The sequence below is a fragment of the Parus major genome, chromosome 4 (genome assembly GCF_001522545.3).
Source record: "Parus major isolate Abel chromosome 4, Parus_major1.1, whole genome shotgun sequence".
Taxonomy (NCBI): Eukaryota; Metazoa; Chordata; class Aves; order Passeriformes; family Paridae; genus Parus; species Parus major.
In genome coordinates this window covers 26,280,298-26,424,476 of record NC_031771.1, presented here as the reverse complement: position 1 = coordinate 26,424,476, position 144,179 = coordinate 26,280,298, and the positions used below count along the sequence as shown (strand labels likewise).

Sequence of the window (144,179 nt, the reverse complement as noted above, 5' to 3'; positions counted from 1 at the left end):
TTAGCTTTAAAGCTATCCCAGCCAGCATTCGACATCTCTCATGGGCTGACACAGACTGTCACAGCCTTTGTGACAGATTAGCCCCATTCTGTGTGGTCAGGGTGGCACAGACTGCTCTGAGCAGCCAGGATGGCTGTGAGAACAGGGCAGGTGACACTGCAGAGCTGCCCCTTCCTCTGCCACAGAGCACATGCCTGCTGGTACCTCACAGAGGGCTCCTTTCACCTTCAGTAACTCTGCCCCTGCCAAAAATTGGGTGGAGGGAGCCTAACCCCACACAGCTGCAAGGCAGTTACAATGGGAATGCAAATTAAAGCCACCCATTTATGTAAACTACCTCAAAGTACTGAATACAAAAGCAGATGCATAGAAACAGAATTGCAATACCAGTTTCAAGCAGGATCCACTGGAGCACAAGATGAATTATATACATATAGGATTTCAAAGGAGATCATTAGGACAGACTGAGTTCTGCCCACGTCTTAATGACCTGAATAGATCAGCCTCTCCCTCCCCAGTACCTTGTGCTATCTGGCTGAGGATTGACACTGCAGAGATTTTCACATTTACTTCAGGCCTTAAAGCAGAGCTTCAGCCTTGGGGAGAGGGCAGAGGGCAATGGTGTCTTGCTGCATCCCAAGGAGCTCCCATCACCCTGATGGGTGTGGCTTGTTTGTAGGGAAACCCTGGGGCCAGTCTCAAAGTAGGAAACAGGCAAAGAGAAAGGAGAGAGAGGCTAGCTGAATGCACTTGGGGTGGGCAAGCAAGAAAAAGGGGCAGTAGTGTATAAAATTAACTTTTCTCTGGTGTTTCTCAGGCATCAGTAGAGGGAAGTGAGAGAAAAGAGAATAAACAAAGGAAAGAAACAATGAAGGAAGAAGTATGATGTTAACTGGAGAGTTTAAACCGAAAAGAAAAAAACCAAAACATCCGAAGGATGCCTGGAGGGCATAGAAGATGCCCCTGCACCTTGCAGGTCCTTCCTTGCAACAGCTTCTCCCAGTTCTGTGAAAGAAGTGCCTGCTGTCCAGTGGGGGGAAAGTCTGAACACAGCTCCTCACAGCCTGTGCAGGGTTTCCCTGCAGGGCACACTGCCCATCCCTGTGCCGAGCAGCTCTGCCCTTCCGGAGCGCAGGTAAATAATCCCACGCGCGCACGCCTTGGGGCGAGTACATTTTTCCTGGGTGAATACAGTTTTTCCAAGTGATTAAGATAGGATAACCAGGAGTAAGAGCTCCCAAATTTCCATGGAAGGCCAGGAATGCCGTGCCACAGGTAAGTACTGCTGTCATCTCTGTTGTTTTTCAAGACCAGTTTCCAAAGGTAATTTTTGGTTTGTGATAAACAGATTTGGAGTCACTCCAGATTTATTCTCTGTAGATCACATCCACTGACTGACCCCTTGTTGGGGTGGTTGGTGTCCTTATTCACCCCAAGCCTGTAGCCCCTGAGGGAGCCCTCCTGCAACTACAGCAAACACCCCATAAGGCTTCCTATGTCCTGTATGCAGTACAGAAGGTCTGGATGGCTGCATACAAGAGCCCAGCCCAAAACTATGCCTCCTTACAAAGCAGCAGAGACCTTTGGTTAGGGAAGACCTAGGGCCAGTGTTAGCATCACTTAACCTAAGCAGGCAGGATCAGATGAGGCAACCTGACACAATCTGTATTTTACCTCTCTCTATGCCAAAAAAAAAGTGCAGCTGTTTGGGTTCCCATGGCATTTATTTTATACCCTTTTATCCTGAGCTCCGTGTTCTTTCATGTAATAAACAAATCACAAGTCTTGTTTTACATATCTTCGCACATTAAATCTCCTTCCAATTCTTCTTATGTTTGTCTGAAAAGTGCCTAGCAAACTGCTGCATTAAACAAAAATTAATTCAAGGTTGGGGCTCCTGTACCCAGAGCCCTGAGGTTTTATAGAGCTCTCTTTGTGAAGCTTCTATTTCTGTCTGATTAAGCCATCTAATTCTCAGAGGTTAGGCTATCTAAAGTGACTGGGTACTGAAGCATTTAAAATGTAAATGCACTGAGCTTTCTCAGTCTGCAGACTACTCCTCTCCCTCTGTCTGTATATATGTTGGAGCTGTTTCCTTGCAATTTCTTGATGTTACACCTGCATCTAGCAGCGTCTCATGTGCCACAATTAACCAGAGTGTGCTGGAGTGAAGGACAAGGTGTCCAGGTGTATGGAAATGAAGCTAAACGTGGAGCTACAGTAGCTAAATTGATCCTGTTTCCTCTCTGTGTCCTGCTACCCTCACAGCATCTTCTGTGTCGGTACCCACACTGCTGGCTTGTCCTCCGTCAAGAAACGCTGCTGCCAGCTTGAAAGTCAGGGAGGAGGACAAAGGCAAAGACACAGCTCCCACAGTAATGCACTTCAGACAAGTGAAAGCTGCCAAGTTCCACCCCCCTTCCTCCCAGTACCTCACTGTGATATTCAGAAGTCCTTTGATTTTTACATTTGAGAAAAATCCTTACAGAGGGAGTATTTCCAGTTTGGCGTGGTGTGCCCTGGGAAAAGAAGACACACTAGAGCTGTTCTGCAGCTCTGGCCCATAAGGGTTATCAGGGAAGAGTGCAGTGAGCCTGATGCAACCTTGCAAATCCCAGCACTAGGCAGCCCAGGGACTTCCCAGGCCACAGGCAGCATCTGCAGCAGCAGCTCTAACAGGCCTCCATAGCCTGCTTTCCCATTAATTTGCCTAATTGCTTTTTGAACCAATGTATAGTTTCAGCACCTGAAGCATCCTATGGCAATGAGTTCCGCCAATTAATTATGGTTGGGTGAAAAAAAGACTTCCTTCTCTATGCCTAAAAAAAATATCTGCCTGATGATTTCATTTAACATCCTTTGGCTCTTGCGTTACAAGCAACTCCAGCCATTCCTCCTGCTGTTTGTCACGTTGCAGACCTGTTGCAGCCCTGAGTCCTCCTTTTTTTAGGCTAAATCTGACTGATTTGGTCTATTTTCATACAGATAGCATTGTGCATTTCTGATCATTCCTGTCATACGTCTCTCTGCCTTTTCCCATTCAAGTACAGCCTGATTTTCAAGAGTGCCACACACCCACAATCCCAAGGTTGCTCAGTAGGAGCTGAAGGCATTGTGCCCTGCATCCTTTAAAAAATCCTATTTGCTGCTGTGAGTTGTGCTCCAAAACTGATTGAAGCCCTCTCAGCAGATGTCCTGGAGGCATTCAGCACTAACCCTGTGTTCTGTAGAGGGGTGGTAGCGCCATGTCTGCCTCCCTGGGCTTCTGCAGATCAGCTCCAAAGTGCCAGCCAGGCCAGCTCTGTCATTTGCTTCTTGGTGCCTCTGTCACTAAGCCCACAAACAGGAGGTGACTGCCACAACATTTGTATTTGAGATCACAGGGACAATGGAGGTAATATGTTCATTGAGCAATTGTGTTACCTCAATGAAACATTTATAGGTGCTTGCAATAGAAATATTGCAGATAGGATGAAGAAATGACCTCAAACAGGATCAAATATGCAAAGCTAACTGTAGCTGTGGACTTCTCCCACAAGATAAACAAGTGGCTAAGGCCTCGAGGCAGATAGCAGGAAGGGGAATCCCTGCATGCTGTTCTTGTGCCAGGTATTTTTTTGCAGGGTTTTAGTAGGAACTATGTCTGGGAGTCCCAGGATGGCCTCGCCCCTGCCTGCGGACAATGCTGCTGGACCCCCACTTCCCCAGAGCCCTTCACCCCAAGCCCTGCACATCACGGGTGGAGCAGGCTTGTGCCTACCTTGTGTCAGCAGTTCTTTGGAAGCTGGACAGGACACAAATATAGGCACAGGTTTTGAAAGGAGAAGGGGAATGTTTACAATGTCACTTGAGATGACTTCCTCTTGCTCCTGAAATGCAGAGGTGATTCCAGTGTTCCATCCCATTCAAGACAACCACAGGGGAGAAAGACAATGTGGAGCAGAGAAAAAGCTACGATTCAAAGCAGTATGCACACTTCTCTGCATCCCTTGGGGAAACAACCTACCAACCACTTGTGCAGGCACTACAACTCCCAGGGGGCTGCAGTGGGCCAGCTCAGAGATTATCTTTGCCATCTCTTGGCATTTTACTAGCTCAGTGTACAATCCAATTTTTTTTTAAGTACTCTGTTTTCCTTAAACAGTGTTGCTATTCCCTTCAAAACATAAGTCTGTTTATCCAAAACAAGCAAGGGCAGGTATCACACCCTGCCAAATGGCAACCGTGTTGCTGCTGGGTGGCGCTTGACAGCACTGAGCTACAGGTGACAACTCCTTTTTCCACTCAGTGAAACAGGCAAGGATATGCCCGTAACAAACCACCACTTATCTGTTGAGGCAGAGATTTTTTTTCCTCCGGTTGCCATCATGGATTGCAGTCTGAATCTTCCTTTTCTTTATCAAAAAGCATTCACAGACATTTCCACCATTCCTTCTCTAAAGCTATTCTGCAAAAGATGAGTGAAACAATTAAATTGTTGGCTTAGCAGGAGTGAGACAGCTCTACTTTTAAACAGGGAATTTTGATTGCTCCCTGTTACTTCATCTCTTTAGAATATTCACTAGACAAAGTAATTTTCCTGTCTCTGAACAATACTAAGCTGTCAGACTCCTTTTATCTGAGCAAAAGGTAGTGCAGCATCTTCTCCCCACACGAGTGCTTTTTTGGAGAATAATAAAGAAAAAAAAAAAGGAAAAAGAAGAACACCCCCACTTCTCCAGTGGTCACTTTGAGGCAAGAAAAAAACTCTGTCTGATCATGTAAAGCCCCTGCACCCAGGAATCCCTCCTAGCAGGATCGCCACCCCAGGAAAGCCAGCCCCACCTGCGAGCATAATATCAGGAGGCTCATTTAGCAGCTAAAATAACCCACCCTGCAAACATTCTTCCATTTAGTGTTAAACAGCAGTGGGGCTGAAATTCAGCCTCAAGCAGGATAGGGGGATGTGGAGGGTGAGGGATTGGGGCAGGGCAAAAAGAGATTGCCCAAACCCCTCCCTTGCAACCAGCACAGACACTGCCCATGTTGTTTAGTTAATTGGGGAAACAATGTCCTCTTTCAGGGGCTGCAGGTGGCTTGGGGCATTGCAGAAAAGGGACATTATGGCTTTCTGTGATAGTGTGGTTGAAAGGTTTGGAGCCTATGTACAAAAAAGCCTTTGCTAAGGGTATTGCTGCTGCATCAAGTATCAATGAAAGCTGCATCTCTGCTGTTATGAATCCAATCACCACAGCAAATGAATAGGAAGCATTAAGAGTAGCAAAATAGTATTTCAAGCTGCAATGAACAGCACTCAATTCATCAGTGAATAGCAGGCTTGGGTCAGTGAAAGAATAGCTCTGATTGAAAGAAATATGGAAGAGCTTTGAGCAGTCTGCAGGAACAGATATGTGAAAGAAGTAACCAAAACTACAGGCACGTCTGAGGTCTTGTGTGCAGCCAGCTCCGAGCCAGGCAGTCGGGCTGGGCGTAGGGTCTGCAGCTCCCCATGTGAACCAGTTTACAGGGCCTTTAACATCACCACTCCCTTGTCTTTGGAAATAAGCTTGTCTAAAGAAGAAAAACAACTTGTATGTGCAACAGCAATTTAGCAATTTAGTTTGCCTCCGAATGTCATGGTCAATCTTTCAGAAGCCAAACTGGCATGAAAAACATGAAAGCATTATCATCATTTTTACAGTTAGGCAAAGTAAGGACATGTAGTAAATCCAGAAGCAGAACTTGGATATCCCAGTTTCCCATCCCTAATCCTGACTGGATTGCTCCACCAGCCTGTGCTCATTTCTAGGATGCTGCAGTGATGAGGGCTGCAAAACCCAAAAGCAAGCCCTGCTTTTTCTCCACCACCGCAGCAGGACAGCCCAGCCTCAGGCTGGTATCAGTGGGTGCCAGGGACCCCTTGTAGGACTGGACACCTGCTTGCCAGGAGCCTCAGCCCAACTAGCCCCCTTGCCAGAGCTCAGCAGGGCCCGCACAGTATTTTCCTAGGTGACTGGGATGCACCTGATGCTGGTGAGACCCTGCTAATGACACCCTGCCCCACACCTACTGCAAACTAAAGGGAGACCATGTAGTCGGCAGGGTTAATAGGGATTTGGGCTCTTGGTCCAATAGCTGCTGGACTGTGAACTGCTGGGATGCCATGGGGCTGAACTAATGCCAGGACATGTCCCTCCAGTTTTGCACTGCTTTGGTGTGCACACCAGACTTTTACCCAGAAAATGCTCTGGCTGACCTCTCTGTGGCAGATGCTGTCTTCAAAGAGTGGTGACACAGGCAGGGCAAGACAGCTGATAAGGTTTGATGGCTCTTTATTTAGGGGAAATCCTCCTAGTGATTGCCCAGGGCAAATAAGACTCAGAGGCTTGAATTCCCAGAGGAGGCATTGATGCACCAGATCAAAGCCTGCTCTCCAGCTGTCACCACAGAGGCATCACCTCCAGCCATAACATGAGGTTATAAAAACAAGGTCTCTCCCTGACACATCCCAGACTGCTCAAAGAAACCGACTCCAAAGAGAGGAAGGTGAGAGAGCAAGTGCACTGTGGACTTCGGGTGCAGGGGCAGGCTTCCAGACTCTCTGTGAGGTGGGGGTTCCAGCCCCAGGGATGCACCAGAGCCTCGTGGGAGCTGGGGCAAGGCAGCGCATGTTGCTCAGTTCTGCCTATTTCTTGCCTTAACTGCTGTAAGCAGGGATGGATCTCTTTGCTTTCATTGGTACACTCTCACACAAGGGAACTTAAATCCAGAGCACTGTGAGACTCGAGTTCTCAGAAGTTCCCAGAGATAATTTTGAAACCCATGGGGGCATGGGGTCTTGCTGCTGGCAGGATGATTTCTCTCAGGCAGAGGCTTTCCAAAAGTGTTGCCACTGTTGACACCTCATGAGGAGCCTGACTGCAAGTGGGCACAGGCTACATCAGCCCACTTGTTGTAACAGACACAGGATTGTCTTGCAGGGCACTGTGTGTTCTCATGACGGTGGCTGCCTCTTGGGGATGGGCTGCCAGCACAGATCATGCCAAGCCACTGTCAGGAACAGCTGGCAGCCCTTTGGAAAACTTGCCTAGTGCAGAAAAGGCCAAAGAGTTGTGTTAGTTGACATTGCTTTAATAATTTATATCCCATTTTATAGCTGTTGAAGTTGCAACTCCTTCAAGGTACTTCAACATGAAAGACAGCAAGGTCCCTGCCTCGGAGACCTTACAGTCTAGTACAGACAGGTAGACACAACAAGTAGAAACATTAAACTTTAGGTAGGGAGTGGGGACAGGTTGAGGGAGTATGTACAGAAATTATCTTTGGCACATCAAAGAGCTGGAAGAAGTCCATCAGAGGAACCTTTAGGCTATTTATGTATTTCAGGTAGCAAGATAAAATCATGAATAATTAGTTCCTGCAACATCTTTGCAGAACCAGGACTGAAGCAAGGCTCACAGAGACACTTCCCTGCAAATGTATAGCCTTTGGAAGGGGGACACTGAATCCTCCCCAGATTTATTTTACATTGCTGTTTTTAAACAGTAACAAGAAAAGAACAGGCAGCAAAAGCACACCAGCATCCTTCCAGGTGTTGGTCCCTATCTGTGCCTATCTGATAATGTTGTTTATTAGCCCAGCAATAGCTTTCTTTTTTCCTTTCTTTTCACCACAAACTGCATTTTCTGAACTTCCAAGCTACCTACCTCCCCCAAACACCCTATCTTGAAGCCAAAGTTCCCACTCTTTAATCCTGCCCTCCCTCACCATACCCAACCCATGCAATCTTCACTGAATCATTGCTGAAAGTAGGAAGTTACACATCAAAGACTGGAACAGCTAAACCCACCTTCAACAGAGCTCGCTTTCACCTCAGCTCCTGCAGCTGGACAGTCAACACGGGGGGCATCTCACCAGTGCCTGCCTGCACATCTTCTTTGGACAGGGCAAAGGACTCAGACCCTTCCCTTACAGGCTATAAAAATTCCAAAATATTGCAGAAACCAGGTTTTCTTGGCTGGAACACAAAGGCAGAGAACCTACCCATACTACACTGTCAGGCAGTGGGAGACTTGGGCGTCCAAGCACCAGAGACAGCTCGGGCACAGACCAGGAGGTGTTTCTAGATTTATTCTAATTCCTATGGGCTCCCTCGAGCAGACACTGGACATGAGCTCCTTCCATTTTGATGCAAAAATGTATCACCCAGAAACCTACAAACATATGTAGCAGCACTGTAGCTGTTCCACTGCCAAATAGATCTAGCCAAGACATTTGATCAAATCAGAGAGGAAACCTGTGGGTCCAGAGCTGGAGACCCTTTTTACCAGGCTGATGCAGGTCTGCCAGCCAAAGCCCCATAGGCATGGTGTGGAGTGCAGGAACAAAATAAAAAACCAGCTCCTGCCTACCCAGCAGCTCCCAATTCCTGTGCTGCCTCCCTCTCCCCGCCAGCCCCAACACCTATGCAAAGAGCCAAGTGATAAAAAAGTGTTAACTTTTATTTTTCAGAAGTTTTAAAAATAAAAGTGTTTTTAAAAAGTGTTAACCAACTGAAAAATGACCTGGTGAAAAGCATTATTTCTCAGACAGATAAATCCAGTTCGTCCCATAACAGCTCCTGTAAGCGACTTGTCAGGTTCCATTCTTAATCAGCCCCTGGGCAATTGAGTTAGGTCTCCTACTTACAAGAAATTGCCACTGTTTGGGGTTTTTGTCTCCTGCTGTTTGTTTTCTCTTTCCCACTTTATTGGTCACCATCTCAGTTGTGGTTGCCATGAATCTAGGAGCTAGGTGGTATTATGGTATTTTTGGCTGGAGAAGGCTCTTCCCAGACAACTCTGCTTCCTCACAACCTGATCTCAAGGTGTACAGAGATGTAGACAGAGCCATGCAACCCACAGGATCTAGCCACAACAAGGCTGGGGTGGTGAAGGGGCAGACAGGGTATTTGCCTTTGCATGGCTGGGGGCACACAGAGCTACTGAGAGGCTGCTTCTGCTGTAGCTGCCCGATAAACTCTGAGATAACTGTCAAATTTCTTTTCCCCTCCTTTTTCCACTGGTGCTCCCTTCAGTCAGGACTGCTAGAGACCTGCTCTCCTGAATCAGCTGGATGGGACCTCCATGTCCTTGCAGCTGTCCTGACACTGTGGTACCACCCACCAGTTACACAAGCTGGGATACCCTTCCCTCACCTACAGGAAACACCCTCTTGTTTCCCTTCTGTTTTGACGACTTATGGAACTACTGTGGCAAAGCAGAGGCAGCAACACTTCCTCCTCAGGCATATGGATAACAGAGACAGCAGCAGGGAGAAGGCACAGCCTCCTCAGTCCCTGGGAGCAGCTGCTGCTATCTACAGAGGGGATCCAGATTACCAGACACAAAGTACTCCCCAGTATATCTCACAAGGAGTTACAAAAGGCTTTTAAGTTACCAAATGTTCTCTCTCCCACTTATTTGGCAGTGGACACTATAAATCCATGGTACACTGTAGACTGCTGCTCTCTGAGGATGGGGTCATCTGCTTGCCCTGCTGGGCACTGAGCCCAGTGCTTTACGCACAGGCTGCCCCATCCCTTCCAGGCTCCTCTGCTAATTATAAAAAGAATTTAAAACCACCATATAAGTGAGAGGAATCACCAGTCTCTTAAAGGCAAAGTAAACAATCAGAGAGTGAAAAAAGTTTGTAAGTGGGTTGGTCGAGAGAAAAGGATGTTTATTGCACAAATAAAGTAAGTGGGAGCAAGACTTTCCAGCCTGACTGGTGAAGAGATCTGTAAATCAAGACTGGAGCTCCTAGCCACGTATATGAATCAATTAAAGCATTCAATGAATCATTTATTTTCAACATAGGCAATCAGAAACAATGGTTTGATGTTCAATTGATTTCTCATTTGTCTTGCTCCCCTGAGTAATGATGAACAACTCACTACTTACATGGTGCATGCCTCAACCCGACTGCTCCTGGAGAAGCTTCTTCTTCAAGGAATCACACTGGGCACCTGCTTCTACCTGCTGACATTTCGTACCTCTTGGTCACTACCTGCTGATACCTTTGGCTCCACTTGTCTCACTCATCTCATGTTCTTCCCACCATGTTCCTCCTTTCTCTCTTAAAAAAAAATTAAATAGCAAAGCTTTGTTTCCAACATGCAACAGCAGAGCCAGATTCTTCACTAGGAAGCATCAGGATTCTACTTCTCAAAAGCTCAGAATACCAAAAACTGACAGAAAAGCAGCACAGGTCTGTGATGTAAAACAGTCTGAAGAAAGGAGGAAGTCTTGAGTGTATTTTCTATTAGATACCATATCCACACACATTTCCTTCATCCAAAGTGCTTTTAGATAAAGTAGTTTGTGTAGACCTCTGCCTTGTATTTTGATGCCTCATGGCACATTTGACCAGTTAGGCCCAGACGCATCCCAAAAGGAAACCCTCGGTTCACACGCTGGGCTATGCTGCATCATCCAGCAGTGAGGAGTCCTGCAGTCACACAGTTCACTTTAGGGTGTGCCAGTCACACGGCCCCAGATGACCATCCTGAAACAAGACATCTTGGCTGCAGCTGTTGACTATTCCTAGTGGATACAAGGCACCTCTGGGACTGGGCCAAAAGGAACACAAACATAATCCTATTATGACAAATAAACTGATAAAAGACAGGGGAGAAAAAAAATACTGAGGCACACCGAGTTTTCTCACCCGTGAAAACAAGGTGCCCGCATCCAGCTTGCAGAGCTGAGCATGAGCACTGATTTGGGGGCACTGGGAATAAGTTTCCTGGAGGCCCAAGGCCCCCACCATGCTCACCCACGTGCTCTTTTGTGGGGAGGCTGGAAGGCAGGGGTGGGAACTACACTGTCTTCTGCGCTGGCAGGACTGTGGCCTCAGCTTGGTCACTGCTGAATATCAGGGGTATACAAAGTGTGCTTCACCTCTGTCTGCCTACAGTCACCCTGGAGCATCACAAAGGATCTTCTCCGTGGCATGAGGCTCTGGGGCTCCTTTTCTCCCCAGAAAGCCAGGCAACTGACCAAGAGATCTTGCTTCTTTGTCTTTCCCCAGCCCTGTGTAGCTCTTCAAAAATAATTTTTTGCCATATTTGTGCATAGAGCAGGCCTGAGAGAGCTGCAGGATCATAAACAACTTGTTTCCTCTGCTAAGAAGATTTCCAAACACTTTGGCTTTTCAGCCACTTCAGTGAAGAACATCTCAACTCCCCTCTTCCATTTATAGCCACAAAGAAAAGATTTTGGTTCCTTTGCCCACCTTCCCATCGCTAAAGCTTTCAGAGAGCAGGAACCACCTTGGGGAACCAGCTGCCAGTGTCACGCTTCCAGCCCACATAGGAGTGAGATGTGGAAAGCAGCGACCACCTCGCACCTCTTCTCCTGCACACACACTGTGACTTTTTAAAAAAAAATATCAGCATTTTCAAGATTACCCAACATGCTTGCAGGGAAAGCTGTTGAGACACCTCTCCCAAAGTGTGAGCCTTGTGTCATTTGCTGCACTTGGGCAGCACCACGTACACTGTGGTTATGACTCAAAAGAGCGAGCATAGCAGCTAAGGAAAGTCCTTTAAAAAGGCTCCAGATTCGCCTCCATGGAGAGGGCATGTTCAGAGTTCACCAAGCCTGAATTTGATGTTAGCTGCCTGATGTCATCACAATTGCAGCTCACTTCCTTAAAACGCTGCAAGCCAGAACAGAGCTGGTATTCACAGAGGCCGTGCAAATTGTGACCTTGGTGCTCCGGCTCTGGCTTGAGCCATGCTCAGATGCACCCTTCCCCTACAAAGTATCTCTCCTGGGAAAGGTAAAGAGCCTTTTACTTGATAACTGAAGGGGAAAACATAGCAGGCCAATTTTTACAAGTATTTCAGCTGTGGTGCTTGATACCATTGGACCAACCTGCTGCTGAGAACCACCACATTGATCCTCAGTTGAGATCTTCACAAGGCTTTTCTATGACACATGAGAACATCAGGCCTGGGGAAGGGAAAACTAATGGATGTGAGCTGGGTAGTGCTGTCTGATGGTCAACAGTGAGGGAGTCCCTTCTGGGATCATTTTCTTCAGTCCTCTCAGTGCTTACCCCAATGATTTCATTATCTAACCCATGCCATTGCATGTGGTTAGCCAGCAACACACACCTAACAGAGTCAAGGAATGGAAAGCAGCTGCCAAAATATTACTTTGGGGATTGTCAGCACTACCCAATTAGCACCAACATGTGGGGATGCCTTGCCCAGGAAGAGGGATGATGACCAACACTCACAGTTCAAGGAGTGAATATGTGCAGGAGGTTCAGCCCTGCTGACTGCTCCTTGCTGCAGCCCACTGGCTTCCCACGCATGTTTTGGAGCCAGCAGCTGTGGCACCTTATAACCCCAGGGATCTCTGGGAATAAATTTCCTCCACTTTCTCCTGAGATCTGAACTCCAGATGACAGCAATAGAGGCAAGAAGAAGCTTTGAGCTGCCTCATTGTCATAGATGCAAATTCCAACTTCATCAAATCCACCCCGCCAACCTTTCTTAACCAAAAAAAAAGAGTTGATTTTAAGTTTTTGTGAAATTATCAGCCATTTACAATTTCAAGATGATTTTAAAAAACTTATCAATTTTCTGCATTGGTTTTGATTTTAGAAGTCCATGCATTTTAAATAATGAGCACTTTTCATAGCATTTAAAGATTTGTCTTACAAGAAGGAGCAAAGGGTTATTATTTTTTATATTTGAAATCAGAAAAGACCACTTGATGCCTGCTCAGAAATTGGTAATTTCTTAGAAATAACTACAAATCCAATTGAAATGGAAAACTGCTACAAATTAATTTTTTAGAATAGGTAAAAGCACTTTATTTCAGCTAGAGAAAAACTCGAGTAAACCCCTCAGCTGAGTCTGGCAAGTGGTTTTGAACCAGTATGGCAGTAACTCAGCTCCATGGGCTGGACACAGCGTGCAAAGATTACATCATCAGACTTCATGTTGTGATCACTCAGAATAGGCAATACCACTTGGAGAACCAAAAAAGGAGACAAAAACAGTCAATGCAAAGAGAGTCGCTTTAAGCTAAGTCCTTTGTAGACCCTGTGCCATCATTCCTTCTTGCCTTACAAGTCTTGTTATGAAAGTCATTTCGAATTAATTCTTTGTATATTGCAGTACCTTCCTTCCTTCCTTCCCTGAGAGAAGGATCTTTGCCCTGTTTGGTCCTGTAACGCTGAATCACATGCCCGATTAGGTCACCTGAAAGCTTTTTGCTGGGATGCCATGTTCCTGGCTCCAGGAGCAGAGTTCCACGTGACTTTTACCTTATTCCACTCAGCAGGCAATGAGATCATCCTTCTGGTGGCCCAGGAATTGTTGCAAGTCCTCTCAGGCTGCAGTGATTCACGGGGAGGCTGCTGGAGGTGGCTTTGGTGGAGCATGGCACCCGTGACTCACCGCAGTGCTGGATAAACACCAGCACTGGCAGAGCGCCGGCTGCAGCAGGGCTGGTCCCCAACAGCAGTTGCAGAGTCCTTCATCCCTCCGCCCTGCTCCAGCGGGTGCAACTCCTTTGGTTGCCATAGCACGGGACTCTGCAATAACATCAATAAAGGAGAACGACCTGAGATGAGGCCACCTGTTTTATAGTCACCTTGAGGCACTGCAGCAAACGTGTTGTGCTCAACTGAGAGATGTTTCACTTCCATGGCACAGGTTACAGGAGTGATCAGGGAGCAGCACAGCTCAGGCCTGCTCAAAAAAAAAAAAAAAGTGAAGAGATTGTGGGGGAAAAAGGAAAAGAAAAGGAAAGAAGAGTCCTCTCTTCTTAAATGCACCCTTAAAATAGAGAAAATTGTCAATGGTCAAAAAATGGTGAATTGAGAAGCAAGTGGCATAGCTGCCAGATAATCTGTAGGATAGTTCAAGGTTTCTCATCAGCTGTAGTGGAAGGAGGGAAGGAAACCCAGGAGAAGAGGGGACAGAGTCAGAGCTCCCTTTTTAAAGGATGTCAGTAAATGAGTCATTAGATGTTATCACTGTCTTCTTTATTATGGAATGCTCAACACAGTCCCAAGGGGAAGGGTGAGAGATTTACTGAAAAATACATATTCCTTGCTTAGGGACAGAAGGATCAGACCAAAGAGCTGCAGGCCAGCGGCAGAAGACAACAGAGGGGAAAGTCAGAGGGTTTATCAGCATCCACACAGCCCCATCAGGGAGAAAGGAACAGCAAGTACAACAGGTCTGGCCAAAGACAGCCCTGGTGATTTCCAAAAGCATGAGGAATCTAATTGGCAGATAGTGGATGCCTTAAATAACCCTTTAAACACAACTATCATGTATTTCTGAAACAAGTCCCTTTTGTTAGACATGTTTTTAATGTAACAGAGACTGAACTTGGGTTACCTAGAGTGGTTTTGGGAAACCACTGCAGGAAACACAGATCCAACCTCCTAGAGCTTCCACTTAATTTTGCTGTCAAACTTTGCTGAACAGGTTTCTAAATTCCTCCTGTGGGTCTTCCTGAGGCCAGCAGGCAGGCAGCATCCTGCCAGCCAGAGCTGCTATCCCATGGCAGCCTCTGACAGCATGGAGCTCAGGGAGGAGCAGCCTGAGGCCAAGAGCCAGTGCCTTTGAGCAGCAACAATGTCCCCAATTCCAAAAGCCACCACAGCCTGCTGGGAACAAGGTTCCCCCATCCCAGCTTGGCAGCAGGAGCACATTGGGATTCCATCCCCCAAGTGTTTCCACACCCTGTACTGTCCATGGAGCATTGGCTGGCCCCAGGTCTGCTGTGGACCCTCAGTGGGGGAAATCACAACTCCTTTCCTGCAAAGGCTTAATCAAGCAGAAATGTGATAATAAGAGCTCGCCAGTTTGGCACAAAACATTGTAACAGATCCAGTTACCAGCAATTAGACACTCCACCCCGATTAATTTGTGCTAGAAATTCTATGACAGTTTTAAACAGAGAGCGTGATTCAAACTATATGTTCAAACTATTTACCAAAGGTTGGGGTGATTTCTCTGTCATTTAAAATGTTGTATATTAAGCCTGGACATTTTATTCAGAGATATTTGCTGTACTTTAAATGAGACTTATTCAGAGAAGTACTTTCATTAAACAAGAGTTTAAACTCGATCATACAATGGACCTCTGTGATTAGTCATGGACCCCACTGCCAACTCATGCTAAATTTTCAAGCTACACATTCTTGCAAATCTGTGCTTTATGGCCTTTTTAAATATTTAATATGGTTGCTTCTACAATTACAAAATATCTCCTGCTGTATTTCCATATGCCCTTCTCCCATGGCTTGCTTATGCCACATTTCACATTATTTCAGATACAGCCGTTGTGCAGGGCTGGGGACACAACCTCTATGCCCTCACAGCCACAGGGCTGTGCCTAGTGACCTTGCTCCTCTGCTTGTTGCACAGATGAGAAACAGACCAAGATTTCGGGGATATTCCTCACAATTGTTCAAAGAGCTTTCTTTTCTAACACCACACCCACAGCCGCTGTGCCATATCTTCAGTTGGCAGTTCATCTGTAAATTGTCTTGCAGGGTCTGATTTGGTGGTTGTATTGTTTAGTAGGTCCAAGTAGTCAGTGAAAATTGGCTACATTCCTAGTGCAAGGTACACAGAGAGAGAGCAGGGGTTAAGATTTGGCTTGTGCAATTCATATTCTCTGTACTGCCATCTCCTTTGCTGCCTTACTCAATATGGCATTCTTCAGAGCATAAATTCTGATATGGGACCATCTCCACTGGAGTATGAACCAGTCTCATATTTTGCAGAGGCCACTAAAATCACCATCAGGAGCTGCTAGATGATCCAGCCCATGCTCCATCCAGTTGAGTTTCGAGTCTGGCAACAGATTGCATCAAATACCTCACGGTAACTCAGGCAGTACTTTGCAGCAATGAAAAAATATTTCCTAGATTTCTAGTCTTCCTGGTTAGCTGCTGTTTTGCACACTCCATAAGAGTATTTGTACTACTTGGGATGACCACAGCAACTCTACTGTAAGTGTAAGGGTGCTGGTTTCATTCATAAAGCTGCACTGTAAGAAAGAACAAGCATCAGAAGTACCATGTTTGTCAGGAGACTTGCTGCTTAACAGTGTACACATAAAGAGGCATCCCATCCTGCAGGACACAAGTTAGTCATTGGGAACACTAACTTACTATTCTATTTGGTCCTTAATTCCTTTAAGAAGAGGGTAAGCAAACCTATGCTAGGAAAGGTTGAGCTGTTGAGCTCACAAGGATTGTTCCTCAGTTTCCCACAGACTGATTTTGGCACTGCACATCTGTCCACATTCGTTTGTGCTCAGGTTAACAGTGCTGGACTAATCCTCAGCCTGGCTAGTGATCATCTCTCACCACCCCTCTTTCTTCATCCAAACCACAAGTGCCCACTGTTCCTACAAGCCTTTGCAGTTTTCAGTGTCCCTTTTTTACCTCTGGTGTCCCTCAAGCCACAAACTTCTTTGTTTCTTGCATTCAGTTGGCTGCCTGCTGCTTGTGAATTTTGTCTCACATTTCTTGCCAAGATCCTGTCTTTACTTGCTTTACTGACTTCACATCACCATCAGCCACCTCAGACAGGCTAGCATTAAAAATTGCAATATATTCCCAGCTTTCAAGCCACAGCCTAGAGAAGACCAGCATTTTCCTTAGGGTTTTCCCATCTTCAGAATCATTCAGTAGTGAAATCATACTCCTCCCTCTTATAACTACTTTGTGCTAAGAACAACACCCTATGGCCCTCAGCAAAGCGACTTATGTGTGAAGTTAGCTCTTCTTGGAGCAGGAGCTGGGCTGAGTGACCTCTACAGATGCCTTCTCAGCTCAATTATTCAATTGCTTAGGCTATAACCTCCTGGGAGGAAAGACTGTCTTAAACAGGATTCTGTTCTTTTTGGAAAGAACACACGTGAGCACCAAGTACTCGCAGCAATAAGTAGTGCTTATGGTATGAATATACTATTGTGTTCCAAGTGCTCTCCCTTTCACATAGTGATTAGTTACTTTCAGCAGAAGGAAAATTGAGCATATGTTCTTCAAGAGCTATCTTTGGGCTTTCATGTGCTCCTATAAAAAGGTTGTTGTCCTTACCCTATCAGAGAAACACAAAATATCCTGGAGCTTTACCATGAAAAGCTACGTGCAAATTTAAGAAACAGTAATACAATTATTTTGCTCTGATGCACAGGGAAGCAGCACCAAACTGACAGCACAAAAGTATTTGCTTTTGGTACCAAAACTATGGGTGGGGTTAGAAATCACTTCACCAAATGGCTTTTGAAGCTGTCGTCGACAGTCTTTCATTAGGGCTTTTTAGACACCGCAAAGCTAAATTAGTCACACCTTTATTTGAACAGGCTTTCCTCACCCACCTCTGCAAAATCACCCCATGTGCTCAGATTCTCAGCTCCCTCATAAGCTGCTCGGCCTAGGGGGTGAGCGACATTCCCATAGAAAAGACGCAAAGATGCACTTCTCAGTAACAGCCTCCCCCAGCGACTCCCTTGCAGTAACAAGGCAAAGCTGCAAAATACAGACATGCAAGCCTTAAAAGCCTGAGTTCATTTGGTTCCTCTATTCCTACACCTAACTGGAAGCTGGCAGCAAAAAGTCTCAGTTTGCAGATTTTGCAGACAGACGTTTGGGAAGGACTCACATTGGCAGAAAGAAGAAAGCGATGGAGCAAAACAGCCACTGGAATCAAGAAACAGACAGAAAGCAGGATGAAGCAAATGGAAGAGTACAGAAAGCCTGCCACGTGAAAATAAGATTAAGAGAGAGATGAATTATTAATGGATGATGGACAACTTTAGAGGAAAATGGAAGATTATATGGAGGAAACAGGAGTGGGAGGAAGCAGTCATGGGATGTATAGGGGCAAATACAGCTGTAAAAGGGTGGGGAAAAATCAAAACCACATTTACACCCATTTTTCTTCCTAACAGCAGGGATTAAAGATTTGCATAGGGAATACATCTGAATCAGTTTAAAATGCTGCGTGAGAAACACCAGAAACTAAAACATGAAGTTAGCAACGTGTCCTATTTTCAGCCCCAGAACTCAAGCGAATCCAGCATTTCTCAGGCAATTGCTTTCTGCAGTGATTCAGTGGGATCAGGCACAGGGGAGTTCTGGTTTCTCCTGCAGACTGTGGTTTAAACCTAGAGTTGCTAGAAACAGCAGACAGAAAGGGACCTGTACGGGTTTTGAACTCGTCTCCACTTGTGCCCATTTGTTGTTGTCACTTTCTTCCTTATGCACTTTTCCCTACGAAGCACACCAGTTACTGGGCTTCAGTAATTCCTAGCACCAATTGAGCACATATCCACCTTACATATATATTTAGTTTCTTCCCACAACTTGTGTTAACCCACCTGAAAGATGGAAAATCGGACTCTTTTGAGGAAACTATCGAAAGTGCACATAGAGGGTCAATTAATGTTTCCCCAAACCTACAGAAAAGGACCATGAGGAGCAAGCACCAGGGAAGTGAAGGTGATAGTAGCTTTGTATCCCTCAGCCCTGCTTTACTGCTCTCTCTTGAAGGTCACCTTTTTACTTCTAATGAAAAAGAAATGGATGAATAAAGGGAAATAAAATGAATTGCAAACAATTATTTGTAAGCAGAATTAAATATTCTCTAGCCAACTCCTCTTGGGTGCCCAAATGAACACTGTCTGGGTTCAGTTGCTAGGATTTGTTTCCAGAGAGGAGGAAACAATCACTGGGATGTAGTCTAGAGCTAAAAAGAGCTCTTGCTTTTATCGTTATTTTGCTGCTGGATCACTGCAGCCACTGAAAGTATCTGCTGGCCCAGTGCACACAGAGTTATCTGAAGCTAACTGCTCTATCTATGAGTCAAAGTCCTATTGTTTAAAAAAGACAGAAACCAAAGTAGGTAGAGTTTATATCTTTGCTCCACTTGACCCACGAGGAAGCATCAAAGTTTCTTGCTTTTTTCCTCCTCCTCTTCCCAACAAGTAAGGATAGAACAGGACAAACAAGGAGCTATTGTTCAGACCTGATCAAAAGCAGAAGAGGCACATCTCTGTTCAAAGGGAGTCTGTCTGCTTCAGATGGTGTGAACGGTCTCAGAAACTCATGTAACTCTCTCCCCTTCATACACACAAGGCCACCCTTGCTGAGCCTTTGCTCAGCCACTGCCAACCTCACCCTATAAACACCACCACTACAACCTGCTCATATTTCATTGTGCTTCAATGCTGAAAGTAAGGACATCAGCAGCTACAGATGGAAAAGTTTTGTTTTCTTTTTTTTAAAGCAGAGCAAGCTGCCTATCCTGCAACCTCAGCCTTCAGGCTGAAAAGACATGGAAACCAATTATATGGAAAGGAACAACCACTGGCTTGAAACAATTTTCTCTGAGTGGAAGTATTTGATGCTGGTGGTGCCAATCACACACCTTGCAGCAAGTACCTTCACGTGTCCTTCACCTCAGTGCCACTTTCTTTCAGACTTGCACAGGTAAGTGCAAGTTAGTCAGCTGCCAGTTTTAACAGCATACGAGATTTCCAGAATGCATCTTTCAACCAGGAGAACACGACAGAGCTTTTAACATCAGCTTACAAGTAATAAAAAAGTAACGTATTTTTGGCTATTTAGATAGTGACGTGGCTAAAACAAACTCCCTTGTTTCTAGCAGCTGTTAACAATACCTGTAGGGAGCTGTTCCCAAGGCAGTTATCTCTGGCACTGGCAGCAGGAGGATGTAAACAGCATGTATCAAGTTAATGGAAAACACTGTGCAGCCAAATCTGAAAGGAGCAGTGTTCAGCTGGGCCTCTCTCACAGGGAGTGCGCTCTCCCACGCAGCAGCAGACAAGCCTTGCCAGGGATGGGCAGCCGGGGCTCTGGGCAGCGCTGGCAGAGCAGCACAGCCGAGCCAGAGGCAGCAAGCCCAGGAGGATGTGCAGTGCCAGCCCTGGGCTGGGGGCTCGGGGTCAATGCCCAGGGAACACCTCCAGCACGGAGCCGGCTCAGGAGGGGTTAGGCAGGAGCCAGCGGGTGGCTGTCTGCATCCGTCCACACAGACGGACCCTAAGATTAGAAAGATTCTGACAGGTTATTTTGAATGACATAGTCCAGGCTTGTACACTGTGGGAGGTGTGATGGGAACTCTACATGTCTTTCTTGATAATTTAATGAGCTGTTGTAATGAGGGATCCACTGAGCCCCTCATTTGTATGCAGTTCCCACATGAGATGTGAATATTAAATTCCTCCAAGTATGAATCAGCACCTCTAACTCCCACAGCTCTATCTATCAATCTTCACCAGCTCCACAGCTCCAGATTCCCCTCACAGTCGGTCCCCTGGGGTCCCCCATTTCACTGCCACCTCAGCAGTGACCAGGAGATTGATGCATCCTGGTCACAGTCAGAAGCCACTCAGTAGAACAAAGCAGGAGACAAGGACTCAGGATCCTTTCTTGAAAGCCAGCTGCAACCAGGTGAGTGCCATGCCCTGCTAGCCTTCGGGAAAATTGTATGACATGGGAAATTTAACCTACAGGGCATCGCTGTCTCTGACACCTGGTAGTTTAAATAATGAATTGGTAATTATAAACCCTTTTGACATAAAAATGGAGTTTAAAAAACCAAACTTTTGAGACACACCTTTTGATGGTGAAGGGGTTTCCCACGTAGATTCCACCAGCAGCTGTCACTCAGCAGTGGCAGACAGCAGGTGCTTGCCACTCCAAACAGGGAGAGACACTCACCAAACTAGAAAAGTCAGGGGCTAAACAAGTTTGCAAAAAGCAGCAATTCCAGTCCAGAAATCATTTCCATAGCAGAGAAGGAAGTGTCCCCTGAGGACAAGGAGGCTGCCTGGATTTTGCTTTTTTCCTGCTGAATAGATGTTCTTTTGTATGCAATAAAGAAGGAAAAATAATGGGAGAATGGGACAAAACTGAAAAATTCACAATTGCAGTGCAAAAGTCACCACCTGCTCCTGCAAAACACTGTTCTGTATTTCCACAGTCCTGGGAGCTGTAGACCAGAATTTCTCAATAAAGTGTGCTAAGCTCAAAGGCATGAAGATAGCGACAGATCCAGACTTGCCAGTGCCATGAACATTTGTCTTGGCCACAACATACAGTGTGTACACAAAGTGCTGCATCTACCATCTAATGCCTTCCATTTATACCCAATCCAGTGCAGAAAGTCCCAACCCTGAAATGTTCAGAAACTGAAGTTCAACATCACGTCTCAATGTAAGAATAAAGCCAGGATTTCAAACACCATGATTTCTGCTGCAGAGTCCTTCCCACAGTCACCCACCCAGGCTCAGTTGCTTGAGATCTCCAGGACCAAAGCCAAGAGTGCAGCAGGAAGGAGAAAGTACAAACCTCACACCCAGGAAACGGGAACTTTATTAAACTACCAAGTTACTCCGAAATGTATAAATGTTCCATTAAATACAGTCAGTTTTCTTTTACATGGATTTATAGAAATTTATTTACATGTTCCAAACACATTTAAATTATTTTTCAAGCTTGCTACCAATAAAATTTGTTGGTTTCTTAAAAAAAAACAGGAAAAAAGTCAATCATCTGCTCTTGCAGATGCGCATACGTCCACACAGATACAAATAAGAAGGGAGATGCTTTTGTATCTAACCCACAATGGAGGCAGTATCCAAAAAGCTTATCCAAAAAGCAAAGTATTTGCCCTTGCATAAAAGCGGGCTCTATAAATTCTCCCTGTGGGACAGACTCAAACAAGAGGCCCTGTGCAATACTTCATGGTGTTTGGGTACGATGTCTGCATCAAGATTGGCTGGTATGTGGGAGGAGCTAAAGGCCCCTTGCCAGATTGAAACCTCAAAGTTAGCTGTCCCTGATAGCAGCCCGTGAGAAGCATGTGAGCTCATTCTCACTGAATTACGCTCTCCCAGCACGGAGGGATGCAGACAAACAGAGAGCAGACAAACAGATCTAGCACTAGTATGTCACTGTCACTTGTCCAAGGAGATTTCCCTTTTGGTTTTTATTTCACTCTTAAATGAGGCTTCATTCATAAGTGAATAAAAGGCAATTCTTTAAATAAAATGCTTAGGAGAACAGCACTTTCCCCACCTAAATACATTTCTTTTGGGAAGATGCACAACATGCTGAATGAATTTTCTCTCATTCTCTTTATCTTAGTCTGACAGAAGTTAAAATTTGTATCTGCGGGAGAAAAGGGGTGTTTTTACTTTGCAAAAAGCTTATCAAATGCTAGGTTGAATTCCTTTAGAGTCTTTAAACATTAAAAACCACATTTGAAGCAACCAAAGAACTCTACAAAAACATTGTCATGCGTAAGCTCTGTGTTTCATGCTAAATATTCTTGTTGACAAGGAGGAGGAGTGGAGGAGGAGGAGGAGGCAGGGAAACTAATGGCTCAATCAGAGCCATTGCAACATTCAAGTAGTTTGGTAGTATACAAACCAGTGGAAACATGGAATGGTACGAAAGTGCTCGGCACTACATTGCAGCCTTCAAGAGCTGAACTGCAAACATCCTGATACGTATCATAAATATATGGCACTTCTGTATGACCAAAAGCTGGCAGGTTTGCTTGTGATCAAAACAAGTCAGGAGTAGTTGTCATGCCAATGGTCCTTCCAACAGGCACAGCCTCCAGCTGTGCTATCCAATGCAGCACCAGCCATATCCACTTGTGCATGCAAGACAATGCTGCCACATTCTTGGAGAACGAGCCTCCTGCCCAGCAGAAAGCCTTCCTCAGACACACATACACATTCATAAAACATGCTATAAATTCTTCAGGGAGGTTAAAGACAGCCACAAACAGCAAACGTCTTGTTTTACAATTTTTTGGTCAGCAGTTCCCAGTCTGTCCAATTGCCAGCAATGGACTTTGCAACAGGCAAGAAGAGCTCCCTAATCCAAGGAATTGAAAACAATGGAAAGCACAATCACCTAAGTTCATTTCAGTACTGTTCCACAGGATTCATTTTGACATCAAATAAGAAACCAACAAGCACAAAGGCTTGAGTCCTAGGAAGAATCTTATGTACACAAAGAAACTGGCCTTAATCCATGTTTTCTGTCACAAAATGTTTCATCTCGTAGTTAAAACTTCTTAAAACTTTTTGGCGTTTAGTAACATTTTGTTATCACAAATGTGAAGATTTGCTGTTCTGCTCCCATTCCATCACAGTAGCTTTAAATACATTCAAATTCATAAAAAAAAGGATTTAGACCAGAATACAGCTACTTGCCCTTTTCCAACAGTGTGCTGTACTTCAATAAGCACATGATGCCATGTATTGGTAAGGTTACTGTTTTAAGGAATTTCACTACACAGATATCCAGTGCTTGGACAAGTGTTCACATTCCAAGGTTAAAAAAAACCCTCTCCCTTATTTCAACAATGGCTTCAGTATTTTACCAATTGTGGTTCGGTTTGCATCCTTCAGTTTAAGAGATGCCTTTTCCACTGTTCCCTGTTCCTTTGGTGCAGGCTCTGCTTTCGTGCTGACAGCTTCTCCCTGCAGGATGCTTCTCCCAACCACTCTGGCACTACTTGCTCTCTTTAAGGTACTCACGCTGTTCTCCTTTGGATTTGGATCATCAGAGGTTGCTGCTGGCTTCACTTTAGGCAGCCTCTGGGACACAGACCTTGTGATGGGTGGAGGTCTGGATGAGCTGGATAGATCCACTTTTGCACGCTTTGAAGAAGAGGCCACTGTATTCCTCGCAAAGTTTGGGACAGCAGGTGGTGCTTTAGGAGTACTGATTGTGGCAACCTTGGTTTCATCTGAGGGGGTCTGGGGTTTTACAGTGGAGCGACACATCTTTGTTTCATCTGTCTTTGATTTGACATTACTCCTAATGGGTTTAGAGCTTGGCTTCTTGAGAGCGACTCTGTCCCTCTCAAAATGAGCACTGCTTGAAGTGACAGTGCCCCTTCGTAACTTTGGCTCTTCCACTGACATGCTGTGCCTGTAGGGACTCCTTGGCAGCGTGTCTGTTGTGCCTCGGACAGAGCTGCGATGCGACGGCCGACTTTCCACCGTGCTGCTCTCACGAAGGGCTGGCTTGGCTTCTGGCTTTTTCATGGTGCTGGGTGCCCTGTTTGACCGAGAAATAGGCACCACTTTCCTCATACTTTCATTCTCAGAGGCATTCAATGTTCTGACAGGTCTGGAAGGAGCCGTGTGGCTAGGGCGAGTGCCACTGGATTTTGCGGAACTTGGAGATCGATCTTTTAGAGAGTTTGTCTTTGGTCCTACTAGATCTTTATTTTTTATGGGTTTTTCTTTAGGAAGGGTGTGCTTATTATCGGCTTCATCCTTATCATTGGGAGAAGTGTGAAGAGACATGTCCTTCTCAGAGGTGGAATTCAGGTTTGAGAAGAAAGATCTAGCCTTGTGTTGAGCTTCACTGCCAGAAGAGCATGCTTTGCCAGCCTCACTTCCTATTTCGTTGCCTGCTGATTTAAAATCATTTCCCTCTTCAGAGTCCAATGTCAAAGAACAATCAGTGGTGGTATCTGACATGTAGTACACTGGCCCATCTTCCCTACTTCCTGAAACACTTGTATCCATAGACATAGGGCTGCTGCTGCTGGGCTCTAAAGCTTCATTCTTGCAACCCACCACCTTGGCCTGATGGTCGTGGGCCTCTCTGGAACTTCTGCAAGCTGGAGGCAGCTCATCATCGGCAGTGCTCAGGGAATGAAAACTTAGATCATCTAGAGTCTCCAGGTCTGTCCCACCAGCATCTTCTAAATATATTAAAGGTGCATCTTCTGCAGGCTTTGCTCCTTGGATATCAAACTTACGTAACCCTTTAACAAGTTCACGCTCCTCAATTGCAAGGGCCAGAGCATTTATATCTGTGGACTCCTCGCAGGACACGTTGGAATTGTGCAAGTTGTATTCGGTGTTCCTCTGTGAGTAATGGGCACCAGGACCGGCTGAGCCGCTGAGGCGACTGGGCTGAGCTGGAGGCACCTGCACGGGGCCACCACTTTTCACTTCCATTTCAGACTGCTGCTGCAAGTGCAAGGTATTTAAGTTGAGATCTCTTGTTTCTTTGGATTCCGTCCAGGCTACGTTTGGTCTTGCTTGTCGGGTGTTTGCACGGGGAAGACTGTTAAACTTGTTTGGATCCTCGTCTTTTGAGATTTCCAGGAAACTCTGCAACTCCCTGTCCGCAGTCACCCCCAAAGAAAGTCGAGAGCGTCTGGAATTTGTGTTTCTGTACAAAGGGCTTTGAGGCCTCTGCTGCAAGAAGGGAAGAAATTCTCCAAGTCCGTTTTTAGCCAACATCTCTACATCATTTTCACTGCTGCTCCGCCCAAAGCTCCCAAGCTCTCCAGCTGCCCAGGATCGACGCTTCTCCTCCAGCTCCTTTCGCCTCTGCAGACTATGAAGTTCCTGGATCTCTCGTTCCCTGTTCTCCTGAAGGAGGAAAATAACAAATACATGTCTCAGAGGACAGTGTCCTATGCGTTACAACAAGCCACACTCCTTTCTCCCTTTATTTCTTCCCATAAAAAATAGCTCCTACTGCTGTCACCCTCTCCCAGCCTCCAATACATACACATACATGGAATCACCGTGGCAGCCACAGCCTGCAACCATTAACCCTACGGAGAGCAGCTCCCTGCGTAACTAATGGCATGACACATCCATCCGGTCAACATATTCAAAAAAAATGCACCAGACCTTGCAAAGACCAACAAATTGACCCATCAAACCCAAGCAGATGTCACATCTTAGAACCACAGAACATGCTGAGTTGGAAGGGACCCACAGGGATCACTGAATTCAACCCCTGACCCTGCACGGAACCATCCCCAAGAGTCACACCATGTGCCTGACAGCACTGTCCAAATGATTCTTGAGCTCTGGCAGGCTTGGTGCCTCTTTCCTGGGGAGCCTTTCCAGTGCCCAAGAGTTCCAGATGTAAGATGGAGAGCATCAAGTCCTCACTAAGTTTAAAGGTGGCAGACTTATCAGGTGTCTAAAAGATCACACTCATATTTTAAGACAAACTTGTCTGACCAGTACAAAGCCAATGTGTTTTTTCCTACCTTACTACAAGTGCAATTGCTCCTCAGCAAGTCCAATTTCTATACAGTGATACCTTCCTCTAACATTACAGACTGAAAACTTTGCAAAAAGGCATTGCTTAATTGCACATGAAAGCAAATACAAAAGCTAACACAATGCCTCACAACACTTAGACATCAACTGACACCACTCAAGCACCATCAATCAATGTCTTACTCCAAGTTTGGATCTCATAATCACTGTTGGTTTCAAAAACTGGCAACTGTAGTACTGAGATTGCCCAGGGTAGGATGGAGATTTTGGCAGCTAAGCTGAGGGATTTTTGTTCAGGAAGCCATAGAAGAGGTAGATTGAATTTGAAAGACAACACAGTAAACACCTTTTTACTAAAATAATTAGCAGTGATTTACTGTGAATATCAGCATTTTAGCTGTTACCTCTAGGCTTCAGATTTAATCTAACTACACCTTTGGTTGAACTTTCTGGGTTCCTTTCTGAAACGAAGAACTTGGCTTGCTGCAGACAGTACAGCTGTAGCAAAAGAAGGAAGAGGCTAGTCTTAACTGAGGATTTCAAAAATGACATTATTTTCCAGCATGCTGCTAAATCTGGTCTAATCAATGACACACTGTTTAAAAAAACCACCTTTATTTGTCTAAAGCTCTGTGTAGTTTAATCTTCCTGTTGTTGTGACAACAGAAGAGCTGCACCACTAGAAAAAGTCACCTGAAAGCTTTCAGTAAACAAAAGCCTAATGCTTTGTGATTAATGGATTAATCTACACCTCTTAAAGCAGATTTGAGACTACACTGGGCTCTGAAAGACAGGATGCATTAGAGACCTAAGATACCTGAACATCTAAGAAAGGAAAAAGAAAAAACGTGCATTTCAGTAAATGTTTGGCAGGAAGCTTTCTTTCAAAGGTATGGAATTACAGAATGAATTCTTGCCAAATGCTAAAGCTGAACTTTAAATATACCATTGTGAAGAGAAATGGTTAAAAATAGCTGCAGGTATTAATACCATATTCCATATTAGAAAAAGAGTATTTAAACCTCGCACAGAATGTGTTTTAAAAGATTTTACTCAGATGAAAAATCTATTTCAAGCATATAGTTAGACATGTCAAAAAACTGCAAAAAGTGTTGAAGTATTTGAAATATGTGTAACATGGCCATTGTGGTACACGCCATCTTCTTTGACTGTTGGATGTGCTGTCTACACATCACATTCTTTTGTCAGAACTGCCATTTTTATTCTAAATTGTTCTGCTAATTTTGTAGGAACAACAGTCAATCCACAGTTAACAAGCAAATCTTCTCAAAATTTGCAAGCAAGAGTCCAATTTGTCATTTTTTAGACATTTGGCATTCTTTTTAGCTGCTTACTACAGAGGACCCCAAAAGTCATAGCTATCCAACAAGCACTTGTAATATGTGACTATGAATGAAATCCTCAATCCCCAATATTTGAACATATATGAATGAAGTCACCTCTTGCTAAACAGCTGACTGCAACAGCTATCACCACTTGGTTCTACACATTTGTGCAGTCTTCACCCTCATGTCACCATGTGTTGTCCTGGGTGGTAAATGTTAGGTAAACTAATGGTACAACAGGCACATTAGCTGAATATCCTGTCAGCTCACTCCAAATTGAGACTGTTCTTTCTGAACAAAAGCTTTTATCCAAAGAGCTGACAAGTGAAGATTGCAAAAGGGCACTGATCCAACTAATTCATGCTCTTTATAAAGACCTAAGAAATAACTGTAACAATAGACAGACTTTGCTGAACCAAAACTGTAACCAACTCCAATAGTGTTCCTCCATCTTATCACATTTCCTGAATTATACAGGACAAATTCAGGGTACTTGGTGAATGAATGTTCACACTGGGGATAAGGTATCTTGCTGCCATAGGCCTGTTTCACTTCTTAAGTTCTCACCCACAAAAATCCTTTGAAAGGACAAAGTAGAATACATAGCCCTTACTTTACTTGCTAAAGCGCCTCTAGCCATGTAAAGGAGGGCAGTGGAGAGCCCGAGCTAGTGCGGATTCAGGCAGGTACATCCAAGGAATGGCGTGCCACACCTCAAGGCCTTTCCAACAATCCAACAGTACCAGGCCAAAACCTGAACAGCAAGCCATAGTCAGGAAGTCTGTGCAATCTGTCTCACAGCTCAGCTTAGCAGTCACCAGCCTGCTCACCGGAAGAAAAGGGAGGTGCCCACTTGCCAATGAACAATTGGCCTGCGGGCCAATGAACAACCCTGATGTATCATCCCACCTGAAACAGAAGATGCAGAGCAGCAGGGCTGCTCACAATGGCCATTTCCCACCTGGCTTCTGGCAAGGAATGCTTACAGGAGCAGTTTTCTGCAGCCATTTGAGCAAACAGATCAAATACTACAAGGTACAAAATGCTCCTTCCCTTAAGTAGAAAAACCGACTTCATTCACGTGAGCCAATATCCACTTCAAAAGTGTGAGAACCTCTTTAAGTGCTCTTACCTTAACAGCCGTGTTGAATCTTATGCAGAAGTCCCTAAATATCTGGAAACATTCATCCAACTTCATAGTTTCTTTATCTTCACAGAAAAAGTCAATGAGAGCATTTCCCTCCTTTTGCAATTCTCGTTTCTGGTGTTCAAGCTCCTTTAGATGCCTTACAGCAAACTGTAGCAAAAACCATACACACATGAACCAGACAGAAATTAAAGTCACAATAGGTCATGTATATATTAGGAACTTATGAAATTCATGTTCCAACCTATAAGTTCTTACAGAGCCCAGGAAATTAACATTTTGAAGGAGAACTCATACTAACAAAAGGAAACATACCATTTTAGCAAACTGAGTAAAGAAGGTCAGGAAAAATGGATCAGTCAAAATGTACATTCTAGCAACTAGCATGGAAACCAGGAAAAAGCTCAAAAGCCCTTGAACAAACTTACAGCTTTAATTTTTAGATGAGTAAAATCAAAGACCACTAGAACACTGACAGACCTCTTGGGAGCTCCTTAAAAGCTCCTCATTCCTTGTTTTCCCATTTCCCCTTCAACCTTCAACAAGCATAAAGGATTAATTCCTTCTCCCCACTTTTCCAAAAGCACACGTGAACTGAGTCAAGGATATACATCACAAAATCAATTCCTTCCAAAGGTGACCCTAGACCACAATAAAAAACATTTTCATGCTTGAAAGATAAGGAACCACTGAATATAAATATATTTTAAGACATCCAGAAAATATTCCCATAAAGCAGCACTTTGAATCATAAGTGTAGGGCAATACAGACAGGATGGGAGTAGTTTAGTGGAAAAAGATTCAGGAGGAAGAGGATAAGGCTGTGATTAAATGTTGAGCAGCAGAACTGCTTAAAACACTTTGATCAGGCGCCCTGTCTCCTCTATTTGCATCACCAGCTATCCACTTCTATTCTTGCACAATCCCACATCTGACACCACCTGTAGCTCAAAGTAACCTGAGAAGTTAATTTTTCAGACAAATCTCTAACTTGTAGTCACCTAAATATTTTTCATAATGTAGCATTGGGGTGGTAAAATGCAGCTGGAGGCACTGGTGACCACTTAATCCAAACCTGCTTTCAGGAATTACATGGAAATTATACCATTAGGATAGGAACAAATATGACTTGCTAGTCTTAAGAAAAAAAAACAGAGGGGGAAAAAAAAAAGCCCCCAATAAAACCTGGACTGAAGATAAACTGGACAACTGATAAAAGCATACATCAAAATAGTTCCTCCCACATATTTCAGGAATTTATTCACAAGGGTGAAATAATCAAAGCTGACTTTAAGATCAACTTGGTTATCACCTGTAATTTAGAAACAAAATCCGGAAGTGTTTATGTAAGGTATGCATTTGTAAAATTATTTTTTCCCTAACATTTCTTTTGGAATGTGGCCTAAACAAGGTTGTAGAGTTACATAAAACCACCTACTAAATTTTTAAAAATCCCAAACATGTTAAAACATAACATTAAAGAGTCTGGGTGCAATGGATAAAAGCCAACAATTCAGAATGAATGAGGACAGGCATTTCTATCTTAACCTGCCCCTTTCTTCATCAGCTTTTCATCTCCTGAAAAACTACAGGGACTATTAACTACATTTGCAAGTTGAAGATCAGGGCAGGTTAAGTTCCAGATCAACACCTGCCTTCTTACTTGTAATAATTACCTTTAGTGTGAAACAGAAAAAAATAATTTAATTGAAGTATGTGTTTCTTGAGGTATCATCACATACTCAGAAAATACCAAGAACTCTGCTTCCAGTGTAAGTGCTATATACATCCAGGCCTGTGAAGTCACTGCAGTACTTAATAAAATTTAAAAAAAAAGTGAACCCACACAGATAAAATGGTATGGCTCTGAATAAAATACTGTGTTAGGGGTAAATTAGTAGAGGAAAGAGTCCCTTAACCTTCCACCTTCTAACAATCAGTCACCCAGCAATCAAGATTCATATGCACAGCACACCCTCAGCTAAAACTGACTTGCTCCAGAATAACATAACATGCAGACATTATATTTTGGGCAGCTGCAAAGTCCAAAACCAGAGACCACTCTAAATTGTCTTATATTTTAACTACTGATCTTCATCAGCAACTTTGCACGCACTAAACATGCTTGCCTAACAAGCCTTGGGCAATGTACACTCAACTCCCTCCCTGTAAAAACACAGCCCTTCCAACACTCTTACTTGACAAACAGCATGAGGCTGGAACACCTTTGTACCACTGACAGGCAGGGCGTATTGAAACAGTGCTTCTGTTTATTAACAGGTCCGCACAAATGACAGACATTCAGCTGAGGAATGCTGCTGCATTCGGGCGACAGCAACACATTAACACGGATATGCTACAAACCTGGAGAAAGTTTTCCATCTGGTGAAAGAGTTTTGGGTCTCGTCGGATGCTGTCCTTAACAGATCTTGTCTTGACAGACAGTGAGTGGAGCTCTGCTTCTACACTATCAATGGATAACCTAAAAATAGCACATATGGAGAATCTTTATCAAAGGGGAAGGAGTGGCCCACAGATTAGCCACAACATGCTGCAAAAGTGGATGCTTTACATGAGGTGCAAATGGGCTATCAAACAAGACCTGCCTGTTCAGGATATCTTTCCAGAGTAGACACTGAAAATTAGGAGAGAGATAAGCATATTTCTTCTTATTTGCAACCTGAAAAGATTCCCATGGGGTGTGGTTTCATGATTAACTCCAGTCAGTCCGTCCCACCTAACCTTAGAAAGGTTAATGCTGCCCTGCCTCTGTGCAGGTGTTCCTCGTCTCTCCTGGTGCCTTAGTACTCATTTTTGAGATGGCCAGCCATCACATCTGTGAACTGAAAATTAACCTAGGAAAAGGAAAAAGCCAATTTGTTCCAGATGGATCCTTTGCTTGGTCCATCTGACTACGTGACTGAGTGCAGGAGCTACCAAAAAAGGGGGCCACAAGAGACCATCATCCAGGACTACCAATTTTGGCAGTAGCATATGGCATCATGAAATTGCATGTTTCACTCTTCTAAGCAGTCACAGCAATGCAACACACACAGTCTCAACCACGCAGTCGCAATATTTCATCCTTCTAAATACCAGCAGTGAAGCTGCTGCTGTGAAAAGGAACTCAGAAACTGAAGATCACAGGAAAGACCTCTGATCTGGTGTAAACTAAGTGTTCTCCTGGGAGACTCACATTCCATACAACAGGAGTTCCCATCTAAATGTCCCAGTCACTTTGAGGGTAAATGGTTCTAAACCTATGGCATTTCCTTCACAGGAGAACTAAGCTTTGCCTAGGAATTGGAGCACTACAGTTTGCCAAATGATAAGAACTAACAACTGTACATATGCTCCTCCTAAGGTTGTTCCACCAGCAGCTTGGCTTCCAAACACTAAAGCTGAACAACTTGTGGCAGCCTGATTGAAATGCACATAGCAGCAGGTGGTGACACATGCATAAGTTTGTCAGTACACACACAAATGAAGATAATGTGTGCTGGTTTTTCTCTGCATACTTCATCTGCAAGGTTTAGTTCTCTATTTTGGGAAACACGGTGGTTTTGCAGCTAAGAAAAACAGTAGAAAATACAGGCTATATTTTTCTGCCTGTGAAGGAGGAAGAGGATGGCCTACAAGTAAAGAAGGCAAGACAACAAAAAATAAAGAACATAATGGTAGTTGTTTTAACATGCTCTAATTGGGTGGATTTATGCACAACATGTACATGACAGTTCTCTCTAAAGCCCTTCCTCATGCCCAATGGTAAGGTACATATTTAATTTTGTGTCATTTTCATGTACAGAGAGCACTCCCTGAATAGACTTCAGCATTGAGTTACAACAGATTTTCAGCATTAACAAATGTGATCAAAGAACAAAGTGGTTAGAAAATAAATATCACCAAATTTGGGATTCTGCCTGTTCCTCTCCTGTTTGCCAGGGGGCTTGGATGCTGAAGAAAACTACATTCCCCAGCAGGCCACATGGCAAACTGCCAAAGAGGTGTGTGGGTTGGATGGCAGAGAGCCACACAGGTGGTCCCTCAAAAATTTTCTGATTAACTCCATGGCCACTCCTTTCCTCAGAAGATTTCAAACTTTTGCAGACATTACTTAACCCTCCATCAGATCTAAGAAACTGGATCCATTTTGCAGCTGGGAAAATAATGTAAATAGATTGCCCTAAGCTCAAGAGTAAGGAAGTAGCAAAACTGGGAACAGAACTTCAGTTCTGCTTGCTTCCACATTTCAGATTTAGATCACACTGTCTCAACAAAAGTACGTGCAGTTATTGAGATATGAATCGGGTTCAGGTTAAAGTTATGACGCTTAAGACCTGAAGCTGAAAAAATACAGAGCCACAAAACCTTCAGATTTTCCACCCAAGACAGCAAATGAAACCTCAAGAAGCATCTAAGCGAAGCCAGGGCCAGTACCTGGTACCAGATTTGTAAAAGTACTGTAGCGTGCTCAGAGACTAATGAAAATTGGTTTAAGGAAAAACAGTAACATTCTTTTAGTTCAATCCCTTAAGAGTAATGAACAGGCACATGTATTTGACAGAAATAGAATTAGTAAAAACCTATGGAGATCATGTAATAAAAAAACCTCATACCTGAAGGCACATTGCAGGCATACTTCTGCTAGTAAATGGAAATGAGGACCTCAAAGCTACAGTAAATATTTGTAAAGATCTGTTTTTGTGCCAAGATTTTCCTGACTAAGCCTCATTGCTTCACAAATGAGAAAATTCCAATTCCAGTCTAACCATAAGTTTTCAATTTTCTTTTAACTCACCTGGCGGCATCATGAACACTCCTAATTTTTTCTGAAAAGTTGAGAAGAGCAGCATCTTTCTTTTGGGCTTCCTGAAACAAACAGAACAAAACCAAAACACACACAATCCATTAACATTCCACCACCATGCCAAAATCCCTAAGTCTGGCAGTTCTAAAGCTTCTGGAAGGGTACTTAAAGGTTTCTGTCCTGCACTGTTTTTCTTCCCATTCAATCCTAACACAACTGAATGGAGGACACCCCTTAAAGAAAGGCAGGGATCACAACTGGAGATAAACAACAGCTTCCATTTTGCAGTGTAAAATAATAGCTGCTTCTGTCAGTGAACACAAGCCAGGTGTATTAATAAGGAATGTCAGGGAAAGAACAATTTACTGATGCCATTGTTTGAGCAGATACAATGCTTCCCACACAAACATCAGTTTATACCCTATTGTTTCCTGGCTGGAAATCTGTTAAGCTAGTTTGTACAGATAACCAAAGTCATATAGATGCATTTAAATTCCTCTGCCTTCTAAAATCAAAAGGTTTGAAAGGAAGGAAAAATAGCTTGAAAATGTCTGCAACAGCTTTAAAAAACACACATCAGTCATCAAGGGAGGAAAAAAAGCTATCAAGAAGGCTGCTCAAAAGATTAAATGGGAAGATTGAGAGAATTTTTATCAAAATAAACCACTTCCATAGTGTAAGAATTTGGGACAACAGGAGAAAATCAATGATGAGGAAGTTTGATGAAGGAATTTTTCTACATGATATAAAAACTTAAGCTTTCCATGGGGTTCTGGATAAGATGACCAGGGAGAGGTAATTTTTGATGAATTTTGTGGCAGGAGAAGAAAGGCAAAGATTAGATTAAAGCTGTGAGAAAGTTTCCTTTTTTTGGAGGCACATGGCCCCTTTTATAGTCTATCAATGAATGGACCTATATTTGTAGAAGTTGCTTATATCATCAAAATAGATTTTCTATACCAGAGCAACAAAATGCAGCAGACTCATCCCAGGTTTGTTTGCTTTTGTGTCCGCCAGCTTGAGCAGTGACGACAGTTTAAATCCAACAGCATTGCCAGCATAACCTCCCTAAAAAGAAACAATTTGCAAAAGAGCAAATGAGAAGCTGAGGCATGACATCAGAGCACTGCAAAACTAACAAGGAAGTACGGTCCATCAGCCATCTCCCTTTGGGATGTCACTTACCGCATTCATAATATTCCCAGCCTGAAGGACCAAGTGCAATATGGAATGCAGTTCCTCACAAGTCATTAACTCTGTAAGGAACAAGAAAACTGCTGTCTAACAATTGTTTGTTTAGAAATATAGTCAGTTACCAAGCTCCTCTTCATCTGGAGCTTTTTTTTTTTCTTTAAATTTGACAAGAAACTACAATAAACTGAAGAGGTCGTGGGAAAGATAATGGTACTATATAATTGCAATTCACAAGCACAACTGACAAACCTCAAGTGTATGTTCAGACTTTAACTTAGCAAGTGTGGTATTTCCAAGGCAACCTCCAGCAGCTAAGGAAACATTTGGGGCCTAATCCTGCAGTGTGCTAAGTGTCTCATGCAAGTGGTTAAGTATCCTCACCACCTACTAATTATTCCAGTGTGAGGTAAGTGTTCTGCACCCTGCAGGATCCATTTGCCATCTGCCAGGATTGGGCTTTTGAACAATTACTCTTTTTTTAGGAGACTTGGCCATAAGGCCTGAAAAGATAAGAGGCAATGTTTAAATTTTCCTTGCTTATCCCACTCCCACTATGAATCATCATTTTATTTCTGTACGATCACCAACTCAGAGCAACATTTATTTTACTTGTCATATCAAAGATGATTTAGCACAAAGTTATATTCAGTGTGACAAAGAGTCAAATGGAATAAAATGGCATTTTTAAGTTTTCCCATCACACAAGCCTGGTTTGCACATATGTTCATTTCTTTGCAAAATGCACAGTAGTGTTCTATCTCAATTCATACACATTTTCACTCAGCCACATAAGAGCAAAAGAAAAACTTATGTGCAAATTAATATATGTGCACCAGAGGGATTGCCTTAGAAATAAGATGTGGAAATTCAAAACTGCAGAGTTAATAAATGTGGCACAGCAAACCAAGTGACTCCAAATTTGCAAGTACCCATACGGCAAGAAAATCACCATGAATTAATGTGAGGTACTATAAGTAACACTAATGAACAAAATAAAAGGTGGAATCCTTTTGATTGCAGTGTAAATACTTCAGAACACTATTTTTCTTCCAACTCCACATTCTATAATTTACCCTGCATTCAGCTCCTCAACACAATACAGTAATCAATATTTTGGAAGCCCATAGCCCTTGTACATTCGTATTTCAATACTGGCAGCCTGAAAACATAGAAATTATTAAATAATGTTTGATCTAACATGCTATAGGTGAGGAAGCAAGTAGGGAGAAAAAGGGGCAAATAAATAAGAGGACAGCAAATTTCACAAGGCCAAGAGGAGAAGACTGAACTAAAGAAGACTAAAGACTTCACACAGTAAGAGCCTGCTCTGCATCACTGTGACATACACTCATCTGCAGGCTAGATGAGGATCCACCAGGCTGTTTAGACCATCCTAACCCTTAGTGATTATCAGCATTAGAACTGAAGTAGATATTCTCTCAGTTTAATTACAGGAAAGAAACCTAGGAGACAGCAACAGAAAAGGAGACATAATTCCTAAACAACTTCAGGCTATCAACAAACCCTGAAGTGAAAAGACCAAATGATGAACAGCACATGACAAAGTGGACTGAACACAGGGAAGGCCCAGTCAGTCATTTGCATGGCTGGCCTGATGCAGGAGTTGGAGACCAAAGTGTCTCCTCTCTGGAGGGAATTAATTCACAGGTTTTTTTACATATGTCTTGGGTGAAGGACACGAAGGACATTAAGGCGTGGCTGCTTTTATACATAAAATATTCCCTCACATACGGCTGTTGCTCAAAACACAAAGAACAATTATTTGAAATAGATCCTAATAGAAGGCTAAACTCAGACCTAATTCTAAGGTACTGCACACTTTCCTGAGTCAAGGACAAGTTCAATCCTCACTGGTGGGAAAAGGCTTTTTTTCCTTTTGCTTTCACTTGAAAGGACTGTTCTAATCACCAGCACTCCTAGTTGAATATTTTACTTACTGCACCTTTTTATACCACTAGAAGCAGTCTAAGCAGTGATCTAGTAGCCTGTCAAAAATTTCCAACATGAAATAGGAATTTCATATTGAGGAATAGGACCAGGAGGCACTCGAGATACTGTAAAGCATTAATGTTTAACTGAAACCAGGAAGTCAACTATTTTCCTGCAGAGTAGAAGACAGTACATTACCTTACAAATAAGCAGCTGCAGCAGTTCAAAACTTGTGAAATGTAAAGAACTAAACAGGTATGTAGAGAAACAGAAAAGAAAAACAGAAAGCAAAGGAATAGCAACAGTATTCTCTACAATAAACATTTTAACCTATCAATTCTGCCACCTCAAAAGGAAACGGCCTAGAGAAATCTAGAAAATACAGTCATTTTTTTCTATGGATCTCTGAAAGAAGGAGCAGAAAGGTATAACAACCACATTCCAACAGAGGGAGAGCAGTGCAGGAATGAGCAAACTGTACTCAAAAGCTGACATCCTAATTTAGTCATGGACACCTCTGCTTTTGTCAGTTTAGAATACATTACTTAGAGGCTTTGAACATGAATTTTATGCTGGTGTATCCAAAGTCTGCAGATTTTTGATTTTGGAAGCAAAGATCCACCAGGCACACCCTGATGGCATTTGTCAGTGGGGAGTTAGCTTCCTTTTAATAGCTAAGGTACCTGAAATTCAAGCTCTGGTCTTCGTAATGCAGACTAATTAACATGCTAACAAAAACAAGAGTATTAGGCATGTCCCAACATATTTAATTACCTTTTGTTGCCCGTCTTATAATTTTCATGTCATCCTGTAGAGAAGCACAGGAGGGTGAGAACTCCCTCTCCAACACCATGGCTTCAATCCTAAGAGCATAGCTGGAGTACACAAACAGGTTTAGAACTGACAGCCAAAAAAGAATACTTATTATAAACAGAACAAACCAACTATCTCCTTACTTTGGCACCTGGATTAGTAAATACATGAAGAAATCAGCTTGAGACAGTTTTGATACATCTCCATCAAAGGCTTTTAATTTCTTTACCTAGAAAAGAGAAAAAAAAAAACCAAAAAAAACACTAGCAAAGAATTTTATCAAAGATCAAGATTAACTTGACTTTGGAAGGCAACACCTTGAAAAGCAGTAAATTTAAATGAAGGCATTGGAAAGTCCACCCAGTGACTGAATGGCTTCACTGTCCCAAGATACTGTAATTTGCACACACCCCAACCACAAAAAATAATTTTAAAAAGAATGTCACTCTTCTCCGAAAAAACTAGCTACACTGAAATTCAGCAGCAGAAACCATGATGCCACCATTCTGATTGGTGATTCTTACTTCTGACCAATGATTGTTTTTATCACTACGTTTAGCATACTGATGATGATCTGAAAAATGACCCTCAACTCTTCAACAACTGTGAGGTACACTTGGGCATAGTTTCTGTGTCCAAAATATCCAGCATAGGGACTGCCTAGATCTTGTTGACACAACACAACTAAACTTTAGTTATGGGTTTTTTTCAAGATGATTGAACCATTTACCCCAAAATGCTCCTAAAGGGTAAACTTCATGATCTTGAGTTTATACTTTTTTCACCCATATGAAATATTTTAAAGATAGATGCAATCGTGCATTTTAAGTAATTTGTTGTCAGTACTCTCAGAACTCTGAGGACACCATTTACATGCAAAGGAAATACCACTGCATTAATTTTTTCGATCTTCCTTCCCAGCTCCACCAAAATCCATATATTTGCATGATCTGGAAGCCACTGATCCACCCACATACTTACTATTTGTTTATATAGAAGAACTGAAAAATACATGCACATATGTTTAAGCGTAACTGGAATTTCTTCCACATCTTCCAACACAACAACTGAGTCCAAAAGCAGAGCTCACTCTCAGTTACCCTGTTTCTTCCTTCGACCAACAAGTTCACACCCAGCAGCAGTTGCATGTTTCCACTGATTTATACACTAGCTCATCATCCTTTGTGTGACATCACACTTCAAGCCCATTCACAAGCACATTTACACAGATGGTCTTCAGTTTTAGAAAGCTTATTAAGCTATTGGACAGAGGCCACTGCACCAGGGCATCAATAGTTACCTCACTGCCATGATTTAGCAAGATACCCACAGGGTTTTTTTAAAGAATCAGCCTACAAATTAATCACTTCAGTTATTTTTCTGCTTTGACAGCAAAAAAGCAACTGACCTGTAGCAATAGACAAGTAATATGCTACGCCAAATCAGGATTCTTTTAACAGCTTTTTTTCTGCTTTATTCCCATTTTTTTTCCACAACATAAAATATAGAAATGTTGAGAACACATTAAGAAAGAGAAAAACAAGTTAAACACAGAATGGAAAAGAATTCCTTTTTGAATTAAAAAATGGTTCAACAAACAAATGAACAGGAAAAAAACCTTGCAAAAACTTATGATCAAGAGACCTCTAATCAGAGAGCATTTTTTACTCAGGCTATCTAGCTTCATTTCCTAACACTGCCATCACCCCCCACTCCCATTTAACTCAAGACACTCAGACAAAATCTCCTTCTAAAGATAAACAGAATATCCATTTTTTTTAGGCCTGAGAAAACTCCTAATTTACTGAGTAATTCAAGAAGTCTGCCAACAAAAAAACAGGAAAGACCAGACTTAACATTCCTGATAATTCTAAGGTGTTAAATGAGCAAGAAACAAACCCAAAATAAACACTTTTTCTACACCATTAAGTGGGGAGTGAGAGATAGTATACTATCTCAGTCTTTAAAGGTGCTCTTTAACCTGGCTTCCCAAAAATAGTGGTCTGCAAGCTAAAAAGCAAAAGCTTGCAAATTCTCCAGCCTCATTTTAGTATCTTGCAAATATCAGAGTTTGACTGAAAAGGACACAGGCATTCAAATATGGGAGAGAGGGAGGAAAGAAAGAAAAGCAGCCCACCAATAAAACCCATGCCACCTCACCAAAATCAGATCATATAAGCCACAGGTTAATTATAGGAAGATGCAATTTGAAAACTTAAATGCTCAAAAAGTGAACAACCAGATCCTGAGATACAGAAATATTAACTTATTCATGCTACAAGTATTATATTTAAATATACTTTCAACAGTAAGTAGCAATCAATATTTTCCATGTGGAATTTCAGTTTTACATACACTGGGTGAAATCCTCCTTCTATCCCACTAGGAAAAATGCCTGGAGTCATACAAGTGAGTACTAAATCCCAGAATTAATTCAGAGGAGCAACATTCCTAAACATGCACAACAGAAGACATTGACAAGGCTGCCTTCTGATGGGTAAGTTGGGGTATGAGTATCACTATGCAAAAGGCTTTTGGCAATAGTCAACCCAGAAGAAAGTCTGTGTAATCAGACTTGAAACAAAGATGTGCCCACCACCTGGTTCCACTTTTCCCAGCCTACCCCCACCTTAACCCCCACTGTCTTCTCCTTAGATATCCCAAACTACCTTTGTAAGAAGCATCAAGGCAGCTCATCCCCGAGAAGCCCAAAACCCAAGGATGGTGGAGAACAGTGACCCATTCCACAAACACACAAAACAGGAACATGACAGAGTTGTAAGGTCCTTTTCACCTGGAATTTAGCAAATACAACCTGCTTCCCCATACATGTCTTAAGTTTTTCACACAGAAAACTAAATCAACTGTTACCTTGGCCTTAGAACAGTAAATAGTTTGGGAAATAACTAAGGTAAAGACAGGACAGCAATTATTCTGTGCTCCCCTTTTTTGTTAAAAATTTCATAATTTAAAAATAATTCTCAGCATGAAGGAAAAAAAAGATGTTACTTGACTTTATCAACACTACCAATAAACTTAAAAAACAACTTCTGAACCCCAAAGTTAAAAACATTACTGGAACATATTTTGGATGCCTGTCATTAACCATTCCAAGCAAGACTATTCAAAATCCCACGGGACTGCCTCTACTCTCTGCTGCCATGTTGTCCAAGTATTTTGGAAAAAAACTGACATTCTCTGATGGCTCCCAGAAATGGGGGTCAAATTCAAATACCAATTGCATCCAGGAGCTGCAAAGAAACCATGGAGATTGACAACAATGTTCACTATTAATTGTGTTAACAGACACAGTAGATAGTAGAACACAAGAGAGCTGAAAATGTGGCTTGTTATAAAATCATAATGAATAACCTTACCACTTCTAGCCTTGACTCCTCTCTTGAAGCACAAAACTTTTCCACAAGAGTAGGCAGCCACATACCAAGATATGGCAATGTAATGTGTATATTCAAGAGAGCTTAATTACATTGTATGCTCAGTTCTATATTACTCAAATTGGGTGCAGAGCAACTAATTTAATTTTTCATTACATTTGTATATGGAATATGCATTTGCACTGTCCATGCATGCCCATGCACACTAAATCTGATTTCAGATACACAAGGTTCTCACATACGTAATTTGCTTAATTTTAAGAACAGTTATGAAACATAGAAAGCATGATCTTTGATTTGACTAGTGAACAATTGCAGTAGAGATGCCCATTGCAAGTATGCCATTATACCTGGCAGACATGAAAGCTACTGTATTCAAGTTCTTAGCAATTTTTAAGCTACCAGTAGCACTTCTAGTGGGATTTTATTTCATGGCCTAAAACAGGTACCTTGCTCGATCTTGTAGCTATGCAGGATCTTTGAAGAAGAGGAACAAACATTTTCTCTGTGGGTTTGGTTCTTCTACTATTATTATTATTTAATATCTCCATACAACTGCAAATATTCAAGACACTAACAAAAATGAGAGTTAAAAAATGCCAATGCCCCAAAAAGCATCACAGTAGAATCCAACTACAAGGGCATGTGGGAAAGCAGCAGATGTATGAGGCAGTGAGGCAGGATGGGGCACAAGCCAGGGCAGTGGCAAACCACTATCAGCAAAGGATAGAAAGAAAGGGAGAAAAACTTGCAGGTAATCATAAAAGGGTAAAAAAGGAAAAGGAGATGAAAGCTCTGAAGGATGGTCAGCCCTATAAAGCACTGGCTGAGGAAAGGAGGGGGCATTTAACTAGAGACATAGTTTGAAAAGGGTAGAGCTGACAGAAACAGTTCCAATAAAGCAGGTGACAGATGAGTTTGAAATCAGAGTACAAGAGCAAAGGACAGGCTTGAGACATTATAAAGGAAGTTAAGACATTGTGTTGATAACCTGGGCGTGCATGTGTGTGGGTGAGCTGATCACCAGTATGATATGCTCTCTTCTGTATGTATTTAAAGTACAAATTCTGGCTATTCTAGCTCGTTAAACACTGGACTCTCTCAACTTTTACCAGTCTGGGCCTGTTGAAGAGTGCAATAATATGCACATAAAAGCAGCTAAAAGCTTCTTCTCTGCTCTCATCAGGATGCCAGTAAATAAAAGCTGTCAGGCATTTCAACAGGGTATCCATTCAGAAACAAGTCAGTATCTTTTCAGAAGTGATACAGCAGAGAGGACCACTGCTTCAGTCAAGGTTCCCTGGAAAAATAACAAACTGAAAAAAGGGATGAAGCAGAGCAGATTCCAAATAGGTGTTTCTTTCTCCTTACAAAACTGCTAAGCACAGTATGGTACAAAGAGCAGGACTTCTAAGAAGGCTTAAACAAAATCAGTGATCTTATCCTACTTGTTGATGTGTTGAGAATTTTTATAAATCTGCTTGGCCTTTTTTCTGACCACTCTATAGAGGCCAGGCCACACATCCACAGATAGTCCTGAGCAAAATGTTGAGCGGAGCCTTGCAGCAAGCTCCATCATGGCCAGCTTCAAGTATTTGTCAAGTTTTTCAAATTAAGCATTTGAAAATACCCAAACATTTTAAGTTGTAGTAAAGACTTCACAGGAGTGCCAGTATTTCAATAATAGTCTTATTCAGTTTGAGAAACAACATTCAGTAAAGTATTTGCCATTTACATGCAAAAATCTCCACCCCTTTGATAGCTGTTGGGATTTTTCATAGAAAACTGCTAGAAAATTAGTAGTAAAGACACCTATTTCTGCATGCAAGTAGAGTTGCCACATTACAATACGGCAAATAGAATAATTTTAAATACAACAGAGGTTAAATGTATTTGTTAGCCTAAGTTTTTAGCCTCCATTGTCAAAAAGCTGGATTACCATCAAGTGCCTGAGATACTATGAACTGAAATGATCTAAAATATGTCACAAATGTCAAACAAGCACATTCAGGTAATGTGACTGGATATCACAACACTTCTGGAGAAGATACAATTGGAGTACAAAGCTGGTGCTTATTCACACCAGGTAAACTGCAAACTTAAACTTTTTAGTAAAAAAAGAAGAAACAAAATAGACCAGAGTTGCCTTTTCTACAGCTATGACCAGGAATGGCACTGCTCTCCCTCCTTTCACTTCTACATACTAAGGATTTATGGTAAAATAAAAAAGAAAAAACAGAAGACAGTTACTTTCACAGTTAGAGAAGGCACTTGGCCCGCATTCCAACTTGCAAGCAACCTGTGCATACAGGCAAATGTGTCTGTAAACACCTGAGCTGCTGCAAAGAGCATACAAAGAGGAACTGCATAAGCCCACCCATGGTTACACCAAGACAGTCTGCCCTGCTATCTGAATAGCTACTAGCCTGAGTGCTTAAGTCTTTGCTCAGAGTAATTCTCAACTCTTACAACAACAAAGCAGGTCTTTAGGAGAACAGGAAGTATTGAAAGGGCAATCCCAGGGAATCCTTGCTGAGGATAGGTGCAACATTGTGCAAGGACAGGCCAATGTGATGACAGCTTGCCAAAGTTATCTCATGTGATATGATAAAAAGAAATTAGGGAGCACTAAACAGAAGAGGGAACAGCAGAGTAACACCACTTCACCTGGTATTTCTAATGGTTCTAGATTATTTGCATGTGGGGCTGTAAGTTTCTGATGCCTTTCCCTCAGCAAATGGTGAGTCACTATTCTAGGAGACAGGTATTCAGACTAGCAGGCAGACAATAAACTAAGAACAAGTAAGGCAACATAGGAGGAGAACAATGAACATACATTCAGGGCAAAAATGGTGAAAAAGAAAAAAAAAAAGCTCTGAGGCTTCTAAAAAAAATGAAGTTTTTAACTGTCTACTCTAAAATTTTAGGAGCCGCTGTAGTAAATGAGTTACTGGACCCACTTACTCCTTGACCCCACCAAGCACGATGACATGAAGGCATGGAAACATTTTTCCACACCAGCAGAAGCATCAGTTCCTTACATTCAGGATTTTCTCCCTGTCTTGTCACCATCATGCAGCTCTCAAGGGAAAAATCCAAAAATGTTGAACAATTACGAGAAGAATAACGAAAAGAAAAGGAGTATTTCCTTTTTCTGATGAATGAAATGAATTCAATACAGACTAACACCTGCACAGTGGAAAGTAGCCTCTCTCCAGCCTTCCCTTGGGAACAGCAACAAATCTCATGTCTGATTTCCCTCATTTTCTAATTCTCTTCTGCATCATAGAATACATTCTATTAATTTCTCAAGAGACTCTTTAAAAGCACTTCTTAAGTTCTCTGGCCCTACTATCTTGATGGACAGTCCTGTTGCCAAATCTGTCATCAAATAAATAAACACACTTTTTCACTCTTAGCACTACCTGTTGGATAGCTAATGCACCTAGCTGAGCATTGCAGACAAAATTGATAAAATTCAACAGCTTACACTGCAATTGTAGCTCAAGGACAACACATTTACATCACATAGACTACACCATGATACTTGTCATAAAATAACAACCAAGACCTAAGCCAGAAAGAGTAAAAGAATAAAAAGTACTTTTCTTTCTGTCTAATTTTCTGACTATACACAGAGTTAACTAGAAGTCACTCTCTTTCTAGTTACTACTCCACTGTTCTCCTCTGTCTGACTTTCAGAGGAAGGAGATAAATTCTGTTTATATAATGAAACACGTACTAAAATGCAAACAAAGAGGGAAGACTGAATGGTTTTCAGGTCCCAGACCTACTGTCACCTATTTTTTTTATGAATTACTTTTCAACTTGTTGGCATCCCCCAACTCTAAGAGATATATTAATCAAGTATACTAATGTAACACAATTTTTACAAGATTCTCTGCAAAGGCAGCCTAATTTAGGGTCATAAATTTGACAGCAAAAGACTGTAACATGTTCTACTGATGACTGGATCCAAGATTTGCAGCTGCACAGAGGAAACAAAGTGCTTTGACAGTATGACCTTGAAGTGGTAAAGTATGTGAGTTGAGGTTGATCTGTATGTGGACCTTAACTTAGCAATTTCCCAAGTTTTAGACACTCACTTTGATGTGAAGCACTCAAGCAATTCTAATGCTAATTTTGTCAGGTTTGAGGTTTACATTTCTCTCACGTACATACAAATGGGTCAGTGCCAATAGTGAGCAGGCAAGGAACTCTCCATCATTAAGCAGGGCTCCCAGGTCAGTTGATGAAGCTTTACATCTCTAATCATGTGAATAGACTTGAAGTTTGGGACTAGGAGGTGGGAAAGCCGCACTTGGATGTTGGTCACATGGTGATCACAGGAACATTGAGAAGGTATTGCTGGTAATTCTCTGCTCTAACAAGTCTCCTTTGAGCACTAAGCCACGTTAACAAATTCTATGGGTGCTGCACATTGGAGCTTCCTTTCTGCCCTATTGAAACCAGGCCCAGGAACAGACCCAGACAAACCAAGCAGGCAGTGAACCAGAAGGCAAAACAGCAGTAGCACAGGGCTACCAATATTCAACTCAGAGACACAGCAATGGGAAAGCATGAGGCAGCTGCCAAAGAAGTGACATTTGTTTGCTTAGAATATACTTCGATTCTGAATTTTCTAACCTCCCTAGAGCAATTATCTGCACAAAGAAAGGTTCCAGACTGTTTATGGGACAAAAGGGATATCATAAAAACAAGAGGTCTTATCAACTCCTTAAAAGCAGGATAAATTACTTGATGTGAAAGGAATGACTACACTGTGACCTCAATACCACAAGTCAAATGAAAATTTGCACTCAGTGGTTCCCTGTTCCCTGGCCCCAGGAAGGCACCGAGATTCCTCTTTTACAGAGCTTCATGTTGGAATCCCAGTCAGCAGAACTCTACAAAAAGTAAGTTCCACATAAAACCATTATTTACCTCCTCTGCTTCCGGTAATAATTTAAGAAATTCATGGAGCAGTTCAGAACCATAGGGCTGACTTCTTCCATGATAAATATCTTCAATGATGGATTCGGCAGACCTTGAAAAAACAATTGAGCACACACATTTCTAAGACTTGCAGGGCGAACAATTACACAGAAAAAACCATGCCTGGGCTACTCAACAGAGTTATAAAGAGGTTGTATCAGTGGATACAGCAGTGTCCACAGCAGCACTGCTCTGACACTGCTTCCAGTGATGCCTTTACTGAAGGGCACCGTTATCAGTGAATACAGACAGCAATGAAACAACTTGCTCTTGAAAAAGTTGCTCACATTGCCCCTTCCTAATTATTTATAACTAGAGGAAACCAGTGAAAGGCAGCTCACAGGCAGTGTTACATGAGGTAAAAGGGCTTCCCTTAACTATACCTGAAAACTCATTTCAACTGGTTAACATCAGCAAACCCTAAATGTTTATTGCCCACTCAAAACTGAACAGATTAGAAAACAAACTATGTCAAATTACTTTTAAGAAAGTAATAAAACTGCATAAAACTGCAAACTCCACAAGGAATAGAGCACAATGTATATATTTTATGAGAACTACAAAGAATTCTTACTTTTTGAATTGTTTGAGAAATATCCCAATGTTCATACTTCGTTTTGCATCCAAAATGGAAACCTGAGAGAGAAAGCAAGAGAGATTAATCTAACAACACCTAAGAAAGCAGCATATAATGCAGATATCACTTCTTAAATTGCTACAGATAACTGTTTGCACCAAATCCCAGGCCAAATAAATATAGAGACTTCTTATCAACAAAGCTCATATAGTACAGAACTAGTTTTTACCAGGGAAATATATAGCACACTCACATCACCTTCTTCCAAGTGAAGCAAAAATTTCCATAGCAACATATAATGAAGGAAGGAGTCAATATTTCTATTTCATTACAAAATAAAACCAAAATAAAAACATTATTCTTGCTTATTTCATTACCCTGCATCTGCAAAATGTTACTTAACAGGTATTACACTGTATTGCATTTGAAGGCCCCAAGGTTAGTGAACACCACACTTCAAAACCCATGTAAATTCAGAGGTTTTGTGACAACTGTGAGGATGTGATTTCTAAGCAGAGGTCAGGTGCATCACTGTTTTAATTCATGCCAACTAACAGCCACACTGGTTCAGAGGAAGATAAGTAGGTTGATCTTGAATCAAATCCTGAAACACATAAGCTGAAATCTGTTTGCTTACCTAGAAGCAAACAGAAATCCATAATAAAAATGGTCTCTCCCAGCTTTGTATTTCAAAGTTGGTTTGCTGTTTCATCTTACATGTACAATTCTGAAAACTAAGCAGAGGGGGAAAGAAAAAAACAGTCCACAATATTTTGCCCAAATTTTGTAAAAAATTTTAAAATCAAAGTGCCTCTTTTATACTACTTTTTCTTCCTGTAACAGCATACAAGTTAAAACCTGAGAGGTTTGCCCTGTGTTAGCAAATTGTGTCCTTAAGGTTAAAATTTCACTACAGCTATTTTGGTGATAACAGCTACAAAAGTCATGAGATTTACAAGGACAAGAGAATTGTTTCACCTTAACAGTTCCACCTGACTGCTACAATAAAAGAGCTCAATACACATAGATGTTCAAGACTACTGTTGGACTTGCATGCTGTTTGTGGTTTTGACAACTGGAAAGGCGTTTTGACCTTTGTGACAGTGCTCAGATTAGAAGCAGATATATAAATGCAACATTGGCATTATCACGAAATTGAATTAGCCTGCAGTCAGCTGGTGACAGTGAAAATATAGGGATGATTAATGGGCTATCCTCAACATACACCCAGGAGACAGCCTCTTCGTCTGCTGGAAATAGTGAGTCATATTGAAAAGTTTTCTGAAATTCTGGAATTTCCTCTCTTCTGAAAACAGTGAAGACTAGAAAACACAGGAAATATCAGCATATTAGTCTTAATTAGAAGATTGGTAGCCCAAAGCCCTTCAGTTTCAGCATATGCAGAGATAAGGGGACAGACTGTGGTTTATTCTCCTGTTATCTTAAGAGTTGAGAGGCCCCCAACAGATCATTAAGGAAAAGCCCCTTAACGCAGGACAGGTTCACCTATCTCTCCCCCTGCAGTATCTAATCTTTTTCAAATGTTTTACTGCAAGGACCTCTCACTGACCTCTCTAACTGTAGCTCCAGTCTCCAGTTGCTCCAGACACCCCTAATTCTCAAATTTCTCTGTACTAGTTTAAGCCTATAAGCTTTACCATCATTTGGCTTTTGGTTTGTTTGGGTTTTTAAGGCATATTCAGAGTTAATCTTGTGTACATTTTTAAAATCACAGTCGGTAACTGTTACAAGGAGACTGATCATCAGCTGAGTAAACCTTTGTTTTCCATGGCACAACACAGATTTACAGTACAACTTCAAACAAATTACATATTTATTTTTTTTTAAATATCTTCCCTTGAAGAAAAACAACAAATGTGAACATATACAGCTGCATTTGTCTTATCAGCACAACAAAAAAATGTCACAGCTGCTCTTAAGTACCAGGATTTTACATACACTTCTTGCTCCGTATATTACTGTATCCTATTTTTTCTCTGATTTCTTGATTAACCACAGAATCAGAACAAGTCTCACTTTTTGGTCACTCTTTTCTTGGTGTCTATTCAAACTTATCAGAAGTGTTTGAAACTGCTGTCATTACATAATTACCTTCAAGGATTTTCTAGATGGGAGCACAAGGAGGAGAAAAAAGGAACCTGGCAGATACTCCATAAATACCAGTTCCTACTCCTTGCATACTTATACACTACCTCCCATCTCACTTTCAGTTGCATATTAGATTCATAACCTCAGCCTGAACATCTGTTCACAGTGTCTGCTCTTCTCCACCGAGATTTCATTTGATTTTGCTCATGCAGAGCACTCTCTGCTGTTGCTTTTCACCCTTTGAACATTACCACAGCTTTTTCTAAATTCTGCTCAGTCTGCTCCTGTCTTCTGTTCACACACACTGTCAACACTGCTGCCGGCACAGCACGTTTCAGGTCTCTGTTTGCCACCCAAAGAGGTTTTGAAGTGCTGTCCACCAGTAATACCCCTGGACATCCGTAACTCAAAAGTTACACTGGACTGTAACTGAGAATAGGGAACCTATTCCTAGTCCTGCTGGGATTCTCTGTAGCAAAAAAAAAAAATAAAAAATCCCTCTCATACGGTTTCTTATGATTTACTTTAGATTAAATCAGGAGAGTGTTCTCAATTCTCATCCTTTACTCTCTGAAACTGGAAATACTACGAATCTCTCAGATACTTTCCACGATCTCTACACCTGCACTTTTCAAGCCCATGCAAAAACATCACAGGTCACACATACTTGCAACCTCTGCTCTATAAAACAGTGCAATCTCTAAACCAAGGACAGCAATTCACTCATGAATCCACTTTCCATCACCAGAGTATTCAACCCAGCATATTTCCAAAATCTGTAGCAGGCACAGATCACACAGTAACAGGCCTCAGTTTGACAGATGTTAATCCACCACAGAAATATTCAGTTTTCAAGGTACTATGTGAAGGGGAAAATTAGCCTGAGTACCATGGTGAAGTTGTGTTGATGGTAAGATGATATCTACTCCTGACCCCCATCACAAATTTGCAATCAATACAAAAGATTCAGAGAAGTGCTCTGGGAGACACAAAAAGACCCACATCAAAACTGACTTTGTAGTGGCTGGAGCAATGCAACAGGAGCTTCTTGCCATGAAATCATCAATGAGGAAGAGAAACACAACAAAGCAGATTTATAACAGATTAGTAAAACAAAACATTGTAGGTTTTCTTTGCCTAAGAACAATGGGGTTTCACATGGTGGGATACAGTTTACAAATTATAGAAGCATGGAACAAGCCTGGTGGCTCAGGCTTGGTGCTGAAGGTTAGGAAGGATATAAATAACTTCCTGTTCCAACTTCCATTTCACATTACAACACACACTAACCATCACTCCATGCCTGGAGTCACGGTGCAGCAGAGCAAACCTAGCAGCTTACTAAAGGGCTGTCCCCACTCCGTGTCATCCTCCCATGTCATGTTCCTAGCATGCTCTTTCCCTTAGGCAGGCACTGGTACTCATCTCATCTGGTTCTTGCTGTTAGTTCTTCCCTGGATTAACAGGTTGATTCAGCTCTCAAGGAGGTGGAATGAGCGTCAGAGCCAGCACGGGATAAACAGAGAGGGTATGTCTAGGAGAGGGGGCAAGAGACATCTTGTTCAATCCTTCCACCTTCCTTCTCTCTCCTCCTCTCACTGCCCCCTTGCACAGGTTCTGGAATTCACTGCATCCTTCTGCAAAGTCATCAAAACTCACTAGAAGAGCAGAAACTATTCCAGTAGGAAACAAATGAAGAACCCCACAGCACTCTGCTGAGCTGCTTCCTTCAAGATGTTTACAGAGGGTGCAATAAGTGTACTACATTATCCAGATTCTGTCAGGTGGGGTGAGGTGAGACAGGAGCAGAGGCACAGTTTGAAGGAGAAAGCAAGACCAGTTCCTTTGGCTGACAAGAAGGTGTTCTGACCACTCCACTGCCAGGCTAACTCTAGCCTGGCTGAGTGCCTGCTGTGCCACACTAGGACACCCCTGAAGGATGGGGAAAGTAAATTGGCATGTAAACTTAACCTTGCACCCCCTATTTTTCAGAGACTCAAATTACATGGAACCATAGGGCAAATGAAGCCTTTAGTCAAGGAAACATGTTAATTAATCTCCTAAGGGCTTGGTGAGGGATTGTTTACAAAAAGGAAAGCATTTGCTGTAGGAGTTTGACTCAAGCCTCAAAAGGGACTTCTGTTATAACGATGATGTTACATCTAAACATATAAATCACTGTATAAATCACTGTCAAATGAGGAATTAAAAGGACACGCAGTGTTGTAAGCTCCTACATGTGTAGAACTTTTACCAAAACGGCTCATGATTTCATAATCAACAGTGATCAAACAGTGATCAACAAAGGTATGAAACCCCAAATCTCCTCCACAATCTCGGGGCAGTGGCCTCAACTCTGGCTGAAGAGTAACCCTCCACCACTTCCACCAAAGCTACACCACTGCACCAAGAGGGACCCCATAGGGACAATAGGGCACTCTCTGGCCATGCACTTCTGTACAGCACTTCAGACACATGCTGCTTTTTTCAGGTTTGGATCTAAGTAAAAGTTGAGTTTATGCACTTGAAGTTGTCTTGAAAATTCATTGCCTATATACTATGCCAACTAAGCTAATTCCATTATGTAAACTTCAAAGAACATTTTTCATTGCTAGACCATAAAGCACTGTCGAAAATCAGCTCTGTTTTACACAGAAGGAACAGAGCTACTGAAACACAAAATGTTTTGCCCACCTGCCCCTGGCTGGCCACCAACACGGCCACACACAGAGCTAGAGCTCCCTCAGCCCCACGCTAACATGCTCTCCACAAGGTCACACTGATTCTGCACCCCCAGCTCCTGTCAGCCTCCGTAGGTTTCACCAGAGTGAGCTAAGGATAACCACCCCACATTGAAACAATGGATGGCAGCCAGCAGAGTCACAAACAAGGCCTCTGCTCCCACCTCCAGCCCCTTGCTGAACCATGCCTACAGCAGGGTGAAGCACGTGAGCTGTCGCGCGTCTGTGCTTCCGCACTTCCAATAACACACGGCTCCTCAGGATTATCTCCTTCCCTCCTTGCTAAGCAGATAGGACTGCAAAGTCCATTAACACATAAGAAATTGCTCACCACTGACACACTGCTGCAGCATGCTTGACAAAGCTTAGCGAGTGAGCGGGACATTTTGTCACTTAAGTGGCATCACTCGGAAGCAAGTCCTGTTGCCTCACCACCTGCCACGTGCAAAGTCACCATGAACCAGGGAGCACAGGCAGCAAGCAGTGCAAATGCACTGAACCACCATATCGGCTCCAAACAGATGCACAAAACCCACAACTTTCAGCAAGGCAAGGTTTTGTTTCCAAGGCATTGTATCCTGGAGAATCCCTGGTTTTGCAGGCCTCTGATTTTAATCTCTAGCACTGTATGAGTTCTGGAGCACACTGGGATTTTCTCTGACCTAGCTATTGCACACTATGGGCCACATTCAGTTTCCAAAACTTACTGTAATATTTACTAGAACTAGATTTTTATTACACAGCAGTCCTGAAAGGGGGAGCTTCTGAGGAAATGCAGGAGGCCAGAGCTCTGTACACCTGTACTCTGCACAGGAAGTCCACTCACTGTACTCCTGATTCAAAGATGAACATAGCCTGAAAACAGCGCAGAGGTTAATGACTACCTCTGATGATGGCCCCAATTACTACTTCCCAATGTCAGGGCTTCAGAGCCTACATTACACATGTCTTTTTAAACCTTGAATTTCAATATGTACAACATGCATGCTATCAGTGCATTGGTTTCTCATCTTGTCGCTTCTGATCTTGTTTTGACATCTCCTGAATCCTGCAAGATATCAGCAACTTCATGTCCTTATTTTCTCACTAAAAATTGATGTGTTGTTACATCTCTTAACCCCATGCCCTATGTATTTTGTTTACAAGCTAACACGTATGTAGACACACACTAGTGATTAAATCTGCATTTCAGCCCTCCAATTACTTCAGAGAAAGATCACTTGAGACAATTCAATTCAGGCTTCACAAAGAGGCTGTCTATAAATGAGGATTTAAGAACTAGAAAAGCTACTTATCAGTTCCCTGGAGAGCGTCTGAACCTGAGAGCACTCAGTACAAAACACTCCTTACCACCAGAACAGAAATCAATGGCAATCTTGGGACCTTCTTGGAAGGCTATCTTCACATCCAGAAAAAACAGGGAAGGTGAAGTAAAGTTTTTCTTAGCAGGAAAGTCATGTTTATGAAAGTGGAAACTTTAAAATTACCAAATAACAAATACTCTTAATCACTATATTATGTTCTATATCCTTGCTGCCCTACTGGCACTTCCCTTCTTGACAGGGACTCTAGGATACTGTGGACATGTACAGCATTAACCCCTGCAAACAGGGGTCTCTTCTCTCCTGCCTGGTACATGTTTGCATGTACAACATCTTGTTTGCATCACACACATAGAGGAAGAGTTGAAGAGACAATACAGTTGTGCTCCACACTGGAAACTCATGGGCTATCTAACATGAGTAAATCCAGATGCTTTCAGCTCCCTCCACTTATTCATATTTATTTTAACAGGTGATCAAATCACAGCACTTAGCAAGTTAAAATAATAAAACACAGTTAGCTCTTTGAAAAACAAATATGTGCCACTAAGAACAAAGAGTTTGTGTTTCCCATCATTCCCCTCTCCTTCGAATCAAGACAAATTTGCCGTAAGGATGAAACATGACAGAAAAAGAGAAAAAGGCGAGGCAGAATTTACATCAACTCCTACAGCATTATGTAAAAAAAGAGGTTTTTACTTTAATTCTTACCTCCTCTTTAGTCTCTTTAAACGAAGACTTTAAAGATCGGTTTCGGGAGTCCTGAGGTTTGGCTTCTTCCTGCTGCCCAAAAAGTTCCTCAATTGTCTTCGTATCAATTTGATACTGTGGTCTTGCAGCAATTGTCCAGATATTGTTTTTACCACGGACTTGTTCTTCGGGGATAGTTTTCCAGAAAAAGCTCCGCATTCGTTTTTTTTTGCTGTGGCTGTCGTGGCCATTTACCAGCTGAGGAGGCAGAGGTATGCTGGGGCCAGGCAGTGGAGGAGGGGGTGGTGGTGGGGGCGGCATTCCCGGGGGGAGCGGAGGGGCTGGGGGAGCCCCTGTGAGGGGACATGGCGCAGGGGGTGGTGATGCTGCAGGCTGAGAAAGGTGAGGCTCTGTCGTCGTATCCTCGCTCATTAATCCCGTTGCAACTGGAATAGCCCCATTTTCCTTATCATTGACCAAGGAGAGACAATTCATAACATGCATTTTACAGCCTCCCCGAAGGGGAGAGTGTTACTTCCTTGGATGGGTTTGAAACATTGAACAGTCAGCGCGGCAGCCGCTGGGATCACGCTGGGATCAAACCCTATCTGCCAGCAGCGGCAGCACAAGAGGGGACTGTACCATCTCCACAACCTGTGACAAAGGACAACAGGGACACTCAGGTCACAGACATCGGACATCATCCCTCGCACTGAAAAGACACCAGAACTAAGGTACAACAACTAGTAAGTTTTCAATCCAGAAGGGAAATTCAGTGAATCAAAAGTCCTTCACAGAGAAATTGTTTAACATTTATCCACACCACTCAACGTTACAAACAGCTTCAGGTGCTTAGATTTCAAGAACATATACAAAAACAAGAATACCTCTAAATCACCCAAAATAGATATCAAAACAACCTATTAATCTCCATTCAGTGCAATTTTGTAAGAGAATATATTTATCTCAAATTATTAAAACAAATATTATTCCACTGCTAATTTCTGATACGCTTTTAAAGCTGACTGCACACAGTACTATCATACTGGATTAACTGCACCAAACAGACCCTTTTTGAATCCTCTAAACTCACGGTTCAAATCCAAACTGCGTTATAATAGTTAAAAATGTGCTGATGATTTAACAGTCTAGCCTAGTGCACTACTTCTTTTGCCTTTGTATTATCTCAGACAATTGTCAATAAGGGCAAAAAGAGTGTGCAGTCCCTAAAGTCTCTGCGTTCACTGAGCATGAACTTCAAACTATTACTGGTCTGGCTGCACTATCTCCCAAAATACACTCAGAAAAATGACCACAGTTTGATTAAGCTGTCCTTCATAATTTACTTCAGCACCTAGGTTCATAGTGCCAGCTCAACAACAGAGAGAGAGAAAAGACAGTGAAGCTGGCAGGAACGTCAGGACCCTACACATCTTAAGCATTGCACATAAGCAAAGCTTTAAAGACTTTGAGAAGTTTTTATCTCTAGATTATCTCATAAAACAACAGGAATCACAATGGGTTTTAGCACTTTTCTTATACTGTCCCCTTCTAAATAAAAATGCTGTTATTAGAAGCAAACCACGACTTCCACAAACCCCACACTTTTGATAAGCCAAATCTATTGAAACAGATTTAATTCGTAAGTCTCAGACAAAACAAATTAAAGTGTTTCAAATACATACCAATGAGGAATCTCATGATTTTATGGAAATTTGGAAGCTATCTCAAAAAAAAAGATTTGGGAATTTATAAGAAAAAATTTTAAAAATTCAAAGATGCCACACAATACAAACTTTGATAGGAGACAGCCCCTGAGCAAAACTCCATCTCAGGAAAATGCAACATAAAAAGCTCAAGTCATGCACTGGCACAAGAACAACATCAAATCAGAAATTTGGCACTGACTTAGTGGTATGCCTCCTCAGCAGGTTTCACATGGGGCTTATAGCAACCCGGATCAATTTGACATTGTATAAGAGTGATGAAAAAAGGTCACTATTTTTGCCAGAGATCCATCACTAAACTGTACATGAACAAACAGACCCAAGTCACAGAAACAAGCCTTAGGGCAAATTCTCTCTTTGTCTGCAAGGACTCAGCCACTCACAGCTTCACTGAAATCAATGGAAAACAACACAAAATCATCCACTGTACCTTTTCTTCTCAAAACCTTGCTCAGGTAGCAATGAACTCCTGCTTCAGATTTTCTAATCTCACACCTTACGTTATCCAGGTGTTTACAGGAATAGAGAACATACATAAAAACCTGTATGAGACTTAAATCACTGGCATGATGGAAAATATTTTAATGGCATGGTAAAAAGGAGAGAAGCTACAAAGAAAGTGGATCAGGATAGAGTGTTTCAAATTTAAGTCAGCATTAATACCCAGCTGCTATTACAGGGCTCTGTATGTTCACGCCTCTCCTCCCAAATTCATGATCATAGAAGCAGAGAGGCATAAAAAAGCAGGTGCAAGGTGGTGGAAAGAGATTAACCACTCAAAGCAATTAAGTGTTGCATTAATTTAAAGAAATACTCAACTAGGAAAAACACTTTTCCTCCCTACTACTTATTTAAAAATGAAAAATGTATTAGCTAGTTTTTCCACCATCACAAAGCAGTATTCAACATTATTATTTTCTAACTTGGGTTCCCACACATTCACAAAAAAAAAAAAGAAAAAAAAAAAGAGACACAGACAGACTGACCGACCATACCCCAGGCAACATTCAAGAACCTAATTTTGAGACTTTCAATAAATCCATATGCTTTTGGAAAAACAGGATCAAATCCTAATGGAACAGAGTTGTAGGAGATGAATCATCAGAGTCCCAGCGCTAACACACAGGAGAGGAAAAGGACTGATCTCAGACCTGAGCACTTCTGAGCTAGACAAGGGACACTCCTAGTGAAAGGAGTGGAGAAGGCACGGGGAAGAAAACATCCCAACCTAGATGTAAAGATAGATAGAACAGGAAAAACTGTTTTCAATCCAATGAGCCCTGTGCTGCTTTAGATGAGGTAACAGCCAGAACCAGGAAAGGGGAGGAATCAGCATTTGGAAGGAAGGCATGAAAGGAAAGGCACAGCATAAAGGCTGGCATTCAGCTTTGTTTTCTGACAGGTAAGCAAGATCCAGGCGACAGAGGTCACCTGCTTGTAAGAGGATGGCGGTCTCGAGTTACCAAGTACCAGGAGACTGGTCAAAATTCCCTTCTCATGCTGCCTCTCTGGAGGAGCGGCTCAGAGCTGTTCCCAGCGGAGGCTCCCACCACTACCGTGGGTGGGAGAGGAGAGGAGCTGGCAGCCAGGACAGGTTCTGGGCTGCTCGCTGCTATCAGCAGGTGCCTCTGAGCAGGAAGTACAGCAAGAGGAGGTGGGGAACAACACAGCCGTTCCAACTGCGAACTACGGATTACCAAGAGACGCTGGGACTGGGATGCATAATAGAAGCCAAGCAAAATGTTAACTCCTAAGGAGCCTCTCCACACTTTTCAAAGGATTAAAGGGGGGAAAAATAAAATGGACCAAAGAACAAACGTTTAAGATGTTGCAATTATACCTCATTGTTGCGTGTTTGTTATCCAAAACAGCCGGAGAAGCACCAAAGCTCTAAAGTAACATCTTTACTGCACGTTTTAATTGTGTCCATATTTGGCATAAAAGAAATATTTTATTTCTTTGTCTCATTCATTGTTTTAGCCAAGCTAATCTAACTTGGAAATGTAATTTAATATTAGAGGGTAGGGACAACTTTCTCCCCAGGTAAGAGAAACGCTCTAAAGTAATTTGTTTCTTGCAAAAAAGGCAGTTGCCACTGAGACGGACACAGATTGTGTTTGCATACACAAATTAACAGGTGAAGTGCACGACGCACTGAAGGGCATTTCATAATTCATACTGAAAGACATGACTCCCTTTAACTCACACCTTATGCTCTCCCCTGCCCACGTTTCTGTATCAGGCACCCGCCAAGTTCTCATGAGAATAACGCCGAGCCCAACCACAGCATTTGGGTGCCTGTGTCTCAACAACAACCCTACAAAGAGGCAAAGGCATCAACTAGTTGCTGACTGCAGACAGAGAGGCTGCAAACGCCGATAACCAGCCCCGGATCCTGCCAAAACCTGCGGGTTACAAAGAACAGGCAGCTCACGCTACCCAGCGACTTGGCACTTCCCCGCTGAACGCATCCCACAAAAGCCCTGCAGGGCACCGCGTCCCTGCCGCGGGGGCAGCGCCCGGGCCAGGCAGTGCCCTGGCGGGCTCTGGCCGGGGGCTCCAGCCGGCGATTTTCCGTTCGGGTTCCCAGGTGAGGCTCTGGCCCCGCCGCAGGGAAAGGGCTCCCACGGGAGCAGCCCTCAGCCCCACCACCGTGTTCTCCGCCCGGGGCAGGTGCCTGGCTCAGGTGCCCTGTGGGGGCCCTGCAGCCGGGACCACCCGAGACCCTTACTCCGTAATTCCCTTCCACCGACACGGCAGGCCACGGGGCACCGCGGAGGGCGCTGGTGGCTCGGCAGCACCCGGGGTAACACCGCGCCCGCTGCCCTCCGGCTCCCGCCGGACCCCGGCGCCCCGAGACGCGCCCGGCCCGGCGGGAGCGGCCCGGCCCCGCTGTCCCCCGCAGGACGTGGCGGGGACAGCGCTCGCCCCGCCGGAGAAAGCCGGGGAGCCCGGGACAGCGCCCGCCCCGCCGTGCGAGCGGAGCGCAGCGGCGGCAGCGGCTCTCCGGCCGTGGCAGGGGCCGGGCGGGCCCGGGGTCCCGCGACGGGGGGAGCCCGGCTCCCCGAGAGCGCTCTCTCCTCCTCCGCCTCGGGAAGGCGGCGAAGGACCCACGCAGGCGGGCGGCGACCCCCCTGCACCGCCCGGCCGCGCCCCCGGCAGTTCGGAGCCGCCGCCCGGCCCGGGGGTCCCCTCGCCCCCCGCTCACCTCGGCGCCCGCGGGAGCACGCGGCGCAGCCCGCTCCGGTGCCGCCGCCGCCGCTTCCTCCCATCGCGCCCGGCCCGGCCGCGCCGCCGGAGCGCGGGGCGGGGCAGCGCAGGCGCGGCCGGGCGGGGCCGCTGCAGGTGACCGCGGCCGCCCCGGGAGCGGGGCAGCGGGGCTCGATCCCCCGTGCCCGGCCCGTGCCGCCGAAATGCCCGAGCCGGAGGAGAGCGAGCCGCGACCCAGCGCCGGAGCCGCCGCCGCGGCGAACGGAGATGCGCAGTGGCGCCTCCGGGGGCACTGGGTCTAAGCCAGCTCCGGCCGAGCTGATCCATCCATCCACCCATCCATCACTGCCCGCACCCTGTCACTGCACTCACAGCAGCTATTTCTATAGAAACAGGACAGCGGTGCTACCGGCGGAGCGCCCGGCTGGAAGCACCGGGCTCCTCTCCACGAATGAAGCCTTTCGCCCTCTGCCCACGCTCCCGAGCAAGCGCATCCCTCGGTCCACCCGCATCCCTCAGCCGGGCGCTCCCCGCCGGCTCAGCCCCGCAAGCTCGGGGGAAGCAGGCGAGACGGGCCCCTTGTGACTCCAATGCGGACGGTGTGAGAGAAGTGCAGACGAATTTAAGATGTGATCACAGCCCTGGGTTACAGCGCTCCAGGCAGCAGCGCATGTGAGCTGTGGATACCCCAAAGCCAATGTACCATCCACTGATAAGACAGCAAACAAATAGTTCTAAAAAAATTAATCAAGATATATTAAAATATTTTATTAAGAAAATATTTTATCAAGAGATTGAATCCTGTTTCTAAAATAAAACCATTTTCCCAGGAAGAGTAAAGGTGAAGAACCTCACTCAAGTCAATGAATAGCTAGCACACACACCCCAACCCTACTTTTTGCAGAAGGCAAATTCCAAAGGCAGAAACAGAAACTCTTCCTTTCCTGAAAAAGGAGGGAGGGACAAAGAAGAAACATCCCTTCCAGTCTCACTTAAGAAGCCACCAGAGCTTCTGAGCTGAGCACAGGAGAGAGAAAATAACACCTTGGCACAAAACCAGGGATAGGAAGGCAGGGGCAGGAGGACAAAATCGTGTCTTACCTGAGTGTGTAGTGGCTCACCTGTGCTATTTACTCTGCTCAGGTGCTGGAAAGCAGGAACCAGAGGGAGAGTGGAAGATCTGTGGCCTCCTCTGGCCCCAGGCCTGGAGCCCAGACCCATGGTCACTGAGCTTACACCATTCCTGCTCACAGTTCTGCAGCCAGACATCTGACCTACTGGTCTGGCAAAACAGCCTGCTTGAGTCACCCCAATTAAAAAAAATAATATTAGAACAAAAGGAAAATTTAAGGAATATAATGCCGGAACCCAGTTATTTAAGCTGAAAATTCACTGAGTGAATAGAGTTCAACTGCAGTAAAAGGCAATTCCCATCACAGCACACATCTCTGCTTGGCAGGGTTAGCAGCAGCTGGAGAGGACACGCTCAGCTTTGAGCCAGCGTGGACATTCCTCGAGAGTGTCAGGTCAGCCCTGAGGTCATCGGCAAGGAAGCGCTTTGCTGCTTGGACTGTAACTGCTTGTGCTGGAGCCAAAGGGACTTGTTTTCATTGCTGCCAGTCATGAGCACAAATGTTCGCTCAAAAAGACGGAAAGAGCAAGCCAAACAAGAGACTTGCATAATGGCATTGTATTGAAAAAGTCAGAACCCAAACAGAGCAGCAGAGGACCTAGGAGCCAGTCCGGATGTGAAGTTAAACTCTTCACTTTTCCTCACCCTGTGGGTTTGTTCTCCCAAACTTTTCCAAAACATGTTAGCAAACTAATTTTAAGCTTTTAGCTGATTTTTTTCACCTAAACCTATAACACTCAACTGGCAAATATTTTGCCCACACGGCTAAAATGAATCTGAGTTATAAACAACTGAAAACAGGTCTTTACAGTAGGAAGTATTAGGCAACTTTAATAATAGGTAGATCAAGCAGCCCCACCTATAATAAACAACAAATGTACCTCCCTAGAACAGATAGCATTTAGATGAGTTGGTATAGTACAAAACTAAATCACACTGTTCATTTTTTAAGATTTCTAGTTAATGAAATGTTCAAGACAGTTTTCAGGATTACTTTTTTTTTTTTTTTCTTATAAGAAGTAAAAAGCCACCTTGTCTTTTGGAAACTCTGCTGCTCTTCAGAGCACAGAGCTTCCAATTATTTAGGCGGAACACAAATCTAATGACTGAATGGATCTAATGGAAATAAAGCAAGTTATATCACCTGAAAAAAGGTGGTGTATCTTCATTAATCTTCATTACAACCCCTCAATTCTACAGGGTTTGGACAAAGGGAGGAAAAAATTTAATTGTGACACTCCTGTCACATTAAAACCAAGTTATATTTGGGTTCAAAATTAAGCACTCTATTAGTTAAGCTCTCAAAACAAAACCCCGCAATTAATTACAGCCATCACATAAAATTAGCATGATGCATATGCATATGTAAGAAAAGCAAATCAAACCTGAACAGGCAACACCAGTTTTTAGCACTATTTAGCTCTTAAGTGCTTGAATTTACAGCCCTTAGTATTCTTTAAAAGGCATCGAGATGTACAATTGTTTAATTAGCACAGTAGGACAAACTATTTTTTAAGTACTAGGAACACACTGCTGATAGCTGAACTGCTCCCAACTGAACCAGTGGATTTATGCTGCCATAAACAGCAAGAACAGGGAAAACCTGAACTAAAAAGTCGTTTCACATTTATTCTGTTCTGTATCTGATCTCTGCACTTAATTAAGAAATGTTATCACACAACCTGTGGGACCCATCTCAGTCCTACCAACCCATGTTACACAGGAACTCTGCAAAGCTTCTCCTGGTCTCTCTTTCTGCTCCTCCTGGAATATCAAATACTCCCTTTCTTCCAGTAGCTATTCTCTTGAAAACAGATTCTCATCAGGAGATGACACTGAGTGTATTTGCTCAGAAAACAAAGTTCTGTTCACCTACAGCCATTATCAAAACTTGAATGCTCACTTTATGCTGGGAACAAGAAATACACCACCAAGAGCAGACAGCACAGAATTGTTGCTGCTCCTGCTCCTTTCTTACACTTTTTCTTTTTTTAGAAAGGCAGCTGAAGTGTAAAAGGCAGTGCTTCTGTGCCAGCGCTCTCAGCCGCAGGAAACAAAGGATTTGCAAACCAGAGACTGAGCTTTTCTGTCCAAGGCCACTGCACTGCAAGGTTCATACTCTGCTGCTCTGTGCCTCTGAGCAGGGACCCTGATGAAAACAGCAACATTTTCCTTTTCCACTTTATGTCCATCAGTTTATGTCCTTCTTCTCCAAGGCAAGCACAAGCCATCCTACCTGCTACTCCTACACTACAGGGTAAGCTGCTTCTTTCACTTACTTCAAACTATTGCCATGATGACAAAAACATGTGAACACTCCCCATCTTCCTGGCCTTTTGGTTTCCACACAAGACTTGTAGAAATGATGAGGAAGGATGTTGGTCAAAACAGGTGCAGAGAGGTGAAGAAGAGCATTGTCACAGACACAGAACTGTTTTCTATGTATCCCTAGCTTTAACAACAAAGCAACTAGAAAGAACATAAAGATGTCAAAAAGTGACTAACAAGGCCAAATAATAAGAAGCGAGAGAAATATAAACCAAGCAGCAGTGAATTCCTCTGTCTAATGAAGATCTTCTAATAATGAAAAATACACCTTTCCATTTGACACTGAGCAACGAGTAGTTTGGTAATTTTAGGGTGGGAGTTACCACAAAATATGGTAAGATTCGTGACTAATATAAAAACTTATGTGACTAGTACAACCCTTACACCAAGCATGCAACATAGAAAAGGTAACCAGACTAAAAAAGACCCCAAACCTAAAGATAATTGTAGATGAGGAATTCTAAATAATTACAATACTTTATACTTGTAACACCACAACAAGGAACAAGAGCAGATAAGCAAAACATAAAAAGCAAATATGCTCCCCATTCAGTTCAAAACAGAGTTAAAGTGAACATTTAGATTTCCTTTTACATTACTTTGATCATTTTTGAAAGGACAGACAGACTAGAGATAAGGTTTCTGGGAAAACCAGTTGACTGAAGATTGAAAAAAGGCTGTTATTTTAATGATGTTGGTGTGTTACTATACTCTATTTGTGTAGATCTCTTTCCAAATAAAAATACATTTTGTAACTAGAAAGGTTCCTTGTAAGGGGCTTGTCAAAGCATGAAGTAGGCCAAAGAGCATTTTTAGAGAAAAAAAGCTGTCGAATTCAGATGAACAAAACAACAGGAGCAGTGAGTTTCAAACAAGCCAGGAGTATGGAAAACTTATAGTATGATCACTGAAAATCAAAACAGCTCCCCAAGTCTCTGGTGCAGCAGCTGGAACAGCATTTCTGAAAATGTTAGTATTTCTTTGAGTTCTTCTATGAAACCTCACACAACACTGTAAGCAATAATGTAACAATTTGTTAACAGAGATAAAATCTTTCACAGACAAGTCTCTACTAGGTGGGTATGGCCTCCTCTACAAACAACAAAAACACCCCATCCTGACAACTGTTCACTTAGATACAGGTCACATTACAACCTCAAGATATTTATAATGCTTTTTTGTGAGAATCAGAATGCCTGACAACCATAATTACTTCCCATTGGAAATGCTGAAGTGTCTTTTCTTTTACAATCTCTTGATACAAGTTTCTAAATTTGGTTAGATCTAAAAAAGCTAATTTTAAATGTAAGTAAGAGCTTGAATTATTTCATAAGCACATGTATTTGAGCAGTGACAAAGAAAGTTACAGTACTACAGCAGGCTACTATCAGTTTAATAACCTACTGACCACCTGCATAGAGAACCCTCCTCACTGAGGCTACCCATTAGAACGATTGCTTTGCTGAGCAAAATGACAGTAATTTTTCCTTCCCCCTGGTATTAAACAATACATAGACAGGTTTTAGCAAGTAATCTCTTTGGTCCCACCTTTTCTTCCAGCAATTTTAAGCCATTGCAAAAGTTTGAGGGTTACACAATGCCACATTGGTCAGTCTTTCTTAAGGCAAATGCAGATTCAAGTTCACTGTAACCATTTCTGACAGTTGAGTTCCTTCTGAGCAGCAGCGATCCTAGGCAGGAGACACGTGAATCTGAGGGAGAAACCAAGAGCACATGTTCCTCATGCCCCCTTTTCCTACAGTGTTCTGAAAGCAGATACTTCAGTTGTGGTCGGTGGGTTTGCATTCTTCACCCCTGCAATAATGCATTTCCCAGCTCAACTTTCCCTGCACTGTCATACCACACGTGTGCCAGGATTCAGAGGAAGCCAATGGCTTCATAAGAATTGTAAACGAAATTTTATTTCCTTTAGAAGTTCAAGTTGAAACTCACATTTATAGAAAGATTTGCTTCACTATGGATTTACTTTCCAGTTGAACTTGCCCACTGTTAAAACAGCATCACTATTAGCACTTGGCAGGGGTGACAACTCACAAAAGCAGGACTAAGCTTTCACTGCAGAAACTCCCTTCTACTTTTAACCATCACAAGTCAAGAAAGTTTGACTGCAAACACGTTTAATATGAATACAAAATTCACATAGGATATACATTCTAGGGAACGTAACTGAGCTATTACAAGAGATTCTGACAGAACAAAAACATAAAGAAGGCTCTGTCAGGCCAAGAATTTAATGAGGAATGATTAAAAAGTTTGATTTACTGTTACATTACAGTTGTGTTAAGTACTGAAAACTTTAAGAATGTCAGCTGAGAAGTGTTTGAACGTACAGTACATAAATCATACAATCCACACCATTGTAAATAACATATTTGAAGTATTTCATTTTACTTAACATAACATAAAGCAACATAACATGTGCAAATGAGGACTCCAATATATTGAATTTAAAATGTCTGTGATAAAACTGACATATAATTTTACATTTAAGGACTACAGAAATGATGAAGAAATTAAAAATGTGTCCTCCATTTTACTCCCATTACTGAAGTATGCTTTTCAATTAAACAGAAAAAACATACTGGCTTAATTTCCTCTCACCTGTCCATGAAATTTAACTAAAATTTTAATTTGCTCTAAGTGTACAATGACACAGCATTTACAGTCATCTTCCCCTTGTTGGGAACTGACAAACTATTACATGAAAGGGTTCTTAGATTATGTACACTGGTGGAAAATATTATCTTATAAAAAGGCACATACCTGTGATTTAAGGCTAGTACGGCATTTGTTTCATAGAGAAAGAAACATTTTAAAGGAAATCAGTACATTTAATGGTTGGCCTCACTCAGCAAACCACTTGGTGCAAAGCAAAAATGTGTGCTCAGAAGCCTCAGACTGACAGTGATTCTTGCTTTAGTGTTTTTGTTTGGTTTTTTAACCCTTTGATGGAAAGGTACATTTTAGAAAAAGGCATTTGCTGCAATTCCACTTGTCAATGAGCCATCTGCTACTGTTGCCTTAAATGTGGGTATCACATATAGGCCTTATATTATTCATCTGCAAAATATTATTTTAACTTTCTCCTTTTTAAAAGTCATATGAAAATTATTAAAGATGTTTTCTATATTCATCTATAAAATACCAGATGTTGGTACAAATAATGTAAACCTCCATTTGGAAATATTTTGACTAGCCACCAAAATACCAGAAATCACAAGCATCATTTGTCAGTGCAAATCTATAATAGTTTTGTTTCCCCTCCCTCCTTCCCTCCCCTATCCCAGTTACAGAAATAACCGCCAACCTTTACATACAAAAGGAGCGCTCCATATTTGAAATTACAGAAATTATGTTTGGTTACCTTCAAGTTGCCCACTTTCCTATCAAATTCAGTTTTACAGTATTATAAAAGGGGAAAAAAATTAAAGCTGTCCATTCAAGAATCACTACAACAGTCCTTCAACCCCAACCCTTAATTATTCTTAGATTTAAAGAATTTTAGGTTAACATTGGGTCCTCTTCTATGATCTGATTACTGTTCTTCAAGCCAGGACGGGGCATCTGCTCCAGGAGTTTTCAATTTGATGTGGAACTGTTTAAGTGTCTGTTCAAGCTGCTTTTGATTGCCAGCAAAGTACGCCGCAATGGCATTGTGGAACAGAACAAGCTGATTGTGCAATACCTTCACCTGCAGGCAAGGAGAGAGATGTTAGATGAGGAGGCTGATGTTAACATCATCACAGGTCAGTTATAACGAAATAGGTGTATTTGAAATTCTCAGACTTCCTATAGATTTATTTAACAAAAGCTTAAAAATACAGATATGAAATGCAAATATGAATTTATTTAACATTAAAGTGATTCAGAGTTTTCATAAAGTGTGTTTAACAGTCAATACCAACTCAGCATGCACAGAGCAAACATAATTCAGTAAACAGCATAATGTTATCAAATATCAAACACTTGATTACAAGTACTTGATGCCTTGAAATTAGATGCCAAACCTCTAAGATACGTGCCTGCAGGCCACATGGACCTCCCTGAAACAGTACATGGCAAGGGCATTATCTGAGCGTGCAGTTCATGCGTTTACCCCCCTTTCCAGCTCACAGACGCCTAAATCAAATTAAACTGATGTCCTTCTCCCAACAATATTTCTTGCCCATCTCCTGTAACACAAGCTTACTTACAGCACTTTGTCAATATCTCAACTCTAACATTTGTGCAAAGTCAAAGTAGTCATGAAATACACCTGTCACAGCAGCAACCAAAACCTGGGGAGAAGAGCACAAGGGCAGCTGGAGGGCACCACCGTTTTTCTCTTCCAGCCTGGTCTATGATAACGAGCTACAGCCTCACTGATGAAGCCAAGTTAAACAAATGTTACACTTCCATCCTAGCACACCAGAAGACCTGAAGTTGTGAATGGACAGCAGTGTTGCTGTAGGACGCACAGTGACTCACACAGACACGGCTCCCGTATGACAGGGAAAGAACTGCTTTTATTCTTACAACTTCAGTATTTATAGATTCTCGGCAATGACCAGGGATTGGATAGTTAGGTTACCACCTTTCCAATCACACTGGTCGTGAGAGACGTCCATCAAAAGACGTGTATCAGGAAGAATGTATACATATCTATATTTACAGTCACTGTCCTGGGAAAGTTCTTAGAAATTATGTAAACAAGATCGAAAGTCTGAGTTTTCAGAGCGACACAGCAGTATGGTGAAAGGCATCAGTCCAGTTTCTCCTGCAGCCAAACCCTGTTCTTTTCATTCCTGAGCGTATTCTCAGCCCAGCACCACCTTACTCTTGTGTCAGACCCCAAATCCCCACAGTAGTGGTGGCCCTGTACCTGTTTCCAGCCTACAAGGTTGAGCCCAGCAGCAGCAGCCAACATAGACGGGAACAGAGGAATAAGGTGACTGAGTGAGCCCCAAGGGAAGGTGAGGGAGGTAAAAGATTAAGCTTTCTCTACTCAAATTTTAGATCACTGTCCCATCTCTCAGCACAATCCACAAGGGACAGTCTACTTCTGTCATGCTGGGAATCAAAACTGTCCTTGGGCCAGGTTTGGCCTATGCCCATCAATGGGCCATGCCTGTTTTAACAGGTTATTTGTTATTGCCTACTGTGCTACTCTGAAATGCATGCAACTCAATACAGAAATTCTTGTCATCTTCATTTAATGAAAGATCTCTAATTTACCCTCCACCATTATATTTGACATGCTATGACAACCGAAGAGTGCAACATTTATTAAGAAATGTAAAAAATATATTTTTAAAATTCCTTGAGAAAAAAGAGCTGAGCATTGTGTGTGTGTGTATCCCTGCAAGAATATATAAAAGTTCTGCACCAAGTTAAAATTCCTGATTACATATATATACATATGTAATCAATATATATATTATCATAATTATAATATAATTATAATATAATTATAATATATTATATATAACAGTAATATTATATAATATAATAATATAGTATAATATAATAAATTATAGTAATATTATTATAATATAATCAATATATATATATTCAAAAATTAACAGATAACCTGTTCTTTGCTGGCCCAAAAGTTCATCTAAATTACTCTGACAATCTGAAAACAGAAATTCCTATGTTTTCTCCCTATGTTTCCCCTAATAATTCAGGTTAATTTGTGCAAATACATGCCAAAGAATAGCCTTTTTGTCTCATTAACAGTGTAAAATGATACTTTATTCCACCAAAAGATTCTTCAAGAAAATATATGAGAGGTGTGAAAGGAATTCCCATCATACCTTGAGATGAAATTTTTTTTCACTCACAAAAGAATTTACAAAATTTATCACATCCAGACATTTTAACATCTAGGAGATACAGGATTTAGCTAACTACACTTGTTCAAACAAAGTTCAAAGGAGTCATAAAAGATGGCCTCTTCTTCAGTTTATGTGGGCAGACAGGTATATAACATATAAAAATGTTAATTACCAAAATATTACACTTTACAAGTGGAAAATGTCACAACAACATTAAGGGTTTGCTTTTAAAAGTTTAGATAGACAGCACAGTGCTTTTCTTGAGCAGATTCTTTCGTCATTGACATGCAAGACTTCATGCAATCCAAGCCAGAATTCTACAGGGAAGTACACTCACTGTTACAGCGTATTATTAAAATGCTACAAGAGTTTTAGGAACTCAAATAAAACAGGGGTAATGAACCTCCTATCCCAGCCCAAGTTCATCATTCTGAGACTATATTTGGTACTTTGTTAGGGTAGCTTTGAACAGAAACCTTCTGTGAACTGCCCCAAAATCTTCTGATAATTTTAAAAATTCAGTCAGGCTTAGGCTCAAGGATGTGCATGCACACACACACACAGAGGCAGGAACTGACAGTGTAGAGGCAGATAATTTGGACTGAAAAAATACATTTTGTTTTGGACAGTTTTTTTGAACTACTAAAGCTACCTCATTGTATGAGGTTCTATCCCCTGGATCATTGTGGTATAAATTTTGTGATTGTTATCAAACTGGTTGCAGAGGTTCAAACTGTTACAGCTTCTACTCTCCTCCTTCAGAAGCTACTTGCTAAGTGAATCCCAAAAGTGATGGTGAGATCTTCTTTTCCACAGCTTCATTCAAGAAACTTAAGATAAAGTTTTTCTAGAAAAACACCACTTAAACTGACACTGTACAAACAAGTTCTAGTATGCAGCAGCACCCAGCAAAGCAAAAAGCTGTAACACCTCAAAACACCTAATGTCCACAGCAAAGCCACCTGCAACCACTGCTAAAGACTGGACACCAACTATTCATTTGAAACCAAGTTCAAATTTACCCACTTTTCCCATGAAAGAATCTCACTCCAGCTTGGGGAATGGGAAAGTACCTTGCCCACTCCCATATCCAGTCACTGATTCCAACTTCCACACTGTATTTCACCTTAGCCCTCTGTTGGCAAAACATTCATGCAGATATGTAGTCAGTTGGATCAGAGAACAATCTAGATTAAAATTAAGCAGACAGCAACATATCTACTTTAACCTGGATCAGTTCCCCAATCTGATTCTCTACACAGCTGCAAAAACACTTTCAAACACTAGAGAGAAGGCAATAGGGGGGAAAGGGGAGGATGAAGGGATCACATTTTTTTGGCAGCAAAGCCTTGAAACAATTGTCAGATTACAGCAGTAAAGGCCAACTCTTGGCCACCAAGCTGTAGCACCAATTCCAGAAAAGGAGTGTTTGAAGGTTTGCCTCAATCTAAGAATACTAATGGTATGCTGCTAAAATACAGGTTCCAATGTATGACTAACATAGCTGTCAAAAAGACATTGTGCTTTACAGTTGAACAACAGTTAAAATCTGTGTTCCTGTTTAATTAACTACATATTACATAACTACCTATTTGTTCCTAATTATAAGCAGAGTGAGCACTCTAATACAATTGGCAAACATATCTCAAAACAAAACTGAACTTTGTGAATGAAAACATAAGGATGAAAACCAGACACAACCTACACAGGAGACTTAAGTGTCATAAAGGGAAGATAATATAGGTTGGATTTGACTTTCCATATGGATGCTCTTAGCATTTCAGTTCTTTCTAAAAAATGTCTTCTTTCCCCACCTACCTCTGAACACTGCATTTTCTGTGGCACAGTATGTGTGTATTTCTTTACACCCTCCTCATTCAACCTGTTTCAGCCATCTCAATAACCAAAAATACAGCATTTCTTCCAGTCTTTCTATGAGTTTGTACCTCCTCACACCCATCACAATCCTTTCTCCCAGCTATCTTAATTTGAAGGTACTTAGTCTAAACAGTTTCATCATCTGGGTCTCCACTGCATTGCAGACTGCTTTCATTTGTAGATGTAAACATTTAAGAATAAAACTCCTGAAGAACAACTCAAAGATGTGCAGTCAATTTCCTTCTCTACATAGAATGGTATTTGACATTTGTCAAGGGCATCCAAGAGTAACAGGGTTTTTTCCTCAAAAGGACAAAACCTTCTAAAACTGTTTTCAGAAATGACAGAAATCTTTGAGCTAAGAATGGGCCATCATCCTTATTTGAAAAAAAATTAACTATTTGCAAGATACAGATTTTGAATGCAACTATTCTTATAGTCATTAGCAAATGCTACCAACTTTGACAGAACTCTGCCAGCTGGGGATAGCAACAATAAAACTTTCTATTAGCATTAAGAAAAATGAGTTCTAACCTCAAGATCAAATGTTGTAGTAAAAGTCAACAGAAATCTTGTGTATCTTGGTTTTACAGACAGAAAGTTGCAATTCCAGCTTTACTGTAAATGCAGCTCTCTGAGCCTTTGAAGACTTTTAATTGGAATATTAACATATGAACCAAGGAGAACAGGCACAAAGAGACTGCAATCATGTGATGCCTTTTCCCAATATAGGGAAAACCTAGATAGGGCCATCTAGATTATGGGTTCTTTGGTGACATTTGCAGCAACACAGACCAACTGGAACCCACCAGCCAGTTAAACTGGCTTCAGAGGTTCTTTGCAGCACCATTTACTAGGAACACACTGCTGATAGCTGAACTGCTCCCAACTGAACCAATGGATTTATGCTGCCATAAACAGCAAGAACAGGGAAAACCTGAACTAAAAAGTCGTTTCACATTTATTCTGTTCTGTATCTGATCTCTGCACTTAATTAAGAAATGTTATCACACAACCTGTGGGACCCATCTCAGTCCTACCAACCCATGTTACACAGGAACTCTGCAAAGCTTCTCCTGGTCTCTCTTTCTGCTCCTCCTGGAATATCAAATACTCCCTTTCTTCCAGTAGCTATTCTCTTGAAAACAGATTCTCATCAGGAGATGACACTGAGTGTATTTGCTCAGAAAACAAAGTTCTGTTCACCTACAGCCATTATCAAAACTTGAATGCTCACTTTATGCTGGGAACAAGTCCTTTACAGAAATACACCACCAAGAGCAGACAGCACAGAATTGTTGCTGCTCCTGCTCCTTTCTTACACTTTTTCTTTTTTTAGAAAGGCAGCTGAAGTGTAAAAGGCAGTGCTTCTGTGCCAGCGCTCTCAGCCGCAGGAAACAAAGGATTTGCAAACCAGAGACTGAGCTTTTCTGTCCAAGGCCACTGCACTGCAAGGTTCATACTCTGCTGCTCTGTGCCTCTGAGCAGGGACCCTGATGAAAACAGCAACACATCATTTTCCTTTTCCACTGCTTCTCCATCAGTTTATGTCCTTCTCCAAGGCAAGCACAAGCCATCCTACCTGCTACTCCTACACTACAGGGGGTAAGCTGCTTCTTTCACTCACTTCAAACTATTGCCACAATGACAAAATGTCATCTTACACAATAAAGAGAAAAAAATAAAGTAAAGCTTACCTCAGAAAAGCTCTCAGCAGATAATTATATTTAAGCCTGTATTTAAGTGTAAAGGAAGTCCTTTCTATAGCTCATTTGGGGACAAAATTACACACACCCTTTAGTAAATATTTTTACATCTCTAGTGTCAAAACTGAGAAATGTCAACCACTGATAAAAAGGCTTAAGCATGTAGATTCCCTACTGTATTAATCTAAAAGGCAGGAAGGAAAAAACAATCTCTTTCAGAAACAATTTGTAGGCTGTGACTGCTAACAGGATGCCTGGTCTAATTCAAGACTGTCACTAGGAAGACAACTTCTTCAGTGTTCCCTAAACTATCTAATTTAGTTTGAAAAAATTACAGAGACATGTTTTGCATAAGATGGAAATAAAATGCTTTTGCTCTGAAGCCTTCCCATACATATAAATTGATAAGTGTGTTATATAGATAATGGAAACCATGAGGAAGCAGGGTAAGTCCTATTTTAAACTAATTTGAGTTTAAGCACCAGAATTCTTGTAGATATGAGCTGGAAGGATTAAACCATTTTAAGAGAGGTACTTTGTAGTGGTAGTACAAAGAGAAGAACACAAAGGTGGGGAGAGTAGGAAGATACCTTCAGCATACCTGTTTTCAACCTAGCCTAGTTTTTAAAACCCAGTTCTCAGCAGCATTTTCTAATTTAAGAATCAGTATCAACATTTAGATTAAATGTCAGCTTCTTCAAGAAAATTAACTTCAATATGAATTTTTTTCTATCCTTCTATTGTCCAATTTTTCCAGCAAGAACCAGAAATAAAGTCAGGCCAATGCCAGTTTTTCAGTCACCTGATGTTCTGGTCCATCATAAAGCCAACTTTTGATGGCTGTGTGATTCCAGACCAGGAAGTCCTAATGCAGATGTGTGTACAAAGGAACAGTGCTCAGGAGCTGTTTTAAGCATATATTGTTTTGGAAACCAAAAAGTTTGCTTATTTTCTTGGTCTTTTTCTTATCATCTGTTGATGGTTCATGTTTCTTCCGTGACCCCCATCTTTATTCTAAGAAGCCGATGCAACTGAATATGTGATAATGTATTCAAGAATACAAAATAATAATCCATTTTAATTGGTTTAGCTTGTCCCCATGATTTTTCCATTAAAGTTTCCTCCTTCCCTGCAAGAAGCATGGTTTACTATTGTCATGTGGGTCCAGTCATGTATTCTTTGACAGGCTGCTGTTACCCATGTTTAAATTTAAAAAATACATTAATCAACCCATCCTGAAAATGTTAATCCACTGATAATGTCAACCCTGGATAAACTGACAACTATCACCTATGTAAGTTTTAATCACGTTTTCTTTCCTCTGAAAACATGGGAAATACAGCCACACATGACTATAACCAACTCATTTGCCATGAGTATGAACAAAAATCAGACCTTGAAAGACCATAATTTTCACATCTAATTAGAGACAATTTGAACAGACTTATTTATTAAAGAAAGGACAGTTTAAAAGTTTTGTATGGCAGTTTTATTTTGCCTGGTAGAATAAGAAGGGTAAGAGTCCCATCATTAAGAGGTTATGGATGAAATGGTAGGGTTGAAATAAACACATAAAAAATCCCCCACCCTTCAAACCAACAGTTCAAGAGTCCTATTTTAAATTAAGAAACCATAAGGGCATTAATTACAAAAACTAGTACTTCTCAGTTCAAATTCTTAAAGAAGACTTAATTTTGAAGAAGCTTCTTAGTAGTTCTGTAGCTTTCTTTGTTTATAACCTCTGTGACAATGTTGCCAAATGTATGCATTACCCTGAATATTAAATCAGTAACTATGTGACTCATTTAACCATTAATTGTGGTAAACTGGAAAAGTAGTACTTTTGCAAACTTGAAACCTCTTGTTACAACAAGAAACTTGCTGCCACCTTATTTGTCATTTGTAGCTGAAGCAGTTTGATTAGAGACTTCTAAAGCTGCATGTTCCAAAAGCGTGTCCTCCAGTGATACAGCACGAACTCAGAAAATTCAGCTTATTTTCCTCACTCGTTCTACTTTTAGATGAATACATATTTCAAGATGTAACAACTTAAAATATGTCTAGAAAGCAGTAACTTCTAGAACAAATCTCCTAAACATAACATGAGTTGTAGCTTACCTTATTTTCTTCCAAAAACTTCAATTTGATAGACACGTCATTACGCATTTTGTCGTATTTCTCTTTATGCACTTGAAACAGTTGCTGTGATTGTTCAATCTTTGGCAGAGTGTTTGCATCACGAGGGCCAAGATTCAGCTCTTCCAGGTCTGTTCGATAAGCATCGTATTCAATCCTGATAAGAAAGAGGAGAATGGAAAAAAGAGCCATCTAAGGGCAGTGCCTCAAAATTGACTTCACATATACAACAGAAGATGAACAAAACAATTAAGTACAGAAAAAAAAAAAACTGGGAAAGTTTTTTTCTCCCTCCTTCTATTTATCAAGCAAACCCACACTGAAGCACATTGTATAAAACTGCCTCAACAAGCACCCTCCCTTTTCTGCTCCTGTGTCGGCCAACATGCTCTCAGCCTTGTTTTGTACAGGCTTCAGTAGTCAGAGCTTTTCCTGGGACATCTCAACCTACTAACCCAGAAAGAGTATCAAATATTTTTCAGGTCATTCTTCTGCTGTTGAATCAGTTAACTGGAGAGTTTGTGTTGAGAGTAAGAGGCACAACACAAGCATGACACCCCCTTTAATCTGATGTTTCGAGCACCAGGTCACTTACACCAAACTCTGGCCTAAAGCATTTTCAGCATGCTCCAGGCCTCTCCACATGTGTTAACTGGACAATTTCATAGCCCTTCCACAAATACTTTTCTGAGAACTTGTCTGTCCTATGGGAAAACAGACTGCAAAAAGATGGTGCAGCCCTGCCCAAAGCATCACTCCTCCTTCCCTACTTTTTTGTAGCTGTCAAATAATGGAACCTAGCATATCCAATTTTAATGGGAAAACCTACACTATTTCTGGCCTTTTAAACATGCTTTTTTACAGACATTTCTTAAACTGGAAACAAATCAGGATTAAACACTGGTAATAACACACAATTTTCAGTTGATGTAACTGCTTAAATGAAAGATACAGCTTTTTTCAGAGGTAAAAAGAGTAATATTCACAGGGCTCTTCCTGATTTTCATTGCTGCTATGATTGATGATTTATATGTAATTTATGGCTTAATTCCAAAAAGGAAACTGTTAAACTAATAGAGAGAGCTGATAGAAGAGTTGAACAGATGAATGTTGAAGTGCAACTGGGGACAGAAAAGGAGAGGCACAGAAATAAATGCAGCCTACTTTCACAGTGCCAAATGATGAACTGGCCATGTCAGTGAAGGAACTTGATATCATTTATTTGACTTATTAAAATGGCAAAATATTTGATTTCTTTAGTGAACAGAAAGGGAAAGCAATGAAGGTGTTTCAGGAGGGAAGAACCATATGTTGAAGATGACTGACAAGAACAATTGTAGCAGATATATTTTGCATAAATTTTCAAGATGATACCTGTAAAATGTATGAACCAATTATTTTTTTAAAAAAAACACGTGTCAAAAATAAGCAATACCTTATCTACACATTAATTCTGCCTTCCATGCCTTAAAAAGTTTACCTAAATATCAAAAGAATGACTCACTATTTTGTTTAAAAATAACCATTAGAACACAACAATTAAAGAGGAGGGGGAAAGAAATTCAAAACTCAAGCAGTTCGCAATTTCTGACCTAAAAAATCCCAAATATCACAAAAAATTTTATGCATAAACTACATCCTTTGTCAAATTAAAAGTAACGCACTTAATTCTGGTAAGTGAATGCAAGTCAGAATGTAGCAACTCATCAGAAAGAGCTGCAAGTCCCTGGCAGGAAAAGAGAACCCAGCTCTGGACTACTCCACACCTAAAAGTAACCTTCTCCAGGTAGGAAAGCCATTATTCACTCACTAAGAAATTTCTGTTTTATCTTCCCCTTTTTGACCAAGCCTGCAAATTCTGCATAAAAACTGAAGTGTGAATTGCAGGCATTTCTCATCAACAGAGGCACAAGACTAAATGTCTTTCAGTCAAAGAGATTATTTTACCTATTGCAATGCAGCTGGATAAAAGTGTTAATCTTCCACTGTCACGCTACTTAGAAAGCCACCTTAATCTAGCACGTGGGAAAAACCAGCTATAATTACTCCTACAGCTAACAAGTAAAATTCAGTCTACAAGGGAACATGTACAAAACATTTGAAGATCTGTGCAATCACTTACAGTTAAACAGAAACCCTCATTAGATGAGAGCTGTGTTACAAGGTTTTTATCTGTTAGTCACTCAAATACAAGGCCTAAGCTGATACAGACTCTGTTTCCTGAGGATTAATTCACAAGGAAAAGAACTAGACACAGGATAGCTACCTGGCACTTTCGTACTGTTTCACAGTCAGCAACGTATCCTCAATTGTTTTATTCACCAATGTATTCACACTGGCAATAAAAAAGTTAATAGCCCCGAGAAGTGTTTCTCCATTTTTAGCTAGAAGTTTCTGTGTATCTGCATTGTAGCCAAACTCCTCCTATAAACAAAGAACAGAGAAAACAAAGCTGTAGATCAATTAAAATCATAGCATTCATCAACAACTATATAAAAATATGCAAACACAGATGTGGCAGATCTTTCACTTCTGTTTGGGTATGATTATGATTAAATCAATATGATTTCAATACAATAATTAGTTCACAGTTCTTAGAAAATCTCTCCAATATCAGTAAAACATAGTTTACAATTTTGTTACCACACATGATGTAAAACCCTATTTTATAATGTGATTTTTCTGCACTCTGATATCTTGAATGCTAATTAAAAGTAAATGGTAATGCAATTTTCACATTGTCATTCAGCAGGGTTTTAATCCAGCATCTCTCATGGTTGTCTAGGTAATGCTTTAATACGAACAGAGACACGGCTACATTAAATACAGTAATGTAACTAAATTCACAAGGGCACACAGCATTAATTAGCTGTTAAGTTTTATTCTTACATTCTGGAAAGAAGCGCTGCAAAAAACCCCAACATCTATCACAGTTTAATAGGCTGTAAATAATTGAAGAGCAGACCATGATAATGAACAGCAAATAAAATTTTTCATGCAGCTCATCCATAAATTTCAAAGGGACAAGGGCAAAATTATTTCCAAGGCATTCTAGTCACATTTAGATATATGTTTGTCCATGTCTCTCTGTTAACAGCAGTGTAAGCTGACCAAGATTGCAAAGATTTTCCTAATGCATGGATGCCAAATGAATCCAATTATTATATCTATGTCATCCATATGGCATCTCTGTATTCTACAGATGGGAGTTCTCACAAAAAAGTACAATCCCTAGTTGTAATGACTGTAAAACACTCTAGGTTCATATTTGGAACTTTGGTCTTTTTAGGCTTGCACGCTGCCAACAACTGACTCAGAAGTGCTGTATTCTCCCAGTTTCCTTTCATGTGCCCAGAAAATGAACACCAGAGCCAAATGATATTTCATGTTAACAAGTTCATGACAGTTAGGGTAATGGGCAATGGTAAGAGAAGAATCCTCTAGAAAAGAAGGTGCAGTGGAAGTGAGCAATTGAAGGAGAAGGAAAAAGAAAAAGGAATTTAGGGCAAATTGTCATGAGCTAAGCCCTGTAAACACTGCTAAAGATCTGTCATCTTTGCTTTGTACAGCTGCTTGGGCAGCAAAAGCAGTTGGCTAAATTGCTACAGATTTTGCTGGAAAAAAAAATCCCAACAACAAATCAAGTATTTTTCAGCTGGCTTTGCACTAACATTACCAACTACACAGCTAACACAAGTGCTAACACAGAGAAGAAATAGCAGCATGCTGGCAGAGACAACAGCAGTAGGACTGCCCCTTGCAGCAGCTTAGTCCCATCTATTTTAACTCCTGCATGTGCAAGACTGCAATTAGTTTTCCAGCTGGTCCTCTCACTCAGATCATCCCAGACCCAAATGAGCAACACTACCAGTTCAAAGGGGGAGTAAGAAGGACGGGACTGCAGTGGCCTGCAGTACTATGGAATATGCTAACCAACAATTGTCTCCTTCCAATGGCTCATAGTTTCATACAAATGTTTCAGTTTTGTCCATGACCTCTGCAGATACCTCTTAAGAAACACACAGGAAATCCTTTCTTCAGCGGGAGTTTACACTCAGTTCATACTCTGTGCTCAGGTCAATTAAAATTGGGATTCATCTGCCTATATAATTAGAGGCACATGAGCCTGGAACCAGCAGTTATCTTCGTATCCAAAAGAGAAACAGCAACCCATTCACATGAAGTAACACCTGACCATATACCACATTAAAATTTTGTTATCATGTATAAAAGAAGAAGTATTACCTTGAGACTTGGGGGGCTTTTTAATTTTATTTAAGCTTATACACTGTTATCATATTAAACATTAAAGACTAACTGTTCAGAAATTTTATTTTTAGTCCTGCACAAATTTTAGAGTAAAAAATCTAAAAATCCAAAAGTAGGCCAGGCTACAGATTACACAGAGGGAAAACACAAAGAGGAAAGAGACAAACACCAGGCAAGCCTCCAAGAAGCAAAGGTTAGATAACTTTTATTACAGCAGCAGAAACTTTTATTTGATTTTCATCAACAACCCCATTCAAGAATCTACACAAGAGATGAATGATGGAAACAAATTCCAAGACCAATAGAAGACGCTGAAAGAACCTGGAAGATCAGTATTCCCATCAGAAGTTACAAGCTAATCATGGGAAAAACCCCAAGATTCATTAAATGAGCGTGATGCCAGATTCCATCCGAGTTTTGGAAGAAACATCCAGCTTCAGCACATACTTCATAACAATTACTAAGTTGTGCCACAAACCACATGCCTGTATTTGTGTCAAGAATAAACTGATTATTAAAAGCTTCTTTTAGCAGATCATTTAATTTCTTAGCTGCTAGAAGTGCTCTACATTCACAGACTTTCATCTGTCAGACTAATATTAAAAATTCCTCCACATTAGTGTAGGAGTTTCACATTTTTTCAGCTAGCTATCATTTAAGGTTCATCTGTGCAAGCATGAACTCCACCTACTCCCTTAAAACTCAATGGGAAAAGACAATTATGAAAAGACAGATGTTTTTAAAATCACAAAGATAATTTGAGCTGTTTCAGCAGCTATGTTTTAGGACATTATTAAACCATTTAATATTGGTTTTCCGAAGGATCCAATTTTATAACTTTGCAAATGCAGAACAAGCAATGTAGAAGCAAGCCCGCTACTATACTCTGTAAGCAACATCCACCTTGTCTCTCTTTACAGCAAACAGCTTTACTACTGGCAACAGAAAGTGCCAGTGTTACATAAATTTCTAAACCATTGAATCATAACAACCCAGATATCTCAAGATTGCCTCTCTTGCTCAGCAACTCCAGACAACGTAAGAATACAGATCAGTCTTATTAGTAGGAAAATTCTGATTAAAAAAGGACTTTGAGATCAAATCTCAATGCTTAAATATGCTACAGAAAAATAATTTACTCACATTCGATGCGCACAAATGAAGTAATGTGCCCTAATCTACTTATTCCCAGGCACATTCCCCAAAGACATCTTGTAATTGAAGTGACGTAACACTCTGGAACACTTTGACAACATTTCATTAGGTGTAAAATTAATATTAAAATGCCTCTTCTCTACAAAGCAAAATTGTCAGTTCTTCATCAACTAGAGACTAACATTTAAGAAACAATGAAGACCTACAGTAATTTCAATAATTTCCTACAGTTTTAAATTCATCACATAAGGTGTCAACACGAAGAGCATGTTATGTATTGTTAACTACAATGTTTATAAAGGTGGCTGCTAACTAGCAGATACCCTGCACGAGTCAGTTAGGCTTATCTTCATCTCTGCCAGAGTATTTTTTAAACATTATAAAAGTCTTACATGAAGTTCCAATGATTTCAAACTCAGGTCAGCAAATGCATCTCCAAGTTGCCTTTGGGTATGTACCATCTGGAAGAGCTGCGTGGACAGTGTCTGTGCCAGTCTCAAGATATTTTCATATTTTTTTTTGTTATCTCTCAATATATCTATCTGAGCTTCTAGTTCCAGGTCTACTGTTCTTGAGCCACGACCCAGTTTTTCAGAGATGATCTGACGTGTACACTGCAGAAAAAAAATTAAATTATAAAGATTCAAGTATATTCAAGACAACACAGCATACACCCATTTTCAGCTTCAAGGGACATATAATTACACACAATTCTTTCACAACCACCCCTCCCAATATAAGTTTGCACAACAAACTGAAAAAACAACACAGTCTTCAGAAGTTTATCAGGACTCAGCAAGAACAGTTGGACAAGTCTCAACTCCTACTAAGATGAATATTCAAGTTAGCAAATCAAGAGCATAACTAATTGTTTCTCAAGTAAAAGAACACTTATCTCTTTATAGGTTTGGTGAATCTCATTAAGTTAAAAGAAGCATTTTAGCACACTGCATTTAAGTCAGTTAATAGGAGCATTACTATTCTGCATAAAAATGTCTAGTTAGTAATCTTTTGGGCTTTGTCTACCAATCATCCAATTCCAGAGCATACATTTTCCAAAAATGTTCTTTTTGAGGTTTTTGATGGGGGAAGTAAGAAGGTGATGGTTTTCAGCAAGATTTTTAAAGCTGACTAGGAAACTGGGAACTCCTACTGAGAAATATGCAAAAGAATTATAATGCATTTATTATTTACACAATCTTTAAAATGGAGATGATTGACTCAGAAAGACTATTTCTTTCCTGTCTAAGTCAAATTCTTAGTAGGTTTGCAGCTCATTAACACACTGAGCAGGCAATGTGCTCTTACGTGGCTGTAGACACTCTCACCCAGCCTATGGCTGTGACAGAGCAGGCTGCTACCACATTCCACTGATCTGTGACACCTTCTCTGCCAGAGATTCGAGCCCAGCTTGGCAGTGAGCCTCACAAAATGCACAGTGGGGATTCCCTTGACTGAGACATAGGAGAAGCCATTTGCCAAGTAGATGTGCAGCAAAGCTATACAGTTTCTCTATGGAGAGCAGTATTATTTACTGCTGTAGTAAGTTACTTGAAGTTAATCTGTGGTCCCAAAGCGTGAGCAGATAACCAACTTAGACATACGAAAAATTACTGCTAGAAACAAAAGTTATAAGGAAATTAAGTTAGTAGCCAAGGCCACAACTATTCTGAAAGGACTTAACTTAAGCACAAAGCTGCCATTTTAATTTTTTTTTTGTGAAACAATGCCCAAGCCTTTTTCGTTTTCTTTTTTTTTTTTGTGAAACAATGCCCAAGCTTACCTTATAACATACACTACAGCACTGTATTTCCCAGGGTTCCCAATTCAAGGACTTTAGTTTAATACCATCTTTGCTTGTGTCCAAAGCACATTCAACCAGCTAGAACTTCCATGTCCTTTATTAATGTCATAGATGAACACAGGAGAGACTCAAGAATGATCAAGGAGATCAAGTTGGTCATGACCCATTAGGTTTATAGAAGATACAGACTATTTGGGCTACTTTGTTAGATTCAAGTAATTCACAAGAAAAAGCACAGCTAATCTAGGTGACGTTTGTCTGTCAAGCATCAGAAACTCGGGAGAGCATAATAAATCATAACACAGAATACAACTTTACTACCAAAGACTCCAAGAGAAATTCAAAAATGCAGCTTAGCTCTGAGTGCGCTCAGAGCATAAATAAGCCTTTCATTAGGAAGTATGGACTTGATGGTCAAATTTTGGCTATTTTCCAAAAGAGCTGATGCACACACACAAAAACCCCCGTGGAAATCCAAGAGAAAAATCTGAATCATAGAAAACAAATTTTTTGAAAGCAAGGATAAATTACAAATGAAGGAATTATTTTCAGCCAAGGGGTATTTGCTTCATAAGTCACAGCAAAACACCTAAAAAACCCCAGCAGTGACAAGTGAGGAAAAACCAGTAATTGGTTACACAGCATACTTTGTTAACTTATACGTAGCAAAAGATAAAGAAAATGGCCAAATCTATTTTGATTTACTCCAGTTCTAAGTGGACTAGTACAAGCACACAAGTTGCTCTATATTCTCACTAGCAAAGAAAATTCCACACATTAATTCCATTGTGCTTTGTTCTAAGAGTATCTATAAAGGAAAATATCTAAAGAAAGCTATGAAAAAGACCATGCAACTCAAAAAGAAATCATACAACACAAAGCTTAAGAAAAACAACTCAGAGGAAGAAAAGGTTACCTTACATTGCATATGCCAAAGATGAACAGAGGCATTGCTGGACATGTCTCAGAAATAAATATTCTACTAGTAGCCTAGTGTTAGAGAGGTTTGTAAAACAAGTTTGTCTTTTTAGTTCCCCTCAAAGTTTAAGAAGTTGTATGAAAAACAAAAATATAAGCTTGTTAGAATTGCTGAAAGTCAAGAAGAGTCTTGACTTTCTTGAGCCTAAATGCTTTTCCTAGACTGAAAATCTCTTTCTCATCCAAAGGGGAAGGCATAGACAGAAGAAAGAACAGAAAAAGATCTTGTCACTAGACTATGGAAAGAAGGGCTATTTCGCTTCACACTAACTCATGTTTACTAGGGAGCATGCAACTGGAAAATGTCAAGGGCAATGGTAGTTGCAAAGGCATGTACAGATGGGAATGGCTTCTGAACATACCCAAAATTTTAGATTTCTCAACCCTGATATGGACACCATGGTATAGGAACTATTCATGTCAGGTTCCTAGAGAACTTCCTAACAGCAAATTTCACCACTATCTCCCCTTGTATATTAATGTCTGGTACATTGATACCAGAAATTTGAAATTCAGAGTGATTCAAGTGTGACATTTACTCCTGCCCTTTATTTCTGCATCTTCAAATTAGCTACTATGAGGAGAGGAGGACACTTCTTCCCATGATCTTCCTGGTGGGAATCAAAGCAAGCCAATAGCTCGACAAATTTAAATACTGTCTTTAACCATGTTAAATATACTTTTTATACGAAGCCTACAACACAAATGTATGGCATCTCCAAGTACAGAGGCACAACACTCCATCAACTCAAAAAGAACTTGTAATTTCTCTGAATGATCTTATACCTTAAAAAAAGAGTGTACATCCAGTCAATATGGAACTCTAGAAAGATCAAAACTGACACATCTCCTTAGGCATGTTTTCTGAAAATGCTAGTCTCTCTTTGCTGTGTCATTACTGGTATAATTCTGGATTTCAGCAAGGAGGAGGCTTAAGTCATAAAAAAATCTAAAAATCTGGACTTTGCAGACAGTACAGTCAAAGAAATAATGTTCTAAACAAAGATCCAAGACCCCTTTTTCCAACATATTTCACTAGTCCTCTGGCTGTTGGTTCTTGTCAGTGAGTTTGAGACATTTTGAGTTTTTGTGGGTTTGTTTTCTAAATCAAGGTACCAAAAATATAGAATAAAGTCAAGTCCTGTCCTATTTAGTTGTGGTATATTTGATCCCAAGAATCAATGTTTTAAAGAGACAAGAGAATTTTCAAGAACAGCTTCAGATGAATAGCATGTATTCTGATTGGACCACAGCATACTCCAAAGTAGCTGACAGACAGAATCACAGAATGGTTCAGGCTGGAAAAGACCACAGTGGGTCCTCTGGTTCAACATCTCTGCTTAAGTAAGTCCATCCTAGAGCACATGGCACAGGATTGTGTCCGGAGGGCTCTTGAGTTATCTCCAGTGAGGGAGACTCCACAAGCTCTCTGGGCACCCTGTTACAGTGCGCAGTCACCTGCACAGTAAAGAGGTTCTTCCTCTTCTTCAGGTAGAACTTCCTGTGCATCAGGTTCTGCCCAGTGCATCTTGTCATGTTGCTTGGCACCACTGGGAAGAACCTGGATCCATCCTCTTGGCACCCTCCCCTCAGATACTTTATAGACATTCATGAGGTATCCTCTCAGTCCTCCCTTCTCAATGCTGAACAGGCCCAGCTCCCTCAACCCTTCCTCACACAAAAGCTGCTCCAGTCCCTTCACCATCTTTGCTGCCCTCCACTGGACCTGCTCCAGGAGCTTTTTGTCTCTCATGTCCTGAGGAGCCCAGGACTGAACACAGCACTCCAGATGTGCCTCACCAAGGCTGAGTAGAGGGGCAGGATCATCTCCTTCAATCTGCTGGCAATGCTCTTCTAAGGCACCCCAGCATACCACTGGACTGCAACTTCTGCAGTTGCTACAATATTTAGATGACAAGAAAAGTAGCAAATCTAAAAGCTATTTAATTAGACATAAAAAATAAAAAAGAAACTTCTGATTCTAATAGAAAGAGAGCACAAGCATCTACTAGGTGTAGAACGTCATCATCCCTGCTTCTCATCCTCACTGAGGAGGATGTTCTTATCTGAACTTGAAGAACACAGGAGGGATTCGGACTTCCCACGGATTGTTAATTTCTTCATGGTTTGATGCAAACCTCACTGATGCACCTGTCCACAACTCTGTCATTTAAGCTGTAGACATAACAAGAAGCTATTTTTCAAAACTGGTCTTTGTTTAAAATTTTTGACAGCTATGCATTCCCTGACAATTGTTCCTTAACTTGTAGCTTTTTAATAAGAAACACTTCTGGCAAACTGGTGTGCTTTAAACACCTTTCCATTATTCTTACGTTATTCTTTTAATTTCATCAAATCTCAACTGATCAGGAAGCAGAAGCATATAAAAAACACATAAATTGAAGTAACTATTGCAACATTAAGAAAAAAACAATCAGCCAAGACAAAACAAAGCCATCAGAATAGCAAGTAACTAGTTTTGAACTTACAGATGTCCCTGATTTGTTTATATAAACTAAAACCTTATTGTATCAGCAGTCAACTCAAAAAGAGCAAAAAGATTTAATTCCAAGCTTTAGTGTTGAAATCTCTACATTTGGAATGACGAAGGAAACATTAGAAATGGAACATTCTTTACCTTGCTAAATCAGTAATACCGATTAAAGATTTCCCACATTATACCAGAGATTTAACAAGGAATGCTTGGAAGAAAACTAAGCCTTTCCTATGCATTTTTGCTTGTGCTCACTGCAACAACAGCTTACTTTCATACAGCTCTATTCCTGTCTAATAGCAAACTCACAGAATACGTACATGCACACACACACATATGCCTGCATACCTTGTAAGTGTTTAGGCTCCACTTCCTCACCAATTCCAGTTTCTCCATTGCTGGATTCTTTACTTCATCTGCTAACACAACAGGTCCACTCTTCTGCTGAGCTCTGCCCCCTGTGTCAGACACAAAGCAAATCTTCAAGGTCTTGGGTCTGGGCTTTTTGTTTGTTAGTTTGTTTTAAGGGATTAGTAGCAGGTATGGAAGATTTGTGCAATTGCACATCCAAAAGCAGAGCAAGGTGATAGTAAGAACTTTAGATGAATAAGCAGATTTTTAAAAAGCAGTTCCAGAAAGAAAGACTTACTTTAAAACTGATACAAAATGTTGTATCAGTTTTAAAGTAAATATATATATAAAGAAAATACATTTCACTATTTAATGAAGTAATAGTCTGAATTAAGCATACTGAAAGCTTAAAACAGCTTTTGAGATATGTTTATTACTTAATCTATGTTTAAAAACTCCAACAGTTGAACACACTTTTGCATTTAGTCAATCTAAAAGCCTGTTTACAACCTGAAGACCACTGAACAACCATTACTGGCATACTGTTGTCATGAAGTACAGAGTTTTTTAATCTTTTCCTATGAAAATCATTCTTTCCAGAAAATGTGTTCAGACAATATTTAATTTATTTATTTCAATTTTATTAGCTCATTGTATTAGGAACAATTAATTCTACAAACCATGAGTATAAAACCAGCAAAGAAGAGATTTAAAGCGACAAATTAAAATACCTAGGGCAAATCACCACACACAAACTGTCATTACTCAGCATTTTCAAGCTAGTATGGATATCATGTGGAGTCCATGTTTCAATTTTGCAAAATTCCTAGTGTCCTCCTAAATATTAAGAACTGCTATGCATCATCACTTTTTAAGCAACATTTTACTTATTCATGTCCATATTAATTTTAACTACTCCTGACTTTGATCCCTACTGCTACTTATGGCCACCACAGCCTTTCCAAGTTATTTATGCAAGCAAGAGTTTGGAAAAAAGTCTATACAGATACCTCAAAGATATTCCTTTAGCATCAAGTTCTACTGTGCTCTTTACATCTTCAATATGCTATGCAAACATTAAGTGATTAACCCTCTCAACACCCTTATGAGGTAACTGAGTAAAGTTTTCTCCTTTTACGCAGGAGGAAGCAGACTAAGATGTTAAGTAATTTGCCCACAGGCACAAAATGAGTCAAAGTGGCAAAGCTGAGTTTAGGTGTTGTGAATTCCTAATGGCTGCCCCCATAGTCTATTGGAATATGTGATCATTTGGGGGAGAAATTCAGTTTTAACCTAAATAAAAGATTTTGGTCACTCCTATTTAATCTACTGTTTGTTATTATTAATATTAGCTATAATTTTCATTTTATGGAGTGAAAGCAGCTTAGAGAGGAAAGCAGAGGTTAATTTGTAAACTATTGAAGTCAGAAGTGAGAGCCACCAAAATCCCGCAGAAATTTTATTTCCAATTAATAGTACATCAAATAATTAGAAACATGGAAGGGTTAGTACGGTGTCAGCAGAGACAAGGGAGTTATCCAGTCAGTGCTTTGATACCTGTGGGAATAATTAAATCACAACCTTGTCCAGCCAGTCTGCTAGCTGCTGCACTGCTAGGAGATATAACAGATGATTTGGGTGATGCTGAGGAACCTGAAAAAGGGACATTTAACCATGAAAATCCATCATCTTCCCTTAGAAGTGAATGTGCACTCTTACAGAGAAATGTTTTCAAAACAAAGAAACATTTGCTTCAGCAACTATAGAAGTGTTCACAGAAAAGTTGTTGGAATTTCTGATGGAAATGCTTTTCAAGAAGTGTATCCCTCCATGTGAACTACTCCAAATTTCCTTGATTTAATCTTTTTCTCTAGGTCATGATGACAATTTTTTTTTTCTGTAAGAACAATCAAAATGTAACTGAAAGGTGAAGTACAGACCATAAACAGAAAATTCCATGGAAGATTATTATATAAGGATCCACAGCTGAAACACTCTTTTTCAGGTCTAGGTAGAACTCACTCCGCACTCTCACTGAATGGTACTTAAAGCACTGAGGGGTGAAGTAAGCCCTGAAATCTCTGCCAATTTCAGATACACTTTATTGACATCAGCTCTTAAGTCTGTGTAAACATGCAGCAATAAGTTATCCTGAAGATCGTACAAGTCATTAGCTGTGAAAGGGTGCAAACTCATTCCCAAAAGAAACATTTTACAGCACTCGCTTTTTCTCTTAAAAAAACAAACAAAAAACAAAACCAAAACAAAAAAACCCAAACCAAAACAAAAGCAACCAACTTTAAATGACCTGCACTGTGTGTGTTCTCTGAGCTGTTTTAGGATTATGCTCATTATGCTTTTCAGAGCTTTGCCTTTGCTTTATATCTTTCATAACAGATAAATCTGAAGTGGCTTCCTTATGGAATTTTCAGGATTTAAAAAACAATTAAGTTAGCTTTTCCTCTGTAATGATGAACGACCACTGTACTGGGGGGGGGAATTTAACTGCTTTTGCTGAGAAATTCCAATATACCTCAGGGCTAACAGTGTGCTAAGGGGAAAGAAACTCAAACCTGAACTTTGCAGTTTCAACAAAATTTAGTTATCAGTAACACAAAAAACATCACTCAAAGTAATTGGATTGACAATCAGCTTTAAAACATTCCACAGAGCACTACTAACATGAAATAAATCAAATTATTTGGATCCAACTGCACAGAAAAGATGAGACAAAGACAGCTCACTTGCTGTGTCTTTCTGTAGATATACATTGCATAAGAGCTGCAACTGAATTCATCCAGGCATAAAAGTTTGACTGCAAGATCCTGCCTGAATCATTTCAGCAAGCGAGCCAAGACAAGCAGTTAAAAAAATCCTTATCATTTGACAGAGTATTAACACAGCCTTATGCATGTTTCATCATTCAACATCCCCCAAATCCTAAAAGCCCTTCCCCTCCAATACTGTCTACTTTGCATTCAAAAACGAAGCCCTTATAAGGCCACTCAAACAGAAGACAGAATTTTTAGAAAAAGGGCAATCACTCAATTTTTGTCCATGGTTTCATAGGAAGCTCTAGCTTTTACCACTTCTCTCTCCCTGATTTTGTCAGAACATCAGGAAAAATCCAAAGAAAATATCCTTGGAGAAAATCTTTGATACTCAAAGTGTTCAAAGCTCATAATTTGTGTACAGAAATTTCCACAGAACATTTGCATTTCAAACACATTAGTGCAGCTTGAAACATCTTCAGACACTTTTCCTTACAGGCTAATACACTTAACAGTTGCAACTGTTATCCTGGTAATAGAATACAAAAAGGCAGGAATGGTGAGCAGTTTGCCATCTGCTCCAGTTTTTAGCTAGATATTTTGCTATTTTCAAAGGCATAAAGAAACACAGCATTCACTTTGTAATATATGTAAAGTACAATATGTAAATCAACTGTTTTCATAAACAAAGAATTTTACCAAACAGGAAATTAAGCAACATGCAAATTAAATTTATGACTACAAAGAGACTTATTTTCACGGCTGCACATCTGAGATAATTTAAAATCTTTCAAATTCAGAAACTGTCAAAGGTACGTAATTAATTAAATACCACTTGCCCATACAATATCATGGTATTCTATTGCTTTTAGATAGGAAATAGTGACATTATTGGCTTGTCTATCACTTTGCATTTCTCATTGTTTAATACCACTTAGATTCTCTAAGGCATACATTAATACCACAAGAAGAACCCCACTTTTTTATCTACTCTCAATAAGTGAAGTGTGTATAACAAATAAATAATTCTCCAGTTACATTTCAAATCGGAAAAATAACTTGCAAAATCTGAAGAAAACTTCAAAACAATGTAATAGGAAAATTCTTCAGCCTGACACCCGTTCAAGGTGCTCAAGGCCTTCCATTCCTGTAAGTGCAGACCAACTTAACACTAAGTAGTTTCCTGCAGTCCCTTGACAGATATTACAAGTGTAGCATATATTCTCTATTTTAACAACCCAGCTACGAGTGAAGATAAACTGGTTGTCACTAATGCAAATCTCAAATGTGTACGTTTATCCAAACTGCTCAAAGCAACTACAGAACATTGTACTTCTGACCATGTAAGAATATGCCTGAAGATTTTAAATTGAGAAATACAAAAAAACCCCACTTACCTTTACTTGGAAACTGTCCTGCCTCAACAACTCCCTCTTTGGCACCATCAAAGCCATGAGATGTTATTTTGGTTTCAGAAAGTCCAAGTCCAACTGGTAATGAACATTTCAAGTCCTGGAAAATATATGAATAAAAATGGAAAGTTAAAGCAAAAAAAGCAATTTAAGTGACTCTAAAGTATTATAATGCAGTTTCAGTAGCTCTCAGACAAGCAATTTTGCCTTTAGTCTGGAGAGTCCTTGCTGGTGTCACAGCTTTCTACTGGTATGCACAAATAAAACATAAATGAATGAGAAACACTGTAAGTATAGCCTGAGTATTTATTCTAGATTTTTCTGTTATATTGATGACCAAGTAGAATGCCATGTCTTAGGGAATCAGTTAATAAAAATGTGGCCAGAAGTATCATGTTATGTGGTCTGAAGCTGGTCCAAGCAACCATGTCAGTTTAATAAGGTTTCCAGTTAAAAACTGGATATAAGATTATCAAGCAGAAAACACCTTACAAACCAAAAAAATGTCATAATGTTGAAGATTACAAAAAAAACACTCAGCAAGGAATAGCCTTAAAATTGATAGCATCCTTATTTCTTACAAATAGCACACGAAATCTTTTTTAATATTTGACATGGAAGGGACATCCAGAAAGGCATCACTTAAACAGCTTCCTTCTGAGCACCTATTCTGCATCGTAAGTGCTTGGACCACAAAGCTGCCACATACTTTTGTTTGCTTTTGAAACTCCTTCACTTAAAATTGTCTGAGATCACCTTGTTTAACTTTTGAGGGCTAGATCAACTATTTAAATCAGCTCTCAAGTAACCAAAGTCTTCACTGAAACCCAGCACAGGCCTAAGAAAGACTCCACACACCACAGCTCACATACCATCCTACTGCCCCTTTTTGCTGTCTTACCTACCTCTACAAAAAGCTCCCCACAGGTTTCCTGGACTATACTGCCAGTGATCTAATTGAAGATTAAGCCTCTGGTGTTATGGAAGTAGACACACTACTCTTAAAAAGTCTGGGTTTTAAAGCAATTTAAAACCATTAATTCATAGAAGTGAAAAAATAGTATGAAAGCAAGCAAAATGCAGTTGCAAAAAATAAAAGCATCACAAAATCAAAGAACTGTCAGTGTCTGGAGTCAGGTACTATTTTGCATCCCCTCTCTGCTTCCATACAGAAGTAGAAAAGTGGAAGAGCTACAGAAGATCACTAGAGAAAAGCTACACATAGCTTTAAGATGCCAGTGTCTAGACACATTTAGTAACTGTTTATGATCCATGCAATGCTTCTAATTACAAAGAAAACACAACCTTCAAAATCTAATCCATGTTTGACCTATACGTGTAGTCACTCAATCCACAAACCAGAAGCAAGGCAGCGCATAAGAACGATATTAACACTGCCTAGAGGCTCAGATTGTCAGGAAGTAGTTTTGGATCCCATCCCCCCCAGATTTATTTAGATGTCTTCACTTTAGGACAAACCCCTGGGAAGAAGAAAAAAAGTAAGAACTACAAACATATGAATTCCAGCAAATTAATTTTTCCATGTGAATTCCAAAAATCTCGCTGACATAAAAAACCCAGCATGTTACTGCAAAGAGTAACCATTTCCTACAGCCAAACTTTCACTTATGTGAACAGGCTATTTGTAACAGATCATGCCATATTTGTGTACCTGAAGCATTATGCAAAATATATATATATATATATAAAAGAAATATTAAAAAAAAAATAAAATAAACAGCATGGAAAAGCACACAGTAGTCACATGCAGAACCTGATCTCCCAAATCAAGCATATCAGAACTTTGGATACATACTGTTTTCAGTCTTCACAACTGATTTAACATTGCTGCTTCCATTTAAGTACTTGCAATTGGTGGCATGCTGGAAAGCCTTTGCTTCAACTTAGTTTAGCTAACAGACTAGTTTAACTCAAAATGTAACAACTCACTAGAAGCTGAAAAAGCAGAGAGACTTGAAAAAGGATAACCAGATTGCAGAGAAGATGCACTGATTTCACAAAAGGGACATGGCATGGATTATTTTTTTCCTGAAGGCACCCTGGCATGTTGTGTAGTTTTCAGAAATATCTAAGCCTGTAGCCAAACAAATGCAGTCACTAACCTGCTTAAGCACGTTCACAATAGGAATCTAAGCAACAATTTGTATTTTAAGGTTAAAATGCAGAACATCTGCTTTGTTAAGTCAGAAGTTAAACACAAGCTGAACAAACTATAGAATTAAATAAACCAAAACACTATGATTCATCCATCTCTTAAACAAAAACTTGGTATTTGGAATATGAACATTTTAAAGATCTACAATTGTGCATATATACATATGTATATAAATATATCTATATATATATATCTCAGAGTTTTTTACATAAACATATATACATATGTATATGTATACAAACACTTATTTGTTCAAAGAGATCTACTTTTTTCCCCACTGTCAAAAAGGCAAAGTTCAATTTAAAGAAAGGCAAAGTTCAATTCAAAACCCTTTTTAAACCCTAGTTGAAATACATCTTTATGAAGAATGATATTCTTGCATATGAATTTAAAAGATAACTTTACCATTTGTTGATTCCAGAATTGACAAAAAGTCAGTGATTATCAAAACAATACCTTTTCATTGTTTACAAACATGCAAGTTACTGTGCAGAGGAGACACACTGATAAAAGTTTTAATGTCATTCTTGCGACTAATTGTGCTTGCTTTTTTTTTACTTTACACTAGAGTAGATAAACAAAAAAGCTAGCAAAATATCTGTAATCATACTGACAAAACAGTTTATCCCTTCAATAACTTAAAATGAGGGATAATTTAGAAACACTGCACAAAATGTCACACTTAAGGGAAGGTATGAGTGTACTTAATGTTTGAGTGGTAAGAAGGCAACATAAATAGCTTTTGGGTTTTTTTCCCACTAAATGTAAGTTTGTCTCTTACAACATAGAAAGTGAGGACAGATTCCCCTTCTACAATATGATTATTATATTTTGATAATGTATAGCTCTTCTAGCTAAATTTAAGATTCCCGCCCCCCCTTCTTTGTAAAAGATAAATTCAAGTCTTTAGAATTGATCAAAATTTATTGATACATGGCAAGCCCACAAGTCTATTGAGGGGTCACCATCACCAAAAAACAAACAGAAAAATGCTTCATTAATAATTTTCATTTGTATGAGGCTGAAACCATATTTATACAATTACTACCTAGCAGAAGTGTTTTAACTTTGTAAGTTCATTGAGACCCAGAGCTAGAGGTATAAAAACCCACAACTCAGAAGATTCCCAAGTTAAAAGGTTGCATTACCTACCTCATTCTCAAACATTTAGCAAGAAGCAAAAGCATGAAATATAGTTAAACAGAATAAGTGCATTAGCTTAATTAGGTCTAGTCAAGACAGCTCATATTTATATGTCATAGAACATTTAAGCAACTTTAACCATTTGTTAAAATCCCACTTTAATGACTTCAAATGACTATGCTAAACTAAACGTATTTTAGTCAGGTTAGCCTTATTTACACAACTCTATTATACAGTTCATTTGATGAACCAGTATGAATTTTTGACATAGCAATCCTGTTGAGACAGTAGACACAGCAAAGAAGTTGTTCAGAATGCACATCCATGAAGGAATGTTGGCTGAATTACAAGACTATTTCCAAAATGGTACTTCCCAATCATGCTATCCGTAATAATCTAAAATGAAGAGGGGAAAGACCAGAACTGTACTGTTTCTCCAACAGCAGAAACCAACCCAGCCAAAACTTAATTTGTAGAAACTTCCTTAACTAAGGAGCAACTAAAGAAACAACACTGTACTAATTTCTTAGTTATACTACTGCATTAGTAATGCATCACTAAGCATAAACTTCTGTTTAGTACCAAAAGGAGGTTTGACAGGTACAGTTTTACCTGCCTTTAATACCTTGAATTAAAGTATTCTTAAAACCTCACACCAATGCCTAGTTCAACAGTGGAGCAACTAATATCAGATATCATATGCTTGTTTTTAATGGTGGATGACATTTTAAATAAAACTACTCAAGTTGACTTCAGAAAAAAATTTACAACATATCTGGTTGTAAAGTTCACAGCTTACAGTGTGATTACAAGTCCTATGGAACAAAAGGTTATGTAGATAGATATAACATCTATCCAGTAAGATACATGGGCTCTGAACTTTAACTTCTTATCAAAATCATGTTCAAGTAGAGCTCCTTGAACATATTCAGCATTTTCTTCTTCTCTTTGCCCCATTACATCACTCAGTTCCTATTCTCCGTGAATCAAGCCAATAGATCCTCCCATCAGTGTAAATTCAACATAAATAAATGGGAGAAGACCTGAAGGCTTTAATATTTGATGAAGTGGTAAATAACAGACTAACACATTTCTTCTATTCTCCAATACACTGCTCTTCAATCAGAAGACCCCTTCTACTATATCTCTTTTGATTTACCTGAAGTCATACTACAATCCAGTTTTAGTTTCCTTCCCACTCTCATCATTAACACACAGATTTTTGGTTTTTCAGACTTTATGAAGAACATTTGACTTTTTTATCTCCTCAAACCAGTTTTTTAGCACTGACACAGTTCTCAAGATATATTTTAAATCAGTTCTTCATTAATTAAACTATAATTACCCAAAGTAAAAATCTAACTATGTCAGTTGACATAGCAAAACCTAAGAGATGAACACAGATGTTTCAAGCAGAATGTGAGTGACAAGGCTGGCTTTTTTTCAGAAGGCAAGAAATAAAAGAGAATTGACCTTATCTATTTGTGCAGTCTGGCAATAAAATTACAGAACAAGACAGTGAACACATGCACTCAGATTCATCAGGTCCCAGACCTTATTTCATAATTCAAGAAAGAAAAATTGAAGACTCACAAGAAAGTTCATTATCTTTTTGCATCCTAAAGTTTATTACTGGTTTTGTATGCATGCTTAACTATGGTTTTGTGCCCATAAAAGTACAGTAAGAACCATGAGAAGAGGCAGTATCAAAAATGAAATGGAACAAATTCAGGCTCAAACTGCTAAGATATCATAATCTGCTATAACTGCTATAATATCATAAAGATTTTGTGCAATACTTTATGCATGACAAATTGCTTACAGCTACTTGAATTTACAGGCAGACCAAACTTCTTTCTGAAAATTTTGGTTTATTCCTATGCAGCTCTCACACTATCTGGCATGTTCTTGCATATAGGAATAACAGCAATAATATACTTCCCTCACTCCTTCCTATTGTCCTCAGCTCCCAATCCCCCCAGTCACATTAAAAAAACACTATGCTAATCACATCATTACAATGGCATGGGAGGAAAACTGGGCTCTGGAAGTCAGGGACAGGTGAAGCAAAACAAGTGAATAATATAAAACAGCCAGACTTTTTTGTAGGTTGGGCTTTCTTATACAAAGTAGTAAGTAAAACTTTTGATTAGGAAATGCTGAAGTCTTCTGTCACAAATACCCAAACATTAGAGAACAGTTCCATACATCAACTCCTTAAAGCTCAAGTGAGATCCAACAGAGCCTCAGGAGTTAAAAAGCACTATGTTAAACTTTTTTATACTGAAAGAACGTTAGAGATTTGATGCAATGATGACTGAAGCTACAGCTTTTTTTCAGTAAAAGAGTTTCCATCCATCATATGGGCAGGACAAGACTTGTTTGAATTCCATGGGCATGTCTTATTAGAGAATCAGAAGGTAGCAGCATATTTCTATTTGAGATTTTACAGTTAGGAAAACACTTAAGTTACCTTTTAAATATGCATTATACCAATCAGATGCATCAATTAGTGCTATGTCACATCCCACAAAAATGGAACTAACATGCCTCCTTCTGAAATTACATTATGACAATCTATGCTATCTGATGTTCTGTAAAACTAATGGCATCTTTCTTTAAAGAAGGAGCAACCCTACTTGTCATTTCCAGGTAAATACGTTTGCTCTGCACTGCCTCACAAAATGAAATCCTTCTCATGCTTGAATGCATACTAACACTGCATTTGGTGAAACATAAATGTGCATTTTCATGCCTGAGCACCTTATGGATAAGGTCTGATGGAAGTGCTAAACAGAACACAACTAAAGAGGAAAGTGCAGTTTTGTAATTAAGGAATTCTGAAGAAAAGGTTGTACAAATACCTCTTTACTCAAAAACATAGAATCAAAGCTGCTGATGTCTTGGTGGCAAAGTACTTACAGAAGCCCAAAAAATACAGAACAAGTATTTTATTCTTTACATCTGAATTGTATTTCACCTAGATGAATATTTCCCTGATCATAAAAATAAGGAAGCAGGAAATTAAAATAACCCTGTTCCCCTGCTTCCCAAGAAGATGCAATCAAAATCAGCATATTGGAGTGTTTTAACCTTTGCTGTGGTCACATGCTCTTACTGAGCACTGTGGGAACAGTACAAATTACAGTGACCATAGTTTCTTGCCCCTTTCTTAAGTGACCTCATAAAAAACAGTACTTGGCTTGTCATTTCCATAAGTTGTATGAAAAAAGACCCCAGAAATTTTGTGGTGCAATGCATATTGCTTTAGGTTAAAGCAAAAAATTACCTGGCAAGGAAAAAAAGAGAAAGCATGGCATTAAGAATTAGAAATAACAAACATGAAGCAAGATGAATAGAAGCTAAATATTAGAATTTGAGACTACAAGATTAGTAAACAGACCTAGATGTTAATTCCAAGAAGTTTATTTTCTTTGTTTTGTTTATAAGAAGCCTTGATTATCACATATTCTGACTTCAGGTCACATATGCAGGCGTGAACTTGTACAAGACAGTTCAAATAAATAACTGAGGTGCACTCCTTCATTGATCTCAGAATAAGCACTGCAAAAATAATTACAGCAAGTTCAAATATGCTTGCAGAGTACAGGTTTTTCTGCAATTTGACCAAAGATTTAACCCATTTTTGTTGAAGTAGGTTTAAAATATAGTTGACTCCAAGCCAGCAAAACGATTAGCATACAGGAAAAAATCTACACCAACTTCCACACATGGCCACAGACAAAAACCACCTTAAAATTCCAGCTTTACATTTTGCCTGAGCAAGGGCCCTAATGCAGTCACCAAGAGAGCAAGTTCCATTTGCTGTACATAAGTGTTGCATGCATTGCACTGCAGAAGCAATCACTATGTAAGGAAAAGGTAACTTAGATAGCAGTGAAGTCACAGCAGCAGCCAGGTCATCAAGCTTCAAATTACTAAATCTGTTTCCCTACTCTGAGGTGAACCCAAATTCCTTATCACTTCAAGATGCATTTCCCAAGCTTGTCTCCCCACACATACATCTGTTCAGAAACGTAGTTTTAACTTTATTTCATTAAACATTCTATTAATTTTTATATTATGCCACTGGTAGATCTTAGTTGACCAACAAATCTTAAAAAGGTTCCCCCCTCTAATCAGCATTTTAGTAAAAAAGAATAAAATGTTTAAGTTCTGCTGAGTATTTCTTTTAAGAATAAATCTGCACTACAAGTCAGTATGAAACTGCTAAAACTTAAGAGCTTTCCTTCAAATCTAACCCTCAGCAGATATCAAATAAACGTGGACAATTAACTATTTCCAAGCGAAAATCCAAATAAAAGCAGCCCGACCCCAAACTGCAGCCGCTGTTCCCCAGCGCCCTCTGCTGGACACCCGGGGCACCAGCAGAACTGACGGCTCCGCTGCACCGAGCGGTGGGGGAAGAACTCGGCTGTTGCCACGCCGAAAAAGCGAAAATAAATACGAAAATATTTTTTTTTTACAAAAACAGATCATTGCAGTACGCAACTACACTGTGTTATGTCATCTCTGACAATAATCTATGAGCTTCAAAGCAGTTTTTTCAGTAAGCCTCCAGAAAATTATGTCAAGTGAGGTCTGCTATGCATTAAATTCTAACTTCAGCATTTCTGATAATGGTACCATGGCAGAAAGAAATTTCTGACCCTGTTATAGCTGTGTTCATGAGAATCTTCCAGCTGTCCATTGCTAGTCACAGGAATTTCTGCCGCTGAATTTTTGGGAGATTCTTGAGCCATTGCACTTTCCTGTAAAAAGAAACAGGTTAGTGTTTGTCTTACATTTCCAATAAGTAATCCATATGAAAATATTTGATGTATGAGTTTCATAGCAGTTTATTTTATTTCAAACTCCAACTGGAAATATTCTGATATACTCAGTTTTTATATGTTTATTTAATCACATAATTGAATGACAGTAATACTCTAGCACAGCTCAGTCAGAAGTAATTTAAAGTTTCCAGATCTAAGAGAAAAAGAACACTAAAATTTAACCCATTGGCATTGGGGGAGTAAGACACAAATAAGACATGGGCTTAGACAAATGTTTTACATGCACACTTGAGCCTCAGAGAAGTTTCTGTATCTCAAATTATAATGAGCTTGGCTAAAAAATTGTATTATCTATTCATAAACAAGAAATACTAGAGAAGAGCAGTATGTTTAATCATGTGTTACAAGAAAAGCAATGATTCCAAACTTTAATAGCTCAGCCTCTTATTTTACCATAATATAGTGCCACCTTCTGACTAAACTGTTGGTATGCAACTCTCATGAAGACAACAGCAGCAAACCCGAAGTGAAATGCAGAAGTGCCCAAAGAACTCAAAAGTACCAAGAGAATTCAGGATTCAAAGCCAGTTTCAAATGCAGCTGCATCATGAACTGTAGCAGCAGCTGTAAAACCAAGGCTTTCAAGTATGGCCTAAGGTATAGCCTAAGAGAAGAGACATTCCCCGAAGAACTGTACATCATTTACAAGCACCTGAAGAGAGAATAGTAGCTTAATACCCCAAAATTAAGAGGAAGTAAAAATTTCATCCCTTTCAAAAAGCTATTCCTAACTCTGCAAGGAAGCTTCATCAGTCATCTAAAGTGTAAACAGTAGAAAAATCAACACACAACCGAGGCAGTGTTTGTTCACTTACATAAAAGTTGTCTGAAGTCCTCAAACCAGCCCGTGTACTTGTGCTAGACTGGCAAGACAATGTGTACCATCAACAGGTACTTGAGAACAGGTACCCTTCTTCCCTTAGAGCTCTTAAATCATCAAACTGAACCAGCTCTTTTCACTCCAAGGGTCAGGAAGAGGCCCAGCTGAGATCATCAGAAGCTGAAGTACCATCAGCTTCTTCAACCACACGTGAAGCTTTACAGAGTATCAATATAACACCAAGATTTTATTGATACTTACTGAGCATCACTTGCATCACTCTTAACTGGAATATCTTCTGTCATACCCCATTGCTAATATTTCTTCCACATTCACATGTCACCACTTCATTTACATTTGTGAGCCTGATTTCCTTTATTAGTTTTGAGGCCTCTGAAGACTTTTTCAAACTAGTCACTGTCTGTGGGCTCCAATAAATGTGCTTCTACTTAAGCACACCAAAAGGTCTATGCTTATTTTATGAGTACTTTTGAAACGGTAATTTGTTTCATTTCACAGAATATAGAATACCTCAAGTTGTAAGGGATCATCAAATCCAACTCCCTGCTCCTCACAGAGAGTTGCTACACAACATCCATAGATTAAATGTCCTAGTTACTTGCCACATTACATTTTGATTTGTGAAATCTGTCCACCAGCTCAAGTTTCTTATGCTTGCTCTGAATCTCACATGTGTTTAAGCTCTAAGACTGTTAGGAACTACACTTCTACTCAATATGGTCAAGTGAGGTATTTTTCAAAACGCTTGGCCTGTCACAGCTACTTGCACAATACAGAAGCATTAGCACAGGTCATGTTCTGTTCACAGCTGGTTTTGTTCTCCTTTCTGCAAATTATCAGAGCACACAGTGCAAAGGGAAAGTCCTCTACTGTCAAGGGGCACTTTACTAGTGATCACAAACTAAACTGCATCTCTAATTAAAGGAAAAACAAATACTTCACTTAGGTGCTTTTCAACAAGAATCTCAAATAATTTTGCAAATATTGACATTGATATATTTTTATGCTTTTATTCAGAGATATACATACTCAATGCATATGCACACATCTCTAATAATTACATATACTAGAAAACAAAAATTCATCAGCTTCTCTGGACAACTAGAAGCAATTCACCTATTTTTCTGGCATTCCTACTTGAATGAGACCTATGTATCTAGTTCAGAGAAAGCAAAAAATTACTTGTTAATGTCAGTTCCATGCTATGTTTGAACTACAACAATTTCCCATTGCTGAAAAGGGTACATTTCACCACTCTACTTTTTCAGTCTCTATTGTGAACCACACAGTAGCCCACCTCCCCAACACTCACCTGACTACAGTCACCACACACAACTCACTAGCCTGGCAATAGACCTTTTCACAAGGTAAACTTTCCAGCTTCAGTGAGCTGAATCAGTTTGCAATGAGGTCAGACAACCAACAAAGCCATGAAATGAGCAGCTGAAAAGGGGAAGTGGGAAAAACTGCTAATTTAACTCAGACATAACAAGAAACAACCATCTCCATTTTAGTCAACAGTTCAAGCTTGCACTGCTGTCAAGAACCAGTCCTTGCCCTTTTCTCCTAACTCTTCTGCCCAGCAGCTTTCACCATCCCTTCACTTCCTTCCTGAGCCAGAACAATGTATTTGTACAGCAAACACAATTCTGGAAACACTGCAGATCAAAAGAAAGTGACCTGTGCTCAAAAAGAGGATGGGTAATTTTTCCACTCCCATCAATTCTCCAAAGCAGGCACACCTCCAACACTTGCACCTATGAAACAGAGCAGGTAGTAATGCAGCAAAGAAACTACTGAGAATGAAGGGCTGCCCACAGCATCAGCTTACTTCAGCAGTGCACTGTCTCAAAATACTTACTCTGACTGTAGGCTACTGCCAAATCCAGCAGCCATTTCTCTTTACCTCTGGATGTGTGCTCCTGTAACTTCACACAAACGTGGGAAGGTTATTGATCTAAGAGAAAACCAAAGCACCAAACCACAGCGGCATTTCTGTTGAAGCAGGGAGTATGATTGCTGCATCTAGTGTCTCTTTGGCAAGTATAGCCTACAGCTGACTTAAACTAAGTATACAAAAAAAACTGATTCCTCAGAAGAAAATTTATCATATGTATAAACAACCTAATGTAATTCTAAATAAGTTCCTAAAATTGTATTGATGTATTAGGCATGAAAGACATAAGCACTATAGAAAACATTGCCTTTCAGATGCACATTTTATTTTGAAAAAACAGACTCATCCTTCAGTAACAATCAGTATTTTCTTTGCACATCTGTGTTTACATATATCAGATTTGGAAATATGCTAAATAGAATCATTGTTCTGTTTTTAGTGAAAGTTTAAAAACAATTCACTGTCAATGAAAGTCCAATAGTGGTCAAGTCAGCATTACCTTTTTTCATTTTTATTCTACAAGAGTCAGGAAAACGTTGACTCTATCTTTCTGAAAGAGCATCCCAAACACACCTGATTAGCTAAGTAATATTTGGAACCTTAGGAATTCGTTCATAATTCAGATATGTCATAGAGAAGGTGCAAGCTTTATCTGCTCTCAGGGAAAAAAAGATTCACTCCTTCAGGAGTATATAGAATACCTTGTTATAGTGAGGTTACACAAAGATTGATGCCTTTTAGATACCAACCTTTTCTTCCTGCAATACTCACACATTTCAGATTCTACCATGACTAAATCTATTCAACTCACAAAACAAATACTGCAGCACAGCAACAAGCTACTGGCTGAAGTAATCCTTTGCTATGAATTAACTGGACTGTTCTTAATGGTGTCTCAAAACCAACCCCACCCATTCAAGATGCTGTGCATGAACTTGTACCCCCACATTAACAGCACTGTGCTATGCATAGCAGAATTTTTGGGAATCTGAAACTTGTTAGGATTGGTTGATTTTACACTAAACTATCACCCAATCACCTCAGAGCCAGACTGGACCTCTTCTGCAGACGGATGAGACTCATCAAGTGTTGTGGATTCACTGCTGTGCTCTGACATACCTGAAAACCAAATAGGTTTGGCATGCATTAATTGAAGTGAAAGGGGCTGGATGTTGCACCTCACAGAAACCAAAGCAGGCTCTCAGAAAACATTTCTTTTATAAGTTCTGCTAAATCAAAGCAAAACCTCCTTCTTTTGATGGTGGCCAGGTCTTTAGCTCTCCAAAAATCTAAGAGATTAGGAATACAGTCTAGTGTAAACTTCCACTGCCAAAGCAACCTTTCCCCACAGACAACTAAGCTTGCAACATAAAACCCTGGAAGTCAAACAAGGTTCTTCAGCTGATACATGCACTGCCACCTGCAACAATACACTGACTGTATCCTACCATTGCAAAGATCACCATTTTGTTAAGACATAAGATTTATCCAAACATTGCAAGATTATATTGATGCTAAGCCACTGAAACTTTTTAAGCTGTTAAGCCTGTTGTGTTTACTAGAAACAGAATCCCCGTCATTGTAGCCTCCAAAAGATCTCAGCTACAGAGGCAAAGAAAGTTAATGCTGAGCACATGCACAAGAAATCAGCTATGTGAATACAGCCATCATGAAAGATGAAATAGATACACAATTTTAGCTTAAGTAAGGAAAAGTATCTAAATTTGATTCCAAGTAGCTGGTAACTACAGGTGACACCACAATTCACTCAGCTGTTTGAAAGGAGGAGACAACCAATCATTAAAAATTAATCAATCTGCCAGTATTGTATATAATCACACATGACTTCAGTTCATTAAATCTTGCACCATTTCATACATGTTCAGACATACACCAGATTAGGAAAAATTATCAAGATATTATTATTTGTGTTTATATTGTATTTCAAATTCCTGAGCTATAAAACATTCTAATTAAAGCAAATAATTAATAAGGTAAGCAGCTCACATAGCAAGGGAAATAAAATAAGGGCACAAAGGCTGAGAAACTGACTCACCTAGATCACCTAGATCATATTACACTGGATAACCTATTACTTTATTTTGGAAAACTAAATATGTAAAGTAAGAGATTTTCTCCAGAAAAACAGTTCATTCAGGGCTATCACTGAATGAAGGTGGATTTTTCCAGGATTGATATAAAATTCCTTTTTGAAGTAATTAAGAAATAAGTTTAACATCCTTATGCAGCTTTCTTAATTTTTCATATTTCTTTGGGACATGCTATCTGCCCACATGGTCCTGTCCAAACTCTGCTTGTGGCTGAAAACAACCTCTGTGCTTAACAGCTTATTTCTGACTAGCTAAAACAATTACATTATAGAGGAGGAGAATAAGTGTGATTTCCTTTCTCGAAAAGGAAACAAAAAGCTATATTTATCTTGTAGTAGAGCCTTCACTAAGACAATCTGTTCTTCAGTTCTACCACACCAGAGCTTCCAGACTTATATTTGTACATCACATACAAGCCTATGTACCGTGGTAACACTGTTCTAAACTATTAAATGCTACAGGCAAAAACATTTTTGACAGATTTAAGAACCCAGGGGCAAGAACCATCTCACAAATCCATGTAGAAAACACTACATAAAGGCAAATAATTTTTTAAAAGCCAAATGAATTTACCATTTGTGTTACAACACCCCTCCATGATCAATTTTTTGTAGTGTTCTTTTCCTACAAGCAGTGCTAACAGTTTCAACACAGCTCTACAGGACTACAATGATCAACTTTAAAACATGACAAGGAGGAAAAAATGTAGATTAAAGGCGGCTTTCATAAAAAGTTCAACTGCACATTCAAATTTAACTACAGCATTTCCTGATTACTGCTTCTACAGAAAAGAAATGTAAACATCAAATACTGGATGCAAGGATGAAAACTTTCTACACCTCCACCAAGATTCAGAAATGAAGACACTTATGTGAAATTGTGGTAATCAAGACATTTACATACACATATCATTTAAGGTTCCACTACAGAAATGCATACAGGCTTTTGCATCTCTGTAGTTCTTGCAGATGCCAGACAAAGGGCTGTTCTTTATAAGAGGTCGCTAATCCCCAGTACAGGATGGATTGTGCTATCCAGGGCTTGGTTTGTCTCTTCACTAAAGCAGCTACAACTTCAGAACACATCAGGTGACTGGTGTCCCAGGACATTTGCTACCACCTGCTGCAACAGAACAACTCAAAAACATGCTTGATCCATATTCTGACAAGAATTGAAACCCTGTCCATATCACTCCTGCCCTTCTGGGTTCTCTTCTACCCCACTATACCAGTTCTGCAAATCCACACAAATACTGCATCACAGTAGGACAAAAGGCACAGACTAGACTAAGAATCATTCCCACCATGGTGAAGCTACCCTTAAATGCATACTGAATTACAGCCTCAGTAATTTAAGCTTTGTTCACCATAAATAAGACCACATGATTTTGAGTCCTGAGGACTTATGTATCACTTCTTCAACTGGAAAAGTAAAAAGCAAATCAACTTATGAACAACATAGTAAGCTTCCTCTAGGATGGAGACATATAGAGATATTTAACCATTTATAATTAATGATTTTAAGAGCATACTTATGTACTTTTCATAAAAAAGGCAAATTCATATTTTCTTATTCATGAAACTATGAAGTAAATGTCATCAACAATAAATTAACTTTTAATAAGAAGTATATTCCTCACATGTTTACATCACATAAGTAAATGATTTATGGTCTCAGAAAGAACCATGGGATTCTCAACAATCAGATCTGCTTTTCTAAGCAAGATGCACTGGCTCCTTCAATTACTTTTCTCCTAAATTGCCAATAAGGCAACAGCAAGATATCTTCTGTCTAAAATGAAGTTTATTACACACTTTTATTGCTGCATAAAGAATGAAAATTTTTGTAATATTGCACAAAATCCAAGTGCTGGTGGAAAAATTATCATTTTATGGATGTCTTCTTAATTTCAATTTATAACTAAGAAGACTTTCACTAATTCTTGTCAAGATAGAGATCAACCACTTTTTAAAAAAGATTGTAAAAATCTGTATTAAACACTTCCTGTTGCAATCACACCATAGCTTTCTCTTAATGCTCTTGAATTCCCTGGCTGCTCCACTTGCAAGATCTAATTATGCTTGGGAGTTAGAAAACATGATGGAGACAAAGACTGGAGAACAGGGCTGCTGCTGACTTTCAGACTTCCCATGCTACATCAACCCAGCCCTGAACACTTTAATGCTCTGCTCATCTCCAGATTAACTAAACCATGGGCTCCCATTATATTTTAAACTTCTACCAAATCAGGAAAAAACAGCTGATCAACCTACTGCCTCAGCTTCCAATGTTTTCAATCTAACACTCCTCTGTGCTTCTTATTCCTGATATTTTAACTATGTGTGTACCTACATACATACATACGTAAACATACACACGATTCCGAAAGTTTTGGAGTTGCACTGATCAAATAACATCCTTCTCCAGCCCTGCAAAAAGAACCCTTCTGTTATCTTCTCTAGAGAATCAACTCTTAGGTAACAGAGCCACCGACTGCAAAGCGATAACTCCTTGCTACCTTTTCCACCAAGCATAAAAAGCACACGTGAGAAACTGAAACTACATCCTGGGATGGATGTTCAGAATGATCCCTTCCAAAGGCATTTATGCAAGATGAAAGGCTATTAGGGGGGTTCGATTAAAAATAACCTATTAGGTACATAAGAAATACTGGAAGATCTGTCTTTGGTTTGGAGACAGTACCACATGCAACACCTGCCTGTCACACAACACCAAAGCGTTTCCACGCTTTAAGAACACTAAGCAAAACATAAATTGGCACGCTTAAAACAGTAATTGCCAGGGTGTGGAATAACTCCCAGGGGCACAAAATTTACAAAGCATCTACAGTTTTCCTCCTCCACCAACACACCGCTTCCCTTTCTCTCTCCTGGAACCCGCCTGCCCCCGAGCTCGGGCGATGCCCACCCTGTCCGGCCGCCCAGCACCCCCGGAGCGGGGTGTACGAGCCGGGCCGACCCCGACCCGCTGGGCAGCGCCGGTGGCGCGGCGGAGCCCGGGGCAGGGCGGCCGCTCCCGCGGGGTGACACGTCGGACGGGACGGAGCAGGAGGCGCGGCCCGGCCCTCCCCGAACCCGGGCCCAGCGGCTGCCCCGGCCCGGCCCGGCCCGTCCCTCACCTGCCGGCGGCGCCGCTGCGGCCCCGGGGGCGTCGTGCTGCGGGGGACGGGAGGGCAGGACGGAGGGTGGGAAGGGGGGTACGGAGGAGGCCGGGCGGGGCAGCGCCGGCGGCCCCTCTCAAGCTTTATTTTCTTCCTTCTCCGGCGGCGGCAGGAGCCGGAAGCGCCGGGCCGGAAAGGGGATGACGGCGGCGGCCTCTCTAGGCCGTCATGTCTATGGTAGCAGCCATGGCAACCACGGCGGCACCGCCCGGGAGGCTGCCCCGGCCCCGAGTGCCGTGCCTGGAGATCGGGCCGCCGGCTGGGAGAGCAGCCGGAGCGGCAGAGACGGAGCCTGGCCGGCTGTGGGCGCGGATGAGCGCGCCTGGGACACGCTGCTCGGTGCCATGGCAGAGGCTCTGCCCGAGCCCACGGTGAGGAGGAAAAAAAGTATATCCATCGAGGAGAAAATCGACATCATAAGCGCCGTGGAAAGCGGCAAGAAGAAGGCGGACGTTGCAGCTCAGTACGGCATCAAGAGGAACTCCCTGTCTTCGATTATGAAGAATAAGGAAAAAGTTTTGGAAGCCTTTGAAACTTTACGGTTTGATCCTAAAAGGAAAAGACTGAGGACTGCTTTTTATGCCGACCTGGAGGAGGCATTGATGAAGTGGTACAGAATTGCACAGTGCTTGAATATGCCGGTCAATGGCCCTATGTTGCGCCTCAAGGCGAATGATTTTGCCCAGAAGCTTGGACACAGTGATTTTAAATGCAGCAATGGTTGGCTCGATCGTTTCAAGTCGAGGTATGGTTTAGTTTTCAGAGCTCAGCCTGTAGAAGCAGCTGCTACTCCTACAGTGGGTGCTCCAACTCCTTGGTGCCAGAATGTGCTTCCTTATTATTTAAATGATTATCGGCCAAAAAATGTGTTTTACATACAGGAGACTGTGTTGTTGTATCAGATGTTACCACATAACACGTTTGCATTTAAAGGGAAAACTTGTTCTGTGGGTAAACAAAGCAAAGAGAGCATCACTGTAGCGGTGGGTACAAATATGGATGGCTCTGAGAAACTCCCACTCCTCATTATAGGAAAAAGTCCACACTCTTTCAAAGATGTGAAATTGCTGCCAGTGGATTATGAAGCAAATGACAGGGCGTGCATGACTTCAGGAATCTTTGAACAGTGGATGCATAAACTTGATAACAGATTTCAAGCACAGCAGCGCCGTGTGGTTATTCTTGTTGATTCTCTCCCAGCTCACATAGAAGTAAAGAACCTGAAGTCTGTCAAATTAGTGTTCTTTCCTCCAGACTCCTCTTCATATATAGCTGTGAAAGAAAGGATTATCAGAAGTCTGAAGGTTAAATACAGGCACTGTCTTATCAAGAGTTTTGTTGACTGTGTAGAAAGTAATAAAGAGTTTATGCTGACCCTTCTTGATGCAATTGAGATGCTGTACCTGTGCTGGAGGGAAGTAACACCAGAGACTATTGTAAAAAGTTACAATGGAGCAACTTTCAAGTTAGAAACTGAGACAAATGATAACAACAATGAGGCTGAAAGTGATTTTGATTTGATTGCACGTGCAAGGGCAGCTGGAGTAGAGTTTCCAGAAGGTTTGTCTTTGGATGAATATGCAGCTCTAGATAATGGTTCGGAAACTTATGAAGTACCCACAAATAATGAAAGGATGTGTGCCAAAGAAAGTGCATCAGATAAAGCTGAGACATTTGTTGGTGATGAAGTTAAGGATGAAGGCAGTCGACTTCAGGGAGCTGAACAGCTTTTACCATCCAAAAATGAGGCTTTGAGTGCTTTAGATACCCTTCGAAAGTTTCTCGGAAGTCAAGAGACAGATGATTCTCTCTACGATTCCTTAGCTGACTTGGAGAATTTTATTCAACATGTAGTATGTGAATAAATATTTTAGCAAAGTGGGAAAGCATATAATTGGAAAAAAATTCTATTATCGAAGACAGGCAGTTTAATAACAAGCATTGCTTAAATGTTCTCTTGTGTGTTTTGCTCAGGTGCCTAGATGAACATAACAAAACTATGAAAAAGGGCTATGAACTGAAATTTTCCACTAAATCAGGAGCAAAAAACAAATATTTGAGGTAGAAAGAGGGAGTAAGCTGAACCTTTAAAATACTAACTGTAGTAAGTACAGTGGAGGCAAAAGAAATTCTTTGAGCAGTTTGGTGCACTCAGGATAAACTGTTGACCACCTGGAATTCTTTCTTCAAGAAGAGACTAGCACTTTTATGCATCAGTAATTTCACTGTCATTTTGGGGGTTTTCACAGTGGAGTAGTAAATATTTATGACCTTGGTGCTTTTGATACAAAAACACAAAATTGAATAACACAGAAAATACTTGCTTAAATTCTGAGAAGTAAGGCATTTTAAAAAGAAATATTTTTCTCCCTTCATCAAGAATTCTGGCTATCATTTACTCTTGCAGTGGGTGATGAACAGCAGAAAGTTACCACAGCTTTGAATGTGTTTTTTTGTTTTCTTAAAACCGCTCCTATGTGGATACACTTGAATGGCATAATAATTTATCCAAGAGTCAAAAGACAAACAAACCTTTACTTGGTCTTTGAAGAGGTCAAAAAAGGAAGGTCATTCTCTCCTTTTCAGCCTTTTTGGTACATAGTTTGATGTAGGTCTTCCTGTGCACCTCCATATATTTCTACAGTAAATTCAGAAAAAAACCCAACAGTATCTGCAGTAAAAACCTCACTGAGCTCTTGTTTAATTTTCAATACTTGGAGGATTCAATGCACTAATGTGGTTTATCACTACAAGCCCTATTAACAAGGGTGCTGTTTGCATGATTTCAGTGTGAAGTTCTGTAAGTCGTGGTACATTTGCATGTCTTTGAGTATGCATTTCAAACAATGTAATCGTATCAGAGCCAAAACCCTTAGTGTATATGACCTTCTGGCTTTTTTCAGAACCTGTTTTAAATCTATTCCATATCTATAAATTAATTTTTTTTTTCAGAAGTTGGAGATATTTATTTTTCTAATTTAGATGAAGAAGCAAATATTATATGGACGCCCTTTCAGAAGCCTGTAATAAAAAATCTATTATGCCGTCTGTAATTAAACCATAAGAAAAAAATTTCATGCATTTGTGAATCTTCAGTTTTAAATAAATAGTTTGGCTACATCTTTGTTCACTTTTTTTCTGGTATAGGACAGTTTATCCATTTGTGAAATCATTTAAGAAAATGTATCAGATTGTTGAAAAACAGTGAAAATATTAGAGTTGGTAAGAAAAATCTTTTGACTGTATGAACATTTTACCACAACCCCTTCCAAAAAAAACCCCACAAACATCTGGTTTCTTGTTATGAGATATATTATATGAATTCCATCCAAAGGATATTCTGATTAAATAAGAAATTTCTATTGAAATCCCAATAAATAAAGTTCTACATGGAGACTTATGGATTCCGTGAAAAAAGTACTCCTCTGAATTATCTCTTCAAGGTATTTATTATTTTAAAATACAGATGCAAAATCTTTTAAATTAGCAATCTGTGTCACATTCTGCTTGCTTAAATACTTTAGAAGAAGCTTATGAAATGTACTTTCTGTTCTGACCAAGTTTATTTGAAGTTCATCTAAATCCCACAGACATCTGTAGATAATTTCCTTATAGTAATCTTTTGATTTCAAATATATTTCTTTGCAACAACTTCTCCTGCTAAAGGCAAGTTTAAGGAAAATTTTCTCTTATCCATATAGTAAATGTGTAATTTGTTATGATTTGACTCCATGTGGCCCTCACTGGCCTGGTTTCCAGATGAAGAAACTGTTTCCTCCTGAGAGAATTCAGAGTGTGAAAGTGTTGGATCTGAATTAGAAAGACTCACATGTGTAAGCAGCAAATCGTGGTTTAACAAGGGTTCACTATGCAAGAAGTGTAACTTTTGCAAGAAGAGGCTTAGAAAATCAGGAGATGGGAAATAACATCGTAGCTGGAAAGGAAGGAAATTAATTGCTCAGTGTTGTCATACTCCCTCATGAAAACAACAGGAAGGATTTACTAATGTGGCCTGGACTTTGAAGGTGAGTTGTGGAACATTCTTTGAAAAACATACAGCCTGTCAAAATCCTGTATCTTTAGAGAATATAGGGCTTTTTCTAGTGTCCTAGCTCATTCTGAGAAACCAAGCTAAAATGCACACACTGAAACTGGTTCTGAAAGTCAGACACTTTAAATTCTAACACTATAGCTTTCAAAATTATTTAGGGGCCCAAATATTTCTCCTCTCTTGATTTTGGTCACATTTATAGTGAGTGAAAATGAAATCTGTTCTGAAGTTGTTGCTGTTTCAGGTGTTTGTCACAGGCAGATGCAGACTCCCAGATCCGAAAAGCTAACAGTGGAAAAGGAAGCAGTGTGCTGTGTAAATGTTTGTCAGTTTAGCCTGTGCACACAGTTTGAGCTGGAGATTTCTTTACATTGTCTGGGTAAACCACCAGGACAATGGCTTTTTACATCTTGGTGTGGTATCTTTTGGAGGGAGAGGAAGAATATAGATTGCATCAAATTTAAAATGAACCTTTTCTACAAAAGGCAGGTAACTAAGGCTGTTGTTTGCTTTAATACTTTAAATGTGCTTTTTCTCTGTAGCTTTTCTACTTCATGCTCTGTTTAGATAGTGATTATGTTTTTCAGCATCAAGTTAGTGAGGTTGCTTTCAGTAACCCAAAAGTGACTTCTAGAAGTGGGAACTGAAAATATGAAGTTTTAAAAACATAACTGACGTCTAGACAAGGCCAAAATAGACAAAAATATTTTGAAAGTGTGTTTGCTATAATAAAAAACATCCTTGTATTAATTCTTGAGGTAAGTAATAAGTAAAATAAGTATGCTCTTCTAGTTTCAAAAACCTAATACATAGGTTTTTGAAAACTGTAAGAAGTATTACACTGTGATATTTTTGTGTGTGTGTGTTACTGTGTGTGCAGTTCTGGGTACCTTTCAGGTCTATAAAACAACATCTCCTTTTAAAGCTGTTACTGAAAGTAAGATTGCTCACCCCTAATGGTAAAAGGAAATAACAATTTTCTGCACCCTTAGGCAAAATGGAAGAGAGGAGGCAGTCAGAGATTGATAGGAGAACTTGTATATCCAAGATTTGTGACGTTTTGATGGCTAAGCAATCAAGGGAGCAAATGGGTTGATGGTTTCACATTATTATACAAATCTTGAGAATAATACCCTCAAACACACAGAGTCTTTAGTGATTTTAAATTTTATGTGTGGTATTTTTGTAAACTTAAATTATAACATTAGAATATTAGTAAAATACCCTCAAGTTTTTTTTGGTGGCTGTGTTTATTGAAATGGCAGAGTAATATTTGCCTACTCCTGTCTTAACTGAAATGAATGGTGACTGGGCAACCATAGAATGTAATGACAGTGTTTCATCTTATTATATTCCTTTAATATCAATAAAAGCTGGTGCTTCCTATTTTTAGGAGGCATTTGATAAATGAAGGGTTTGCAAAGTTCTCATTGGGAACTGAATGCTGCTGTGGCCAGAGTTTTTATATTTATGCAAGGAAGTTGGTATTTGTATCTAGATGTTTTAATATGTCTGTTTTGGGGGACCCCTCCTTGAAAATCAGAACCAAGCCTAGTCAATTAATAAGCAAACAAACATAAATGAATTTTTTGCAGTGGGACGAGTGACAGTGTGCTTCTGTCAATGCATTCATTAACAACAGAAAAAAAATCTTTGCAACAGATGAAAATATAACAACTTGATATCTGACAGCCTGATTTTTCATTCAACCTTTATGTTAAAGCTGTGTGGTATAGACATGTGATTCCTTTTTCCTGATGCAACTGCACTGTGGTATAACCACATCATTGGTTTATAAAAACAGGAATTCAGGTGTAGCTCATTTCCCTTCTTGGTAGCACAGTTACTCTGAGCTGAATTTTCTTCTCTCAAATATAGCTGTTTAACTGCATGGGTCTAGTTAAAACCATACTACACCTGGGTTAAAGCAGAGTGGAGAAGCCAGTAGTGTCTTGCCAACTTATTCATAGCTGTGTCGTCTCTGTTCTTTGAGCAAAATTGAAAAGTGCAAACTGCAAATTAGTGTGATCAGTAAAGTGAATAAATAGCACACTGAATTACCAAATCTGTTGAGTGAGAAAGTGCCATATTCGTGACAGTTTTTAAAATGGCTTTCTGTCTTTTACAATATTCCGGCTGAATGTCACATTCTTCCTAAGGTTTCATGTCATGCTACCTCTGCCACAACATTCCAGCCTTGTGCACGAATAACACCAAGGGGAGCAGGTCACTCCCATCAGCAGGTAGCTGCAATCCTTGTGAGTTGTCAGCCTGCCCACAGGTAGTGGCTGAGTCACTGGGGAGGTGAGTTCCAGGGCTGGATTGCATCCTCCCCTTCCACACTTGCGTTGCTCTGCATGCTGTGCCAGCGCTTGGCTGTAATCACCAAAGTGACTCATCTGTCTGAGAAAGTTGTGGTCCGATGGGATGGTGCAACCTCACCCCAAATGCCAAAAGATGGTTTATTGTTTGGAGACTGATGCACCCAGGATTGTTGAGGACGGCATTAAGATGTCTCAGCTCTCCTGGTCCCTGCTCAGTAGCAAAGCTGAAAGAGAAGATCTGGCTCTGGAGAAGTTCTTACAAAACACTCGCTATTCAAGAATTACTTAGACATGTGGTAACTAGTTGGATTTCTCATCTGAAGGCTCCCACGTCTCTTGAGAGATGTGCTGTGGGGCTGCCTCTGTATCATGCATACGAGGATACAACCTAATGAAAGCACTGCTTTTCTTCTAGCAGCATTGGTGCCTCCTATTTCTGACCTGTGTAAATGATGCAATACGATACTTTGCTATTCAAAATTCCACCTGCATTTTCATCCATCGCCCTTATCATTTTATATTCATTGATATCCTGACAATCCTCATGTTCATATTAGGATTGTTGGCCCAACCTTCTGGCAAGCTGCTTTCCTCCTTACTCTCCCTATTTCTAATATTATCTTTTGCAGGTCATATTTTTGAATTGTCTCATGTATCAGCCAGTATCACCCTCTTGGTGCACATCCTCGTGATCATAGGCCCTAATTTCTCCATTGCTGTATTTAGTGGCTTTCCCAAATCCTTGCTTCATTTAGCTGAAAACACTTAGTATGCCATTATTTCTTTTTGTTTTTTGCTTTTGTAGAGGAGGGTGAGCAGTCCCCCTGGATGTCCAAGAGAACCAGTAACAAAACACATAATTTCTCTTTCCAGATGTCTCCCCTTTCTGTCAGTAGTCCCTTCTGACCTGTTCTTTTGAAATTTTCAATCTGACATTTAGTATCTTTGTTTAAACTGCTCCTATTTCTCTTTCAGCTCTTACCCCTACCTGCCTGTATAGAATCCTTGTCGCATTTCACTTTTACATTTCCATTTCTAAATATCATATCCTCGCCCTTAGTTCTGTGGCTCTTTCTTCCCTCCTCTTTTACTGGCCTCATCTAAGATTTAAACTTCATTTCAAACTCCCTTGTCCTCCTTTCTATGATTTCATGACGAGTTCTCTCCTCCAAAAACAAATACTTAACTTTTTCTGGGGACAACCAGCTTTTTTACTTTCTCTCTTACTTGTCATGTCTCCATGATATTCTTCCATCAAAGATTATATGATTAAAAGTATATTATCTTCCCTAAATTTACCTCTTTCCATTTTATTTTTTCTTGTCCTTTATTCTCAGTCATTTTAAGTCTTGCCTTTTTTTGAACTTTTCTTTTGCACACTTGATCACCAGCATGAATTTTCTTCTCTTTTTTTTTTTAACCTTGTTAAAAATAAACCCACAAACAAAACCTGCACACAGAAGGAGTTTGGAACTGTTTGTTGACATAGTGTTTCAATATTGCATTAAAAAGTCCGATTAAAAATGCCAGCTCAAATATTAGCTAATATCTATGAAAATTTGAACCTACATATTTTGCTGTTTACTTTTGCTCTTTGCTATTTCAATAGCTGTTGGTGAGACTTCAGATATTTGTGCCATGTTCTGCTTTGTAGCGAGCCCATATGGCCTCAGATCATAGAGAAAGGCAGGTAGAACATAAAAAAGGAGGAGTTAAAAGGCAGGGTCCTGGTCTGTTGAGATTCCCCTGCAGGAACTCAAGGAGAATTTGTAAGTCAGGTTAAGCAGAACTTTTTATTGAAAATCAACATTGAGAGTCCTCTGTAAGTCCATTTCCATACATAATTTAGCTCACAGAAATTATTATGAGAGGTAACACCACAAGTTCTCTGAATTCTGGATAGCAAGAAATGGCCACCCACAATTCACCTCCACCTCAAAACTGCCACAAGTTTGGGTTTGAATTTTCTACCCCAGAGCTAAGGATGCACAATCTGTGTAAACTGTCTGTCACTGCCCAGCCCAGGGCTCATCAATGTTCAGTGAGCAAATAGACATTTGCCTAGAGACAAGGCAAGGCTGAAACAGCATTTCTGTGTAAGAAGAGTTTCTGCAGAGTCTAGACGTTTCAATAAGAGTCAGATGAGCTTGAAAATTGACATGGATTTTGTTAACCAAGAGACACTTGGTAATGTGAACTTGGGATCTTAATTAGAGATTCTTATTATGTGCTGTTACCAACAACTGCTAAACTATTTTTGAAAAGCTGGCACAGTGAATATCAGTTTTACAGCTCTGAGAAAAAGTGGCTCTGACTGTTACATGTATGCTCAACACATAGCAAAGGCAAACAATTCAATTTTTAATTACAATTCAAATTCTAATAGAGACAAACCCTTAATTCCCTGTGAGAGCTGAGGGTGACCAGATTTGGTGCATTAAACAGTGAGAATCTACAGAGAAGCATGAGCAGATGTGGCAAATGCTATAGACATGCAACAGCAGGACAGAAATACAAGTACAGACAAACAGAGCTACAGGCTCTTGGCTCTGCTTGTTGAGTGAATACAAACAGCCTTCCAATGCCCCATCAGGAGGCTTCCCCTAAATGTCCTGTTACCAACCCAATCCTTTCAAAAAGCAACAGAAATTCTCTTAGGAACACAAACAAATTTAGCGTTTCATAATTTCTTGCCAAGTTGGCAATGTTGTTCTTCATACCCTTTTATCATGTAGAAGTTGGCAACAGAAATCCAAACTAATGTGTAATAAAACTTGTAGTTTTTTGTGTCCCATTCTCACCTGGCCCTCACTCATCTCATGTAGATTTAGGTGCCCTAAAATATACAACACCTTCAGAGCTTTGTCAAAGTCTAATCTGGTGCCAACAACTTGCCTACCAGAGCTAACAGAAGAGCATTTGGCAAACAATGCTTGAGTGGCTAGAAGTCATCTTGCAATTTCATCTTAAGTACTCATGGTTAAATAGCTTTAGTAAAATTACTTGCTCATTCCCTAGCAATATCTACACCATTATTTATACCCAGCCATAATGCACATGTGCAACTCCAAACCTGCATTCCTTGTGAAATGTCTGCATCTGCAGTGATGATCTGTTGAGGACTAACACTGGGATGGCAGACAGTATCCTGGACAATGAGATTATATGAAACTTACATTAAAGTAAGCTTCCTAAGGAATTCTTTGGAATGGGGATTAGGTAGTTTTATAAATTTAAAACTTCCTTCAGATTTCTTTATCCTCTCACCTCATCTCAAAAGGGGAGAGCCCGGTAGCTTGCACTGGTGCAGCCTCACAAAGGGGATCATTTTGAACAGTTTTCTTTGGGGGGGGCTCTGCAAGTGTTCAGAAGGATATTGACCTGCAAGGATTCAGAAGAAATTTTGCAATGTGTGGAAAACAGCCCACAGAATCCAGCCAGAGGGAGGCTTAACTGCTGCTCTGCCTCCCAAGTGGGCTGAGCCAGCCTCTTATTAGGATGCTGACTCCTCAGGCAAGGCCTCACATATTTGTGAGATTACATCCTCCAAAAGCAGTAATGCAGGTACTGGTTTGCTTTTAATTATTCATCCTTCTCTGTTCTTCTTGTCTGCCATTCCAGCTCCTCAGAGATTAAAAATTCCCTGTCAGCTGCCTGCCTGACCCGATCTATCCCCCAGTTTGGAAACCTGGGATGGTTCTGTGCAATCCACCCTCCTGATTTACAGGCTTTAAATACAGCACCTATATTTGGCAGGCTTTTTTTTTTGTTTTGTTTTTGTTTGTTTTGTTGAGTATTGGATACTTGGATTCTCTAAAAGCATTTCCAGCTCTAATGGGAAAAGAATGAGTTGTGAACCTCAAATGAACTCCACGTTTCTCTCTGTGTGGAGATAAAATTATAAGAATTTGAACCGTGCTGTGATCTGCCTTTATTTACATTCAAGAAGGGTGTAGACTCAGATTAGGTGTGGACTGACCTTTGCAGACATGGTAGAAGACATAAAACTTCACAATTAAGTGCTCAGACCCAAAATGGATTAAGAGAGGAATTATATGTTCACTTTAAGGAAGCTTCTGTTTCCTATAGGATCATATCTACAATTCTTTCCATCAGGGATTTCATTAGCAGCCATTAGTTAGGACTGACCTCTTTCATTCTTGCTGCATCTGCCTGTGACTGGCTGAATGCCAGTTCTCACAGAATTTTACTATTGCTTGCCTCATACTTAGGATACACCAAAGTATAAAACCTGTACTTCTGACAGAAGATCAGGCCTCAGGATGTAGGCAAGGTAGCAGCCTGTCAGAACCATGATCTTCTCACTTCAGACCACACTTGGTGCACCTGCATTTTGGCACATGGTCATATGCATAAAAAGGGAGCCACAGGAGTTAAGGGGTATCAGTCTGTGTACTGCTATTAGGATGTGTAATTGGGCTGCTAGTATATATACTGAAGTGTATTTCACTGTCACAGCACTCTATAGCAACCAAAAAAATATTTAATGAAGGTGTGCCATCCTGTACTGCCATCACAGATACTGGACAAAACACGGATTCACCTGAAAGTGTTCTGCAGTATGTCCAACCCAGCACTTAGAAAAGGATTTCTCCCTATTCCAGACTCAATTAGAAGGCAAAATTTATGATACATATTTTTTCAGGTAGTCTTGCAGCACTGCAGTCAGCTATACTGAACTGAAAGTTAGATTTAAACACAGGGTGTTGAGAAGCAATGCTTTCTGCCACAAATGCCCTCAGCATATCCTTCCCTGGGTTGTGACTGATGGCATTTTGGATGCATATCACCAAAAAATATATCACCTGTATGAAGACCTGGTGAGTGATTAAATACACCCTGTGTCGAGATGGGGTTTTCAGAGAAATAAGAATTCATTAAATAAGGCAAGACACTACTCACATTGCCATCTGAAAATGAGGGTGAAGATACATAGTTTTCCAGGTTGCAGCATGGTTTCTGATATTAGATTCTAGACAAAAAAGTAAAATTTCCGAAACAGGTTCCTTGGCACTGCAAAGGCTGTTGAAAACTTTTGAATCAGCAATATGTGTGTTTAGTTCAATCACCCTGAAAAAGGCATGTATCACATAGTAGCATCTGTGATGGTCAAACCAGTATTAACAATGTAGTGCCATACAGAAAGTGCTTTAACTGAATATTTTTTTAAAAAATAAGTGTTTCAATAATATGTTTTCTAATAATCAGCTATGTTTCATTGCTTCAGTCCTAGTTTCCACTTGCACAGAGGAGCAGGCAAAGTGCCTTCATGTCCACTAACACATTTTGACTCAGGGGCCTGAAGTTAAAAAGGCACAGGCTCAAAACACATGCTGAGAGGCTTCCAAACAGCCTTAATTTAGCCTCTTGCTTGCATACACTTTATAAATACAGTCTCTCTGCAGACTATCACACTTTTTTCTTAATATCTGTCTGGTTTAAAGCTGGATGTTGTTTCTTTAATTCTACTGGGACTATTTATATGCTTAAATATGTCCTCAAATTCTGCAGAGCTGGACTATGACAGGACTGGAGGCTGCTTCCATAGTTTTAAATGTTGGTTCATAGCTCTACACTAGAACTGAATATTTGGGTTAGGTCCTTTAAAGGTATTTAAATGACAAACCATGGAAAATAAATTTTTCAAATCACCTAGGAACAAAATTTTCCCCAGATCAGATATCCATATTCTTAAATGTAGTTAGTGGTTATTTGCATTTTTTGGTATCTGAGAAGCTTTAAAAAACCTTTTCTTTAATGTTTCTTTAGAGTCTGGACTCTATATAAACTATTTGTGAAGTAAAGTTCAGTAATTACAGTGAAAATATGCAAAGGAAAATGTTGAGAACATTTAATTCAAGAATAGAAAAAGGGACCTAGGTGGGAGGATCAAATGAGAGCTGCCACAGCCTAAAAAAGTATCAAGCAACATTTAAGCAGCATTATTTTAGGACATCAAAGATTATCTTCAGATGCTTTAGGTGTGGCTGGAAAAATCTCAGTACTCACATTACAGTTTGGATGTGCTGGTGTGTTTTTTTATGGTCTAGTATTCCTGAAGGAATGTGCTTTTGAGATTTTATTCTCTTCTTATGAATTATTTACAGCTGAGAAAATAACTTCGGACATCCAACTGAAGCACCCTAGAAATGAAAGTAAGGAGGATTTTAAAAAATCTAGTTTACTTTTCCTCAAGTACCTTGTCTCTCTACTTTTCATTTAACTAAATTCTGCAGTGATTGCACCCAAGACAGACTTCTGTTTGGTTTTCAGTCCCTTACTTCATCAATCTCACTTCTTGTTACCCCTTTAAGAGAAACATTTCAATTTCTACAGAGCACTATGGGTTTTTCCAAGCCAGATCTTAAGCTAGCATTGACTTGTGAGAACCACTGAGTGGGCACCTCCATGTAAGACACACAGCACTGATGTTTCATGTAAAGATAATTCACCTGCTGATGGCTTTTGTCCTCATTTAAGTTGCTGACCATGCACCTATCAAGTGAGCTGGCACATGAGAGCCCATGACCAGGCAAGGCTCTGATCATTGCTTGGGACATCCAGGATATGTTTCTTCTCTCACTCCCAGGAGTAGCCACCTAGCCAGTAGATTTCCATTCTCCAAAGATTTTTTCTAAATTGCACAGGTACTCCTTTTAGACTTACAGTTGTACTGTCTGCCATGTGTCTGTCTGTGCTGGGAGGTCTGCTGCTCTCCTGTGCCTGCACAGTCATTTCTGTACAAAACAGCTTTATTCCTGATACCAGAGACTCAGGAGTCAGCTCCTGCTCTGAACAGGCTTTTGAGCACGTTTGCATTCCTCTGCAAGGCATCTCAAGTGAATTAATTCTTCCTAGCTTATTACATGGCTCATCTTTTGGGGTCCACTTCTGGTCAGATGTGTTCCTCACTCTCCTGACTCAGAGTGGAAGGGGACCCTCTCCTGATAACAGAGTTGCCATGCCCAATGACCCAATTGTTCCTTTAACTAGGACTTGGATTGTTTACATCAACTGTATATTTAATACAAGTTTGAGATACTGCAACCCCACAGAAAATTTATATTTCCATTCATATAATTTCAGTTTCTAATTCCAGCTTAAACCCTACTACAACATGTGCATAATTATCTTCAAAGAATGAGACAAACTTTTAAAACCTTTAATAAATCCCTGTGCTGTTCCACAAGAAAGTGAAGCCCTGATTTACTCATAAATAAAAGGTCAGGAAGGTGACCCAAGCCTTTCTATAAACTGATGGGTTTTATTTCAGTTTTATTCCAGCACTGGCCTCAGAAGGACAAAATATAAAAGATTAATAAATCGTAGATTTCTCTCACAGTAGACCTAGTTACAATGAATAAAAGTGCCCGAAAATTTGATTCTCAGAATTGCATTGCTCAGGCCTTGGCTGCTGCTGCGAGATGCTCGTGGCTTCATCTCTCATGAGGGTGCTCCGCACTGTTTTGAAAATAAGAGGGGCACAGCATCCTGGCCCAAAGCCCTGGATTTTCCATGATAAAACAGACAGTTTTGGGGGCAGAAAAGGGTACAACCACTGTTGGAGCCCAGGAGCACTCTGAAGTTGCAAAGTTAGGATGAAGCACTAATTTAGTTACCAAAAGGAATGCGCAGCTGATAGCATTGAGGTAAAGTGCAGGCTTTAAAAAAAAAACAAACAAAACCCTAAAGTTGTACTTTGGGGTGTTCATCCCACCTTTATCCAGCCTGAGACAAACATCAGGACCCTATGGAGTCCCACCTATATTCCAAGGATAGGAATCTAGGAAGGTTGTTGTGTGAAGGATTTTATGGGTGAATCCCCACTATTGCTGGAGGAAAGCTCTGCTGCGGACTAAATACATAAACTAGTAATTGTGTCTCTCTTGAGGTCAAATAACAAGATGACTTTGCTGACCAGACATTGTCCTTTTGGAAGTGCAGTTTCAGCTGTGGATTTTGCCTGAGGGAAAGCTGAGCTTCCAGGAGGACACATCTTTCAAAACACAGTCAGTACTACAATGGAATGGAGGCATCATCTATTGTAGGAATTGACACAAGTCACAAGTAACTTAGGAATCTTTTGGCATGTACAAAATGTATAATCCATGTACTGCTTCCCCACAAATGAGTAGAAATGAAATGTCCAGCTACACTTCAATCTAAATCTGCCAGTGCTCTCGGTGCACCCTGAGGCCTCTTCCATTTCAGAGATTTTTTGGTCTTAGAAATCTCTATTTGGACCCATTTTTCATTTTGTTAAAGGAAACTTAAATGCAAACATATGAATATTTTCAAGTTTAGTTTTGTATTTTATTTCTGGTCCTATTGAAGTATACAAAATATTGTCAGCGTGAAACAGCTTGTGTTATGCATGTGGAAGGAAAAAAAAAAAAAAAGGAAAAGACAATAAAAGACAATTACAAGTCCAGTTAAGCAAAGAGATTCTTAAAACTGGCAGATACTTGTTTTTATGCTTTTATTGTCATTCTCATTTTAGCTATATTACATTGTCCCACTTAGGGATAATATCTCATTGTTCTAATTTTTCTCCTAATTTATACAGGTGGCATTGGTTTCAGAAAGATCTAAAACTTTTCCTGAAGCACCTTTCTGGCTGAGATAAAATATAGCTTGTCTTTTCATATAATCTAGATTTGAATTTGTTGGAAAGAGAGCTTTGTCATCTGCAGCTCAGTCAGGCATTGCTGTGAAACCGTGGATGAGGTTCCAGATCCCCATGAAATTTCTGCACAAGGATGGATTTTAGCCTTGATTCTGCAAATCTTACTTAGCTCAGCAGCCCGCAGAAGTGCCATTGCTGCTGACACTCTGGCTGACTCAAGAAGATCCCTGTGGGCTTTGCGCAAACTCTTTTGCTTTGATGTTTTTGGCTTTTTTAAAATGCTGCAGTGAATTGCAGTGCACTGCTATTTTCTGTTCTTTCACAGCAACTTGTGGGAAAAATTTATCTGTCCTTTCTCAACATATGTCAGAGACAGAAACAAGTCATTAAGGGGCAGGCAGAACTTGGCTGGCTCTAGCCCCTGCCTCCACTTCAGAGCAGGTGGATTAGCTGCTGAAGACTGCAGCAGACAAGCTGCACTGGCAGGTTTGTAATAAAAGCCATGTAACTAACCATCAGCTTGCCACATCACTTGAAAAAGTTTAGCTGTTGTTGTTCTCACAGGAAAAAGAAACAAGAAGAGCATCAGCCAAATGGCTGCAGCATTGCAATACATTTCTGTTTTTCTAAAAATGTCGTTCTGATGACATCCTGTAATCTCTGTGATGCAAATCCTTCTCTATTAGGGAACAACATTAGCAAACAGCCTAGCTTTGTGGTCAGAAATGCCCTTTATACTCTAAAAAACAATGAAATAATAACATTGAACATGCACAAATGTTTCCAGATGGGTAACATACATGGTAAGCACCCCAAAAATTTAGTGGTTTTACCTGTAAAAAGACACTTCTTTCTGCTAAGGTGCATTGTGGATCCTAGTAAATGCACTAGGGCCTATGAAATTATCAGATACCCTCTACCCCTCTTATGAAATCGTTCATGACTGAAACTACATGGGTTTCCAAATGCACAAGTTTGTTTTGCAGTGAAGTTGTCACTACAGCTTTTGGTTTCTGTATTTCAGCTATGAAGAGAGACACATGAGGCAGAAGACAACAACCAACCTTGCTTCCCAGGCAGGCTAAAGGAAGCCTGCTGGGAGTACTTCAGGGAAGCACGATCCCAGTGCTGCTTAGGATAACTTGGGATAACCGAGATAACTGCCCTTGCTTGAAAGTTGGATTTGTCAGCATCCAAAAATACCTCATTCCCCCTTCTCTACAATTTAAAAAAAAAATTAGGATAGTCAAATGCATGCCAAACTGCCATTGTATTCCACTGAAATCTTAATTAAAAGGTACTGTGGCCAAAAGTCACATTTCCTGTACTTTTATTTGCCTTAGAAATCATACTTGTGTACACAGCAGTAGATGGCTATCTTGCTTCCAAGGGGAGTGATGAGTTTCTAGCCAAACATTTGTCAATAATAGTTGATGGGAACTTGAGGGAAATGCTACAACCTATGTAGAAACACTGAAAGGGAAAAGAAGATGTATATAGTTCTTTACATTCAAAATATGGTGTAAAAATGCAGTGAAGATACAAAACATACATGAATTCTTTCCTGTTTTCCCTTCCAGTTTCTGTCTAGGTTTATGTTTTTGTAATGGATGAGTGAGCTGGGCTGGGTCTCCAGAATGGGGCAAGACTGGAAATATGCAGGGCAGGATAAATCAGAAGAACCTGTTTGCAGCCCATGTGTTAAATAGTAAGACTTTGCCTACTGTTGACTAAAGTTCAAGGAAAGCTGAGAATGGACAATAGTGACAGCATTGAGATCTGAGACTCTGCTCCTGAAAACACAGACAGGCTTTGCCTGTGCTGGCCACCATCCCATTATCAGTTTTCCTATTGCCAGACTAGAGAAATTCACCTTTGAGCACAGATGGGTAGCCTCAGTTTCTGGACTTCCATCATTCAAACAGTCTGTGTCAATTAGACACTATTACTAATCCTTGGAGTTTCTGTCATTTTTTAATGGAAAAATCTTAAAAGTATTGGCAAATCTCACCTCTGACATTTCTGTCTGATAAGTGTTATTGTGTATAACTATGACATCATATTAAAGAATATCTCCTAGAAATATTTGATTAGTTGGTCAGCGTACTGCTTCCAAAACTCTGAGCTCCTCTTTAGCTACTTGTAGGTGCAAATGTTGCAACTTTGCTTTTTCTCCCCACTGTTTTATGAAGTTCATAAACATACATTACCAATACTAAGAAACCAGTTCAGATTTTTTGTTAATTATATCATTCAAGTGGCTTAAATCTATCAACAAGCTGGTCATTAATGAATCACTGACCTATTTCTCAGCTACTCAGGCTAAATAACCTATAACTGATGACCTATAAAAGCAACAGTGTGTTAACAAAAATTACTAGCTGGAGAAGCAATTGATCAGTTTCCACCAATCTGAACAGAAAGATTCACCAGCTTTGACAAATTCCAGAACTCAACACATTCTGAGCAGAAATCAGATTTTGACAGATTGATGTCTAGGGGAAGTACTATAAAGCTCCTACACAGTCATCATTCAACCCTCCTTCCTTAGATTACTACTGGAAAATTTTATACAAGTATTTAAAATGGCTCTAACCTGGGATACTCCAGAGTAAAATCTGGAGTGCAGATTCTCCTCAACTCAGAGAGAATAATTTTAGACCTAGCACTTATTTCCACAGTAGAACAACCCAAATATATGGTCCAACCACTCTCCCTGCTTGGGTACATATATGGTTTAGATCCAGATCCAAATCCCGGGCCCTGGATAGGTCCATCCTGTACAGCAAGAAGATTGAAAATGTTTGGTTTAATTTTTAAGTTCTCCATTGCTTTTACCCAAAAGGAAATCCGTGGAAGCCCCTGGCAGGCTCTTATATGTTTCTGAGTGAAACATATAAGTGATGGGGTGGTGGGAATAGAGGACAGGGCAGCATTTGTGGTGGGGAGCAAGAACCAAGGTCTGTATACCCAGAAAAAGGCTGCCAAGGGGGAGCAAAAATAAAAAAGAGTCAGGAAGGGAGGTAGGATTACCTTCCCCTTGCCACCTCAATCAGCTGTGGCACTGTGGGCCCCCATGCCAGGCCCTGCATCTTGGTGGGGATTGAAAACTTCTGTCCCCTGTCATCTGCAGCCATCATCAAACTGGTGTCCCAGCACTTTCTTGCTAAGCCACCTGCTCAAAACTAAAAAGGATGTGTTTTTCTGCTTTTTCCTCTTCCTCTACATGAACCAGCTCAGAATACTCAGTAGGCTCCTAAGAGAGCCAGCCATTCAAACCATTTGCAGAAGACAGCCCACTTGGGGGTTGCCTTTTGGGGCTGTAAGTGCATGCAGTCTCCCACCCCGATTACAGCTTTTTTTCACACCCCAATTACAGCTTTAAAACCAAGGCAGGAGGGGAGGCACTATTGAAATTTTCTTGCTTAACCACCCTGAAAAGCGGCATAAAACCTTCCTGCTAACATACATATATGACATTTCGTGGCTGAATTGTGTTTGTGTGATGTGTGATTTGTGTGATTTGTGTGTGGATGAAGATAGAAGGTAGTAAAGTCAGGATCGAAAGGAGAGGAAGAGAGCGGGAGCTCTCTCACCTACAGCATAAAGGTGCTTCAGCCAACTGTGTGCCTGAAGAGCAACTTCTGCTTTTTTTTTTTTTTTTTTTTTTTTTTTTTTTCTTCTTCTTTCTTTTGCAATCATTGCTCGCTTGACAGGCCCAGACGGAATTACATCACTTCCTAAAACCCATCAAAGAGAGTCCATCTCCTGAAGAAATGCAGCTCAGATGCTCGCCGGCAGGAAGCAGGAAATGTAGATGTTGGGGTGCAGCGGGGAGGCTGCGGGAGCGCCCCTCGGCCGGCAGCGCAGCCGGGGCAGCATGCGGAGCGCCGGGCTCACGGCGCTGCTCTCCGCCCTGGCGCTGGCCGCAGCATCGGCCGGCAGCGGTGAGTAAGGGAGCGCCTTTCGCTGCCCAGGTGGGAACGCGTGTCTCGCCTGCAGCAATGGGACCGAGTCGGAGGGCAACACCCTCCAAGCTGAGCGCTGGGAGGAGATCTGTGGGGACTTGCTCTCTGCTGCTTTTTGCTGTGTTTACCCTCTCTGTTTTCAGCTGACTCTCTTTTTCAAAGCTTTGACTTTTTTTCCCTTAGACCTATCCCCGAACAGCGGCAAACAAATCCTACAATTCCTACATTTCCTAAATTGCAGGTGTGTAGGGAACCGGAGTTTCCACGTTGACCCATCAGGCATTTTGCTTCTAATTTTAGTTGCTTTCTGAACCTTTTTAAACCCCGCACCACAAAGTTATTTAACTTTGTTTAATAACAAAGTTAAAGGCAAAGCACTGCTTCCATTCAAAAGGTGACTGCCGATTTCCGCAGTCCCGGTGCACTGAAACTGGTTTAACAAAGGAACAGCCGGTTCCGGAGACAAAATGTTTTGAACTCTCAGCTGCAGAACAAAGTGGCTGGCACCATGGACTAAGGTTCTGACCCTTGGAAGAGAAGAACCATGAGCGGAAAAGCAGCCTGTGGCAAAATGCTGGGGCGGTGGGGTGTCATTGCAGAGACTCGTCTGTTTGCAGGGGTCATTGGTTCCACTGGCATTTTGGCAGCCGGCGATCGAGCATGACAGGCAGCTCTCGTAGTGAGCTGCATTTCTTCAGGAATGCACCTACCACCTGCCGAGGCAGTGCTTGTGAGCCTTTCGGTGTCAAACAAGTCCCTGCCGAAGTGCCCTGGTACGGACTAGAAGTGTTTGCTGCCTCTGTGCTGCTGCAGCGAGCGAGAGCTCTACAGAAGGCAGGGAGAGAGGATGGTCGGTCTCAGACATCACTGGACTTCTCTTCATGTCCTAAAATGCACTGCTGGAATTGGTGCTTTGCTGTGAGTGCTTTTTCCCTGAAGAACAGTACTATAAGCACGGTGTAGAGCTGGGCTGCAGGCTCCTGGCATGCTGCTGAGCTGCTTGCACTTAACTTGCTTAACTGTACGAGCGAGCTAAGTGAGGTATAAAATGGTTTAGGTTTGGCTGTGTTACTACAGCCCTGCTGCATTGCAGCCACGTTAGGAAAATATGCTGCAAGCATTGAGTGTAGCTCAGAATCAAAGTGGTCAGAGGAACAAAAGTCCTGCCATGGGCAGAGCAAAACAGATCCCAGGGAAATGGAGGAGTACAGTGAAGGCAATGAGGGCAATGCAGAGTGATCTCTGCTTCTCTAGTTCTTGTGCAGGGTACTGAGGACTATTATTTCATCACCACCTCTCCATGGGGAGGGGATGCCTTAGCCCGGGGCTCCTCAGCTCATGACTGGGTGTCCCCTTCCCTTCTCTGCAATGGGCACTGGGGGCTGCAGGAAGCGGCAGGCAGATGTCACACACCAGGTGTGCCACACTCCCCACGCTCCCCACTTCCTACCACTAGGTCCACCTTTAAATTCTGGTTTGGAATGGTTCCTCTTTGAGAGTGATTCAGTCTTGCCAGAGCCCTCCCCAAGCCCTGTGAGCTCTGACTACGGAGCCAATCCACAGTCGTAGGGGAAGGGAAGGAGAGCACCCACCTTTGCTCCCCACGCAAAGGCGATTTTTGCCTATGCAACCAGCCCCAAAATGTACCTGGGGACTAACTCTGACTGCAAGGGTTGGATGGGGAAGTTGTGAACTTGAGCCTTGAGGGGGGGGGAAATTAAACTGGTGGGGGGAAAGTTTATGTAGGGCTTATGTGCCTCACAGCCACCGGTGGGTCAGGAACCCCTCCACTGAGAACAGCCTCCCAGGGAGATTCTTTGCTCTCACCCTTCCTTGCACACAGATCAACAGGGCAGGAACTTTACGGGAGCTTTTTTACCTTTTGCCAGACAGAGTCTTCACCTTTTAAGTTGTCTGCTGTCTAGAGACCATTTACAAAATAGGTAAACAGAGTATGATTAAATCTTATAGCACAGACAGATTGAAGTCTTTATAAGTCCTGTTCCCATACCATGCCAGAAGCTTGTAAAAGCCTAGCCTTGCCATTTGGATTATGATTTATGGATGTTTTTCTCCCTGTGATGCTACAATTACTCTAATCCAGTAGCTCTGAGAGCATTCCTGAGGTCTCAGCTCTGAGTGCTGGCCTTCTCCCAGCTCCACACTGAGGGGCTGTTTGGATTTGCAGCAGTTCCCTTCCACTTTAATGCAGTCAGGAAGCCCTACAGTGGATAGTGTAGTGCAATAGTGTAGGGCATCATCTCTGCTGCAGGGGATGGTACTCACTGCTCAGCCTTGCAGCAGCCCTGGAGACCTACCTAGGTATTTGTGCTGACCCTAGTAACAAGCATTAAGACCCTTACTACTCTGACCCTTGAGTCATTTCCCAGGCTAGGCCATCTCCCACTGCATTCGGTGAAACATGTTGGAAATTGCAGCATAAATGGTCTGACATGGGGAGCAAGAAAACATATGAGGGAGAGGAACAGTAAAACATGTAAGATGACCAAGTGGAAGAGCTGGAGTCGTTGCAGGTAGTGCTTTATTTTGTCTGTGTCTTTGTGCTATTGTTTTGAATTGTCATTCAAAGAAGCACTGTTATACAGGATCCAGATGTTCAGCAGCTTGTACCACGAGCACAGGTAGTGACTCTTTCCTTGGCAGACAAGTGTCTTTTAGGTTGTCTTCCCTGCAAAGCCGAGGTCTCTAAGACAGCAATAGTTTTGACCTGTTCCTCCCCACAGTAATGAACTGAGAATGGGTTTGAACCTATTACAATCACCTGTTAAAATCTTCTAGCAAAGTAGCAGTGTAAGAAATGAGGATTTGCTACATTTTCCCTTTCCAAAGTGCAGCACCCTAACACATAGATAGATCCTTTCTACTGAACATATCAACTTCTCCTGCGTATTTACTACCATTCCTCCATTTTAGCCACACACACAAACATTCACTGTTTTATTCAGGTGCTTCAGGGACACTTTAGAAAAACTCTCATTTACATCAGCAAGACTGTATACTAATTTTCAGTCACTGACACCAGTCTCTTTTCCCTCCAGAGATTTTATGATAGCTGGAAAGCCTCCAGAGCTTTTGAATCTTTAATTTCAGGGTCCTCCTGAGGGCAAGGAGCAGAGATTTGCATCACAGGGAGGTCGCATGGGTATCACAGATGCAGAGCTAGAAGGCCATCCGATTAAGTAGAAGCAACTAAATCCATAAATTGGTCTGGAAAGCCTTTAGTACTGGGGATGAGCAATGAGACTACAGGTTTATTCTACAGTTTCATTCTAAGATGTGTGACTGAATTTGCAACACCACCTGTTAATGCAGTACTTCAGCTGGATAGAAATATAATGAGGAAAAGCAGTTTCCATCTTGTATAAATGAGCTTAAACAGTTGTTTCCTCTTTCAGGTTATACCTAGATAACGCTTTCTAAGCACCTCCTTTTAATAGGATCTTGTCTACAGATTAGCCACCCTGAAATGCTTGTGCTCCCTCATCAGAAGAGTGTATGCTCCCAACAGCTAGCCTGCAGGCTTTTAAGGATTCTTCTTCCAGCCAGACTGACAGGCGAGGCCTGCCACAACAGGCAGCCGGGCAAGCCCTGGCCGTGGCAAGGAGCAGCCCTTCTTACAGCAAGCTGAAATGTGGAGAGAGGAGCAGTGCAGGGATGAGCCAAGCAATACAAGAGAGGATCATACAGACCCTGTGGAGTGGTATGACTACACCATGTGTGTATTGATTTCAGCTTTATAGCCTTTTCTTGTTCTGTCACCTTCTTGTAAGCTGTCATTTCACTGCATTTTTATAGTTTATGAGAAAGTTTGGGGAAATAGAAATTTTCTTTTCAAACTAGCAAGCCTGGCTATCCCACTGACATAGCTCTTGCTTTTTCTCCATCTCATTGCTTTTTCTTCTGTCAGTAGACACTATAGTGTTGTTGGATTTTTGTTTATTAATAATGGGACGGGGATGTAGTAGGTACTTTTGGAGCTTTTTATTCACTATTAGTTTTATTGGTATAAGATGAGACATGAAAGATGTTGAAAGCTTTTCTTATTACAACAATAGTTAAATTGAATTAGAACTTTCTGACTTCCAGCTCCAGCTTCTTAGCTTCCAGTTCCATCTGTGCCCACCTTCCCATCAGGGTGGGATGCAGCTGCATGTCACCCCCTCTCCCTTCTTCTCTTGAAAGCATGGAAAGTGGCAATACAGGCTGGGCTGGAGCTGTGGTGTGGTGTGTTCCCATCCACTTCCCTCAACACAGGAGGAAGTCACCAGCATTCCTGCTCCAGGTGGTCCAGGCAAAGGTGAAGCCCATGTGGTTGTTGAATGAGCATTTGCTCCTTGGACAAGAGGTGCAGAGGGATGAGTATGGATGTTGGAATGTAGCCAACAGCATGAGGCTGAGCTCAACAAGAGAAAGGTTTGCAAAGTCAAGGAGATAGCTATATAGTCACGTGTGACTTGCTCTCCGTTATACTCCACTGACCTTGCTTTTCCATCCTGAATGTCATGCTGCATGGCTGTATGATTCCCATTTGCAGGGAGCTAGTGGATGTCTGCAAGATGAAACCCCAGCACAGTGACAAGACAGTTCATGGTATGAATTATCACTGCATATCTGACTTAGAGAAAATATTTGACCAGTATTTCACAAAATCTCCAACTTTCAGGTGTTATTCTGTCCTGCTCCAAACCTTGTAAAGCCCAGCTTTCATTCACCCCAGCGAACAGCCACCAGGGCCAGCTGCAACACAGCCCACTTCCTATTTTGAGCACTTTAATTGAAACACTATGAAAAATAGCATCTATGTTGAGGTCAGCCATGTGTGTCTCATGTGGTCTGGGTGGGCGGCTGTGGCAGGCGCTGCAGCTGCACCCGGAGGCCTGAGCCCAACTCTTCCTGTCGGACTGGAGGCACAAATCCTTCCCTGACGTGAGCCACTGGGCCAGCCCAGGTGCAGGTTGTGCTTTCCTACTGTGAAAGAAGGGTGGTGTGTGGGTGGCCTGAGAGTGAGAGCAACTGCTGGGTGACATGTGGGGCATCCCTTGAGGCTGAGCTCTGTTCCTCGGAGGTGACGGGGGAGCGGGAGGTGTAGAGACAGCAAGTAAAATGCAGGAAATAAGAGCAATATCCTTGCAAGAACATTGTGCAATTGGCTGCCCTTCTGCTGAAAGATGTATTTAATTCACTCAGAGAAAAGATCTCTGTAAGAGGAAATGGTGTTCCCAGAGAGATGCTGTTTTGTCCCTGGAATTATGCAAAGTGAAAAAAATATGTGGCAGCAAGGTCACTCCGTGTGATTTGCCATTTTCTTTGCCTAGAGACTAGAAAAGGTAATTCTATTTCACAGAGACAAATGATTTGAAGTCTGCTTCATTGTTCAAAACCAGGCAAAGTGGCGGAGATACTGGAAAAATCTCTCTCGGAAATCAAGCAGAGCATACTCTGCAGCTGAAAGTTTATCACTGCAGTTAATGAGGTGTGACTGTTTGCTTTGCTTTTAAGCCACACCATGCCTTAGACATTTGAAAAATCTATTTTAGCTCTATGAATAAATGAAAAGTAAGGTATTTTCTCCACACCCTTTTCCTATTTTAAGCAACAGGCTTGTCCCTCTCAATATATCAAATGTGGCAGGCAATGGGTTTCAAGGGCAATGGCTAGAGGAGGAATATGAAGCAAGGTCACCAAAGAGGTTGAGGGAGGCTGCAGTGGGCCATCAGCTCTGCCTGTGGCACAGTCCATCATGCCACAGTCTGCAGCACAGACATCTCTCGTGCTGCCTCGCCGCTCTGCACAACAGCAATTGAAATGGAGTGGCTGCAGGCACTGGGAGCTAAAAACTACCTTGGAAAAGAAAAGTCAAATGGCCAAACTAGTAAGGGAGAGGAGCTCTCCCTCCTGTCCTCTGCAGTAAGAGTAAGGACAGCCAGCAGATCGAGGGAAGGGGTGGAGCAGCACACACCTAGGGGGGTCGTTACCTGCAAGGGAGGCAGAGATTGTGTTTTGCTTTTGACTGAAATACTAAATACAGAAGAGACAGACTGTTGATACAAAGAGATTTGCCACAGAAGAGGTATCATCTTCATTGCCCTGTTGTGGTGCAGGAGTTTGGTGACCTTCACAGTATTACATTAAGTATTCAAATTCTTTCCTAGCTTTTAGGAAAGGATGAAACAATCAGATGCCTGTGTGATATATGCAGCACAAAAATCTAGATAAAACACTGCTGTCACACTCAAATAATTTTATTCATCTGAAATTGGGTTTCCTTGAACACAGTCTCATGAAATACTCATCTCCTCTTTGAGACAAATCTGGTGGGAGAGGAGATGCTGCAGAGTGGATTAAGCATGAGATAGCGCTCTAATCTCAGTTTTTCTCTCTCACTTGGCATCCCTGGGAAGGACAGCATCCCTGTCCTTCTGATTTCGCATTTATAAAATGGAGATGATAACTGCTCATCTCTCAGGGCCATTATGAAGATTAATGTGTTTACGAAAGCATTTAAAATGCTAAGTACTTTTGGTTCCAGTCCTGTGAGATTGGAAATGCCAGCACTAAGGTGCTGAAAACCTTAAGCTCATGCTAACTCTAGTGGAAACTCTGGCTGCCCAGCACTTTACAAGAACAAGGAGAAACATGTAATTGCAAAAGTCAAGAAATTCCATCCTGCTTTATTGCATGAAATGAGATGTGCACCATTCCAGCATTGTATCTGAAAGGGCAGATAACACAAAAAAAGCCCATCATTTAATTTCATGTTGTAATTTATCTAAAGACTGATACTTGCTCCTCTGGCTACAACAGGATTTTTGGCATCAGTATAGAATAGAGACTCTATAGAGACTCTAACCTAAACACTCAAAAAGCACCTGTTTCACTATTACTGACACAGCCAATTTTAGCCACTTTTTTTGCACAACACATGATAAATGAAACCAGAACTGAGATCAAAGTTCAAAACCCCCAGTCTTAGTACTTATGGGGAATGTCCAGCACTGATGCTTTGCTATACACTCCTTCAGCCAGCCTGAAGAATCAGTCAGAAGAACAGTTAATTGTATGCAGCAAGCTCCCCGTGTCACTATCATCTCTTCTAGTCCATGCAGAAGTGGAAGTCAGCAGCTTTTGCATCCTTCAGACTTACTTTAACCAATTCTGTTTTTCACAGTGAGATAAATTTGACAAATTTGAGAAAGGCACAGAAACAGGGAGATAAGTGAGCCAAAGGAATTGGTGAACCAGGGATAATGGTCTACCTGAAGGCAGTACCTAACTCCTTGGGTAAGGGTGGGGCGAGGGGGGAACATATGGGCCAGGACTGAAAAGCAAAACAGGCTGGTGTGGTTTGCTGAGAAGCAGAATAATTTTGCATGTGAGCAAGACCGGATGCCAACCTGCAGGAAAAGAAGTCTGTCTGTGCAAGGCAGCTGTGTGCAGACAGATGACACATGCTGACGTGTCCCAGTAAAAGTCAGCTGAAGAACATGGTCATGACTGGTAAGATTATGTGACAAAGTTGAGATCTACTTTTACATCCAACGCCCATGACTTCCAATCTGTGTGTATGGGGCATCTGCTGTTGTTTTTTTTAGACATCAAATAGGAAGTAAATACTACAGCTGTACACTTTAACTCACTGATAATACTAATGAAACCCTTAAAATGTTGTCTTCATATATTTGACAGACCCTGGACTTGATGGATCAGGAGATGGATCGATGATATTACCCACTTTTACAGCAACACATCTTCCTGCTACGGGTCCTTCGACTGTGGATGAGCCAGTACTTGTAACTGAAAGCACCATTGAAAGCAGCTTTGAAACACAGAGTTCTCCAAGTACTGAACTGGATGCTGTGAATGATGAGGACAGCCTAGATGCAGCAGAACAGTCTATATTGATATATGTTGTCCCTGTGGCGCTGCTGGTCCTGATGATTTTGTTGATCACATTTTTTGTAATGCATCATAAAAGGAAAAAGTCCAAGCAAGGTAAATTTGTCTTCTTGTGAATCAAAAGGCTGTTTCTAGGATGTGTTCAGCATTAATAGAACATTATTTTGAGGCATGGGATGCCACACTTAGGATGCCCTTCTCTGATCGTAGTTGCATGTTTGATAAGTAAGAGAGGGATCCTCCCCAGCCAGCAGTACCTGGTCACACACCTCTCCTTGGGCAGAAGCTACTTCTGCCCCTTGGCACATCCTGCTCAAGCTGCCACACCCATGGGAGCCCTGGCACCAATCTCTGGCTCCTGGAAATGCTGAGAATGCTCAGGGATGCAGCCATGGCTGCAAATGCATGTTCTATGCTCAACAACTTTAGGCAGGGTGAAATTAATGTTTCTACTGCCCAGAGTGCCAACAAGGTAAAGCTGCTTGGAGCTTCACTGAAATAAGCACAAGAAAAATAATTTTAAGGAACAGTTTTAAGGAATCCAGATTCCATAGGGTGGAGGCTGTTATGAAGACATCATGGCAAATGAGCTAGGTCAGACTGCCTGGGTACTGCAGTAGGGTGAGCACTGCTTCAGGAAGGTGCTGTGATCTGTTAACAAAGGAATTGGTAACTTGGACTGTCAAGCCACAGGAGAGCAAACTGAGGTGTCATATTAAAACCACATAGTTGGTAAGTGAAATTCTGAGATGGTCGTGCCAGTCTTTACATGGTCAGAGTGCAGCTGTCAGCTCATCAGCCTGCAGACAGTGCAACACATTCAACAGATTTTAAATCAAGTTTTCAGGGCATTTTTAGGTTGCATTTGCCTGATCACTGGGTTTCCCTCTAACAAACTATGAATTTGCAACCAGGCACCCAGTTGCCTGCCTGTTTCTGGATGATTGAAATGCAGATATACTCTTCAGAGGGTTAGGAAATGTGGTGCCTTTTAGAACACAATCCTAGGACCTCATTCCCTGTGCCAGCCTGGGATTTTGAGCATCCTCCAGGCTGGGGCAGATGGCTCTGTGGTTCTGGGGTGGCTCTGCAGTCTGGGAGTGTGCTGGAACAACTGGGACGTATCACCCACTGCCAACAATGAATTAAAAATTAGGTGATTTAAGACAGGTTTTTCAGTCACTTGATTCCTGGAGGTGAAGATATTTACTGGAATTATGTCTGTGACACCATTCCCCCCCCCATTTTTACTTTGTCTTGGAGTCATGAGTAGATTGGATCCCTTTTGACATCTGGCTAGTTCAGCTTCATTTGCCTAAGTGAGATCTAATCTGCCATGCACTCCAACTGCCCCCCGCCCTTCTCCCCATGAGTGGCTCCCAGAGTCTCCAGACAGAGCTGAATTACCCGAGTGTAATCTGTAGCAAAATGTCCCAGTGCTTCCAGTAAACAATTTTTATGCAGAAGTGGCTCCTTTTCAGGATACCATTTCCCTCAGCACATCTGTTTTGCTGAAGGAAGTGTGCATCTGCCCTGTCCTGCCCACTGCAACACCAACACTGGGCTTCCTCCCAGCATGGCTGAGCTAATAATGAGATGCTTTTAGGTTTGAAGTAATGGGTTCCTCTGAAAATTGCAAACAGGAGAAAATGTTTTGTCTTTCATCTGTAATTTGGTTTTTATGCCTTTTGAAAATGCAATCTGTTTTACTTGGCCTTATTCAAGGCTTGCATTGCTGTCTGGATCCTGTGAATAAAATGGGTAAATATGCAGAAATATGAACACCAACTTTCTTCTTTTTCAGATGAGCTGGGAAGCGAAAACGTAAAAAGGTAAACTTTATGAATATCATTCTTTTAAAAAAGGGTTTTTTTACTCTAACCTTTGCCTCCTTTGCTGCCTCTTGTAATTCAGCTGTACACTAAACACCATTACTTTTCTGCCATCAATGGAACCAGCAATCTGAACGGGTGGATAAAGTGTGACTTCAGGTTGTGGCTGAAGTGTAAGACTAGAGCAGGAGAACAAGAGTTAGTGGTGACTGAGGCAAGGGCTGCCCCACAGACACCCACAGTCCTTGCTGAGCCTGCTCTTAGGCACCTCCTGCTCCATCAGCCACAAGAGGTACAAGGTGAACTGATGCCCCATGAGCAAAGGGGATCAGTTCCCAGGCTCATCACAGGCTTTTGCTATTCAGAATAAGCTCTGTGTCTTGCTCCCCTGTTTTTCAAGTTTATCTTCTTACTCAGAGATGAGGCACAAAGGTTTGCCTGGCTGCCACAGGAACAATGCCTCAGATGCTTGCAAAACAAGACAGAAGCTGTGTGGCTCTTATCAGAGTCATAATTTTTATTGTTTTCTATTACCTCCATCTTGCTAATCAATGCTGAATGAAGTTCATGAATTGGCTCTACAAGTAAAAAACCAATTTTTTTTTTTTGCTAAAAATAGATTTTCTACCATATGACTGCAGGAATGATAAGCAAAAGGAAGCTAAGCAAAGGCATTTAAATAAATGCAGCTCTCATGACCTTTCCTTTTGAAGTCACTGCAAATGTCAGTCATAGCTACGATGAAACTTTAGGCCTTCACCTTTTAACACTGGAACAGTGGTACTTCTGTCACGTGTTCCAGGAGGGCAGGGACAAACTATCCTATTTTTTTTTTAGTTTTCTATTTACAACAGGGACAGTTTTCAAGAATCTGCAGTGATCCTATGCCCTGGCATGTCTCTGGCTGCACAATCTGAGTACCTCTGCGTGTTATGTCTCAGTTGGCCCTACCTCTGCCCAGGACTGGCAGCTTGGTGCCACTCCCTTGTTTGTGGCCCCTTGGTTCACACCCATTGGGCTGATCTCTCTTCAGACTACTGGGCTAGGATGGCTTTCCAGAGTTAATATATGTGTGTGGATTTATAGCAGAGTCATACAAAACCACTACATTGTAAGTTGTTTGAATTAAGCATTTTGTGTAATGCTTTTTTCCCCCACCCCTCTTCTCTCAAGTCCTATTTTTGAAGAAGACACACCTTCTGTTATGGAGATAGAAATGGAGGAGCTTGATAAATGGATGAACAGCATGAACAAAAATGGTACACGGTAACCCCTCTACTCCATCCTCCCTCTCTTGCCTGCTGACGTAGATCCCATGCATAGGAAGGTGTTTTCTATGTGTATCACTGCTTTTCCTACAACGTTTTTAGTTGTGCTCTTGGCTCCCTCCTACTAAAATAACTGAACAAATGTCAGAGGTAGATTTTTTTCAGAGGAGTATTTTAGTTTGTGTGGGAGTTTATTTTTAATATGTGATAGAATCTCATAAATGTTTTCGGTTTCCAGTAGAAATTTCTATTAAACACACTTATAGCTGTGAATGCTATTTATATTTTTAAATACACATTTTAATGCTAAACACTAGCTTCTCTGAAGCATCTAGTTCTTTCAGTCTCCAGAATTTCTACACTTTTGAGCTCCACATTGAGGTATTGTAGAAGAAATAGCCATTTGCTCATAGTTGAGACCACCATTTATTTAAAATTGCCACCAGGAACCTATGAATATACTCTTCCCCTCCCTTGCAACGCTATCAGCCCATGGAGCAATTAGAACATGCAGCAGCATCTTCAGCTGCTTTCTCAGTTACTTATAAGTACCTTGCATTTTTCCCTCCATTTTTCTCCCAGGTGAATTCCCAGTTAAAATCTCTTGGGGGTCTGCATTGTCCTTCCAGGGTGCCCTCAAAAAATGCAGGTCTTTGGTAAGCCATGAGTTAACCAAGGCCTAATTTTGAACCATGAGCAACTTTCCACTGGCTAGGAAATGCTGAAACACTGATTTTTTTTTTTTCATTCCTGGTCCCTTGCCTTCTATCCAAAAGGCTCATTTGCCTGACCTACTGGGCATGCTTTGTTTTTCAGGACATAAAGCTCTTTGGAGCATTTCTTTGCCTTAGCACAGATGGGGTTTTGACCTTCGCGGTCTGTAAGCTCTTGTAGAAAACATGTGCTAAGTGGCAGTAGTGAAAGAGAGGAATTAAGTGTACTACGTGGGGAAAAAATTGGTGTAAAACATATTTTTAAAATTTTGTGGAGAGAAGGGAGCAAATATTTTACACACTTTCTTTTGTGTGTGTGTGTGTGTGTGTGTGTGTGTGTGTGGAGACAGTCCTCAAAAGCAGCTCATCTGTATAGGTGTACATAAAGAACTAACATATATATAATAAATAAATGGTGGCACCACCTATTAAAGGGAAAGATGTGTAAGATTTATGCTCTGGGGACCATGCAGATAAAAGGGTGCAGAAGTGCACCTGCAGATCGGTATTCTAGAGTGACTGCTTGATAAAAGTTGATGTGCTTTTGAAATAAATGTAGAACAACTGCCAAGAGTAACTGCAGTCTTGTTTCTTACCTTTTCCAGGTGACTGTGAATGTTTGCCTACTGTAAGAGAAGAAGAAAAAGAATCAATCGCCAACCCAAGGTACTTTAATTCATTATATTATTTGAAGAAATACAGTCAATATATTTCTTCAAATAATACAAAATACTAAATATATAATACTATATCATATACTATATAATAGATATAGCAATATATATAATACATACTAAATATATAATACTATAAAATACTATATAATACTAAAATAATCTGGATTTTTTTATGGAATTATAGAATTATTCTTTGATCCATATAAGCTTTAAAATTTTTACATATAGAAACTCTGACTTCAACTTAAAGGCTTGACACCCTTATTTCTGAAAAGGTCTCTTCCTGTAAACTGCACTGCTAAATAATCTTACAGTTGTAAAATGGTGCAAGACAGACAACCAGATGGCACAGATGGAGTTTCACTCACTGATCAGACTTTAATCACAGTTTCCCAAGGTGTTAATACAAGCATTCAGTATAGCTTCCCTGGCACTCTTCACCAAAGGCACCCAGCTCCCCTCTGCCACCTGGTGCCTATAGGTTCTTGGGGAGCACTGCCAGAGGTTTTGGCTGGAGCTGTGACCTGATAGACAGGGACTTGTCTGACTCCAAGAAAAAAATGAGAATGAGGGGCACAAAGGATCTTCCCAGTGTCCCCTTGCAGCACTCCCCCAGAGCTGGCACTAGTTGATAGTCCAAGCAGAGATCCCAGTGGGATGCAAAACCGTGATCCTGACAGCTTGTAAGCTTAAAATCTTTCTGCTTGGTTTCCTCAGGATTTTGGCCAGAACTCCTAAACCCCTCACAATTTTCCCTAATTAAAAATTCTGGTTCTTGTTTCCAGCTGGAAACAAGAGGCTGCACATTGCCCTTGCCCGCACCCTTGTGTTGCAGCTGCATTTTGAGGAGTGGGCAAAGCAGCTTCTCTGTGCCAGGTTATGATAAACAAGACGTCCTGTGTGCCAAGAAATCCCTGGTGCAGTGGAAGCAGTGATGCAGTCAGGCAAGGCCAGGAGCAGGGAGAGGACCTAGGTCTTCTGCTTCCCATGGCATTGGATAATTCCACTGAACACGCCTCTCTGGCAGAATTGTACCTCTCACTGTAGACTGTCATAATATTCCAATCCTCTTTTCTGAATTTCCTTGCTTAGGAGTGAAATAGGGATGTTAAATCACCACTGCTGCAGAGGTTTCAGCTCAGTTGCTCCAAAGCTGCAGTTTCAGAGGAACCTTTGGACGAGGCTTGTCCACTACAGCCACTCGTACATAAAAGGTTTCTTTTTACACCTCTTGCAAGTGAAATCATTGTTGCTGTTTTAGTTCAGTTTTGTTTTTTAAAAAAAAGGCTTAGATGCTAGGTTCCAGATGCAAGCAAGCACATTAATTTTACCCTTAGCAACTGGAAAAGATCCTGGATTTGTTAGCCATCTGTGTCTTCCCTTCCTGCTGCTAAATGATAACTCAGAGGGGGGAAAATTGTTAAGGAGAGGCAGCTGCACAGCAGTTCTCTAAAAGCAGATTTGCTGAGCATACCACTCCCTATACCAGGGAGTATAGGACAAAGGATGCTTCAGCCACAAGTTAACACCAGCAGAAGTCATACTGTAAAAGGCTTTTTAAGCACAACACCACCCTCAGCATCAAGTTTACTTTCCAAATCTTTAACAATTCATCTTAAGGAAAAAAAAAATCATCATGGCCTACCAGCTTGAGCTGTCGTTTTACCATCCTTGCTAAAGGAATGTTTTTGTACTGGATTTGCATTAACCTCATCAGAAGAAGGAGGTTTTGCTCCTGGCTATCAAAAGGCATCTTTGGGCTACACCCTACCTCAAGCTCCCCATCTGTAAAACAGAGTTATTTCATAGCACTAAAGTGAGGCTTAAGCCTTACAAAAAAGCAACCCTCTTCCGATAAATATACTTCAGTCAGAGCAAAGGCATGCACATTTAAGCAGATTTTCTTGTGAATGGTATCTTAGAATCAGACTAGATTAGAAAAAGTTATGCCTCTAAATTGTAGAAAGGCAAACAAATGCAAGTAAAAATAGGAGATTTATCTCTAAAACATTCAGAGTTGCTTAGACAAGGGATATTAGTTGAACACAAAGTGCAGGAATATTAGATTCAGTTTGAGATTCTGAAAGACTGCTTTGTTTGGGCAAAATTCTTCTAAAATTAGGGCAATTTATTTTTTAGATTTTATCGGTATTTTAGTATGGGAAACATCTCGAGGCCACACTGAACAGAGGTGGTGTTTTCTTGCTTCACAAAGATGCTGAGGGAGACTTCATCAAGACACAAATGTTTTGAACTATGAATGATTCTGATATAATTTTGAAAACATACAAGACAAAACATTTCAATAAAGACACTTTGAAGTTTTCAGAATGAAGGTTGTCCCAAAACTACTCTTCTGAGTAAGTGAATTTTTAATATAAAAATTTTTGAAAGTTTGAAGAACAGAACTGTGTGGCAGTAAAATATTTCTATGTTGAATGTTTTCATTACCCCAAGACTACATCTTCAAATTTAATTTCACATGAAATTTTGAAAAATATGCTTCATTTCAATGTGAAAAAATATTTGAAGTGGTGGAATTTCTGAGTAAACAGACAAAAAATTGCTTCTTGTTTATTTGCAATTGAACCTTATCAGTCCAAGATCTGCTGCTTTTCCCAACCAAATTCTTAGATGAATAAATAATGTCAGAAAGAGAACTATGTACACATAAATAGATGTGTTCAGCATCTCTTTCGAGCAGGGAAAGTGAAAGACTTAGAAATAAAAAAACAAAGCCATTATTATGGCAAAATTTGTACTCCTGGGCATCAAGGCTGCACATTTATGCACAGGAAGCAAGATATGACAACCTGGGATCCCTGATAGGTGGAGGTCACCCACCCTGGCCTTGTTGGTTGTTACAAACCTAAAGGTTATAGTATATATTATATTGTACTATTATATTGTAGTATACTATTATTATATCCTTATATAGAATAAGTTACAAACCTATATGTATACACATTTTTAACATTTATGTACACTTTTCAAAATATACATATTTGAATTAAAACCTCCTGCCTTAACCTCTTGCCTTTGATCACAAAATTGAAAAACCCCCTCAGCTACCCTGGGCCAGGGCTCCCATCCTGTGCATGCAGGAAGGAGCAGGCAGTGTGTGCAGGGCCAGCAGGCAAGGGCTGATGATCTCTGGAGCACAAGGGGGTAGAGACCAATCTCTGCTCCAGGGACCTTTACTGACCCAGAAAAATAAGTGCAGCCTGCTCCCTTCACAGCATGGGCCATGGTAGGGGGTGGAGTACAAGCAATCCCCCTGTGCTTTATCACCTGGGAGGTTTGGTTTGTCTTGGGTGCTGCTGGGCACCATCCTAGTCTTTCTGTCTGAAAAAGGATGACTCCTTCTTATGGAGAAGTGTTTTGGGTGGATGACAAGTCAGTGGATGGTAAGAAATACTGCATTCCCAAAATGGGTCTCAATTTGTCAAGAGACTTAAGAAAACCTCTAAAATATTAAGGTTATGAGTGGCTCTTTAAGCTTCAGAGGTGATTTAAAACCCTGCTGTTATCCCTGCTGACTGAATTCAAATCAGCTGATAGAAGATGTCACATTTTTAACATTGGCATGAGACAAACATTATTAAGACAGTGCTAGGGAGCAAGCCACTTGGGCAGAAACCAGTGGGACAAAGAGAAAATGCACCTATTATGAGGTCAGACATAAACCAAAAATTCCAAAGTTATCCTCAGCTGCGGAAAGAGAGCCAGGAGCAGGAGAAAGGCTGTGCTGGGCAGACATGAACCATCAGGAATCAGAGCAGCCCTCACTGCCAGCATCAGTTCATCCATTGCACGGGTGACAGATTTATTTTCTGGTAACACATTCTCATGAACTCTACAGATACTCTTGCATGTTATTTCCTGCTGAGACAACTAACCCAACAGTGTGACACTGGTGTTTTTTTCTTTTCCATCTCTACACAGTGATGGTGAATCATGAAGTCCTCAGGACAGCAAAGAACTGACTAAAGGGATGCAGCACACAAGCTCATCATCCCCCAGATACTGGAAGAACTGGATTTAAATATAATTCATCTCAAAAGGCCAGAGAAGCAAATGCATTTCTTGTGTCCTGCTTTATATGGTCTTCAGAAAGGAAACATCACCAAAGGAAAAGAAGAAAAGAAAAAGGAGAAAAAAAAAAGACAAAAAGCAAAGTACTGCAGCAAGATTGAGGACTGATTAAAATTATTTTTGCAATGAGCTTCACCACAAATAAAGACAAACCTCTTTTTCACCCCTGCTAAAAGTTCTCAAAGTAGTCCATGGTTCTGTCTAGTTCTGCAGTTGTGTATTGTGCTGCACTTAAAACAAATTATGTTCTGGGTTTGGTGGGTTTCTTTGCTCTGGTTTGGTTTTGTGGGTATTTGTTTCAGTGTCCATAATTCTGGACCACCCTGGTTTGATGGAGATGAAGCTCATGCCTATGCAAAGTTTATTTCTCAGTTTGCTTTTTTATGAGCAGTGCACTGATTTACACAGGACTGCTGTTGGGGAGTACCAGGCTAGGACTGACAGACCAGATCCGAGGACAGACAGCAGCTGAAAAGCCTCTCAAAGGAATAGCCAGAAGTGACTGCAGCCCAGCGAGGGCACAGACTCTGCAGAGTGCTTTTGGTTTTCAGATTAAAGGCGCTGTAGTAGTGAAAAGTATTATTTTGAGAATGCCTTTCAGTTCCACGGATGAGCACCCTGGGCTAGCTCTCCCCATGTAACTCTTCTCCCTGCCCAGGGCTGCTCTCCAGCCTCCTACTTCAGGAATATTCAACTTAAAAACATTGCTTTTTTTTTAAAAAATGACTGAGGTTGAAAAATTAAGCAATTCAGTACTCACATTAAATGCAGATTTAGATAAGTATGTGTTATGCATAACTACTTGGTCAAGGTTTTCAGATACAGGAGGTTTTCTGCTGCTTCTGCTTTTAAATACTGAGCCTGCAATATCTAAAAGATATGGACTTCTGAGTGTGCCTGGTCACCTTTAGTTACAATGAAAAAAAACCAGACTCCTGGGATACCTCAAGGTGGAAATATGAATGTTTTGACTGTGTCCATTGATTTTAGCTACCATGTCTCCTAGGGATTAGTACCTTAAAAATGTAACACACATAAAAGTGGATCCTTGTCTGGGCAAAGCTTCTTGTACCTTATTTAAAATAGCAGATTGATATCCTACCGTATCTTATATCCTACCTATCCTCGTATTCTATTTAAATAGAATATGTAATGCCTTCCCACTCAGTACATGTTTAATATGATCAGTTTTGCTTTGCCTGCAAATAATTCACTAATAAGTTACCATGCATAGCTTGATTAAAAAGAGAAAGCAAATGCCCCAAGACTCTGTGATGGCATCTAAGTATCACTGACAGAGGATGGTTTGTGAATAATTCAAGACATGTCAAAATACAGGAGGAAAAAAATGTTTAGAGCTAACCATATTAATTCATTACTGAATTTGACTTGATTTGTAATTTCCTCAAAGAATAAAAGATTTCTTCACTGTTCCAAAACAATTTATTGCAAATATTGGATTTAGTAAGTGAGTGATGGTAAATAAATTTTCCCTGTTTGGATGATTTTTAACTTTGAAATAAGTGTTTTGAGTTCATCTTTCACAACTCCTTTTTTAAACATTTCCACTATTTCCTAACAGTAAAGCCATCATGTAGAATATTGGTTTAAAAGAATTCAGTCGCAAGGGGAAGAAAAAGTGGAAGACTGAAATTTAGAAAATTTTGAAATATTGGAGTAGGTATTTTCCAGTAGAAGTTTTGTTAGCTACTTCTTTCTAACAGACAAAGATTTGTAAAGCAGTGACCTGAAGATGCCCAGAACAGAGATACTGAGAGGTTTTTTTCCTAATGGTACAAGATAAAAAGCTGTATTTTAAGACCATTACCAGCTGTGTGGTTGGAGTGCAGTCAGTGGGACCCAGCAGTTCAGGGCACCAGTGTCCAGCAGTGACTCTCACCACATCATGCTCCAGTCCACACAGCTCCATGTCCAACAGCTGCTGCCTTCTCCCTGGAGAGAACTGAAGCACAGCTGGACATGGAGGCCTTGCCTTTCATATTTCATTTTTTTTTTGCTTTTCAAAATTAACCAGCTCCCGAGGGTGACATTGTATGGCTTAACTCAGTTCTGGCACACTGATGATCCATCACCCTGTCTGAGCCACACATTGATAATAGTGCAATGCACTAACTCAGTTTGCTGTGGCATTTGAAAAGAGCCTGTGTTGTGCATGCTGATGGTTTGGGGTTAATGTTAATTCTGGACAAATTAAATTAGCCAGATAAAAGGCTGCACGGTTCCAAATAAGTTTCTCAGAGAATAGGTTTAATTTATATATTTTGTCAAGTTTACCTTGAGAGAATGTATTTTCTGTAAACTTATGTCATTAAGCATTTATTATTATTCCAGTGTTCATGACTGATCAATCTCCATATAAAGCTTTAAAATCCATTTTTTCCAGAACTAATGCCTAGGTTAGAGGTTTATAATTATTCATGTCACTTACCCTCTCTAAGTTCTGGCATGTTACAGAATTTCTTTGCCTCTTCAGGAACTTTTCTCAAAACTTTTCTCTTAGGATTTTTTTTTTCTTATTTTGTATTTAAAAATACAAAACAATGCTTTGGACACATCCTTGGCCAATTCTGACAGAAATTTTCTCTATCTACTGATTTTTAAAAGTGCAAACTTATATTAAGTTGTGTTACTACTGAAAAAATGTACCATTCCATCAAATCTCACCAAATATCATCAGGTCCTGTCCTCCTTGTGTGAAACAGACCAAGGGTCAAGTAATTTGCATTTCAGTATAGTTATGGATATTTCTAAAAGATTCCCTCCCTCCCTACTAGACAAATATAATTTTTATTATTTCTCTTTTCCCTGAACATTAATACATTATTGTTATTCTTCCCCTAGCCCTAAACTATGGAGGAGTTCACTCATTTATCTGATTCCTCAGCCCAGCTCCGCACTGCTCCGTTTCAGCCCGCTGGTCTCTCTCTTTGATCATAACTTTCACACTGAGGGCTGCATTGGCCATGGCCACTGCCCAGTGCCTGCTCACTCACTCACAGCCAAGCCTTTTTGTGCACACCGAGTTCAGGAATGCAGCTTCACCACCACGGGCACTGCTTTGGCCCCTCTCCTCCCTCATCCCATTTGGTTTTTCCCTCTTCTGCTTGTCTGCATGCCCCTTGCTCTCCTGTTTTACACTTTTCATCAGTTCCTGGTCATTTCCTTTCTCACAGTTTTGCCTTAGTATTTTAATTTTGTGGGTGGATTGAATTACAGGGGATTTAGACCATTTTATGCCTGCATTACTACAGCCAAAACATTATAATATTCCAGTTCATGAGTATTAACTGTACACCTTCTGTTGGTGCACCTTCATTTTCCCTAAATCATTCACACAGTCAGGTCCTCTAACCCACAAAATAAAAAGGAGAACAACCAGATAAGCAGATAAGATAGCAGCAAACTCTAAAATATATTTTATCACCATGCCCTACAGAGTATTTAAGCCTCTGTGGTAATAGCCTCATCGTTAGCCTGATCTAAGCAAACCCACCTCACCATCACCTTGCGAGTAGTTACTCGTAGATGTTATCAATTATCAGTTGATAACTCAAGTTATCATCCCTCAGTAAAAAATGAAAAAAAGCATGGAAACAGGAAGTGTCTCCCACTGCATATTGTTCTAAAATATTCCACAAATGTGATGATCCCTAAGGAACTGCTACCTCTTCTGTTTTCAATAATTTCAGTAGTTATCCAGCACTTCAAGACAATTTGACATCTAATTTACAGCATGAGGCCTTCTTGTCCTGCAGAAAAGCTACAGATCCAAAGGATGATTTGTTTGAGAAATACATAGGTAATAAGAAGGGTATTTAAGAACCAATACCTCTCCTAGATATGCTAAAAATCAATACCTTAACAAAATAGAAATAACTCCTCCAGAATGTTACAAACATAAGGTTGCTTATGCACTTGTAAAGCACATAACCCTAACATAAACCTCAGCAAAAAGGAAGATTCTTTTAGTTTCTAGAAAACATAAGTTATAGATTGATAGATAACTCTTGCTCTTAGATTAAAAAATAACTTTTTTGTAATGCTAAACTCATTGGGAGACCCTAAATTGAGCTTTTGTTACCTTTCTG

General features: G+C 40.8%; 4 protein-coding genes across 11 annotated transcripts; 2 read left to right on the top strand and 2 right to left on the bottom strand.

The window, feature by feature from the left end:
• Positions 1-21,245: 21,245 nt before the first annotated feature.
• FHDC1 (FH2 domain containing 1) lies at positions 21,246-58,198 on the bottom strand. The gene is made up of 12 exons (XM_015625810.3): positions 58,121-58,198; positions 53,207-53,839; positions 46,321-46,382; positions 45,696-45,798; positions 37,500-37,585; positions 37,318-37,418; positions 34,585-34,655; positions 34,360-34,467; positions 33,391-33,461; positions 30,957-31,074; positions 28,578-28,742; positions 21,246-25,451 (listed from the first exon to the last, which is right to left on the bottom strand). The coding sequence occupies exons 2-12, from the start codon at positions 53,687-53,689 to the stop codon at positions 23,406-23,408; spliced, it is 3,414 nt and encodes a 1,137-aa protein (XP_015481296.1). The 5' UTR covers positions 53,690-53,839; positions 58,121-58,198; the 3' UTR covers positions 21,246-23,405.
• A 5,280-nt stretch (positions 58,199-63,478) lies between these two features.
• Positions 63,479-104,656, bottom strand: ARFIP1 (ADP ribosylation factor interacting protein 1). 5 transcript variants are annotated; one of them, XM_015625264.2, is made up of 10 exons: positions 104,537-104,630; positions 100,326-100,405; positions 96,363-96,464; positions 88,359-88,473; positions 85,748-85,843; positions 84,188-84,297; positions 78,956-79,177; positions 75,406-75,563; positions 73,122-73,296; positions 63,479-65,294 (listed from the first exon to the last, which is right to left on the bottom strand). In XM_015625264.2, the coding sequence occupies exons 2-10, from the start codon at positions 100,401-100,403 to the stop codon at positions 65,139-65,141; spliced, it is 1,212 nt and encodes a 403-aa protein (XP_015480750.1). In that variant the 5' UTR covers positions 100,404-100,405; positions 104,537-104,630; the 3' UTR covers positions 63,479-65,138. The 5 variants fall into 5 exon arrangements, with proteins under 5 accessions (XP_015480750.1, XP_015480751.1, XP_015480753.1 ...); XM_015625265.2 differs by having other exon boundaries at positions 85,772-85,843; XM_015625267.3 differs by lacking the exon at positions 100,326-100,405 and having other exon boundaries at positions 104,537-104,656.
• Positions 104,657-104,667: 11 nt separating this feature from the next.
• TIGD4 (tigger transposable element derived 4) lies at positions 104,668-107,696 on the top strand. The gene has a single exon (XM_015625262.3). The coding sequence runs from the start codon at positions 104,719-104,721 to the stop codon at positions 106,441-106,443; it is 1,725 nt and encodes a 574-aa protein (XP_015480748.1). The 5' UTR covers positions 104,668-104,718; the 3' UTR covers positions 106,444-107,696.
• Positions 107,697-123,353: 15,657 nt separating this feature from the next.
• On the top strand, positions 123,354-141,582 carry TMEM154 (transmembrane protein 154). 4 transcript variants are annotated; one of them, XM_015625772.3, is made up of 6 exons: positions 123,354-123,547; positions 131,276-131,581; positions 133,290-133,317; positions 134,491-134,576; positions 135,904-135,964; positions 139,921-141,582. In XM_015625772.3, exons 1-6 carry the CDS (start codon positions 123,418-123,420, stop codon positions 139,934-139,936), a joined length of 627 nt encoding a protein of 208 aa, XP_015481258.1. In that variant the 5' UTR covers positions 123,354-123,417; the 3' UTR covers positions 139,937-141,582. The 4 variants fall into 4 exon arrangements, with proteins under 4 accessions (XP_015481258.1, XP_018862008.1, XP_015481257.1 ...); XM_019006463.2 differs by lacking the exon at positions 123,354-123,547 and adding an exon at positions 125,921-127,304; XM_015625771.3 differs by lacking the exon at positions 123,354-123,547 and adding an exon at positions 125,926-127,289.
• The last annotated feature ends 2,597 nt before the right edge of the window (positions 141,583-144,179 follow it).

Bases quoted from the DNA above. Each gene is read 5' to 3' on its own strand.
- FHDC1 (XM_015625810.3), bottom strand. From the start codon at position 53,689: ATGCATGTTATGAATTGTCTCTCCTTGGTCAATGATAAGGAAAATGGG. The intron at 37,586-45,695 runs GTAAATAATGGT...TCTCTTTTCTAG, and splicing joins TATTACCGGAAGCAGAGGAG to GTAAAGAAATTAAAAGCCTT. The intron at 31,075-33,390 runs GTGAGTTAAAAG...TGCTATTTTTAG, and splicing joins AGTGTTCATGATGCCGCCAG to GTTATCCATTGATAGTGTAG.
- ARFIP1 (XM_015625263.2), bottom strand. From the start codon at position 100,433: ATGCATGCCAAACCTATTTGGTTTTCAGGTATGTCAGAGCACAGCAGT. The intron at 88,474-96,362 runs GTCAGAAATTTC...TATATTTTCCAG, and splicing joins ATGAACACAGCTATAACAGG to GACTTGAAATGTTCATTACC. The intron at 79,178-84,187 runs GTATGCAGGCAT...TTTTTTCTGCAG, and splicing joins GGAGCCTAAACACTTACAAG to TGTACACGTCAGATCATCTC.
- TIGD4 (XM_015625262.3), top strand. From the start codon at position 104,719: ATGACGGCGGCGGCCTCTCTAGGCCGTCATGTCTATGGTAGCAGCCAT.
- TMEM154 (XM_019006463.2), top strand. From the start codon at position 127,085: ATGCTCCCAACAGCTAGCCTGCAGGCTTTTAAGGATTCTTCTTCCAGC. The intron at 127,305-131,275 runs GTGTGTATTGAT...TATATTTGACAG, and splicing joins GAGTGGTATGACTACACCAT to ACCCTGGACTTGATGGATCA. The intron at 131,582-133,289 runs GTAAATTTGTCT...CTTCTTTTTCAG, and splicing joins AAGGAAAAAGTCCAAGCAAG to ATGAGCTGGGAAGCGAAAAC.